Raw genomic sequence first — 121896 nt, forward strand, 5'->3', positions numbered from 1 at the left:
TCAGGACCAGACAAACGCAATGGGGTTATGATAGCACTGAGGGACACTGTTACCTTCACCCTTCACAACAGTATGGTGGACGAGGATGGAAGATTCCTAGCCCTGGACTGTACTCTTAACAAAACCAGATACACTATTGTAAATGTTTACTCCCCCAATACTGGCCAAATAAAATTCCTCTCTAAATTGATGAAAAAGCTTAACAAATTTCATCAGGGATGCTTCATTATATGCGGAGACTTTAACATAGTTCCAGACAACTTGGCAGATGCCTCTTCACGCTCCTCCAGGTTATCCTCTCCTATGACTACCTTCATAAGAAACAACAATTTATATGACGTCTGGAGGTGCCAACATACCACCGAAAAGGACTACTCCTTTTTCTCCCACAGGCATAATTGCTACACAAGAATCGATTACTTCCTTGTGGATAAATGGACATTGACCAAATCTACTGAATCAGATATTGGTACGATAACTTGGTCGGACCACGCTCCAATCTCACTCACTGTCACCGATCATCTGAATTCCCCACGGCATACAGTATGGAGAACTAATGCGGACATCATTCACTCTCCAGAACACTCCTTGTACATACGTACCCAGCTTGAAGAATTTTTTACTTTAAATACTGGATCAGTTTCCAGTAATACCGTCCTCTGGAATGCACATAAGGCATTCGTCAGAGGGATCATAATGCAACTCTCTGCACGAGAGAAGAGGAGGAGATCACAGCGTCTAGACACTTTAACTGCAAAAATACATTCACTTGATGTTCAAAACCAAAACGCACCAGACCCTAAATTAAAGGACCAGTTAGTCCTCCTCAGACAGGAACTTAGAAATTTACTCCTAGAATATCACATAAAAACTAACACGAAATTCAAAGCTCACTATTACACTACTGGCAACAAGGCGGGGAAAGCACTTGCTCTCAGAATTAAGGGTCACTATGCTAAATCCAGAATACATCACCTCTTTCATCCAACCACAAAGCAGAAGCTTCTTGACCCTCAAGCTATTGCAGATGCCTTTAGCCATTACTACCATACTCTATACAACCTGAAAGATGACCCTCAGGCCGTGTACACACGGGCGGACTGTTCGCCAAACTTTGTCCGCTGAACAGTGTTTCAGCAGACAGTCCGCTCGTGTGTGGGCTTCAGTGGACTGTTTCAGCGGACAGTCTGACAAACAAAGTTTTTCGGAATTTCCGTAAGACAGTCCGCTGAAACTTGGTTTTGTCCGTCCAAACTTGGTTTCAGCGGACAGTCCGCTCGTGTGTAGGCAAGTTGGACGGACTAAGTATCGCGCATACTCAGAAAGGATTTACACGGCCGAAGGTTGCATTGCAGTGTATAGGACGTTGTTTTCCTAGTCCCGTCGTACGTGCTGTAGACGTCATCGCGCACGGTTTCAGCGGACTGTCTGCTCATCGTGTGTGGTCAAGTCCGTTCATGCAAATTTTGAGCGGACTGTTTGTCGGATTGTTTGACGAACAAAGTTGGGCGAACAGTCCGCCCGTGTGTACGCGGCCTAACACAACTCAACCCTCTCTTGCAGACATAAACACCTTTCTTCAAACAATTGATCTGCCAACACTATCACAACAACACCTATCTGACCTAAACACCCCTTTCACCCAATTAGAAATTCAAAACATTATATCCACTTTGCCTTCCAACAAATCACCAGGGCCTGATGGCTTAACCAACGAATATTATAAAAAATGTAATGCTACCTTGGCCCCCTACCTGTCTCAAGTATGTAATGACGCTGCCTCCTCCTCTTCTCTTCCCAACGAAATGCTTAATGCTCTGATAATTACACTACCGAAGCCAGGGAAAGAGCCCAACACACCACAAAATTTTCGGCCAATTTCACTTCTCAATACCGACACAAAAATTTTCGCCAAACTCATAGCCAATCGCTTAGTCCAAATTATGCCCACCTTAATCCACCCAGACCAATCAGGCTTCACGAAGGGTAGACAGACTTACGACGCTACAAGAAGGTTGATAAACATAATTCATCACGCAGAGACTAGCAGAACGCCTTCTCTGCTCCTATCTCTAGATGCAGAGAAGGCGTTCGATAGAGTCCATTGGGCTTACCTAGAAGCTACCCTTCACAAATTTGGATTCCAAGGACATATTTTTTCAGCAATCATGGCCTTATATTCCTCTCATTCAGCACAGGTCTATACGGACGGAATAACCTCCCGTGCTTTTCCAATAACCAATGGCACTCGCCAGGGTTGTCCCTTATCGCCACTTATCTTTAACCTGATCATGGAACCCCTGGCAGCACATATCAGGAATTGCCCTGATATCTCTGGATTTAAAATAGGCCGCATCGAGCATAAAATAAATTTATTCGCAGATGATGTCATATTGATGCTTACTAACCCCTTAACTTCCCTGGCTTCGGTACAACATGTCTTGAATACCTTTGGTTCAATTTCTTATTATAAGGTCAACGAAACCAAATCATACGTTCTAGAGCTAGGCCTTGATGCTATCACTAGAACCATACTGCGAAACCAATATCCATACCCCTGGGCCGATCAAGGCATATCGTACTTAGGCATTACACTCACTAACTCGGTTTCTAGATTATTTCACTCCAACTATATTAAAACCAAACAATTATTAATCAAAGAATTGTCCAATCTCGCCAGATTTGAACTTTCATGGTCAGGTAGGCTAGCAGCCTTTAAAATGCTCATATTGCCCAAAATTCTGTATACATTTCGTACCCTACCCATCCCCTTATCCAAATCTTATCTAGCTTCCTTACAATCTATTCTTGCTACATACCTATGGCAAGGTAATAAACCTAGAAGCAACTATTCCAAGCTCATCAAACATAAACATGCAGGGGGGATGGGGTATACAGACATCCGAGACTATTATTTGGCCACCGTCCTCTCCCAATTAAGGGAATGGACTAACACCCCCCATACTACACTATGGGGGAATATAGAAAATTATGCCACGCCGGGTCCTGATCTCAAAAGCTGGTTATTCAGCTCCCAAGTCTCGGTTCCAAATCTCCACCTGTACTCACCAACCATAAAAGCATCGATTTCTGCTTGGAAAATACTCCACAATAGCAAATGGTCATCCTTCCCCATGAAAGATATACCGGTACCCTTACAGACCCTGCAAATCTTATCTCCTGATCTAACCCTACCTACATGGCTCACGTCTCGGGCCTCTAACACTAATGATCTTAGAACCCTCATAGATCACAAGTCTTTTCCTGAGATTCAATTCATTTATGGGGCACCTACTTCAGATTTTTTCACTTATCACAGAGTACGCTCCTGTCTGACCAAACACACCCGTATAGAAGGAGCACTACCTTTGAAATTATGGAATTTTTACTTCAAACAAGATTCCTCATATAAAGGCATATCACTTATATACCCCCTATTGCAGGAAAAAAATATATTCTTCAAATCTAAACCCTTCATAGACTGGGAATCAGACACACATCTCCACTTCTCGGCTGCCCAATGGCAGCAAGCACTTACTTCCATTTACAAAGCCACACGGTGTACAGGATTATGGGAACTGACATCGAAAATTACACTCTGCTGGTACCTGACCCCCCACAGACTAGCTAAATTTCATCCCAACTCTGCCCCACTGTGTTGGCGCAACTGCAATCATACAGGGACTTTGATCCACATTATGTGGCACTGTCCAAATATAAGAACCCTTTGGTCAGAGGTCACACAACTTATATGGGAAGTGGGTAATATAACAATTGCCTTGTCACCACAACTTGCTTTACTTAACATAATACCGGACGATGTCCCTCACACATACCACACGGTCCTTACTCATATTCTCTTAGCTACCAGACTACTCCTAACTAGAAATTGGAAATCTCCTACAATACCTACCATCCTAGACGTCACCACTTTAGTACACTCCCACTACACATACGAGCTGATTGGATCCAGAGGCCTTCCTTCCTACAAGGAAACCCAGGCCAAATGGCTCCCATGGCACAAATGGTACTCCTCTCAGATAACCTGAGTTTGTTCCTGATGATTATTCTTCTTGCTAATATACCTGTGACTGCTGGTTCTCCACTCCATGCTTGTTCTCCAACTCTACCCCCTGCCTTCTTCCCTCCCTTTTTTTTTCCCCTATCCTTCCCTACCCTGCCCTCTACCCCATTCTTAATACTATAGCGTGTTAAGTGGCACACTCACAGGTTAAACATTGCTAATACCTGCTTTCTGATATCTATACACTTATGTGCCGAAGTTATTGCTATTGCTGTTGTTTCTACTGACAATATCTGTATGACATCCATGACTTGTAATGGATGTAATTGTTCCTCATACTATTGTACGTTGTGAAATATAATAAATATTACTTTACAAAAAAAAAAAAAAATAAAGTGTTTTCCAGCGCTAAATATTTCATCCAGTTTCTAAATTGCTGCATTTGTAAATTCCAAAAGCCAATAAAAAGGAAAAGTAGTGGTAAAAAAAAAAGCACTGGGTTTAACTAGGACCTTACGGGGTAAAGGACCACGCAAAAGCTGCAGATGGACTCTGGTGGCAAGAAAGCGCCCTGAAGCGATTCAGTTCGCATAGGTAGCGCTATACAAGTCACTCGCTCACTCTTAACCAATCAATTTTTTTGTATAATTTTCCTTTAAGGGGGCGTGGCAAGGGGTGTGCCTTATGCCGCCACACTTTTCCTGATAGGTGTCCCTCATTCCCATCTCAAAAAGATGGGAGGAATGAAATAAGGACACAGAGAACTGCTGCTGAAAGACATAAAGGTGACTACAAAATGTTTATTGACTAAGACTAAGAGAACCTGTATGTTACCGCCACAAAGCAATGGATTAGGTTGACTTAAAAAAAAAAAAAAAAAAAGGATCCTGCTTCTTTAAAGCATGTTATACTGCACAGTGTGTGTGCTGTGTAATTTGGCTCCTTCTATTACCTGAAATACCTGGCTGATCCTGCCTGGTTCTGCCCTCCCCCCCTTGTAAACTGATCACAGTGTATCATGGCTGCTGAGCCCTGACTCTGTGGTCAGTTTATGTGCCTCCGTCATCCACAGCTCTCCTGTCCCCCCTTCCCTCCCTGCCTGTCAACCAGGGCTGGACTTGGACAGAAATTTGGCCCTGGCCTTCATCCAGACCGGCCCACTTACATTTTGAGTGTCCCATCAGCACTCCCTTACATAAGATTGTCCAATCACCAGCACCCCTTACATCAGATTGTCACATCAGCACCCCCTTACGTCAGAGTGTCCCATCACCAGCCCCCTTACATCAGAGTGTCCCATCAGCACCCCCTTACATCAGAGTGTCCCATCAGCACCCCCTTACATCAGAGTGTCCCATCAGCACCCTCTTACATTAGAGTGTCCCATCAGCGCCCCCTTACGTCAGAGTGTCCCATCACCAGCCCCTTACATCAGAGTGTCCCATCAGCACCCCTTACATCAGAGTGTCCCATCAGCGCCCCCTTACATCAGAGTGTCCCATCAGCACCCCCTTACATAAGAGTGTCCAATCACCAGCCCCCTTACATCAGAGTGTCCCATCAGCACCCCCTTTCATCAGAGTGTCCCATCAGCACCCCCTTACCTCAGAGTGTCCCATCACCAGCCCCTTACATCAGAGTGTCCCATCAGCACCCCCTTACATCAGAGTGTCCCATCAGCACCAACATACATCAGAGTGTCCCATCAGCACCCCCTTACATCAGAGTGTCCCATCAGCACCCCCTTACATCAGAGTGTCCCATCAGCAGCGACTTACATCAGAGTGTCTCATCAGCACCCCCTTACATCAGAGTGTCCCATGAGCAGCCCCCTTACATCAGAGTGTCCCATCACCAGCCCCCTTACATCAGAGTGGCCCACTGAGCCATCAGCCCACCGGGAAACTCCCGGTAGTCCCAATGGCCAGTACATGCCTGCTGTCAACTCTGTGTCAGGGTCCATCCCTCCCCTCCTGCAGCTAATATAACTTTTAGATTTACAAATAATCCTCTGTGTTCTATAATGCTGTGTGCCCCCGTGTGTGCGCTTTATTTAAAAAAAAAAAAAACGTCTATACCTTGTTTCAGAGTGCCGTTTGGCGCTCACATGACCGGTTGCCTCTCTCTCCTCCTCTCCTCCTCTCCTCCTCCCAGGTGACGTCAGCGGGGGATTCTCGGTCCCTCCCACTGCAGCTGTCGGAGAGAGGGAGAGAGAGGGGCTGGTCACGTGAGCGCCACTCTGAAATAAAGAATAGATACCATTTTATTTATTAAACACACACACACACGGGCATATAGCATTAGGGAACGCAGAGGACTGTATGAAAAGTATATAGTGGCTTAACAACCACTTGAATTTCCTGTTCACCCCCCATCACCCACCTCCTGTATAAACTCACCTTTACTTTTCTTTCACCAATACTCCATTCCGGCACGAGGAACAAAGAGAAATCTCCTGAAACTCTCAGTATCAGCAGAATGTGACTCTCTCCTCTTTCTACAACAATGGAGCTGACATGACAGAGTGTAAATTATTGTTTATTAAACATCTTACAAACATAAAGCATAATAAAAACACATTTTTACATATATACAAAATATATATAAGGATGGGAGAAGCTCTGGAGAAATCCTGTAGGCAAGCATGGAAGGAGGTGACAGGGGAGCTAGAGAGCAGGAGGTCTTGGGATGACCGAAGAGAGCGGCTTGGTTGGTATTTTGGGACTAGGTTAGTGATGTAACTAGGGGCAAAGTTATGGATGGCTTTGTAAATTATTGTTAGTACTTTGAATTTTATTCGTTGGGTGAGTGGAAGCCAGTGGAGGGATTGGCAGAGAGGAGTGGAAGACACTGAATGGTTGGTAAGGGGGGTGAGTCTTGCAGCGGCATTCATTATGGACTGAAGGGGGGATAGTCTATGTAAAGGTAATCCAATGAGAAGGGAGTTGCAGTAGTTGAGGCGAGAGATAACCAGGGAGTGAATTAGAAGCTTGGTGGAGTCATTAGTTAAAAAGGGATGTATTCTGGAAATGTTGCGGAGGCTAAGGCGGCATGATTTGGACAGGGATTGTATGTGGGTCTAAAAGGACAGTTCAGAGTCTAAGGTTACCCCTAGCACCCTGGCATGTGGGGACGGACTGATAGATGTGCCATTGATCTTGACAGAGAAGTCAGGGGAGGGGCACGTGGGGGAGGAAATATTAAGAGCTCGGTTTTAGATAGATTCAGTTTGAGGAAGTGGTTTGACATCCAGGCTGACATGTCTATTAGTAAATCAGTGATGCGTGAGGAGATTGATGGGGAAAGCTGAGGGGCAGAGAGATTTGGGTGTCATCAGCATATAAACTGTAGTGGAAGCCATGGGAGGCTATCAGCTGACCCAGGGAGGACGTGTAGATTGAGAATAGTAGAGGTCCAAGGACAGAACCTTGGGGGACCCCAACGGTAAGAGGAGTTGGAGAGGAGGAAGTGGAGTTGTAATTAACACTGAAGGTGCGATGAGATAGGTAAGATTCAAACCAACGGAGAGCGCAGACATGGAGACCAAGCAAATTTAGTTTTTTGAGGATAAGGGGTGGTCAACTGTATCAAAGGCAGCAGAAAGTTCTAAGAGTAAGAGTACAGAATAATGACCATTGGTTTTGGCTGTTAGTAAGTCGTTTGTGAGTTTTAGGAGGGCAGTTTCTGTGGAGTGCTGTGGGCGAAATCCAGACTGAAGGGGATCAAGAAGGTTATTCTGAATGAGGTGGTCGCTCAGTCGATTGTAGACTAAATGTTCAAGGAGTTTGGAGGAAAACGGGAGTAGAGAGATGGGTCTTAGGTTGTTAAGATTGGTGGGGTCTAGTGAGGACTTGTTTGGTATGGGAGGGACTAGTGTATGTTTTAGAGCAGGGGTCTCAAACTGGCGGCCCTCCAGCTGTTGCAAAACTACAAGTCCCATGAGGCATTTCAAGGCTGACAGTTACAAGCATGGCTCCCACAGGCAGAGGCATGATGGGACTTGTAGTTTTGCAACAGCTGGAGGGCCGCCAGTTTGAGACCTCTGTTTTAGAGGGTTGGGAAAGATGGGTGAGAGATTGAAGATATGAGTTAAGGAGTGTAGGTTTGAGTCAGATGGTGACCGTAGTATTTGAGAAGGAACAGGGTCCAGGGGGCAGGAGGTTAGGTGGGCGTTAGAAAAAAGTTTAATAGTAGCTGGTTTAAAAGAGGTAAGTATTGATTGTGCAGGAGGACAAGGAGTGTAAAGTGAGGGAGATATCTGTAGAGTGGAGATCTCGAGACGAATTGTCTCTTATTTTTGAAGTGATTAGCAATCTCCTGGGCAGTGAGTAAGTTAGTGGGTGAGGGTAATGGAGGAAAAAATAGAGTAGTAAAGGTAGAAAAGAGTTGATGGGGCCTGCGTGAGAGGGTGTTAATGAGAGTGATAAAGTAGGTCTGGGCAATTTATATTGGCTGAAATCTTGCTGTAACTTAGTCTTACGCCACAGACGCTCAAGAGCACGGCTCTGTTTTTTGAGGCTTCTAGTGTTGTCTGTCTGCCAGGGTTGTAGTGGTCGGGGCCTGATTCTGTGCATAGTGAGGGGGGCGAAGGTATCCAGGGTGGATGACAATGAACTGTTGTAGGCAGAAGTGGCCATGTTGGGGCAGGACAAGTATGAAATTTTGTCGTAGAGACAATCTGTAGCAGAAAAAAAGAAGAGAAGGGTTAAGATGGCAAAGGTTTCTATGGGTGATAGTTTGGTAGTTGGAAGGCAAGTCAGAGGCAGACAAGGAGAGAGTGAAAATAATAAGGTGGTGATCAGAGAGAGGAAAAGGAATATTGGAGAGGGTGTGCGGAGTGCAAAGGTAGGAGAATGAGGTCAAGGCAATTGCCAACAGAGTGAGTGGAAGCGCTTGTCCATTGTTTTAGGTCAAAAGAGGAGGTTAGTCTCAGCAGCTTAGAAGTAGTGGGCGTGTTAAGATTAACAGGGATGTTGAAGTCACCAAGAATGATTGTTGGAATTTCAGAAGAGAGAACGTAGGGTAGCCAGGCAGGGAAGTCGTCAAGGAAGTTTGATACCAGTCCAGGGGGCCAATAGATCACAACAATTCTCAATGAAACTGGAGAAAATAGACAAATACAGTGAGCTTCAAATGAGGAGAGGGACAGAGAGGGGTGGATGAAGAACCTGAAAAGTGCTTTGAGGGGATAGGAGGATTCCAACACCACCTTGTTTCTATCCACTAGGCCTGGGGGAGTGAGTCCACAGAAGGCAACCGTAGGAGAGAGCAGCAGTAGAAGGAAGGTCAGATTATTGAATCCAGGTCTCAATAATTGCAACTGGGTTCAGGGAGTTTGTGATGAATAGGTCATGGATGGTGGTAAGTTTGTTATAAACAGAGTGGACATTCTCAAGGGCACAAGAGAAGGGGAGGCTGGTTCTAGGCAGAAGAGGAATAGAAATGAGATTGTGTGGATTGTGGTTGCAATGAAACGATGGGGTTTGCTGGGTATGTTGGCTGAAGGTAAATGATGGTGGTCCAGAATTTGGGGAAATATCTCTAGACGTTAGGAGAAGCAGAAGGGTGAGAGGGGTGATATGGGAGTGTGACTTATGGGACACGTCCCAGTGTCCTGCAGGTTTTATTGGTATAAGGGTTCAGAGTTAGCAGGATCTGGTGAGTGCAGTAATAAGGTGACGACAGGAGTGAGGGTGATATATTTAAGCTGTGGGATGGAGAAGATGGGTGAAGGAGAGAGGATGCAACTGTGAGAAGGAAAAGTAGGGAGTGCATGATACAGAGTGGCAATATTGAAAGGAAGCCTGGATGAGAGATGAACAAGTTTGATGGAGAATTAGGTCACCTGTAGTCTGTTTAATGTTCTGCAGAAGTCTGTTGTGGTTTTTCGCTTTGTGTATTCGTTGAAGTGCTGAGCTGAAGTGCAATACTTAATCCAATATGAATAATTTATCCAAGAGGATAGTTCACAGTTGCCAATGCAATCCCTGCCTGTGCAAACCCCTAGCTGTGCATCCCCTAGAGAGGGCCTTAAGTTATACTGAGTTTGGGTGGGGTTATTGCCAATTAATTAGACAGGATACGAGGAACTCATGGCTAACAGAATGAACTTTTCACGCCAAAGGCTGACTGACTACAAGACATAGCAAGAGAGCAGAAAGGTCACAGTCATAAAGATAGGAGCAGCTCATAATTTAGGTATAGACAATAAGGCCGCTTACACACGGGCGGACTGTTCGCCCAACTTTGTCCGTCCAACAGTTTCAGCAAACAGTCCGCTCAAAATTAGCATGGACGGACATGCCCACACACGACGAACGAACAGTTTGCTGAAACCGTGCGCGATGACGTGAACGGCACGTACGACGGGACGAAAAATACGACGTCCTATACACTGCATTATAGCTTTCGGCGTGAAAATCCTTTCTGAGCATGCGCGCAACTTTGTTTGACGAACAAGCCTACACACGAGCGGACTGTTCGCTGAAACAAGGTTTCAGCGGACAGTTTTACGGAATTTCCGAAAAACCTTGTCCGTCAAACTGTCCGCTGAAACTGTCCGCTGAAAGCCCACACACGAGCGGACTGTCCGCCCAAACACTGTTCAGCGGACAAAGTTGGGCGAACAGTCCGCGCGTGTGTACGCGGCCTAAGAAAGTAAAACAAACATCACAGTGATATGGACAGAAGTAAAGAATTAAAAGGTAATATAGATCACCAAAAGCACATACACAGAATTAGCAAGCAGATCCCAGTTTCAATTAAAGGTGGAAGATGTGGTTGAGCTCACACATACCAGTGTTAAAAGGGACATAAGAAACAGTTTTCAGTAATTATTGAGAAAAACAGCATGAGTAACCCCCCCTCCCCCCCCAGCCCATTACCAGGCCCTTTGGGTCTTGTATGAATATTAAGGGGAACCCCACACCCAAATTAAAAAAAGAAAAGGCGTGGGGCCCCCAGGTCCTATATACTCTAAACAGCATTATACAGGGGGTCCAAACAAGACAGGGACTGTGTAGGCTTGTTCTTAAGTTGAATCTGTTTGTAATTTGGAATGGGTACATTTTGTAAATGTAGCTCTAGACAAAAAAATCGGAAGGATTATCACCTCTGTAATTTGTTTTGCTGTCTGTGCCCCTGTTCAGAAGATTTCACCTCACTTTCTGTTCCAGTGACAATTGGATTTTGAAAATGTGGGGTTCTTAGGGAAACAAGGATTGGTGATAAAGCATTAGGGGAGACACTTTTTCCCACTCTTATTAACTCTTACAGGAGAGAATATCCCTTTCTATGAGTAGATTTCCTCTCACTTCCTATTGTCTCCCTCTGTTTGTAAGTAGGAGTAATTTGTAAGTCAGATGTTTGAAAGTAGGGGACCGCTTGTATATACTATATGGCCTGTCCTATATACTCTGCAGAAAATTGGGCCTTGTTGGTGGTACTAGAACACTGTAAGCCCTCACAGTTACTCTTGGTGGGAGCAGGAATGGGCCCTGCTGTGAAATATTAGATCAAAAATTGTAATTACACGCCCCTGTTAAACAGGGGCAGCCAAATTGGGCCTTAGGCACTGGTGGTGGTGCCACAACACTGCAACCCCTCACAGATACTCTAGTTGAGTGCAAGAACGAGCCCTGCTACGAAATATTACAGGATATAGGATAGTTACTCAGCATAACAGAATAGTCACTCAGCATAGGCAGTCTTCAAGGGATCTCATATTCATAGAAAAATTAATCGGTTACATCAGCATCAGATGCTTGGTAGCTGGTGATCCAAAACAAATTCATTTTTATGAAGGTGAGCCGATCAACTGAGTCTGTGGACAGGTGCACTCTGTGATCGGTTACAAAGCCTCCAGCGGCACTGAATGTGCGTTCAGAAAGAACACTGGATGCAGGACTGGCCAGTAGCTCAATTGCATATTGTGCAAGCTCTGGCCAGTCCTTGATCCATCCTCAAGACCCAGTAACCCAGAGTATTTTCAGTTGGAAAGGTCTCCAAGTCTGATCTTGCCCCTAAGTATTCCTGCACCATGTAAATAAGACGCCGGCGATGGTTGCTGGAACCAATCAGACCTTGGGGCTGCGGACTAAAGAATTGTCTGAACACATCGGTCAGACGACCACCTTCTCCACCGCTCCTTCTGTGACTGACCAAAGTCTCAGCAACACAGGGGGACCAGGAAATTGTAACCTCCCAGGCTCTGGAATTGCATTGCACAAACCTTTCTGCAAGGCCTCCCGAAGATGTTTCATACTCTGCTCCCTCTGCGGATAAGTTCCACAACCTTACTGTCAGGAAAGGTTCCCTCCGCTGGTGATATCGATCATTTGGCGTGCAGTACTGAGATCCACCAGCGGGTGTCTCCTGGCAGTTTGGAGCTGTCAGAAGAGCTTTTCCCTGCTGGAAATATGTAATCTTTGGTCCTGGCAGTGTGGAGCAGGTATTACCTTCTGCAGCCAGGCATCACATGACTGATAGCAGCCATAGTATAAATACCCGGCAAGTGCACACACACCTTTTCCTGGTATTGTCCTTGTGCCCTGACCTGCAGCCTGTTTACCTGATACCTGATCCTTGTTTCCTGCATCCTGCCTCCTGAACCTGTTGCAACCTGTTCCCTTTCTCCTTGTCCCCCCATCTGCTGACCTCCTATTTATGACCCTGGCCTGGTTTGACTATGATTCTGGTGCTCCCTTTTGCTACATATGCTGGTTTATTTGTTTATCTTCACTGTCTGGTTGTTTGGTTTGTTCACACAGTTTGTATTGGTGGTGTATTCACATTTATATGCATTTACTTTAATAAATTAAACTTCACCTATTTATGTCTGGTTCACTCTGTCGCAGTCACGCAGTTCTGGTCACATCTAGTTTATGACAGAATACCAGGGCCATTCCTGACCAGAAGTGGCTGCACAGGGGAACCATTTTGCTTCAGTTTGGTTGCAAACATGAATGCTGATGAGGTTATTTATTTTTCTCTGCTGGCATCTGAAAGTAGTGATTATTGCCGCCAGGCTTTGAAAGGATGGTCTAGTGACCAGTTGTTTGCAGCTATCCGTTTGGCTCACTCCCTGGTCGATCAGGGTTATATATTGTTTGGGGAGGTGCAGCCTTTGATCAAGATCTGTACTGAGCTGGCCCTGCCCTGTATCCCAGATGGCCATGATGATTTCACTCCTCCTTTTAATATGAATCAGGTTGTATCTTTAGTATGGCTTTTTGAAGATGATCCTGCTGATTTTTGTGAACACTACTCAGCCTGTTCCCCACAGGTGATTGCTGAGTGCATTGTGTCTGCTCAGTCTTTTGTTGGACAGGGAGACTTAAAACTACAGTTTATTCAACCTATACTTTCAGCATGGTCTGACATGGTGCAATCAGCCCCAGCCAAACAATCCACCTCTGCCATCAGATATGAGCCTACCCAAATGTAAGTTTCCCCCATCAGCCATGTCAACATCAGTTGCAGCCCAGTACACGCTGCTCCCAACCAAACACTCATATCCAGTCTCTGCTCCCTGTACTTATCCTGCATTCAACCCACCTGCCTCTTCTCCGCTGCCTACAAACCCACAAGTCCTTCCCCCAGCTACTGTTACCTCTTCTCTGCCATATCCCAGCCCTTCGTTTCAGTATGCCTCACCTCCTACCTACAGTCACCTACAGATCTCCTTCAGTTAAGCCAAAGAAGAAACAAAAGTTCTTCCCCACTCACACGATCCTACCATTAACCCAACCTGCCTCCAAACCCACCAATCTGTCCCAGCCCGGAGAGCCAGAGCCAGAGTTCCAGCCCGGAGAGCCAGAGCCAGAGTTCCAGCCCGGAGAGCCAGAGCCAGAGTTCCAGCCCGGAGAGCCAGAGTTCCAGCCCGGAGAGCCAGAGCCAGAGTTCCAGCCCGGAGAGCCAGAGTTCCAGCCTGGAGAGCCAGAGCCAGAGTTCCAGCCCGGAGAGCCAGAGTTCCAGCCCGGAGAGCCAGAGTTCCAGCCCGGAGAGCCAGAGCCAGAGTTCCAGCCCAGAGAGCCAGAGTTCCAGCCCGGAGAGCCAGAGCCAAAGTTCCAGCCCGGAGAGCCAGAGCCAGAGTTCCAGCCCGGAGAGCCAGAGCCAGAGTTCCAGCCCAGAGAGCCAGAGCCAGAGTTCCAGCCCGGAGAGCCAGAGCCAGAGTTCCAGCCCGGAGAGCCAGAGCCAGAGTTCCAGCCCGGAGAGCCAGAGCCAGAGTTCCAGCCCGGAGAGCCAGAGCCAGAGTTCCAGCCCAGAGAGCCAGAGCCAGAGTTCCAGCCCGGAGAGCCAGAGCCAGAGTTCCAGCCCGGAGAGCCAGAGTTCCAGCCCGGAGAGCCAGAGCCAGAGTTCCAGCCCGGAGAGCCAGAGCCAGAGTTCCAGCCCGGAGAGCCAGAGCCAGAGTTCCAGCCCAGAGTGCCAGAGTTCCAGCCCAGAGTGCCAGAGCCAGAGTTCCAGCCCAGAGTGCCAGAGCCAGAGTTCCAGCCCGGAGTGCCAGAGCCAGAGTTCCAGCCCGGAGAGCCAGAGCCAGAGTTCCAGCCCGGAGAGCCAGAGCCAGAGTTCCAGCCCGGAGAGCCAGAGCCAGAGTTCCAGCCCGGAGAGCCAGAGCCAGAGTTCCAGCCCGGAGAGCCAGAGTTCCAGCCCGGAAAGCCAGCTTTACAGTCCGATGCCTTCCAGTCTGATGTCCCGGCCTTGCAGTCTGATGCCTTCCAGTCTGATGTTCCGGCCTTCCAGTCTGATGTTCCGGCCTTCCAGTCTGATGTCCCAGCCTTCCTGTCTGATGCCTAGCAGTCTGATGTCCCGCTGCTGTCCTTCCAGTCTGATGTTCCGGCCTTCCAGTCTGATGCCTTCCAGTCTGATGTCCCGGCCTTCCAGTCTTATGCCTTCCAGTCTGATGCCCCGGCCTTGCAGTCCGATGCCTTCCAGTCTGATGTTCCGGCCTTCCAGTCTGATGTTCCGGCCTTCCAGTCTGATGTCCCAGACTTCCTGTCTGATGCCTAGCAGTCTGATGTCCCGCTGCCGTCCTTCCAGTCTGATGTTCCGGCCTTCCAGTCTGATGCCTTCCAGTCTGATGTCCCGGCCTTCCATTCTTATGCCTTCCAGTCTGATGTCCCGGCCTTCCAGTCTGAGGCCTTCCAGTCTGATGTCCAGCCTTCCAGTCTGATGTCCAGGCCTTCCTGTCTGATGCCTTCCAGTCTGATGTCCCGGCTTTCCTGTCTGATGCCTTCCAGTCTGATGTCCAGCCTTCCAGTCTGATGCCTTCCAGTCTGATATCCCGCTGCCGACCTTCCAGTCGGATGTCCCGGCCTTCCAGTCTGATACATTCCAGTCTGATGTTCTGGCCTTCCAGTCTGATGTCCCGGCCTTCCAGTCTGATGCCTTCCAGTCTGATGTCCTGGCCTTCCAGTCTGATGCCTTCCAGTCTGATGTCCCGGCCTTCCAGTCTGATGCCTTCAGTCTGATGTCCCGGCCTTCCAGTCTGATGCCTTCCAGTCTGATGTCCCGGCCTTCCAGTCTGATGCCTTCCAGTCTGATGTCCCGGCCTTCCAGTCTGATGCCTTCCATTCTGATGTCCCGGCCTTCCAGTCTGATGCCTTCCGGTCTGATGTCCTGGCCTTGCAGTCCGATGCCTTCCAGTCTGATGTTCCGGCCTTCCAGTCTGATGTTCCGGCCTTCCAGTCTGATGTCCCAGCCTTCCTGTCTGATGCCTTCCAGTCTGATGTCCCGCTGCCGTCCTTCCAGTCTGATGTTCCGGCCTTCCAGTCTGATGCCTTCCAGTCTGATGTCCCAGCCTTCCAGTCTGATGTCCCGGCCTTCCAGTCTGATGCCTTCCAGTCTGATGTCCCAGCCTTCCAGTCTAATGTCCCGGCCTTCCTGTCTGATGCCTACCAGTCTGATGTCCCGGCTTTCCTGTCTGATGCCTTCCAGTCTGATGTCCCAGCCTTCCAGTCTGATGCCTTCCAGTCTGATGTCCCGCTGCCGACCTTCCAGTCGGATGTCCCGGCCTTCCAGTCTGATACATTACAGTCTGATGTTCCGGCCTGCCAGTCTGATGCCTTCCAGTCTGATGTCCCGCTGCCGACCTTCCAGTCTGATGCCTTCCAGTCTGATGTCCCAGCCATCCAGTCTGATGCCTTCCAGTCTGATGTCCCGGCCTTCCAGTCTGATGCCTTCCAGTCTGATGTCCTGGCCTTCCAGTCTGATGCCTTCCAGTCTGATGTCCCGGCCTTCCAGTCTGATGCCTTCCAGTCTGATGCTTTCCAGTCTGATGTCCCGGCCTTCCAGTCTGATGCCTTCCAGTCTGATGCCTTCCAGTCTGATGTCCCGGCCTTCCAGTCTGATGCCTTCCAGTCTGATGTCCCGGCCTTCCAGTCTGATGCATTCCAGTCTGATGTCCTGGCCTTCCAGTCTGATGTCCCGGCCTTCCAGTCTGATGCCTTCCAGTCTGATGTCCCGGCTTTCCAGTCCGATGCCTCCCAGTCTGATGTCCCGGCCTTCCAGTCCGATGCCTTCCAGTCTGATGTCCTGGCCTTCCAGTCCGATGCCTTCCAGTCTGATGTCCCGGCCTTCCAGTCCGATGCCTTCCACTCTGATGTCCTGGCCTTCCAGTCTGATGCCTTCCAGTCTGATGTCCTGGCCTTCCAGTCCGATGCCTTCCAGTCTGATGTCCCGGCCTTCCAGTCCGATGCCTTCCACTCTGATGTCCTGGCCTTCCAGTCTGATGCCTTCCAGTCTGATGTCCCGGCCTTCTGATGCCTTCCAGTCCGATGCCTTCCAATTTGAGGTCCCGGCCTTCCAGTCCGATGTCTTCCAGACTGATGTCCCGGCCTTCCAGTCCGATGCCTTCCAGTCTGATGTCCCGGCCTTTCAATCCGATGCCTTCCAGTCTGATGTCCCGGCCTTTCAGTCCGATGCCTTCCAGTCTGATGTCCTGGCCTTGCAGTCCGATGCCTTCCAGTATGATGTCCCAGCCTTGCAGTCTGATGCCTTCCAGTCTGATGTGCCTGCTGTCCAGCCTGACGTCCCAGTGCCTGTCTTCCAGCCTGACGAGCCGCTGCCTGTCTTGCAGCCTGACGTGCCGCTGCCTGTCTTCCAGCCTGACATGCCAGCTTCCCGGTCTAATGTGCCAGCTTCCCGGTCTGATGTGCTTCCGTCTGCTGTCCAGCCTGAGGTGTTCCTGTCCGCTGCCCAGCTTGATGTGCCTGCTGCCCAGCTTGATGTGCCCGTGCCTGTTGCCCAGCTTGATGTGCCCATGCCTGCTGCCCAGCTTGAAGTGCCTGCTTCCCAACCTGATGTGCCCATGCTGGCTGCCCAGCTTAATGTGCCTGTTGCCCAGTTCGATGTGCCTGCTACTCAGCTTGAGGTTCCTGTGCCTGCTTTCCAGCTTGACATACTTATTACCCAACCTGATGTGACTTTGCTCATGGCCTAGCTTGACGCAATGGACTTTCCCCAGCAGCCACAAGTTGGAGCGTCCGGAGGTCACTCCTTCGAGGGGGGGTACTGTCAGGAAAGGTTCCCTCCGCTGGTGATCATTTGGCGTGCAGTACTGAGATCCACCAGCAGGTGTCTCCTGGCAGTTTGGAGCTGTCAGAAGAGCTTTTCCCTGCTGAAAATATGTAATCTTTGGTCCGCAGTACTGGCATCCACCAGCGGAGGGATCCTGGCAGTGTGGAGCAGGTATTACCTTCTGCAGCCAGGCATCACATGACTGATAGCAGCCATAGTATAAATACCCGGCAAGTGCACACACACCTTGCCCTGGTATTGTCCTTGTGCCCTGACTTGCAGCCTGTTTACCTGATACCTGATCCATCCTGCATCCTGCCTCCTGAACCTGTTGCAACCTGATCCCTTTCTCCTTGTCCCCCCATCTGCTGACCTCCTATTTATGACCCTGGCCTGGCTTGACTACGATTCTGGTACTCCCTTTTGCTACATATGCTGGTTTATTTGTTTATCTTCACTGTCTGGTTGTTTGGTTTGTTCACACAGTTTGTATTGGTGGTGTATTCACATTTATATGCATTTACTTTAATAAATTTAACTTCACCTATTTATGTCTGGTTCACTCTGTCGCAGTCACACAGTTCTGGTCACATCTAGTTTATGACACTTACCCTTGTAATGTGGATCAAGAAGGGTTGGCAGCTAATAATGATCCCTCTCCTTGATACCACAAATCCAAGAGTCCTTTCGCAGGCTTTGCAGGATCAGGGATTCCTTGTAGCAAAGATTTGCTGAGGCATTCGATCCGGAGTCCTTTGGGTCACTAAGGATGACATGATCCACAGCTACCTCCTCCCAGCCACGTACAAGTCCATGAGTTTCTGGGGACTGAAAATGATCCCTTGAAGACTGCTGCTGATGCTGAGTGCTAGGCTCCACCTCCATGCTGACACAAACCTCATCCTCCTCCTCTTCTTGTGTGATCGGCGAGATGTAAGGAAGTCCTCCTATTCCCCCCTCTGTTCTGCCTCAAGTGCCCTGTCCAATATTCCACGAAGCGTGTGCTCCAACAGGAATACAAGAGGGACAGTATCACTGATACATGCACTGTCACTGCTCACCTTCCGTGTGGCCTCCTCAAATGGTGACAGGACAGTGCATGCATCCTTGATCAATAGCCACTGGCGTGGCAAAAAAAGCCAAGCTCCCCTGACCCTGTCCTGGTGCCATACTCACACAGGTACTCATTGATGGCCCTCTGATGCATGTGCAGCTACTGCAGCATTGCCAACGTTGAGTTCCACCTGGTGGGCATGTCACAAATGACGCGGTTCTTGGGCAGGTCGCATTCCTTTTGAAGGTCAGCCAGCCTAGCACTGGCATTATATGACCGGCGGAAATGCCCACAGACTTTCCTGCCTCAGGCGATCCTGGAAGCCCGGGTACTTGCACAAGAACCACTGCGCCACCAAATTAAGGACATGAGCCAAACAGGGAACATGGATCAAGTGTCCCTGTCAGAGGGCAGAGAGGAGGTTAGTGCTATTGTCGCAAACCACCATTCCTGGCTGAAGCTGGTTTGGCATCAACCACCTCTGAGTCTGCCCCTGCAGAGCTGACAGAATCTCTGCCCCAGTGTGGCTCCTGTCCCCTAAGCAGACCAACTCAAGCACCACATGGCATCTTTTTGCCTGAGTGCTTGCATAGCTGCTTGAACACCTACGGAGCACCGCTGGTTCCGAGGACAAATCTGCAGAGGAAGAAGCCATAGAGGAAGAAGAAGAGGAGGGGGTGGAGAAGATAGGTGTGGCAAAATCACCACTACTAGCATTTTGGAGGCATGGTGGTGGAACAAGCTCCAACAATACTGCACCCTGTCCTGCATCCTTCCCAGCTGCCAGCAGAGTTACCCAGTTCACCGTGAAAGAAAGGTAACGTCCCTGTCCATGCCTGCCGGACCATGAGTCAGCGGTAGTATGCACCTTACCGCTGACCACCCTGTCCAACGAGGCCAAGACATTGCCTTCCACATGCCGGTAGAGAGCCGGAATGGCCTTCCATGAAAAGAAATGGCGTTTGGGAACCTGCCACTGAGGTACCGCACATTCCACAAATTCACAAAAGGGGGCAGAGTCTACCAGCTGAAAAGGCAACAGTTGGAGTGATAGCAATTTAGCCAAGCTAGCATTCAGCCGCTGAGCATGTGGATGGCTGGGACCGAATTTCTTTAGACAGTTTAGCAACTGGGGTAGGGAAATGCCTGCTACAATCGAATGTTGGTGTAGCGATAGCAGATTGCCCGCAAGTACTTGGCACACCTAATTCTACACCTTCATTCCTCTCAGTGCAAGTTTCTGAGAGGACTGAAGTTATAGTGGGGTTGGAGATCCCAGCTGATGAGGAGCATGGAGAGGTCCGCCTTGTTCTTTGCTGTGGGTCTTTTAAGTACTGTTGTCAACGGACTACATGGGAGCTCGACATATGTCTGGTCAAGCATGTGGTGCCCAAGCGGCTGATGTTTTGGCCACGCTTGATACGCTTCAGACATATGTTGCAAACATCAATGGTGCGATCTGCTGCACACGTATCAAAAAAGGCCCACACCAAAGAACTTTTCAAAATACGCGGGGAGTCAGCAGCGCCCTGCACATGCGGAGTTCTGTGGTGTGATGCAGTCGGTGGCTGCCCTTAAGCTGGCCCCTGCAGGGCATCCTGCCTTATTGGAGATGTGCCTCCTCCTCTCTTCTATCAGGCACCCACGTAGAGTCACTGACCTCATCATCCCCTCCCTCCTTGTCACTGGAGCAAACCTGGCACTATGTTGTAGCTGGGAGAACATGACTGGCCGTTTCTTGACCTTCTTGGGCACCCCTCTCTCTGGGCTCACGTTACTGCCTTCCTCAACCTGGGTACCATCATCGGAGCCTTCAAAACATCCTCCTGCAGCATGTACCCGACACTGTGGTTGAATAGTTTGGGGGACTCCTCTATGCATGATGGTGGGGCTAGGGAAGGAGTGACTGATGACAGTGAGCCAATGGAATAGGCCGCTTTGGCAGCTGCATTGCCAGGAAAACTACTCTGAGCCTGGGTGACAGAGGATGACGAGGATGAGGATGGCTTAGTTATCCACTCTACCAACTCTTCTGTTGTGGATCAACATGGTCAGCTGCCAAAAAAAAGGACAAGTGTGCCCCACGGCCACATGCTGAGGATGTACCGTGTCCACGACCAGCACTGTTGGCTGTAGACACAGAGCCTGCTTGCCCTCTTTTAGTGGCCTGTGAACGTCTGCCTCTCCTTGGTAGCCTTCCAGACATGCTGTAAAATTTTATTACCAAAATACCGCCTGAAGTTTACTAGAAAAAGTACACCAGGAATGGCATGCAGTCATATATAGGCTTGGCTAGACTAGAATGTAGGGATGAGCTTTGTGTTCGAGTCGAACATACGTTTGACTCGAACATCGGCTGTTCGCCCGTTCGGCGAATTCCGAACGTTATGGGCCGTTCACGCCAAATTCGTGTGGTGCTCACGGCCCACAATGCACTGCGCCATCGCAGTGCATTGCTGGCTCATTATTGGCCAAGCATGCACTGTGACCCTGCATGCTTGGCCAATCACAGGATGCCTGTGGCCAATTATAGCTCAGGCTGTGTAGTACACGCCCCACACTATATAAGGCCGCCAGCGCGACGGCCTTGTGTAGTGTGTTGGCGTCTGTAGGAGTTAGTGGGTGTTCTGTGTACCTTCAACACAGTATACATCGATCGTTATCAGCCGATTTTTCGTTCTTGCTCTTCTGTAGTGGTTGTTGTCTGCGTGTCCTGACCGCAGTATACACCGCTATCTTGCTCGTTTTAAATAGAGCTTGCAGTCAGTGGTAGGAGATTGTGCGTGCTGTCTGCGTGCTCTGAACCCAGTATACACCAGTATATCCATCTATATAGCTAGCTATCTTGCTCGTTTTAAATAGAGCTTGCAGTCAGTGGTAGGAGATTGTGCATGCTGTCTGCGTGCTCTGAACCCAGTATACACCGCTATATCCATCTATATAGCTAGCTAGCTTGCTCGTTTTAAATAGAGCTTGCAGTCAGTGGTAGGAGATTGTGTGTGATGTCTGCGTGCTCTGAACCCAGTATACACCGCTATATCCACCTATATAGCTATCTATCTTGCTCGTTTTAAATAGAGCTTGCAGTCAGTGGTAGGAGATTGTGCGTGCTGTCTGCGTGATCTGAGCCCAGTATACACCGCTATATCCATCTATATAGCTAGCTATCTTGCTCGTTTTAAATAGAGCTTGCAGTCAGTGGTAGGAGATTGTGCGTGCTGTCTTCGTGCTCTGAACCCAGTATACACCGCTATATCCATCTATATAGCTATCTATCTTGCTCGTTTTAAATAGAGCTTGCAGTCAGTGGTAGGAGATTTTGCGTGCTGTCTGCGTGCTCTGAACCCAGTATACACCGCTATATCCATCTATATAGCTAACTATCTTGCTCATTTTAAATATAGCTTGCAGTCAGTGGTAGGAGATTGTGCGTGCTGTCTGCGTGCTCTGAACCCAGTATACACCGCTATATCCACCTATATAGCTATCTATCTTGCTCGTTTTAAATAGAGCTTGCAGTCAGTGGTAGGAGATTGTGCGTGCTGTCTGCGTGCTCTGAACCCAGTATACACCGCTATATCCACCTATATAGCTAGCTATCTTGCTCGTTTTAAATAGAGCTTGCAGTCAGTGGTAGGAGATTGTGCGTGCTGTCTGCGTGCTCTGAACCCAGTATACACAGCTATATCCGACTATATAGCTATCTATCTTGCACGTTTTAAATAGAGCTTGCAGTCAGTGGTAGGAGATTGTGCGTGCTGTCTGCGTGCTCTGAACCCAGTATATACCGCTATATCCATCTATATAGCTAGCTATTTTGCTCGTTTTAAATAGAGCTTGCAGTCAGTGGTAGGAGATTGTGCGTGCTGTCTGCGTGCTCTGAACCCAGTATACACCGTTATATCCACCTACATAGCTCTTCTCTAATTGAGCCATCTGCCATCTGCAGGAGTTAGTGAGTGTTGTGTGTGCCTCCAGCACAATATACACTACCCAATTGCTGGTTTTCCCAACTCCCTTCAGGCCATTACCATGTCTGGAAGGCCAGTAAGGAGAGGCAGACAGGCGCGAGCCGATAAAAGAGGGCAAGCAGGCTCTGTATCTAGAGACAACAGTGCTTGTCGTGGACGCGGTGCATCGTCATCATCAGCACGTGGCCATGGGACACGCTTGTCCTTCTTTTCAGCAGCTGGACATGTTGAGCCGCAACATGCTGAAGACTTGGTAGAGTGGATGACCAAGCCCTCTTCATCCTCCTCATCCTCTCTCACCCAGGCTCAGGGTACTAGAAAAGCAGCTGCCAACGCATCGTCTTCCCCCCTCTCAATGTCATCATCAGTGACTCCTTCCCTAGACCCACCACGTCCTCCTGAGGAGTCTCCTGAACTTTTTGAGCACAGTGTTGGGTACATGCTCCAGGAGGATGCCCAGTGTTTTGTAGGCTCTGATGATGATACTCAGCTAGAGGAAGGCAGTAGCGTGAATGCAGAGAGAGGGGATGCTCAAGAAGGACAGCAATCTGGCAGTCATGTTCCACAAGCTGCACCATACTGCCAGGTTTGCTCCAGCGATGAAGAGGGAGGGGATGATGAGGGCACTGACTCCACGTGGGTGCCTGGTAGGAGAGAGGAGGAGGAGGAGGCACATGTCCAATGAGGCAGGATGCCCTCCGGGGGCCAGCTTAGGAGCAGCACACCGACTGAATCATACCGCAGAGCTCCGCCTGTGCAGGGCGATGCCTCTGCGCGTTATTCTAAAAGTTCTTTGGTGTGGGCCTTTTTTGAGACGAGTGCATCAGATCGCACCGCTGCTATTTGCAACATATGTCTCAAGCGTATCTCGCGTGGCCAAAACATCAGCCGCTTGGGCACCACATGCTTGACCAGACATATGTTGACCTGCCATGCAGCTCGTTGGCAAGCGTACCTCAAAGACCCACACCAAAGAACAAAGTGGACCTCTCCTTGCTCCTCATCAGCTGGCATCTCCAACCCCACTAGACCTTCAGTCCTCTCTGAAATCTGCTCTGAGAGGAATGAAGGTGTAGAATTAGGTGTGTCACAGCCAAGTGCTTCCGGGAACTCTGCTAGCAGTACACCCACGTCCGATTATAGCAGGCAAATGTCCCTGCCCCAGCTGCTGGACCGGCGAAAGAAGTTCACTCCCAGCCATCCACATGCCCAGCGGTTGAATGCTAGCTTGGCTAAATTGCTAGCACTTCAACTGCTGCCTTTTCAGTTGGTAGACTCGGCCCCCTTCCGTGAGTTTGTACAATGTGCGGTTCCTCAGTGGCAGGTCCCCAAACACCACTTTTTCTCACGGAAGGCCATTCCGGCTCTCTACCGGCATGTGGAAGGCAATGTCCTTGCCTCGCTGGACAGGGCGGTCAGCGGTAAGGTGCATATTACCACTGACTCATGGTCCAGCAGGCATGGACAGGGACATTACCTGTCTTTCAAGGCCCATTGGGTCACTCTTCTGGCAGCTGGGAAGGATGCAGGACAAGGTGCAGTAGTGTTGGAGGTTGTTCCGCCACCACGCCTCCAAAATGCTACTATTGGTTGTGACACACCTCTCTCCTCCACCCCCTCCTCTTCTTCTTCCTCCATGGCCTCTTCCAGTGCTCTGTCCTCAGAACCAGCGGTGCTCCGTAGGCGTTGCAGGGGCTACGCAAGTACGCAGGCAAAACGATGCCATGCCGTGCTTGCGCTGGTTTGTTTGGGGGACAGGAGCCACACTGGGGCGGATGTTTTGTCAGCTCTGTAGGGGCAGGCCGAGAGGTGGTTGACGACACGCCAGCTTAAGCCAGGAATGGTGGTTTGCGACAATGCCACCAAGCTCCCTTTCCGCCCTCTGACAGGGACAACTGACCCATGTGCCCTGTGTAGCTCACGTCCTTAACCTGGTGGTGCAGCGGTTCTTGGGCAGGTACCCGGGCTTACAGGATGTCCTAAAGCAGGCCAGGAAAGTCTGTGTGCATTTCCGCCGATCATTTAATGCCTGTGCTCGGCTGGCTGAGCTCCAAAAGGAGTTAAACCTGCCCAAGAACCGCCTTATATGTGACATGCCCACCAGGTGGAACTCAACGTTGGCCATGCTGCAGCGGCTGCACACGCAGCAGAGGGCCATCAATGAGTACCTGTGCAACTACGGCACCAGGACAGGGTCAGGGGAGCTCGGTTTTTTCTCACCACGCCAGTGGGGCATGATCAGGGATGCATGCACTGTCCTGTCACCGTTTGAGGAGGCCACAAGGATGGTGAGCAGTGACAGTGCATGCATCAGTGACACTGTACCTCTTGTCCACCTCTTGGAGCATACGCTGCGTGGAATAATGGACAGGGCACTTGAGGCAGAACAGAGGCAGGAAGAGGAGGACTTCCTTGCCTTTCAAGGCCCCCTTTATCCAGACAGTGTTCCTGCTGTGCCACCCATCACACAGGAAGAGGATGAGGAGGAGGAGGATGATTGTGTCAGCATGGAGGTGGAGGCTGGCACTCAGCATCAGCAGCAGCAGCAGTCTTGTAGGGTTGATTTACAGTCCCAAGAAACCCGTGGACTTGTACATGGCTGGGAGGAGGTAGCTGCGGATCATGTTGTCCTTAGTGACCCAGAGGACTCCGGACCGAATGCCTCAGCTAACCTATGCTGCATGGCCTCCCTGATCCTGCAAAGCCTGCGGAAGGATCCTCGTATTCTTCGGATCAAGGAGAGGGACCATTACTGGCTGGCCACTCTCCTTGATTCCCGGTACAAGGGTAAGGTTGCCGACCTTATCTTGCCGTCGCAGAGGGAGCAGAGGATGAGACATCTCCGAGAGGCCTTGCAGAAAGGTCTGTGCAACGCGTTCCCAGAGACTGGGAGGTTACAAACTCCTGGTCCTGGACAACGTGTTGCTGAGGCATCGGTCAGAAGGAGCGGTGGAGAAGGTGGCTGTCTGACCGATACTTTCAGACAATTTTTTTTTTTTTTAAATGTATTTTTATTGAAGAAAAAAGATTTTCGTACAACAGGTGAATTCGTACACATTGATACAGATAGTCAAGATTGATAATGTAACATCATCAAAGAAAACCGCCTCAGGCGGGAAATAGACTGTGAACATTTCAATACAGCACTTCAAAAAGTAAAAAGAAAAAGGACACACCACGAGTCTACCAGTAAAGATACATAGAAAAACCAAAAAAAATATATATATCAGTGTGGGAGGGGTTGTGGAGTATAAATCCCAAGGCCAAACCTGAGAAAACCATTCCCTAGAGTAAATAGTCAAAAGAGTTAAGGTATAGTCTCAGGGTTAACCGTGGAAATGTCCCACTTGTCCCATATTTTAGAAAACTTGGGTAGAGTATCTTGTACCAGCGCCGTCATATGTTCCATTCTGCGTATATATGCAATAGCAGAGATTAGCTGCGATTGGGACGGAGGGGAGGTGGACAACCAAAGAGTAGGAATCGTTCTCTTAGCAGCTAAAAGAATATAGGCTGTCAATTTCTTGGCGTGTTTAGATAACGCCGCGACAGGCAGGCCTAACAAGTAGTGTTTAGGGTCTAATGGAATATCTACCTCCAATACAGATTGTAGTAGGGATTGGACCATGGTCCAAAAAGGCACAATCAAAGGGCAGCTCCAGAAAATATGGTAATGGGTGCCCTCATCTCGTTGGCATCTCCAACACAACTTAGATACGGAATGATCATATTTATGTAACATTTCAGGGGTTTTGTACCAGAACATTAGTATCTTGTAGGCCGTCTCTCTCTGCTCCACACATCTGGAGACTCTAGAAGTAGAGGTCCAGATGTCCTGCCATTGGGAAATGGTTAAGGGGGATGGTAAAATTGTAGCCCATCTTCTCATGTAGAGATGTGTGTCAGTGGTGGGTGAGATTGAATTGTGGAGGGCACTATAAATAGAGGATATAAGTCCTTTCTGGCACGGGCCTTGTGAGCACAAAGTTTCAAAAGTGTTAGGGTTGGCCAGAGTCAGGTCAGGAGATCTAGAGTGGAAATAATGTTTGAATTGAATGTAAGAGAAAGAGAGTCGATCAGGAATGCCATATTTGTCCTGAAGCTCAGGAAAGGATAGGAATTTGCGAGATACTGGATGCACCAGATGGCGGAGTTGAAAAACGCCAGACCTATACCAAGGAAACATATTCTTCACCGAGAGGCTGTCAGGCATATCCGGATTAAAAATGACATTCAGCAGGGGTGAGCATGGAGAAGAGAGAGAGAACCGTTTGTGACACTGTTTCCATACGGAGAGAGTAAAAAGCATCGGTCCCAGGCATATACGCCTAAGCTGAGCCATAGAGGAGGTCAGATCAGACCATAGCATGGAGCATGGATGGACCGGGGTGACCACACTCATTTCTAGCTCTGACCATCTACTGGTAGCAAAATATGACGACCAGGAGACAACCGCCACAAGGTGCGACGCATAGTAATACTTCACGATATCGGGGGCTCCCAGTCCTCCATGAGATCGTGGAGCAAAAACCACCGTTTGGGCAATCCGATGCCTCTTATTCCCCCATATAAATTTAGCAAAGGCTCGCTGAATATTCCTAAGCTGAGGCATGGAGATAGTAACTGGTAATGTTTCAAAAAGATATAAAAACTTAGGGAGTATGGCCATTTTCAATACATTAATCCTACCCAGGAGAGATAGGGGGCAGGACGACCAACTTCTGAGTAGACTATGCGTTTCCGCTATTAAGGATATATAGTTAGCTTCATAAAGGGAGCCGTACTTGGCGGTCAGGTTAATGCCAAGATATTTGAGAGAAACGGGGCACCAACGGTAGGGGTACGTGGATTCCAAGGAAGCTTGAAGTGCGGGGGGAATATGAATAGGGAGCGCTTCGGTTTTAGACGCATTTACCTTATAACCCGAGAGCCTACCGAAGGAATCTAAAAGAGTGTGAAGTTTGGGAAGGGAGGTTAGGGGTTTCGTCAGTGTGAGGAGAATGTCGTCCGCAAAAAGAGACAGCTTGTATTCTTTCAGTCTGAGGGAGACTCCCCTTATGTCCGAATCTGCCCGTATAGCTGCAGCCAAGGGTTCTAAGCATAATATAAACAGCAAGGGGGATAGGGGGCATCCCTGTCTGGTACCATTGCTATGTGTGAATAGCGGGGATCTGTAAGATGCCAGTTGGACTTGGGACGTGGGAGACGAGTATAGGGCTTGCAGGGCTGATAGGAAAGAACCAGAAAGGCCAAAGCGCTTAAGCGTTGCAAACATGTAGGGCCATCCCAGCCTGTCGAAGGCTTTTTGTGCGTCTAGACTCAAAACAATAGCCGGGCGAGACATTTTATCGAGTAGATCTATGAGGTCAATGGTACGCCTGGTGTTATCCCCAGCCCATCTGCCCAGTACAAATCCCACCTGGTCATTATGAACCAGAGCAGGAATCAATAAGGAAAGCCTATTAGCTAAAATTTTGGTGAAGATTTTATAGTCGGAGTTTAGCAAGGCTATGGGTCTGTAATTATCTGGCAGTGTAGGGGATTTACCCGGTTGCGGGATAACTGTGATATGTGCGTGGAGAAACTGAGAATGCGGAATATTGCCTCTTTGCAGGGAGGTAAAAAGATTAAGCAGATGGGGGCTCAGTGTCGGGAGAAAAGTTTTATAATAAACATAAGGAAGCCCATCAGGACCCAGGGATTTATGGGACGGTAGGTCTTTTACAACCACAGCCAGCTCCTCCGGTGTAACGGGGGCATTTAAGGTGTATACTTGTGGGGAAGACAACACTGGTAATTTCAAGGAAGCGCAGAAATCATCAAAGCTACCTTGGGAGAACTCATGATTGGGGTCAGAAGCTAGGCAGGTATATAATTTTTTGTAAAAAGTGCCAAACACTTTAGACATCGTCAAGGGGCAGTAAGTCGGAGTGCCGTCCGGCTGTAGCAGGAGGTCAGGATAGGAGTGAAATGGACGGGGGCTTAAGCTTGTTCACCAACATCCTATGAGGCTTGTTGGCAAATTCATAGAACCTCTGTTTAGTCCAGAGCAGAGCCTTAGAACACTTGTGCATATCTAAGGATTTTAACCGTTCGCGGAGAGAGGTCACTGTGCGAAGACGCGGCACCGATGGGGAGGACACAAGCAGAGCTTCAGCTCTTTGCAACTGCGAGAGGAGGTCCAGTCTCTGCGCTGCCGAGTCCCGCTTAAGGCGAGAGCCAGCCGAGATACATAATCCTCTAAAAACAGCCTTGTGGGCCTCCCAAAGGGTGGACACGTCCCGCACCGACCCTTCATTAAGCTGAAAAAATTCGGCTAACCCGTGGGATAGATGAGTTTCGGTAACCGGATCGCGGAGGAGGAACTCGTTGAATCTCCAGTGGCAGGTCTTAGGTGTAGAGAGGGCGAGGACGAGGTCGAGCTGTACCGATGCGTGATCAGACCACGTTATGGGATTTAACTCCGAGGCCACTACCGACGTTAGGAGAGGCGCCGAAACAAAGATGTAGTCCAATCTAGAGTACATCTTGTGTGGGGGAGAGTAAAAGGAGAATTGCCGATGTGTAGGGTGTTTAATCCTCTAGGTGTCTAAAAAGTTATGAGACCTAATGAGCTTGCGAAACGCAGCAGATTGACGTTTCGTTTTTAAAGAGGGACTGTCTGAAAACAGGGTCTGCCTATCCTTCCTAGCAGACATGGACATAATAAAGTCCCCGCCAAGGATCATGAATGGCTGGGCATAGGTGCCCAGGCTGTCCAAGACCTCAGTGAGGAAGTGAATCTGGCCCGAGTTGGGAGCATAAACATTGATTATAGTAAGAGAACGAGATAAGTAGTCACAGTCCAGGAGAATGTATCTGCCCTGAGGATCAATAAATGAGGACTTAACCCGTAACGGGCATGTCTTTCTAATCAGTATTGCCACCCCAGCTTTACCAGAGGGGTCGGAGGCCATAAAAGAGACCGGAAAATGTTTGGCCGCAAATTTAAGAGATCCCCCCGGGCGAAAGTGAGTCTCCTGGACTAGGACCACATCCGCGTTGGAGGACTTAAACTCCTTCAAAGCCAACCAGCGCTTATGGATTGAGTTCAGGCCCTTAACATTGTAAGTAAGTACCCTCAAAGCCATCGTATAGAAATCAGAGAAAGCTTAAGATACCCGTAATATACACATAAAAAAACGGACATAACCATACCAACCATGAAGAAATCGGGACTCGTGGCGTGTCCTAGAAGTAAAAGGCAAATGAAGACATATAATAACAACAATATGATTGTAAATTGTAGTAGAGTGCATCCAAATTGAACAAAAGATGAAAAAAAGGCCAAAAAATAGGCCTAGAAAATAGAAAAAAAAAACATTACTAATAGAAAAAAGGCCTGGGGGGTAAAAACCACCCAGGAGTCCACAGCCGTAGCCATGGAACCAAAGAAGGCACATCAGGGGTTCCAGCTCATCTGGAGAGACCCCGCCACCTTCCAGCAAAAATTACAGGAAATAAGAGCAAAACACTGTAGTCCCAACAACCAAAAAAGAACAGGGGCAGTGGAAAATAGAACCTGTAACTAAAGTTGCATCCCTTGTTAAAGAGGAAACATGGTGAGATAGGGGCCGAGGCCAAGATCAGCCAAATATAACACATGGAAGCTTCCATCAGGGAGGGAGTCTAGGATGCAGGTTACGTTGAGGGGTAGAAAAGGATTTCTGCGACTTCTGGCGTGCAGGGGTCCAGATCCGAGCAGGAATGGAGGAGGGTCTGGGCGTCGTCGGGAGCGGCATGGGGTCTTCGTCTGGAAGCGGTGGTAGGCCCAGGTTACGTATGAAAGCTTCACTCTCCTGAAGATCTCTCATAGAGTATTGAATCCCATCTTTAGTAGCAGAAAGGCGGAAAGGAAACCCCCAACGATATGGAAACTGATGATTTTGTAGATGGGCAGTCACGGGGCGAAAGCTGCGACGTTTGGCAAGAGTAATAGGGGATAAGTCACTAAAAATTTGTATCTTGGCTCCTTTAAATTCCAAATGGGATTTGTTCCGGGTGGCCATGGTCAAAGCCTCCTTGCTATCGTAGTAATGAAAGCGTACGATAATGTCTCTAGGATTGGCTCCGGCAGGCGGTTTTGGGGCCAGGGATCTGTGAGCCCTATCCATTCTCCAGTCTATGTCCGGGACTTTAGGGGCAACAACGTTAAAGAGGCTGAGTAGGTACGGTTTGATCTCCCCCTCACTAATAGCCTCCGGGACGCCTCTGATCCGAAGGTTTTGGCGACGTTCCCTAATCTCCAAATCTTCCTGTTGGGATTGGAGCTGAGAGACCGATTGTTTCAGACCGGCGTTGTCTTCTTCCAAAACGTGGACATATTGTATCAGGTCATCAAATTTAGTTTCCAGGACATCAGTCCGTTCTCCAATCTGGGCAAGCTCTCCCCGCAGTTCATGGGCCAGCTTACCCATTTCCTTAGAAACATTACTCGTCAAGTCTTGTAGGAGAGCTCGCAGTTTGTCGTCAAGTACATCAACTGTGACCGGGGCGGACATTGCGTCTGAGTGGCTGTGTGACAAGGAATGTGGACTGTCGTGCCCCGGTGCTTGGGATGCCACTTGTGCGTACGTGAAAGAACCTGGAGAAGGGGCTGGGGAGGCCGGCCTGCTTAAGAGTCGATCCAGAGTCTGTGTCTGTGAGGGCCGCAAATCCGGGGGCGTAGACTGAAGAAGGTGTTTCGGCCCGTATTTCACCATGAGGCGTTGGGACTAGGCGTATATTCAGTTACATGCGGTGTTTCCCATATAAAAGTTGCGACTGTGAGCAGCACGGGAGCATTGGAAGGCGGCTAAGGCCTACATGGGATGATCACATGGCTGTCAAACAAGTGGGACCCAAGATGAGACCCCAAGATAGTATGCTGCCGTTCAGAAGGCCCAAACCAACCGTGGGGGGGAGGGGGGATGGAGCAGGAGTGCAGGCCGCAGCAGTTCCCAACAGCCAGGCGGGGGAGATCCAGACACCACTGCCCCACTGGGTTAAACAAGGGGAGAAGGCACAAGGTAAGGCAAGAAACCAGGGTGAGTAGCAAGCAGGTGCAGGCCACAGGCAGCTGGCAAAGGCGATGGGTGGACCAAGATGGCCGCTGAGCAGGCCAGGGATAGGTGCAGTACAGGAGGATGTGACCGGAGAATGCAGGCAGACACTCAGGAGGGTTGACACATCAGACTGAGGCAGGGGCAATGCCTGTGCTGACAGGGGCAATAATCCGGCCACAGGAGAGGGCAGGCACGCTGCTGGAGGCCTCGGGTGTAGCAAGATGGCCGCCGGAGCTCACCTGTCCAGCTGGGGTCTGGGAGTCCCTTCAGGCATCCGAACGGTGATCGGCGGTGGTCTGGCGCAGGAGAGGCTGTCCCGAGGGGTCCGCGGTGGGTAACCGCTGCAGTCCCGGCTGAGGGGGGACCCAGGATGTTCGGTCCGGAGGCTCCGGGAAGCGATGTAGGCCGCAAGATGGCGGCGTCCGGCCTGTCTCGCCACCCGCCGCCGCAGGGCGAAAACGGCGGCGGATCCAACAAAAATAACGGCTCCGTCCGGAGCTCCGATGTCCCGCCGGTGGGATGGAGAGGTCGGCGGGCAGAACAGGGATGCGGAGGACGAGGATGGGGTAAGATTGAGCTAGGCCTCGGCGGAGCTCTCCCCAGACACGTCCGACGACCTCGACTTCCGGCCACGCCCCCAGACAATTTTTTAGTCCGCAGCCCCAAGGTATGATCGGTTCCAGCAACCATCGCCAGCGTCTGATTTACATGGTGCAGGAATACCTAGGGGCAAGGTCAGACTTGGACACCTTTTCCACCGAAAATCCTCTGGCTTACTGGGTCTTGAGGATGGATCACTGGCCAGAGCTTGCACAGTATGCAATTGAGCTACTGGCTTGTCCTGCATCCAGCGTTTTTTCGGAACGCACCTTCAGTGCTGCTAGTGGCTTTGTTACCGATCACAGGGTGCGCCTGTCCACCGAATCAGTTGATCGACTGACCTTCATCAAGATGAATCAGTCTTGGATCACCCACAGCTACCAAGCACCTGAAGCTGATGTAACCGAATAATTTTTTTGGAAATATCACATCCCTTCAAGACTGCCTGTGCTGATGCTGAGTGACTGTCCTGTTATGTTGATTGTCTATCCTCTTCCTCCTCCGCTGATATGTTGGAAGAACATTTTTGGTTCTGGGTGATGCCATTAGTCCAATTTTTCTGCCCCTGTTTAAAAGGGGTGTTTAATTACAATTTTTGATGCAATACTTTGCAGCAGGGCTAATTCCTGCACTAAAACTAGAGTATATGGGAGAGGGTGCAGTGTCGTGGCACCAGCACCAGTGCCTAAGGCCCAATTTTTCTGCCCCTGTTTAACAGAGACGTTTAATTAAAATTTTTGATGCAATGCTTTGCAGCAGGGCTAATTCCTGCACTAAAACTAGAGTATATGGGAGAGGTTGCAGTGTCGTGGCACCAGCACCAGTGCCTAAGGCCCAATTTTTCTGCCCCTGTTTAACAGGGACATGTAATTACAATTCTTGATATAATATTTCACAGGAGGGCCCGTTCCTGTGCCCACCCAGAGTAACTGTGAGGACTTATAGTGTTGTGGCACCAGCACCACAACCACCAAAGGTCAATTTTTCTACCACTGTTCACAGCAGGGCGCTCCAGCGCCCACCAAGAGTCACTTTGAGGGCTTACAATGTTGTGGCAAAACCAACACCTTGTTCCGCCATTTCTGCAGAGCATATAGGGCAGGCCCCTACTTTCAAACATCCAACTTACAAACATCTCCTACTTGCAAACGGAAGGAGACAACAGCAAGTGAGATGAAAAAAGATGGACGACAAAACAAATTATACAGGGGTGATAACCCTTCCCTATGTTTTCCAAAAAGTTTAAAAATAGTTTTTTTGACTGGAGCTACACTTTAAAAATGTACCAGTTGAAAATTACAAACAGATTCAACTTAACACAACAAACCTACACAGTCCCTGTCTTGTTTGCACCGCCTGTATACTGCTGTTCTGAGTATATAGGGCCTGGGGGCCACACGCATTTCCTTTTTTTAATATGGGTACGGGGTTCCCCTTAATATGCGTACAAGACCCAAAGGGGCTGGTAATGGGCAGGGAGGGCTACCCATGCCATTTTTCTCAATGGTTTTCAACCATATTGCAGGAACCAGATATAACATTAAAACCGCAAACAGTTTTCAATGATGTTATTTCTGTTTAATGTCATTTTGTGCAGGGACTGTTCTAAACACGGGAAACACGTGGCACTTCACAGGCATACTACAGACACCCCCCAGGCACCATATTTAAAGGAATATTTAACTTTTTTTTTTCACTTTAATCATCATTAAAATCAGTGCTCCCGCCAAAACGGCCATTTTTAAAAACATTTTAGGCATTGACCCATGTCCCCTGGGGCAGGAGCCAGGTCCCCAAACCCTTTTTAGGACAGTATCTTGCATATTAGCCGTTAAAATTAGTACTTTTAATCTCGAACGTTCGAGTCCCATAGACTTCAATGGGGTTCTAAAGTTCGTTCGAATTTGGGGTCCGTTCGAAAGTTCTGGTGCGAACCGAACCGGGGGGTGTTCGGCTCATCCCTAGTCTTGAGAAAGCTCTTTGATTTTACGCACCATGAGATGTTTCTTGTGTGACACCTTTGGTAACAAGACACCTTTTTATAGGCCATCAGTGGAGACTGAACCCGCTGATATCAATTTGCACTGACAAGGGGCAGGATTGCTTTGTAATTACTGATAGATTTCAGCTGGTGTCTTGGCATTCCATGCCTAGCTGCAAAGGGTGGGCCGACTCAATATGGAATCCTACTCTACACACAATATGAAAATCGGAATAGAAATTGCGTCCGGGGAACGATCTGCTGGTTTTCGGATCGTTAGTACGCTGATTTTGTTTTTCATCTGACAAAAGCTGGATGTGCAGACTATAATATTATTGGTGGATGCAAACTCAACGTCCCATTTTCATACGGTTTTTGTCTGAAAAAAATCGTAAGAGCAAGACTACGCAGGCCCAGAAACAAAAGAATACATACAAAACTATTCAACATGTGGCATCACTTCTGAAGTTGTATCCTGTCGTCTGGAAATTTTTGTATGGTGAGTAACCTCTTCACTTTCGACATGAGACAAAAAAAACGGAGGAACGGTCGTCCAATTATCTGATCGTGTGTGCAAGGCTTAAGACTGGGCTGCCATTAACCACTTCAGAAAATGGGCACTTTCCCCCCTTCCTGCCCAGACCAATTTTCAGCACTGACGCATTTTAACTGACAATTTCGCGGTTCGTGCAAAACTGTACCCACACAAATTTTTAGAATTTGTTCCCACAAATAGAGCTTTCTTTTGATCACCTCTGGGATTTTTATTTTCTACTACGTTTTCTCCTTCACTGACAGGCACTGATAAGGTGGCACTGATGGGCACCAATGAGGTGGCACCGATGGGCACTAATATGTGGCACTGATATGCAGCAATGAAGGGCATGCGTAGGTGGCACTGATGGGAATGCAAAGGTGGCACTGATAGGCGGCACTGGGCACTGATAGGTGGCACTGATAGGCGGTACTGATGGGCACTGATGGGCATGGATGGGCACTGATAGGTGGCACTGATATACACTAATAGATGGCACTGATGGGTATCACTGATTGGCAGGCATTAGTGTTGGCATCAATTGTGGGCACTGGCATCAAATGTGGGCACTGATTGGCATCCCTGGTGGCCATGGGTGGCATACCTGGTGGTCACAAGTGGTGGGCATCCCTGGTGGTCCTGGGTGGGCATCCTTGGGGGGGCTGCGCTGATAATTAACCAGCGCAATATATATATATATATATATATATATATATATATATATATATATATATATATATATATATATATATATATATATATATATATATACTTAGAACCCCCAGCCATTCGGTGGTGGACTTGCTGGTGTGTTTGCATGTTTGTCACACTTAAGTGTTTCGGAACATCAAACCAATTTAAACAATAGTCAAGCACAACACAAGTAAACACAAAATGCAATTTGTAAATGAAGGTGTTTATTATTAAAGGTGAAAAAAAATCCAAACCATCATGGCCCTGTGTGAAAAAGTGATTGCCCCCTAAACCTAATAACTGGTTGGGCCACCCTTAGCAGCAACAACTGCAACCAAGCGTTTGCGATAACGTGCAATGAGGCTTTTACAGCGTCCTGGAGGAATTTTGGCCCACTCATCTTTGCAGAATTGTCCTAATTCAGTTACATTAGAGGGTTTTCGAGCATGAACGGCCTTTTTAAGGTCATACCACAACATCTCAATAGGATTCAGGTCAGGACTTTGGCTAGGCCACTCCAAAGTCTTCATTTTGTTTTTCTTCAGCCATTCGGTGGTGGACTTGCTGGTGTGTTTAGGATCATTGTCCTGGTGCAGAACCCAAGTTCGTTTCAGCTTGAGTACACGAACAGATGGTCGGACATTCTCCTTCAGGATCTCTTGGTAGACAGCAGAATTCATAGTTCCTTTTATCACGGCAAGTCTTCCAGGTCCTGAAGCAGCAAAACAGCCCCAGACCATCACACTACCACCACCATATTTTACTGTTGGTATAATGTTCTTTTTATGAAATGCAGTGTTCCTTCTACGCCATATATACTTGGACACACACCTTCCAAAGAGTTCCACTTTTGTCTCATCGGTCCACAGAATGTTGTCCCAAAAGTCTTGGGGATCATCAAGATGTGTTGTGGAGAAATTGAGACGAGCTTTGATGTTCTTTTTGCTCAGCAGTGGTTTTCTCCTTGGAACTCTGCCATGCAGGCCATTTTTGCCCAGTCTTTTCCTGATGGTGGAGGCATGAATGCTGACCTTAACTGAGGCAAGTGAGGCCTGCAGTTCCTTGGACGTTGTTGTGGGGTCTTTTGTGACCTCTTGGATGAGTCGTCGCTGCGCTCTTGGGGTAATTTTGGGCGGCCGGACACTCCTGGGAAGGTTCACCACTGTTCCATGTCTTCGCCATTTGTGGATAATGGCTCTCACTGTGGTTCGCTGGATTCCCAAAGCTTTGGAAATGGCTTTATAACCCTTTCCAGACTGATAGATCTCAATTACTTTCTTTCTCAATTGTTCCTGAATTTCTTTGGGTCTCGGCATGATGTGTAGCTTTTAAGGATCTTCTGGTGGACCTTACTGTGTCAAGCAGCTCCTATTTAAGTGATGCCTTGATAGTGAACAGGTGTGGCAATAATCAGGCCTGGGTGTGGCTAGAGAAATTGAACTCAGGTGTGGACAACCACAGTTATAGTATGTTTTAACAAGGGGGGCAATCACTTTTTCACACAGGGCCATGATGGTTTGGATTTTTTTTCACCTTTAATAATAAACACCTTCATTTACAAATTGCATTTTGTGTTTACTTGTGTTGTCCTTGACTATTGTTTAAATTGGTTTGATGTTCCGAAACACTTAAGTGTGACAAACATGCAAAGGAACAGGAAATGGGGAAGGGGGCAAACACTTTTTCACACCACTGTATATATAAATAAATATATAAATAAATATATATATATATAAAAAAAATCAACCTTTAATTACCCAAAGAGAGAGGGAGCAAAGGGATTTTAAGTGTGCCGCAAGATAAAGAAATATATATATATAAATATATATAAAAATAAATATATATATATGAATATATATATTTCTAAAAATAAATATATATATATATATATATATATATATATATATATATATATATATATATATATAAATATATATGTATATATATGTAAATATATATATATATATTTATATTTATTTATTTATTTATATATATATATTTCTTTATCTTGCGGCACACTTAAAATCCCTTTGCTCCCTCTCTCTTTGGGTAATTAAAGGTTGATTTTTTTTTTTGTTTTGTTTTTCCTAGAACCTGTCATCTGCCCATGCAATCATATAGGGGAATTGTTGGTCTCTCGTGATAACAATCAACTGAAGAAAAATATTTTAAAAAGTGTTAAAAAAACAAACAAATACATCAGGAAAAAAACAAACGGATCACTGGATTTAATTTGGAGTGGATCTGGATTGATAGACTGCAAATATAATTTCCTGTAATCCTTTAAAAAAAAAAAAAAAAAAAACACCAACATAGAAATGATTGTGGACAATACATGAGAGATAAACGAAGATGTTGAAGATTACATCAAAACAAGACAAGCTTTACACTGTTGATAAATATACAAAAAAAAAAAAAAGATTGAAGATATCCATCCCGGAAATGTCTTCATTATCAAGATATGTAAAACCATTAAGGGCCGGTTCACACAGCGAGCCACGGCGAGGCGTCTCCGACCTCCTCGCCGCGACTTGCAGGGGGGGTCAGCGGCGACTTGCAGAGGACTTCTGCATAGAAGTCAATGCAAGTCGCCCCCGAAGTCGCCCCGAAGTAGTACAGGAACCTTTTTTCTGAGTCGGAGCGACTCGAGTCGCTCCTCTCAGAACGGTTCCATTGTACAGAACGGGGGCGACTTGCGGGAGCGAGGCGAGGCGAGCCGTGTCGCCTCGCCTCGCCTCGCAGTGTGAACCGGCCCTAAATGGGAGTACACCCAAATATTCAAATAATAAACATGTTTTACCATATTAATGTGATTTCAAAAGTCATTTTCAATATTATATATTTTGCAGATTGCATTAAAATAATCCCTGGTGATCCTGCCATGAAGGTCCTTGTTTAAACACTTCCTGTTCTAAGGTGACAACACTCTGTCCCCGTCTCCCAGTTGTGCTCCTGAGTTGTCACCCTGTTACCCAAGATCCCAGTACAGTGGCTATTTCCACACACATGACATGGGAGTGTGGTGTCCGTTGGTGTCACCATCAGGGAACCTGTCCTGAGAAATACCATTCACCATGACTGGGGTGCAGGCCTACGTGAAGTGGCTGCAGAGAGGCTGCAGGAGATCAGCAGCACTGAGCTGTAACACAGAAGAGGTGCTTCAATCGCAGGATTGGCTGACCAGAGATGGACTTCCTGCACTGGCTGCACATCATTGCTTCGGAACAGATTCCTGAGACTAGGCCAACAGAATGTGTGTCAGTGGGGGGCCCCTTGTAGTCTACACCGGGGGGCCACGTGTGACAGGGTGACAACACAGGAGCACAATGCAGGGACAGCGGTCACCCCATAATAGGAAGTGTCTGAACAAGGATGTTTATGGCGGGATCACCAGGGATTACTTTAATAAAAGCTAAAGAAATGTCCTTTAACAACAGCAGAGTATTTCCATGTATGTATGATTTATGTCTCCTCTGTTATCTCACTGATGTCATCACAGGTTTGTCATTTGCACTGAATAGGAAGATTTCTCTGGCCAACTTTACAATACTGGGCTGACACTTCAGGATCCGGGTCTTCTCTCCATCTCCGTTGTCCTCCAGATCATCAACCACCACAATCACATTCTCCTTCCCTGTGTATGAAGAACATCATTATACAGTCAATACATGATGTCCATGCCAAAATATTTGCATAGGAACAATGCTGCAAATGTGATAGTAGCAGCTGTTGTAGGAATAGCAGTAGTTGAGGTAGTAGGAGAGGAGGTGTAGTAGGAATAGTAGCAGTTAGGGTAGCAGCGGCAGGAGAAATAGCAGTAGTTGGGCTAGTAGTGGCAGTAGGAATAGTAGTAGTTGGGGTAATAGCTGCAGTTGAAATAGTAGTAGTTGGGGTCGTAGCAGCAGTAGGAATAGTAACAGTTGGGGTAGTAGCTGTAGTAGAAATAGTAGCAGTTAGGGTAGTAGCGGCAGTAGAAATAGCAGTAGTTGGGGTAATAGAGGCTGTAGGAATAGTAGCAGTTAGGGTAGTAGCGGCAGGAGAAATAGCAGTAGTTGTGGTAGTAGAGGCAGTAGAAATAGTAGTAGTTGGGTAATAGCTGTAGTAGGAATAGTAGTAGTTGGGGTAGTAGCAGTAGTAGGAATAGTAACAGTTGGGGTAGTAGCTGTAGTAAAAATAGTAGTAGTTAGGGTAGTAACGGCAGTAGAAATAGCAGTAGTTGGGGTAGTAGTGGCATTAGGAATAGTAGTAGTTGGGGTAGTAGCTGCAGTAGGAATAGTAGGAATTGTGGTAGTAGCATCAGCAGAAAAAAATAGAAGTTGGGGTAGTAGCAACAGTAGAAATTATAGTAGTTGGGATAGTAGCAGTAGTAGTAATTGTAAGAATTGTGGTAGTAGCAGTAGTATACATAGTAGAAGTTGGTGTAGTAACAGCAGTAGGAACAGTAGTAGTTGGGGTAGTAGCAGTAGTAGGAATAGCAGTAGTTGGGGTAATAGCGGCAGTCGAAATAGTAGTAGTTGGGGTAGTAGCAGTAGTAGGAATAGCAGTAGTTGGGCTAATAGCGGCAGTCGAAATAGTAGTAGTTGGGGTAGTAGCAGTAGTAGGAATAGTAACAGTTGGGGTAGTAGCTGTAGTAGAAATAGTAGTAGTTAGGGTAGTAGCAGCACTAGAAATAGCAGTAGTTGGGGTAGTAGCAGTAGTAGGAATAGTAACAGTTGGGGTAGTAGTTGTAGTAGAAATAGTAGTAGCTAGGGTAGTAGCGGCAGTAGAAATAGCAGAATGTCACGAAGATCCTGGCAGCAGCGATCAGCCCGGACCTTCCGCCGCGCGTCTGCGGGTGCGCGCGTGCGCGTCCGTGCGCGCGCTTGTGCGCGCGCGCGGTCGTGCGCGCGTGTGTGCGCTCGTTGGCGCCAGGCGGGCTATTTAGTCCAGTTGGTCACATCCAGTTCTTGCTGTCTGATCTACAGCGTGCTAGTACCCTGATCCTGAGAACCTGCTTCCTGTGACCTGTTGACCCGGCTTGTTTACCTACTGCTCCTGCTATCCGCCTGCATCTGACCTCGGCCTGCCTGACCTCCCTTCTGTTTATTCCTTCGGTACCTTGCTGCCTGTCCGCTTACTGACCCGGCTCGTCCGACCATCCACCTGCCTGATCCTCGGTACTTCTGCTGTCCGCCTGACCTCCGACCCGGCTTGCCTGACGACTCTGCTTCCAGCCTTCTGTTCCGGTGCCATCCGCTGCCCATCTCCTGTACTGGTTCCAGCATCTGCCTGAAGTCCTACCTCTGCCAGAACTCCTGCACTTGTGTCCTGCTTCAACCTCTCTGCCTGCTGTCCTGCTTCAGCTTCCTGCACCTGCCTGCTTTCCAGCTCCCCTCCGATCCAGCACTCCTTACCCAGCTGTTGATCCTGCCAGACACTCGTGCTCCTCTTGACTCCTGAGTCACCTGTATACACTACCAGGGCTCTCGAGTCGGAGCTGCAAGAGAGGTCTCCTTCTGCAAGTCAGGCTCTACCACCAGGTACGTGACAGTATCAGACAGCCATGTCCGAGCCCGCGCAGGGAGCCTCTCCCATGGACGAACTTTGTCTGCATCTGGCTGGCCTCACCCAGGCTGTTAAGAGTCTCCAGGAGGGTTACACGCGTTTGGAGGAAAGGGTCCAAGCTCTCACTTCGCCCACAACCACTCAGGGGTCTCTTCCGTCTACTGCCGGCTCAAGCACCCCTTCTCCGACGGTGGTAATGCTGCCTCCCGAACCAAGGGTTCCCATGCCTGAAAAGTTTTCCGGGGAACGAAGTAAATTCAGAGCGTTCCGGAACTCTTGTGAACTGTACTTTGCCCTTCAGCCTCGCACCTTCTCACTTGAAGCCACCAAGGTGGGATTCGTGGTGTCCTTACTCCTGGGAGATCCTCAAGCTTGGGCTCATCGTTTACTGGAACAGAAAGCAGAGGTCCTAACCAACCTGACCACCTTCTTCGATACGATGGCCCAGCTCTACGAGGACCCTCAACTCTCCGCCACGGCCGAAGCTGCCCTGCATACCCTTCAGCAAGGGCGTAGGTCCGTAGAGGACTATGTCGCTGAGTTCCGCCGTTGGAGTACTGATACGGACTGGAACGATGCGGCCCTTCGCTACCAGTTTCGGATGGGGCTCTCAGACCCACTGAAAGATGAACTGGCCCGTGTGGGAATCCCACAAACTCTGGATGCCTTGATTAATCTGGCCATCCAAATTGACCGACGGCTGAGGGAGCGAAGAGCTGAAAGAGGTCCTGGGCTCACTCGCCCCACCTGGATGCTGCCTCGGGTACCTAACTACTCTCATCCGGCTCCCATTCCTGGTCCTGTTCCAGCACCTGATACCTCTGAGCCTATGCAGCTCGGAGTCCTTCGCCCTGCTCTTACGGTGGAGGAGCGCCAACGTCGTCGGGTCAACAATTTGTGCCTCTACTGCGGGGAACCTGGGCACTACGTCAGGAACTGTCCGGCCAAGCTTCGTAAGTGCATGTCTGTCTCGTCTGGCTCTACTACTGCTTGGCTTAAGACCTCTTCTCACCTCGCCCTTTCTGTCTCGTTGCAGCTCCCAGGAAAGACGTTGCAGGTCCCCGCTATCATTGACTCGGGGGCTTGTAGTTGTTTCATGGACTCTTCTTTTGCCAGTAAACACCAAATCCCTTTGCTGTACAAGGCTCAAGGACTCTCCATCTACCTGGCCGATGGCTCCACGATAAGATCTGGACCAGTTACGCAAGAGACTACCCCCATTTCAGTTTCTGTCTCTAACCTGCATCAGGAACTGCTCCGCTTGGACATCATTCCATCTCCTTTGTTTCCAATCATCCTTGGCATGCCATGGTTGCAGGCCCATAACCCTGCTATTAACTGGGTCACTGGGGAGATCACGTTCTTCTCTCCTTACTGCCAGCAGTACTGTCTCCTGAAAAATTCTGGCGAATCTTCTGCCCTACTATGTCTGGATTCCGATTCCGAGCTTCGCCAATCCGTTCCCGAAGTATACCACGACTACCTAGATGTCTTCAGTAAGAAGGGGGCAGAATCTCTGCCGCCCCATCGGGCATATGACTGTCCCATTGAACTTCTTCCCGGGGCTGAAATTCCCTTTGGCAGGATCTTCCCACTGACCGAACTGGAACAGGAAACCCTAAAGACATACATAGACGAAAACCTGAAGAAAGGCTTCATTCAACCCTCCACTTCTCCAGCGGGTGCAGGCATCTTCTTTGTGGAAAAAAAAGACCATACCCTCCGACCCTGTGTCGATTACAGAGAGTTAAATAAGATAACTATAAAGAATCGATACCCGCTTCCTCTGGTACCGGAAGTATTTCAGAGACTGGGAACCGCCTCTATCTTCACTAAGCTGGATCTCAGAGGGGCCTACAATCTGGTTCGTATCAGAAGTGGGGATGAGTGGAAGACAGCCTTTCGAACCCGCTTTGGGCATTTCGAATATCGGGTGATGCCCTTCGGACTGTGCAACGCTCCCGCTACCTTTCAGTATTTTATTAATGATGTCTTCCGGGACTATTTAGACTTGTTTGTCATTGTTTACCTTGACGATATCCTCATTTTTTCCCCTTCTCTAGACTCCCATCGCAAACACGTTAAATGTGTCCTGAACCGGCTCCGGCAACACGGGCTGTACGCCAAGGCTGAAAAGTGTGCGTTTGAACAAGAGAGTATCTCATTTCTGGGCCTAGTTATTTCCATTGAAGGAATAAGGATGGATCCACAAAAGATTTCTGCAATCCTTGATTGGCCAGCTCCCACTGACAAGAAAGGGGTCCAACGTTTTGTTGGCTTTGCCAATTTCTATAGAAAATTTATCAAGGGGTTCTCCGCTATCATCTGCCCAATCACGCAGCTAACCAAGCAAGGGGTGCGTTTTCACTGGTCCCCGGAAGCTCAAGTCGCTTTCGAGTCCCTCAAGAGACTGTTTACCTCCGCGGATGTCTTAAAACACCCCGATTCTTCCCTACCATTTGTCCTGGAAGTAGACGCCTCTGAAATCGCTGTTGGAGCTGTCCTCTCCCAACGACAAGGTACCCAAGCTTCACTTTTTCCTATTGCCTTCTTTTCCCGAAAGCTGTCCCCCGCGGAGAGAAATTACGACGTAGGCGATCGGGAATTACTGGCCATTAAATCTGCCCTGGAAGAATGGCGATACCTGTTAGAAGGAGCTGCTCATCCTATCCTGATCTACACAGAGCACAAGAACTTGGAGTACCTGAAATCTGCAAAGAGGCTGAGACCGCGACAAGCTAGGTGGGCCCTGTTCTTTTCCAGGTTCTCTTTTCATGTTACTTACCGGCCCGGCTCCAAGAACACGAAACCCGATGCCCTCTCTAGGATGTTCCACAAATCCGAAGGAACTCCACCCCCTGACACTATCCTGGCCCCAGGGAACTTTCTCCTGTTACAGGAAGATCTGCTCTCGCGGTTGAAACAAGCTTCCATGGGACCAACACCCACCGTTGGAACTGAGTTACAGGTCAGGGATGGACTGTTTTGGTACGGCAGCAAGATCTTTGTACCCGAATGCTTGCGAGTGAGCATTCTCGAACTTTGCCATGACCATGCTCTAGCAGGGCACTTTGGTGCCTATAAGACCGCTGATCTTGTTCAACGTACCTTCTGGTGGCCCCAAGTACTTAAGGACTGTAGGAGTTACGTGGAGTCCTGCACCACCTGTGCCCGGAGCAAGACCTGTAGGTCCAGAGCTTGGGGGTTACTGAAACCTCTGCCCATCCCAGATAGGCCGTGGAAGATGTTGTCTATGGACTTCATCGTCGACCTGCCCCCTGCAGCTGGGCATACTGCCATCTTTGTGGTGGTAGATCGGCTGTCTAAAATGGCCCACTTCATCCCGATGAAGGGTACCCCCTCTGCATCCGAGACGGCCCAGACGTTTATCAGGGAAATAATTAGACTCCATGGAATCCCGACTAATATAGTGTCTGACCGCGGAGTGCAATTTACCTCACGGTTTTGGAAAGCGCTGTGTAGAGTCCTGGGAATTACGCTGTCATTTTCCACCGCTTACCACCCTCAGACGAATGGTCAGACCGAGAGGACCAATCAGACTCTCGAGCAATACCTCCGTTGTTTTTCATCCTATTCCCAAGATGACTGGATCAAACTGCTCCCGTTGGCCGAATTTGCCTATAATAATTACGTGCATTCTGCTACCAAGCAAAGTCCGTTTTTTGCTAACTATGGGTTTCATCCAGCTTTCCTTCCTAATTCCATTCCCGTATGTTCTGTGCCAGCAGTCTTGGAGACTATAAATTTTTTCTCTTCAAACAACCAACTACTACAGAAGACCATGGCAAGATCCCAGGAACAGAATAAGGAAGTGTTCGACAGGAAGAAGCGGGGTGAATTGCTGCTCGAACCAGGTGACCGCGTATGGTTATCCTCCGCAAATCTTCGATTGTCGTGTCCTTCCAGGAAATTGGGCCCCAAATTCCTGGGCCCTTTCACTGTAAGGAGGAGGATCAACGAGGTAGCCTATGAGCTGGAGCTCCCGGATTCACTCAAGATCCACCCTGTCTTTCACGTCTCCCTGTTGAAACCCTTTGTCCCCAATCCTTTTCCCGACCGGAATGTGAACCCCCCAGACCCTGTAATGGTGAACGGGGAGGAAGAATTTGAAATTGAAGCTATCCTGGATTGTAGGAAAAGGAATAACCAAGCTCAATTTTTAATTAAATGGAGAGGTTACGGCCCGGAGGAGAATTCTTGGGAGCCTGTGGAAAATATCCATGCAAAGACCCTAATCCAAGCTTTCAGAAGATTGCACCCGGAAAGATGGGCCCGGTTGGGCATCCGGAGGCTGCCCCTTGAGGGGGGGCAATGTCACGAAGATCCTGCCAGCAGCGATCAGCCCGGACCTTCCGCCGCGCGTCCGCGGGTGCGCGCGTCCGCGCGTGCGCGGGTGCGCGCGCGCGGTCGTGCGCGCGTGTGTGCGCTCGTTGGCGCCAGGCGGGCTATTTAGTCCAGTTGGTCACATCCAGTTCTTGCTGTCTGATCTACAGCGTGCTAGTACCCTGATCCTGAGAACCTGCTTCCTGTGACCTGTTGACCCGGCTTGTTTACCTACTGCTCCTGCTATCCGCCTGCATCTGACCTCGGCCTGCCTGACCTCCCTTCTGTTTATTCCTTCGGTACCTTGCTGCCTGTCCGCTTACTGACCCGGCTCGTCCGACCATCCACCTGCCTGATCCTCGGTACTTCTGCTGTCCGCCTGACCTCCGACCCGGCTTGCCTGACGACTCTGCTTCCAGCCTTCTGTTCCGGTGCCATCCGCTGCCCATCTCCTGTACTGGTTCCAGCATCTGCCTGAAGTCCTACCTCTGCCAGAACTCCTGCACTTGTGTCCTGCTTCAACCTCTCTGCCTGCTGTCCTGCTTCAGCTTCCTGCACCTGCCTGCTTTCCAGCTCCCCTCCGATCCAGCACTCCTTACCCAGCTGTTGATCCTGCCAGACACTCGTGCTCCTCTTGACTCCTGAGTCACCTGTATACACTACCAGGGCTCTCGAGTCGGAGCTGCAAGAGAGGTCTCCTTCTGCAAGTCGGGCTCTACCACCAGGTACGTGACACAGTAGTTGGGGTAGTATCAGCATTAGGAATAGTAGTAGTTGGGGTAGTAGCTGCAGTAGAAATGGTAGTAGTTGGGATAGTAGCAGCAGTAGGAATAGTAGTAATTGTGGTAGTAGCGTCAGCAGAAAAAATAGAAGTTGGGGTAGTAGCTGCAGTAGAAATGGTAGTAGTTGGGATAGTAGCAGCAGTAGTAATTCTAAGAATTGTGGTAGTAGCAGTAGTATACATAGTAGAAGTTGGTGTAGTAACAGCAGTAGAAACAGTAGTAGTCAGGGTAGTAGCAGTAGTAGGAATAGTAGTAGTTAGGTTTAGTAGTAGCAGTAGGAATAGTAGCAGCGGGGATAGTGGCAGCTGTAGGGATTGTAGAAATGGAGGTAGTAGCATCAGTAGGAACAGTAGAAGTTGAAGTAGAGATAGTAGTAGTTGGGGTAGTAACTGCAGTAGGAATAGTAGGAATTGTGGTAGTAGAAGTAGTATGAATAGTAGACGTTGAGGCCCTTTCCCCTGACCTTTCGGACTCTATTTTAAAGGCTCAGTCTAGTGCTCCACCCAATCTACCCCTGGTCATTTCCCCTCCACTTTAAGCCGCATACACATGATGAGAATATCAGACGAATGATTGACAACTTTTTTTTTACTTTCTAATACTAGCCTCGTATAGAAAATGAAGAAGTTACTAAACTTACAAAAACTCTCTTGCGACAGAATACAACTTTGCAAGTGATGTCATGTGTTCTATTGTAATGTAGTCTTTAGTTTCCATGCATGCGTGGTCTTGCTCTTATGAATATACAATCCGGTATCGTATGGAAAAAAATAAATAAAAAATGTAATGTTTGTCCCTTAAGATCATTTTGGATGAACTGTCGCGTTTCGTCAGATTTTCTGATAAAGTGCTTTAGAAAAGCCCATGGCGATAAGACGGGAACCAGGGAACACTAAACACGTTTTCTTTGGTTTCTCGCAGGCTTTGGTGGCCCTCTCTCCATATACATTCATGTTCATAGGTAAAAGCTTGCCAGTCCCGAAAAACTCAAGCCCTCTGGATTGCCCCTATCTTTGCCTGTCCCCTGAACACCCTGGGACACACATCCAGGCTAACATGTCCTCAAGTTCTGCTGCCCATAAACGTTTTGTGGGTGGCCTCCGCTTTCAGGCTCCTTAGATTAAGGTTGGGGATTGAGTCTGGCTGTCTACAAGAAATATGTCACTCAGAGTTTCCTCAAAGAAACTGTCCCTTAGGTTTATTATGTCTTATAAAGTTATTCACCAGGTTAACCGGATACAAATTACAAATATATTTCTCTACTGTTAACCAGATATCCTTTAGAACAGTAGCGTCACTAGGGGGTGGCTTTTGGGGCTATAGCCCCGAATCTGGGGTCCATAGCCCCAAGTCTCTGCAGGGGTCACCAAGGGGAGGGGAGGGGAGGTTCTCTGGTGACCCTGATGTAAATGGGTGGGGGCTCTCTGAGGACCCTGATGCAAGGGAGGCTCTCTGGGGACCCTAATGTAAGGGGGGCTCTCTGGGGACCCTAATGTAAGGGGGGCTCTCTGAGGACCCTGATGCAAGGGGAGGCTCTCTGGGGACCCTGATGTAAGGGGGGCTCTCTGAGGATCCTGATGTAAGGGGGGCTCTCTGAGGACCCTGAGGTAAGGGGGGCTCTCTGAGGACCCTGATGCAAGGGGAGGCTCTCTGGGGACCCTAATGTAAGGGGGGCTCTCTGGGGACCCTGATGTAAGGGGGGCTCTCTGGGGACCCTGATGTAAGGGGGGCTCTCTGAGGACCTTGATGTAAGGGGGGCTCTCTGAGGACCCTGATGCAAGGGAGGCTCTCTGGGGACCCTAATGTGAGGGGGCTCTCTGAGGACCCTGATGCAAGATGAGGCTCTCTGGGGACCCTAATTTAAGGGGGAGGCTCTCTGGGAAACCTAATGTAAGGGGGGCTCTCTGGGGACCCTGATGCAAGGGGGGGCTCTCTGGGGACCCTGATGCAAGGGGGGGCTCTCTGGGGATATATATACACACACACACGTATATTATATACATGGGCATGCCCACCCAAGCTTATGACTTTCTTTACTACACTGCTATGGGCTCTAGCCCCAGATCTTTAGTAGACCTAGCAACGCCCCTGCTTTAGACTACAACATCCTGACTCAGTGAGGATCCCTAATGTCTTCTCTTCTAAATTCTCTTCAGAAGGATACCATTGCTTCGTCTCAGCCCCAGCTCAAATGGATAGGAAGAATACAAAGTGCAACATATTCTGGACTCCAGGACAGTAAGGAATTCTGTCCATTCTCTGGTGGCCTGGATGCACTTTGGTCCTCAGGAAAATTCTAGGGTCCCAGATGCAGATGTTCACACTAACAGACTTATACGGAACTTCCATCACCAGAATCCTGACAAACCTGCTTCAAAGGGGTCCGGGGGCCCCCTCCTTGGGGGGGAGGGGGTGGTAGGGCTGTGTCAGGAGTTTGCAATGCTCCTCCTCCATGATACCTACTGGTTCAAATTCCTGCATCCTGGTTTTGCTGAGCTGCACTCTCCCTGACTGCCCGTCCACCTGGTGATGTAGCCAGTCTCTGGGTGGAGACCAAACTTGTTTTAAGCCAGCCAAACCCTCAGGATCTTGCTTGTGGTAGTCTGTGCAATACACACTTCTGTCTTTCCTGTTCCTGTACCTGCTAGTTTGGATTCCCTTAGTGATAACCTCAGATCAGATATTGACTACGCTCAGAACTCAGCCTGCCCTAAACCTGGCCTGTCACTGACCCTCTGCCTGTCTGACAGTCGCAAGTACCTGTTCACTGTGCTCAGCTCAGTACTGTTTGCTTTGCTCACTTCATGCCTGCTGTGAAGTTGCAGCCAGGCACTATAACATTGTATATAAGACCTGGGGGCAACAGAGTATTGGTAGGCCTGCTTGCCTTATAGGAAATGGGGCTGCTACAGGTGAAGAACACAGGAGCCAGCTATAGTGCCTGACTACCTACGCTAGGGGTAGGCATGGCACAGCCCTTGCACACATGCCACTGCATAAAACATACCTTGTGATGGGGCTGTCAGGAAGGGCGCACCAGCAATCAAGATGGCGATGATAGATGTCCCCCTGTTCTACATCTCCCACTGAGAAGGGCTACGTGGGCATGTTTGCACGAACCTGCGCACATGCACGCACCTATGCTCGCGCGCACACGCTTGCGCACTAGTGCCGCACAAAATGCCAACATTGGTGCGCACAGGCACACATGTGCACGTCCAGTGACGTTTGTGGCGCTAACAAACCATTTAAACTGCCTTACTTCCTTGGATCGGTGCTGTCCGGTCTACAGCATTACCTGAGATCCCTGATTGTTGTTTGCCTGTATTCTGCTCCAGTTGACCCTACCCAGCTTGCTTCTGACTATCCCTGCTTATCTGCCTGCATCTGACCTCGGCCTGTTTTGACCACGTTCCTGCCTGCTCCTTCTGCTACCTCACTTCCAGCCTGTTGCCAAACCTGCCTGTACCTGAGACCACGTTCCTGCCTGCTCCTTCTGCTACCTCGCTGCCAGCCTGTTGCCGAACCTGCCTGTACCTGAGACAAGGTTCCTGCCTGCTCCTTCTGCTACCTCGCTGCCAGCCTGTTGCCGAACCTGCCTGTACCTGAAACCAGGTTCCTGCCTTCTCCTTCTGCTACCTCGCTGCCAGCCTGTTGCCGAACCTGCCTGTACCTGAGACCACGTTCCTGCCTTCTCCTTCTGCTACCTCGCTGCCAGCCTGTTGTCGAACCTGCCTGTACCCGAGACCAGGTTCCTGCCTGCTCCTTCTGCTACCTCACTTCCAGCCTGTTGCCGAACCTGCCTGTACCTGAGACCACGTTCCTGCCTGCTCCTTCTGCTACCTCGCTGCCAGCCTGTTGCCGAACCTGCCTGTACCTGAGACCACGTTCCTGCCTGCTCCTTCTGCTACCTCGCTTCCAGCCTGTTGCCGAACCTGCCTGTACCTGAGACCACGTTCCTGCCTGCTCCTTCTGCTACCTCGCTGCCAGCCTGTTGCCAAACCTGCCTGTACCTGAGACCACGTTCCTGCCTGCTCCTTCTGCTACCTCGCTTCCAGCCTGTTGTCGAACCTGCCTGTACCCGAGACCAGGTTCCTGCCTGCTCCTTCTGCTACCTCGCTTCCAGCCTGTTGCCGAACCTGCCTGTACCTGAGACCACGTTCCTGCCTGCTCCTTCTGCTACCTCGCTTCCAGCCTGTTGCCGAACCTGCCTGTACCTGAGACCACGTTCCTGCCTGCTCCTTCTACTACCTCGCTGCCAGCCTGTTGCCGAACCTGCCTGTACCTGAGACCACGTTCCTGCCTGCTCCTTCTGCTACCTCGCTGCCAGCCTGTTGCCAAACCTGCCTGTACCTGAGACCACGTTCCTGCCTGCTCCTTCTGCTACCTCGCTTCCAGCCTGTTGTCGAACCTGCCTGTACCCGAGACCAGGTTCCTGCCTGCTCCTTCTGCTACCTCGCTTCCAGCCTGTTGCCGAACCTGCCTGTACCTGAGACCACGTTCCTGCCTGCTCCTTCTGCTACCTCGCTGCCAGCCTGTTGCCGAACCTGCCTGTACCTGAGACCACGTTCCTGCCTGCTCCTTCTGCTACCTCGCTTCCAGCCTGTTGCCGAACCTGCCTGTACCTGAGACCATGTTCCTGCCTGCTCCTTCTGCTACCTCGCTGCCAGCCTGTTGCCGAACCTGCCTGTACCTGAGACCACGTTCCTGCCTGCTCCTTCTGCTACCTCGCTGCCAGCCTTTTGCCGAACCTGCCTGTACCCAAGACCAGGTTCATGCCTGCTCCTTCTGCTACCTCGCTTCCAGCCTGTTGCCGAACCTGCCTGTACCTGAGAACACGTTCCTGCCTGCTCCTTCTGCTACCTCGCTGCCAGCCTGTTGCCGAACCTGCCTGTACCTGAGACCACGTTCCTGCCTGCTCCTTCTGCTACCTCGCTTCCAGCCTGTTGCCGAACCTGCCTGTACCTGAGACCATGTTCCTGCCTGCTCCTTCTGCTACCTCGCTGCCAGCCTGTTGCCGAACCTGCCTGTACCTGAGACCACGTTCCTGCCTGCTCCTTCTGCTACCTCGCTGCCAGCCTGTTGCCGAACCTGCCTGTACCTGAGACCACGTTCTTGCCTGCTCCTTCTGCTACCTCGCTTCCAGCCTGTTGCTGAACCCGCTTGTACCTGAGACCACGTTCCTGCCTGCTCCTTCTGCTACCTCGCTGCCAGCCTGTTGTCGAACCTGCCTGTAAACAAGACCAGGTTCATGCCTGCTCCTTCTGCTACCTCGCTTCCAGCCTGTTGCCGAACCTGCCTGTACCTGAGAACACGTTCCTGCCTGCTCCTTCTGCTACCTCGCTGCCAGCCTGTTGCCGAACCTGCCTGTACCTGAGACCACGTTCCTGCCTGCTCCTTCTGCTACCTCGCTTCCAGCCTGTTGCCGAACCTGCCTGTACCTGAGACCACGTTCCTGCCTGCTCCTTCTGCTACCTCGCTGCCAGCCTGTTGCCGAACCTGCCTGTACCTGAGACCACGTTCCTGCCTGCTCCTTCTGCTACCTTGCTGCCAGCCTGTTGCCGAACCTGCCTGTACCTGAGACCACGTTCCTGCTTGCTCCTTCTGCTACCTCGCTGCCAGCCTGTTGCCGAACCTGCCTGTACCTGAGACCACGTTCCTGCCTGCTCCTTCTGCTACCTCGCTGCCAGCCTGTTGCCGAACCTGCCTGTACCTGAGACCACGTTCCTGCCTGCTCCTTCTGCTACCTCGCTGCCAGCCTGTTGCCGAACCTGCCTGTACCTGAGACCACGTTCCTGCCTGCTCCTTCTGCTACCTCGCTGCCAGCCTGTTGTCGAACCTGCCTGTACCTGAGGCCACGTTCCTGCCTGCTCCTTCTGCTACCTCGCTTCCAGCCTGTTGCGGAACCTGCCTGTACTTGAGACCACGTTCCTGCCTGCTCCTTCTGCTGCCTCGCTTCCAGCCTGTTGCCGAACCTGCCTGTACCTGAGACCACGTTCCTGCCTGCTCCTTCTGCTACCTCGCTGCCAGCCTGTTGCCGAACCTGCCTGTACCTGAGACCACGTTCCTGCCTGCTCCTTCTGCTACCTTGCTTCCAGCCTGTCGTCGAACCTGCCTGTACCCGAGACCAGGTTCCTGCCTGCTCCTTCTGCTACCTCGCTTCCAGCCTGTTGCCGAACCTGCCTGTACCTGAGACCACGTTCCTGCCTGCTCCTTCTGCTACCTCGCTGCCAGATTGTTGCCGAACCTGCCTGTACCTGAGACCACGTTCCTGCCTGCTCCTTCTGCTACCTCGCTTCCAGTCTGTTGCCGAACCTGCCTGTACCTGAGACCACGTTCCTGCCTGCTCCTTCTGCTACCTCGCTTCCAGTCTGTTGCCGAACCTGCCTGTACCTGAGACCACGTTCCTGCCTGCTCCTTCTGCTACCTCGCTGCCAGCCTGTTGTCGAACCTGCCTGTACCTGAGGCCACGTTCCTGCCTGCTCCTTCTGCTACCTCGCTTCCAGCCTGTTGCGGAACCTGCCTGTACTTGAGACCACGTTCCTGCCTGCTCCTTCTGCTACCTCGCTGCCAGCCTGTTGCCGAACCTGCCTGTACCTGAGACCCCGTTCCTGCCTGCTCCTTCTGCTACCTCGCTGCCAGCCCGTTGCCGAACCTGCCTGCACCTGACCCTGCTCCAGTGTCCACCTCCTCTGGACCTGTGTACCTACACTTCCACTGAATCTGCCTGCACCTGCCTGAGCTCTAGTTTTCAGTTTGACAGCTGTTCCTGGGTCCGTTCCAGTTTCTGCTTCAGTTCTGGTCCAGCTCGCCTACCAGCAACCTTGCCAGGCACTCCTGCGCCTCCTGTTTTCCCTATCGGGGGCCTCGAGTGCAGGGTTTACGGGGTCAAAACATGCAGTGAGAAGGTGCCATATCACCTGCTCATTGTCTGTCAAATGCCTGTAAAAAGTGTTCCAACGCAGATCACATTTTGGGGGTAAACTTAGCATAACACAATGGGGTTCATTTACTAAAGGCAAATAAAATGTGCAGTTTGCAAAGTGCAGTTGCTCCAAAGCTGAGAACATGAGCATAAGCATTTGTTGACTTCCATCATCCAATCATGTGCAAGCAAAAATGCAATTTTTTGAATTCTCCTTGCATGTGATTGGGTATTTTTGGAAAGTAAAGCTTTACCTGATTTACTAAGCTCTGGAGCAACTGCACTTGCACAGTACAAGTGCACTTTGTAAAGTGCACAGTCTATTTGCCTTTAGTAAATCATTTAGTAAATCAACCACAACATAACAAAGCATTAACTCAGATAATCATCTGTGTTAGGAATCAGCTGGATACAGTATGTGATGACCTCTTACCTAGATGTTCAGACATATATTTCAGCTCCTCATCGTACAAGGAGCTGGTGACGTCCACAATGTTGAGCCGTCCGCTGTTCTTAGTGTGATACAAAATACCAAACGTGTTCTGAGAGACGGCCTCCCTGAACTTGCGCTTCTTATTGCAGATGTGGTGAGGACGGACAATAGATACTGCGCTCTGGAAAGGCTTTGACTTTAGTTCACTGATAAGCCATTCATAGTCACTCTCTGATGATTTTGAAAAAATCCCAACTGTGTGGTGTGCTGCAAAATACCACTGTACAGTGAAAGATACCAAAATAATAATCATTAGATAACAGAAAAAAAGAGAAATGATTGTACACTAATCTAATCTACACTAATCTAAATCCATAACTAAAAGTCCACATTGGCCTTGGGTTGTCATCAAACCTGGGAACACAAAAGTTCCTTTAATGCCACGTCGTAAATTCCTCCCGTGTGTACGCGGCATAAGAGTCAGTCCACGTGAACCGAATATTTTATATATAGGTGGTCACATCCTGGCTTCTTATACAGTATCTCCTAGGGATTTTCATTGCAAAATCTCTCTTGTCATTCATATTCCTGCCCATCATGAAATCTTCCACCTTTTTTGCATTCTCATAAACTAAACTTAAAAAAAAACATCTAACAGTTGGAGCTCCCCCACCCCTTCCTACCCTTAGAGAATTCAAGAGGGATGCACACCCAGAAACTTCAAGTTTGCAGATTCATGTGTAGCGGCCATAACCCTTGGCAGGGCGGCCTTGACTTTTGGGCTTACAGGTTACCTCCGCTTGGCTTGTTCTTCCACGTCTAGGGGTTCCCAGGGTTAGTACCCAACAGGGCTGGACTGGGACAAAAATTTGGCCCTGGACTTCATCATGGCCGGCCCACTTTAATTTTGAGTGTCTCCATCAGCAATTCTCCTTACATCAGAGTGTCCTCCCTCTCCTCCCCCTCCCACGTGTACTCACAGTTTTGAAGGCAGCTTCTCCTTCCTCTCTCCAGTCATGTGATAAGTGACAAGTGATAAGGGGAGAGAGAATGGAAGGTCTGCCAGCTGTCTATCTCCCCCTGCAGGCTGGAGGGAGCAGAAAGCCTAATGCTCTCTCCAGCAAGTGACGGCAGCTGCTCTTCCTAACAGGAGTGAAATCGCAATCGCTCACTGTCAGAGAGGAGCGGCTCCAGGACTGCACCTGACTGGCCCACTGAGCCATTGGCCCACCAGGAAACTCCCTGTAGTCCCAATGGCCAGTACATGCCTGGTACCCAGCAACTTTGGATGCTGACACCAATAAAGTCCTTTAGAAATGTTTTTATTTGCAGGGGTAACATCCAACAAACACAGTCTCATATGGGAACAGAGGGCAAGGGTGAAAAGCTCAGGCACCTTGAACTGCTAATATCAAAAAGTCTCTAATACCACCCAGAGAGTAGCCACTCGCAGCTGAGTGCTTCAAATCTGAACAAACCTCTAGCCAGAGATTATGGCAGTCAGCACTTTGATCCGGAACTTGTGAAATCTCTGACCTTGAATAAGTTGTAACAGAAAGTGAACAGGAACCTTTTTCCTCAGTACCTGGAACGTTCTCTGTCTCCTTGGCAGTACTGGAAAAACGTGGACTCGTCAATGTCCTTCACAACTCAGCAACCAGGCACTTCTCAGGATGCCAGCTTGTTGGCTCTCCTCCGAAGGGTCCTCCCCCGGTCGCTTACACGAGCTGCGGTGCCCCTCCAAGCTGAGAGCACACCCGGACGCCTTGAATCCTCAGTTACTGCGCCTCGGACCAGCCAGTTCCGAGACTCGGGAACAGATGGATCCTTACGCCAGACCAGGCGGGTCCATTGGGGCCAACCAACCGAAACATGTTGAGGAGCGTCACACGCTCCCAAGACCGGGACCCCTCGCGGGGCTACCCTGGTCCAGAATCAGTAACAGGCCACTATGGCCTCCAAAAACGAACCCTGAACACATGACTTCAACATCTTAAAGGGATTGTAAAGTGAATTTTTTTTTTTTTTTTAAATAACAAACATGTTATACTTACCTCCACTGTGCAGCTCGTTTTGCACAGAGTGGCCCCGCTCTTCTGGGGTCCCTTGGCGGCTGTCTCTGCTTCCTCCCGCAGGTGCTTCTCACGTTCACGCGAGCTCCCTCGCATGGTAAAAAGCACTTGCGGGTGCGCTCCCGTGATACAGTCGGCGGCTATAGCTGCTCGCTGTATCACACGGCCCCGGCGCGCTGCGTCATCGGATGTGATTAACAGCAGCGCGAGCCAATGGCTGCGTTGCTTTCCATCCATCCACTCCAGCCAATCAGCAGCCAGGCTGAACGGTGGAAAGGACGTTGGGGGACAAGCGCGGGACATTCGAGGGGTGAGGTAAGTAAAACGGGGGGGGGGGCTGGGGGCGCCGGGACTGTCAGATGTTTTTTCACCTTAATGCATAGAATGCCATTAAGGTGAAAAAATATTTACCTTTACAACCCCTTTAAGTACCCTTCCCCAGACTCCTCAGCGGGGCCCGACACACTCACTGATTGGTTTCGGGGAACGCCAATACCTAAAACATTCAACCAGGCCTGGTTCTGACCTGTCATGTGCACCTCACTGTACACATGACCAGGCAGAACTCTAACACAGCCCAGCCAAACTGATGTCAAAGTTAGACCTATACAATTAACCCTCAGAACCCCATTAAAAATACATTTTTAATGGGGTTCTAAATTTGTACATGACAGACACTTTGTCCAAAGTGTCATCGCTACACATGTAAGAAAACAGTGCAGTAATATCATAGTCCAGTTGTCCTTAATTATCTGACTGAATAACCATAGTGCCACCAGCATGACCATATCATGCCTTCACCTGATCCCCCATCTTCAGAGATCTGTCAAAAACAGGAGGTGGTGGGGACTTTGGATACCCATGATCAGAGAACAGACCAAACACACAACCCAAAGAAAATGTAAAGCAACAGAGGCTGGAACTGTGAGCATTAATCAGCCCCATCATATGCCTCTGAACATCTATCAGGTCTGTGAAAGTGATGACTAGGCTTGTGCAATTCGCTTCGTAATGAATCGAAATTCGGCCGAATTTTGCATCTTTCGGACATTCGGATGCATCTGAATGTCCGAATAAAAAAATAACGAATAAAAAAATTACAACGAATACGAAAGAAATATAACGAATGAATTCGAATGAATTCGAGATGATTCGGTAATTCTTTAAAGATCTAATGAAACAAAAGGTCAGCTCAAAGTAAATCTTATAGTCCAATCAGCTAATTAATTTTGTGCCGGAGGATGGATTACTGGCAAAGTGCATTCCTGAGAACTGAGTTAGAAGGGTGTTGTGTTGTATTTGAGCCGAAGTACTAAATGATTTCAACATGATTCTAAATTATTTCAACCGCATTCGAAAATATTTCAACATGATTCGACATTACTTCAACTGCATTCGAAAATATTTTGTGACCCGACTTTAGGGCCATGTATCTCGGGATCACTTGGTACTAGAAACTCCAAATTTGTATATGTTGTAGTGCTAGTACTATTGTGTTTGCATACTTTTCTGCAGCAGAGAATGACATTTTGCATCCCAATTTTGGGGCCACATATCTCGGGGTCACTTATAGCTAGAAACACCAAATTTAGTTTTCAAACACAATAGTACTAGCACTACAACATATCCAAATTTTGAGTTTCTAGCACCAAGTGACCCCGAGATACATGGCCCTAAAGTCGGGTCACAAAATATTTTCGAATGCGGTTGAAATAATGTCGAATCATGTTGAAATCATTTCGAATCCGGTAGAAATATTTTCGAATTTGGTTGAAATACTTTCGAATGTGGCCGATTTTTTGAATTCGGTAGAAAACTAAACGAAATCCGAAAACGAATTTAAGGAAGTTAACGAATATAACTAAACGAAATTAATGAATTAACAAATTAAAACGAAACGAAACTAAACAATTTTTTTCCTTTTGCACATGTCTAGTGATGACCTGAACTGCCTTGGGTTTGGTACGGGCAAGCAAAGACATTTGAGGCCAAACCCAAACCTCATTGAAAAAAATGGGAGCTGACTGTCAAATTAGAAACTTCCACTCTCTGGGCAAATAGAGAAGGGGATGTCAAACAAATAAAGGGGGGGGGGGGCACTGCCCTGGGTAATATGTAACATGTTTACAAGTGTGTACACCACCTCTAGGTAGTACTGAGGGTGCACACTAATGTGTAGTTTATGGTATGTCCCCCCCTCCCCAGCATTTTATTTAAAGGAATTTGATACTTTTAATGCATCTAATGCCGCGTACACACAAAACCCCTTTTTTTTTCTTTTTCGACGGATGTTGGCTCAAACTTGACTTGCATACACACGGTCACACAAAGTCAGAAAATTCCGAACGCCAAGAACGCGGTGACGTACGACACGTACGACGAGCAAAGAAAAATGAAGTTCAATAGCCAGTTGTGGCTTTTCGGCTTGATTCCGAGGTCTGTGCATCGGAATTGTCTACACCCGATCGGATTTTGTTGTCAGAAAATTTTAGATCCAGATCTCAAATTTTGTGTGATGGAAAATTCCGATGGAAAAAAGTCCGATGGAGCCTGCACACGGTCGGAATTTCCCACAACAAGCTCCGATCGCACATTTGCCGTCGGAAAATCCGATCCTGTGTATGGGGCATAAGCATTTTTTGTTTTTAAAAATGTTAAAAAAAAATAAAAAATCACTGCTTCTGGCCAAACAGATTTTTTTGTTCCTTGCATAGACACATTTTACATACATACACTTTTTAGGCACTTAAAAAATTCTTAAAAGTATACATTTATTCAGTATAAAATGGATAAAAAAAAACCTTCTACCACAATAAAAGCCTTATATCACAGCATCAGGCTTAAAGTGATTGTTATTTTTTTATTAAAAAAGAGCCTTTACAAACATGTTATACTTACCTGCTCTATGCAGTTGGTTTTGCACAGAGCAGCCCGGGTTCCTCCTCTTCTTGGGTCCCTCTTCTGTGATCCTGGCCCCTCCCTCCTGTTGACTGCCCCTTACAGCAAGCAGCTTGCTATGGGGGCACCCGAGCCGAGCCACTGCTCTGTGCCCCCTGCCCTCTCTCCCCTGATTGGATAACTGACTTTGATTGACAGCCGCTGTGGGAGCCAATGGCACCGCTGCTGTGTCTCACCCAATCAGGAGGGATAGTCCTGGACAGCCAAGGGATTCATGGACATCGCTGGATCGAGATGGGGGCTCAGGTAAGTATTAGGGGGGGGGCTGAGGGGGGCTGCTACACACAGAAGGCTTTTTATCTTAATGCATAGAACACACCTTCTGCTTTTACAACCTCTTTAACCATAAATATGAGCCATGTAAGTCCCAATGTGAGAGATGTCTAATAATGCCGCGTACAGACGATCGAATTGTCCGGTGGACTCGGTCCACCGGACAATTCGATCGTGTGTGGGCTCCAGCAGAATTTTTTCATCGTAAAGTCCGGCAGACTTAGAAAGTAGTTTTGACTCAAAATTTGTCCGCCGGACTAAGAATGACGCATGCTCCGAAGCAAGTACGAGATGGAAGCTTTTGGCTACTGGCTATTGAACTTCCTTTTTCTAGTCCCGTCATATGTGCTGTACGTCATCACGTTACAAATCGCCAGACTTTCGGAGCGTCCGTGTGTGGCCAAGTCCGTTCGTTATAAAGTCCGGCGGATTGATTGCCGGATTGTTTGCCGGACCAATTCCGCTGGACAATTCGATCGTGTGTACGCGGCATTATAGTTATAGATAAGCCTGATACTGTGATATAAGATTTTTATTGTGTTAAATGTTTTTTTTTTTTTTTATCCGTTTTATACTGAATAAATGTATACTTTTATGATTTTTTGAAGTGCCTAAAAAATATTTCATTATTCTATACAATCGTACAAAATTCTTACCGTCAGTGTTGAGAAGGTACCTAGATGAAGCAAAAGAATTAAGTCACAATAAAGGTACAAAAAAAAAAATGTAAGGAATGATCACAACCAAAAACACAGACCACTTACTTTCTAGGATCTCCCTGATCTTGTCTATGTTTTCTTGAAACGAATTTCTGGAAACTAAAGCAACTGGAAATAGAAAATAACGCCATTACTATACAGTTCATCATAAACGCTTAAAGTGGTTTTACACCGAAATTATTAACGTTTACCTACAGGTAAGCCTATAATAAAGCGTACCTGTAGGTAAAATGAATATCTCCTAAACCTGTACGGTTTTATTGGGCCTTAGGCACTGGTGCTGGTGCCACCACACTGCAACCTCTTCCATATACTCTAGTTTTATTGCAGGAATTAGCCCTGCTGCAAAACATTGCATAAAAAATTGTAATTAAACGCCCCTGTTAAACAGGGGCAGAAAAATTGGGCCTTAGGCACTGGTGCTGGTGCCACCACACTGCAACCTCTCCCATATACTCTTTTTTGATTGCAGGAATTAGCCCTGCTGCAAAGCATTGCATCAAAAATTGTACTTAAACACCCCTGTTAAACAGGGGCAGAAAAATTGTGCTGATGGCATCAACCAGAACCAGAAATGTTCTTCCAACATATCAGCGGAGGAGGAAGAGGATAGACAATCAACATAACAGGACAGTCACTCAGCATCAGCATAGGCAGTCTTGAAGGGATGTGATATTTAAAAAAATTATTCTGTTACATCAGCTTCAGGTGCTTGGTAGCTGTGGGTGATCCAAGACTGATTCATCTTGAGGCGCACCCTGTGATCGGTAACAAAGCCACCAGCAGCACTGAAGGTGCGTTCCGAAAGAACGCTGGATGCAGGACAGGCCAGTAGCTCAATTGCATACTGTGCAAGCTCTGGCCAGTGATCCATCCTCAAGACCCAGTAAGCCAGAGTAATTTCGGTGGGAAAGGTGTCCAAGTCTGACCTTGCCCCTAGGTATTCCTGCACCATGTAAATCAGACGCTGGCGATGGTTGCTGGAAACGATCATACCTTGGGGCTGCCGACTAAAAAATTGTCTGAAAGCATTGGTCAGACGGCCACCTTCTCCACCGCTCCTTCTGACCAATGCCTCAGCAACAGGTTGTCCAGGACCAGGAGTTTGTAACCTCCCAGTCTCTGGGAACGCGTTGCACAGACCTTTCTGCAAGGCCTCCCGGAGATGTCTCATCCTCTGCTCCCTCTGCGATGGCAAGATAAGGTCGGCATCCTTACCCTTGTACCGTGGATCAAGGAGAGTGGCCAGCCAGTAATGGTCCCTCTCCTTGATCTGAAGAATACGAGGATCCTTAAGCAGGCTTTGCAGGATCAGGGAGGCCATGCAGCGTAGGTTAGCTGAGGCATTCGGTCCGGAGTCCTCTGGGTCACTAAGGACAACATGATCCGCAGCTACCTCCTCCCAGCCACGTACAAGTCCACGTGTTTCTTGGGACTGTAAATCATCCCTACAAGACTGCTGCTGCTGAGTGCCAGCCTCAAGTGCCCTGTCCATTATTCCACGCAGCGTATGCTCCAAGAGGTGGACAAGAGGTACAGTGTCACTGATGCATGCACTGTCACTGCTCACCATCCTTGTGGCCTCCTCAAACGGTGACAGGACAGTGCATGCATCCCTGATCATGCCCCACTGGCGTGGCGAGAAAAAACCGAGCTCCCCTGACCCTGTCCTGGTGCCGTAGTCGCACAGGTACTCATTGATGGCCCTCTGCTGCGTGTGCAGCCGCTGCAGCATGGCCGACGTTGAGTTCCACCTGGTGGGCATGTCACATATAAGGTGGTTCTTGGGCAGGTTCAACTCCTTTTGGAGCTCAGCCAGCCGAGCACAGGCATTAAATGATCGGCGGAAATGCACACAGACTTTCCTGGCCTGCTTCAAGACATCCTGTAAGCCGGGGTACCTGCCAAGGAACCGCTGCACCACCAGGTTAAGGATGTGAGCTACACAGGGCACATGGGTCAGTTGTCCCTGTCGGAGGGCGGAGAGGAGGTTGGTGCCATTGCCACAAACCACCATTCCTGGCTTAAGCTGGCGTGGCGTCAACCACCTCTCGGCCTGCCCCTGCAGAGCTGACAAAACATCCGCCCCAGTGTGGCTCCTGTCCCCCAAACAAACCAGCGCAAGCACGGCATGGCATCATTTTGCCTGCATACTTGCGTAGCCCCTGGAACGCCTACGAAGCACCGCTGGTTCTGAGGACAGAGCACTGGAAGAGGCCATGGAGGAAGAAGAAGAGGAGGGGGTGGAGGAGAGATGTGTCACAACCAATAGTAGCATTTTGGAGGAGTGGTGGCGGAACAACCTCCAACACTACTGCACCTTGTCCTGCATCCTTCCTAGCTGCCAGAAGAGTGACCCAATGGGCCGTGAAAGACAGGTAACGTCCCTGTCCATGCCTGCTGGACCATGAGTCAGCGGTAATATGCACCTTACCGCTGACCGCCCTGTCCAGCGAGGCAAGGACATTGCCTTCCACATGCCGGTAGAGAGCCGGAATCGCCTTCCGTGAGAAAAAGTGGCGTTTGGGGACCTGCCACTGAGGAACCGCACATTGTACAAACTCACGGAAGGGGGCAGAGCCTACCAACTGAAAAGGCAGCAGTTGAAGTGCTAGCAATTTAGCCAAGCTAGCATTCAACCTCTGGGCATGTGGATGGCTGGGAGTGAACTTCTTTCGCCGGTCCAGCAGCTGGGGCAGGGACATTTGCCTGCTATAATCGGACGTGGGTGTACCGCTAGCAGAGTTCCCGGAAGCACTTGGCTGTGACACACCTAATTCTAAACCTTTATTCCTCTCAGAGCAGGTTTCAGAGAGGACTGAAGGTCTAGTGGGGTTGGAGATGCCAGCTGATGGGGAGCAAGGAGAGGTCCGCTTTGTTCTTTGGTGTGGGTCTTTGAGGTACGCTTGCCAACGAGCTGCATGGCAGGTCAACATATGTCTGGTCAAGCATGTGGTGCCCAAGCGGCTGATGTTTTGGCCACGCGAGATACACTTGAGACATATGTTGCAAATAGCAGCGGTGCGATCTGATGCACTCGTCTCAAAAAAGGCCCACACCAAAGAACTTTTAGAATAACGCGCAGAGGCAGCGCCCTGCACAGGCGGAGCTCTGCGGTGTGATTCAGTCGGTGTGCTGCCCCTAAGCTGGCCCCCGGAGGGCATCCTGCCTCATTAGACATGTGCCTCCTCCTCCTCCTCCTCCTCTCTCCTTCCAGGCATCCATGTGGAGTCAGTGCCCTCATCATCCCCTCCCTCTTCATCGCTGTAGCAAACCTGGCAGTATGCTGCAGCTTGTGGAAAATGACTGCCAGATTGCTGTCCTTCTTGAGCATCCCCTCTCTCTGCGCTCACGCTACTGCCTTCCTCTAGCTGAGTGTCATCATCAGAGCCCACAAAACACTGGGCATCCTCCTGGAGCATGTACCCAACACTGTGCTCAAAGAGTTCAGGAGACTCCTCAGGAGGACGTGGTGGGTCTAGGGAAGGAGTCACTGATGATGACATTGAGAGGAGGGAAGACGATGCGCTGGCAGCTGCTTTGCTAGTACCCTGAGACTGGGTGAGAGAGAATGAGGAGGATGAAGAGGGCTTGGTCATCCACTCTACCAAGTCGTTGGCATGTTGCGGCTCAACATGTCCAGCTGCCGAAAAGAAGGACAAGCGTGTCCCATGGCCACGTGCTGATGACAATGCACCGCATCCATGACCAGCACTGTTGTCTCTAGACACAGAGCCTGCTTGCCCTCTTTTATCGGCTCGCGCCTGTCTGCCTCTCCTTGCTGGCCTTCCAGAGATGGTAATGGCCTAAAGGGAGTTGGGTAAAACAGCAGTTGGGTAGTGTATATTGTGCTAGAGGCACACAACACCCACTAACTCCTGCAGATGCCTTTATTATAGAACACCAGAGATAAAGGGGTATATACAGATGTATACTGTGCTGTGCTGGAGGCACACACAACTTCCAATAAATCCTGCAGATGGCAATTGGGCTCAAATAGAGAAGAGCTATGTAGGTGGATATAGCGGTATGTACTGGGTACAGAGCATGCAGACAGCACGCACTATCTCCTAACACTACTGACTGCAAGCTCTATTATAAAAGATAGATCACTAGCTATATAGGTGAGGTGAATATAGCGGTGTATACTGCGGTCAGGGCAGGCAGACAACAACCACTACACAACAGCAAGATCGAAAATCGTCCGAAAACGATCGGTGTGTACTGTGTTGAAGGTACACAGAACACCCACTAACTCCTGCAGATGCCTTTATTATAGAACACCAGAGATAAAGGGGCATATTCAGATGTATACTGTGCTGTGCTGGAGGCACACACAACTTCCAATAACTCCTGCAGATGGCAAGTGGGCTCAAATAGAGAAGAGCTATGTAGGTGGATATAGCGGTATATACTGGGTACAGAGCACGCAGACAGCACGCACAAGCTCCTAACACTACTGACTGCAAGCTCTATTATAAAAGATAGATCACTAGCTATATAGGTGAGGTGAATATAGTGGTGTATACTGCGGTCAGGGCACGCAGGCAACAACCACTACACAACAGCAAGATCGAAAATCGTCCGAAAACGATCGGTGTGTATTGTGTTGAAGGTACGCAGAACACCCACTAACTCCTGCAGATGCCTTTATTATAGAACACCAGAGATAAAGGGGTATATTCAGATGTATACTGTGCTGTGCTGGAGGCACACACAACTTCCAATAACTCCTGCAGATGGCAAGTGGGCTCAAATAGAGAAGAGCTATGTAGGTGGATATAGCGGTGTGTACTGGGTACAGAGCGCACAGACAGCACGCACAAGCTCCTAACACTACTGACTGCAAGCTCTATTATAAAAGATAGATCACTAGCTATATAGGTGAGGTGAATATAGTGGTGTATACTGCGGTCAGGGCACGCAGACAATAACCACTACACAACAGCAAGATCGAAAATCGACTGAAAACGATCGGTGTGTACTGTGTTGAAGGTACACAGAACACCCACTGCTTCAGACGCCAACACACTACACAAGGCCGCCGCGCTGGCGGCCTTATATAGTGTGGGGCGTGCACTACACAGCCTGAGCTATGATTGGCCACAGGCATCCTACCGAGATCGTAGTTGCAGGGTGTCAGACTGACACACCGCAACAACGATCGCCGCGAGGAGAGCCCCCCGGGGGGGCGCGCAGCAGCTTAATATCCTGAGGACTTCATATGATGCCCAGTCAAGATATTGAAACCACTTTGCCGTCGTCATTCTGCTATATGGCAAGTGGTTAACCACTTCCCGACCAGCGCACGACGATGTACGTCGACAGAATGGCACGGGCAGGCATATTGGCGTACAGGTACGTCCAATATTCAATGCCGCCCTGCCATTGGGAGCGCGCCGCCGGCGGCGCGCTCCCGCGCTGGTTCGGGACCCCCGTGAGTCCGGTCGCGGGACCTGTGAACTCGATCGCCACGGGCATCCCCGCGATTGTCTCATGGAGCGGCCGAATGGAGGAAATGCCGAGTAAACAGCATTTCTCCATTCTGCCTAGCAACTAGTGACGCTGATCTCTGCTCCATGTGATTGGAGCAGAGATCAGTGTTCACTAAATGAAAGCCCAACCCCCCCACAGTTAGTAACACACCCCTAGGAACACTTAACCCCTACACTGCCACCCACTGGTTAACCCCTTCACTGCCATTGTCATTTACACAGGAATCACTGCATTTATATAGCAGTGATTACTGTATACATGACAATGGTCCCAAAAATGTGTCAAAAATGTCCGATGGGTCCCCCACAATGTCGCAGTCACAGTAAAAATCGCTGATCGCCGCCATTACTAGTAAAAAAAAAAAATAATAAAAAATTATTAATAAAAATGCTATAAAACTATCCCTATTTTGTAAACGCTATAACTTTTGCGCAAACCAATCAATAATCGCTTATTGCGATTTTTTTACCAAAAATATGTAGAAGAATACGTATCGGCCTAAACTGAGGGAAAAAATGTTTTTTTATATATTTTTGGGGGATATTTATTATAACAAAAAGTAAAAAATTATGCGTTTTTTTCAAAATTGTCGCTCTATTTTTGTTTATAGCGCAAAAAATAAAAACCGCAGGGGTGATCAAATACCACCAAAAGAAAGCTCTATTTGTGGGAACAAAAAGGACGTCAATTTTGTTTGGGAGCCACGTCGCACGACCGCGCAATTGTCAGTTAAAACGACGCAGTGCCGAATCGCAAAAAGTGGTCTGGTCTTTGACCAGCAAATTGGTCCGGTCTGAAAGTGGTTAAAGAACACAACATACAGGGATATGGGAAATTATTATAGACACTGACGCACACACACGTACACAGGTTGAACTGATTGGACTATTGTTACTATGTAACTATAGGTAGTTTTTTTTTTTTTTTTTTTTTTTTTTAATTAGGGAACAATTTTTAGTTTAAGGAATAGTATAAGGAATATTCTAGGTGCATTTTGCGTTTTTCAATAAACGTTTTTTGATCCACTGAAGTCTACGGAAACCAAAAACACAACCTGCAGGTCCCTGGCCCTTAAAATGCATGGATGTGTACTATGACCCATAGGAAACCATGTTAAATGGAGTGTAGTGTGCGTCAGCAAAACTGAAAATACACTAAAAATGCATAGATCTGAACCAGGCCTAAGACTGGATTCACACCTATGGCATTTTTAGTGCTTTTTGCAATTTGCAGATTTGCACAACAGAACGTGTTCCATAGGAAACCATGGTAGATGGACTGTAGTACAAATCTGCAAAATGCAAAAAGCACTAAAACTGCCATAGGTGTGAATCCAGCCTAAGATGGAGATTCCAATTACCATGAGAATGATCAGAGGAACAATATTACGCCCATAGAGGGCAAAACAGCCATCATCTTCTGTGGCTTTCTAGATCCAAATCTGCATGGCTTTACAATAGGTAAGGTTTGAGGATGAGCAGAAAACACAGTTCAGTTTTGGGAGGTTTGGACAAATATAGCAAAAGTTTGGCTACCTAATTGAACCATATACAAGTCAACGGAAGCCAAATTGATCAAATCAATTTAATTGTTAAGGCTAATAGTCACTTAAAAATACCATTTTGTAGGAAGCAGAAAATATAAAGTAGAATTAAAGACAACACTTTTTCATTTTGGATAGAATAAGGGAGGGTTTATAACCTCATCAGTTATTTCTGTGTCCTTTTGGGGAGATTTCCCTTTACTTCCCATTCCATAGCCAAAATGGGAAGTGAGAGGAAATACCTTCATAGCCAGGGATTGGGAATCATGGGGTGTCATTAGAACTAGTGTCCCCAATGGATGGTTTTCCCTCTATTACTGTTCTAGTGTCAACTAGGGGTGCACAAATGGGTTTTTTGGTGTCGAAAGCGATACCGAAAATGAAAAATACACTAGGCCGAAAACCAAAACCTATACTGAAAATGACTGTTTTAAAAAAATATTTTTATACATTTTAAATAAAATGTATACATTTTTTATATAACACATAATAGTATTAGCAAAATTTCCATGCGGTGCACCTCTAGCAGATATGATGCAGGAGATGGTCAGAGACTGCAGACATGGTACAGGAGATGGTCAGAGACTGCAGACATGGTACAGGAGATGGTCAGAGACTGGGGGCATGGTAAAGGAGATGGTTAGAGACTGCGGACATGATACAGGAGATGGTCAGAGACTGCAGACATGGTACAGGAGATGGTTAGAGACTGCGGACATGATACAGGAGATGGTCAGAGACTGCGGACATGGTACAGGAGATGGTCAGAGACTACAAACATGGTACAGGAGATCGTCAGACACTGCGGACATGATACAGGAGATGGTCAGAGACTGCGGACATGATACAGGAGATGGCCAGAGACTGCGGGCATACTATAGGAGATGGTTAGAGACTGCAGACATGGTACAGGAGATGGTCAGAGCCTGCGGACATGGCACAGGAGATGGTCAGAGACTGCGGACATGATACAGGAGATGGTCAGAGACTGCAGACATGGTACAGGAGATGGTTAGAGACTGAGGACATGATACAGGAGATGGTTAGAGACTGCAGATATGGTACAGGAGATGGTCAGAGACTGCGGACATGATACAGGAGATGGTCAGAGACTGCGGACATGATACAGGAGATGGCCAGAGACTGCGGACATGATACAGGAGATGGTCAGAGACTGCGGACATGATACAAGAGATGGTCAGAGACTGGGGACATGGTACAGGAGGCGGGACATTGTTACTGTGGTCTGTGTAGTTAAGCTCCATGACACACGGAGATCACGCGAGGAGGGAGGGGAGGAGGAGAAGAGAGGAGAGGACTGTGGCGCGCAGCGCCAGAAGGAAACCCCCCAGTAATGGGCGGCACCAGGGACCAGGCCCCGCCCCATTTTCAGCACCATTATCGGCGTGATTTCTCTTTCGGCAAAGTGCCGAAAACACAATTTTTGGCCGATATGTTTTGGCCCGCTGAAATTTCGGTGCATCCCTAGTGTCAACCCAAAATTTTATATTTTCTTTCACTTTCGGTGATAACGGTAAACAGGACAAATAGAGACGGTGAATCACCCTAATGGGGGCACAGGCAGCAATAAAACCTGACAGGGGTTCTAATCTCTCTATACTATCAAAAAAAAAAAAAGTTTTAACCTTATGCCGCGTACACACGGTCAAACTGTATGACGTACTTAGTGTGGCGGAAAAGTACGCCCGACTGTCCGTCGGAATTTCCGAACGGGCTACTTGCCCACACACGGCACTTTTTGAGCGGACTAATACGGCGTACTAAGTCTGCCGTACTATCCGCCCTACTTTTGAAATGAACGGACTCGCCCACACACGCGGAGGTAAGTCCGCTCATTTCGAGCGCGTCTCCAGGTAGGCGGGGCCCGCAAAGTCGGGAGAAGAGGCCGGCGGTGAGGAAGAAAGCCGGACTCCTCCGCTAGCAAAAGAGCTACAAGAAGATAGCGGAGGAGTCCGGCGAGAAGACCCCGAAGACGGAAGACCCCCGGAGCTGTGCAATAAAGTATTTTATCTCGTGTGTTGTGTTTTTTTTGTACTTTTATTTTACAGGTGAATGGGTAGGGGTACATTGTACCCCATACTCATTCACATAGGGTGGGGGGCCGGTATCCGGGGCCCCCTTATTAAAGGGGGCTCCCGGATTCCGATAAGCCCCCGCCCGCAGACCCCGATAACCAACGGCCAGGGTTGTCGGGAAGAGGCCCTTGTCCTCATCAACATGGGGACAAGGTGCTTTGGGGTGGGGGGGCCGCGCGCCCCCCCTTCCCCACGGCACCCCCACATGTTGAGGGCACGCGGCCTGGTACGGCTCAGGAGGGGGGGGGGGCGCTCGCTCGCCCCCCTTTCCTGGCCGGCCGGGTAGCGTGCTCGGACAAGGGTCTGTTGTTGACTTGGGGGGACCCCCACGCCAATTTTTTTCGGCGTTGGGGTTCCCCTTTAAGTCCATACCAGGCGGCGTCTCCTTCGCGGGCCCCGCCTACCTGGAGACCCGCTTGAAATGAGTGGACTTTTCTCCGGGCGGGAAAAGTCCGCTCATTTCAAAAGTACGGCGGACTGGCATACACACGGCCGGATTGTCCGCTGAAATGCGAGTATGACGGACAGAATTTCGAAAAATCCGAAATACTTAGTACGCCAGACTGCACGCTGAAAAAGTCCGCTGAAGCACACACACGAGCGGACTGTCCGCTGAAATGTGTTTCGACGGACTAAGTAGACCATAGCCCGTGTGTACGCGGCTTTAGAATTACTGTAAAAATGTTCAAAGTACAATATTGCAAATGCACTATTCCTTTAAAAAACCTGCTCAAGGGGCAGGGCTGGACTGGGACAGAAATTTGGCCCTGGACTTCATCCAGATCGGCCCACTTACATTTTGAGTGTCCCATCAGCAACCCCCTTACATCAGAGTGTCCCATTACCAGCTCCCTTACATCAGAGTGTCCCATTACCAACCCCCTTACATCAGAGTGTCCCATTACCAACCCTCTTACATCAGAGTGTCCCATCACCAGCCCCCTTACATCAGAGTGTCCCATAACCAGCCCCCTTACATCAGAGTGTCCCATCACCAGCCCCCTTACATCAGAATGTCCCATCACCACCCCCTTACATCAGAGTGTCCCATCACCAGCTCCCTTACATCAGAGTGTCCCATCACCAGCTCCGTTACATCAGAGTGGCCCATCAGCACCCCCTTACATCAGAGTGTCCCATCAGCACCCCCTTACATCAGAGTGTCCCATCACCAGCTCCCTTACATCAGAGTGTCCCATCACCAGCTCCCTTACATCAGAGTGTCCCATCACCAGCTCCCTTACATCAGAGTGTCCCATCACCAGCTCCCTTACATCAGAGTGTCCCATCACCAGCTCCCTTACATCAGAGTGTCCCATCACCAGCTCCCTTACATCAGAGTGTCCCATCACCAGCCCCCTTACATCAGAGGGTCCCATCACCAGCTCCCTTACATCAGAGTGTCCCATCACCACCCCCTTATATCAGAGTGTCCCATCACCAGCCCCCTTACATCAGAGTGTCCCATCACCAGCCCCCTTACATCAGAGTGGCCCACTGAGCCATTGGCCCACCAGGAAACTCCCAGTAGTCCCGACGGCCAGTACATGCCTGTCAAGAGGTCACCTTAACCTACCTGTGAAGTGTTGCATCTCTTCCATGTAAACAACATAGTATAGCAGACGTGACATTTACAAAGGAAAAATAAAGACATTTGAAATGCTGTTAATTCACATTTCATCTCATCGCTGTCATGGTGGAACAGAAAAGGGTTTTCACCAAACTGGTACCACAAGGGTGGCAAGAGGCCCAATTCTCCCCAATGTCTGTGTATGTTGTAGGGTTACCAGTGACCTTCACTTCAAATATTTAAACTTAATCATTTGAAGAGGGGGGGGGGGGGCACAAACTTTTGACCATATAATGTAGGTGTGATGATCAGTCGTCCAACTAACTTTTGTCCATCTAGTGTGCTTCTTCATGAAGCCAGTCGGCCAATGAGATCCCAGGCTTCTCTGGTCACCAGACATTGTAGGGAATGAGAAATTTGAGGTAATTGAGTAATAATACCTTTGAATTGAGATAACAATGGCAACCCATCTTCAGGAGCGATAATAAGATCATATCCATCGCCAGGATCTTCATCGTCTTCATTACCTGTTAATATTAATTGTGCAAAGTTTAACCACTTCAGCCCTGGAAGGATTTGCCCCCTTCCTGACTGGACCATTTTTTTCCGATACGGCACTGCGTCAATTTAACTGACAATTGCGCGGTCGTGCGATGTTGTACCCAAAAAAAATAAAAAATTATTGACGTCCTTTTTCCACCACAAATAGAGCTTTCTTTTGGTGGTATTTGATCACCTCTGCGTTTTTATTTTTTGTGCAATAAACAAACAAAAAAAAAAACGCGTCAATTTTGAAAAAAAAAATACAATGTTTTTAACTTTTTAGTATAATAAATATCCAAATTAAAAAAAAAACAAAAACAAATTTCTTCCTCGGTTTAGACCAATATGTATTCTTCTACATATTTTTGGTATAAAAAAAAAATGCAATAAGCGTATATTGATTGGTTTGTGCAAAAGTTATAGCGTCTTTAAAATAAAGCATATATTTATGGCATTTTTATGATTATTATTTTTTTTTTTTTTACTAGTAATGGCAGTGATTAGCATTTTTTATCGGGACTGCAACATTGCGGCGAACACATCGGACACTTTTGACACTATTTTGGGACCATTCACATTTATAGTGATCGTTGCTAAAAATAGCCACTGATTACTGTATAAATGAATCTGGCTGGGAAGGGGTTAACACTAGGGGGCGATCAAGGGGTTAAATATGTTCCCTTAATGTGTGTTCTAACTGTAGGGGGGATGGGACTGACAGGGGGAGGAGACCGATTGGTGTTCCTATATGCTAGGAACACACAATCTGTCTCCTCTCCCCTGAGAGAGTGTGGACACACACACACATACCTGCTCTGTCCGGAGCAATTGCGGGTGCCCGGCAGACATCGCTGCCGTCGGGCACAAGCATCGGCTCCTCGGTGACACGGTGCGCACGCATCCTATATGAGCTCTATACCCCTCTAAAAATAAAAGGCAAAATAAAGAAGGAAAAAAAAATGTAAATGCGCCCTGTCCCGCCGAGCTCATGTGCAGAAGCGAACGAATACGTGAGAGGCACCCGCATATGAAAATGGTGTTCAAACCACACACGATCGGTAGAGCGAGAGCAATAATTCTAGCGATAGACCTCCTTCGTAACTCAAAACATGCAACCTGTAGAATTTTTTTAAATGTCGCCTATGGAGATTTTTTAAGGTTAAAAGATTGTCGCCAATCAACGAGTGGGCGCCATTTTGAAGCGTGACATGTTGGGTATCAATTTACTCAGCGTAACATTATCTTTCACAATATCAACAAAAATAAATAAAAAACTGGGCTACCTTTACTGTTGTCTTATTTTTTAATTAAAAAAGTGAATCTTTTCCCCAAAAAGTGCGCTTGTAAGACCGCAGCGCAAATACGGTGTTACAGAAAGTATTGCAACGACATTTTATTCTCTAGGGTGTTAGAAAAAAATATATATAATGTTTGGGGTTCTAAGTAATTTTCTTTTTTTTTTTTTTTACTTTAAAGAGTTTATTGAGGCCAATAATAATACAATGTGAACAAGAAACACAATGTGATCTATGGCTATACAATCAAATAAGCTGAAGGTTGTCTATAGAACCAAAATACATCATACTAGGAGCTGGCACTAAAGTAGTACAGTATGGTAGCTATCACATTAGCCAAATAGCTCCACTTTAAGCGGTGATATAAAATCCTATAGCAGTGCTATTAAATGAAATCAACATACATAGTTCGAATACCACGTGCAGATATAACCAGAGAACATGTTTCCATTGTGTTTGACAGGAGTGGGAGAGTCATAAAGCCTCAGGCCGCGTACACACGCGGGGACTGTTCGCCCAACTTTGTCCGTCAAACAGTTTCGGCAAACAGTCCGCTCAAAATTAGCATGGACGGACATGGCCACACACGACGGACGAACAGTTTGCTGAAACCGTGCGCGATGACGTGAACGGCACGTACGACGGGACGAAAAATACGACGTCCTATACACTGCATTATAACTTTCGGCGTGAAAATCCTTTCTGAGCATGCGCGGAACTTTGTTTGACGAACAAGCCTACACACGCGGGGACTGTCCGCTGAAACAAGGTGTCAGCGGACAGTTTTTCGGAATTTCCGAAAAACCTTGTTCAGCGGACTGTTCGCTGAAACTGTCCGCTGAAAGCCCACACACGAGCGGACTGTCCGCTGAAACTTGGTTTCAGCGGACAGTTTCAGCGAACAGTCCCCGCGTGTGTACGCGGCCTCAGAAGAGAATTATAGAAAGAGTAGGTAGCAGAAAATTGCGGAAAAAAGCTCAGGAAGAGGGGGGGTGATAGGGGCCTTGAGGGGAAGAGGAAACAAAAAATAAGATAGACGAGTAAGTAGATGAAGAGTGATAAGAATGGAAGAGGGGAAGGGGAGATCAGAAAAAAGAAAGTGAGAGTCAACCCCCAGAACCAGAGGAATCGCCTCCACGTGGCTTTGGGAAATGTGGATCATTCCTAAAGAGCGGTGTGCCACCCCATCTCAACCTGAGACAATCTCTGTGAATGTCGCAGAGTGCTTGAAGATAATCCATGGTTGCCAAGTTCCCAGGAAACTCTCCACTTTTTCATCTGCCTGAGCCCTTGTGTTTTCCATTTCATAAATGTCTACAACTCTGTGTAGCCAATCTTTCACAGAAGGGACCAAGGAGGACTTCCAGTGCACTGGGATTTTGCCGCATTCAGTAGATGTACGGTGAGGGAGCGCTTGTATTTCTTCAGGGACCAGCTGGATATGTGTAACAAGCAGCCAGCAGCATCCAGGGTCAAAGTGGTTCCTGTCATCGCTCTAATGTGCTTCCTCACTGCATCCCAAAAGGGAACAATCAGCGGACAGTCCCACCAGATGTGCAGTAAGGAACCCACCCCTCTCTGACACCTCCAACAAATTTCGGGAACCTGCGGATTCCATCTGTGTAACCTTTGGGGGGTCAGCTACCATTGTGTCAGTAATTTGAAGGCCAATTCCTGAATTTTAGTGCTGATTGAGCACTTATGAGCTAACACACAAGCACTCCTCCACTGTTTCACACTAATTGTTACCTGAAGGTCCTCCGACCATCGTCTCCCGGGTCCGTCACCTATTGGCTGTTTAGCCTCCTGCGACCACTCATATGCTATTGAGGTAGCCTTATTGATTTGTGAACCAGAGAGACACACCGACTCAAAGCCTGTCAAGCGCCTAGTAAACGTGCCTAACTTCCTGTGTGTTTGGAGATAACTCCGCATTTGGAGGTAAGTCCAGAAAGTTAGCCTGGGCCGGCCTAAGTCCCCTTTCATTTCCGGGAGACCTTTCACCTCGTTGTGTGTGTAACAGTCCTTGGCTAGTAAGGGTCTATCTCCATTGATGGTCTGAAGCTGTGGGTTACCTAGCCCCGGTATGAAGTCTGGGTTGTCGTGAAGTGGTGTCAAGGGTCCTCTGCCTGAAGTGATTTCGGTCTGTTGGGGGAGATCCTGTATCAGCCTAAGTGTCGTCCCAGTTAGCAGGTGCCGTTTCAGGTCGTCCGGATATGCCACCCAAGGAATCCAGGGTGAGAAAGTCAGCGGTAATGAGATGATTGACATCTCCAGCGCAACCCAGTCCTTAGTGTTGCCATGGCAGTGCCAATCTATGATTCTCGCTACATGTGCAGCCACATAGTAGTTGTGAAAATCAGGTATTCCCAGTCCTCCATGCTCCTTTGATCTAATCAAAGATTCATACTTAATTCTTGGCTTTTTATGCGCCCAGGTGAACTTCATGATCAACGATCGGAGGGCATGAAACCATCGCCTCGGGATCTTGATGGGAAGTGTGCGGAACAAATAAAGAAGCCTGGGAAGAACTGTCATTTTGACGATCGCTGCACGCCCAAACCATGAGAAGTTTCCCGTGTGCCATCTCGCAAGGTCTTGTTCAATGGACTTAAATACGGGCGTAAAGTTTTGCTCAAAGGCCTGGGATACCTGCGAAGGCAATCTAATTCCCAAGTAATTCAGGGAATGAGATTCCCATCTAAAGGGTGAATTGGCTTTCGTCGAGATAAAAGTCTGGGCCGGTAATGTCACGTTCAAGGCCTCAGATTTCGCGTAGTTTATTTTTAGGTTGGATATGTATCCATATTGTTTAAAAGCTTTCATCAAGTTAGGGAGAGACGTGTGTGGGGAAGTCAGGAAAAAAAGCAAATCGTCTGCATAGGCTGCAACCTTGAACTCCCCGCCCACCACCCGAAAGCCGCTTATGGAGGGATCTAAATTAATCAGCCTGATAAACGGCTCCAGAGTCAAAATAAATAACAGCGGAGACAACGGACAGCCCTGTCTTGTCCCATTAGCGATACGGACCCTCTCGGATAGTGTGCCATTTATTTTCAGTTGTGCCGTGGGATCCCGGTATAGAGTCGAGATCCAGGCTAACATGTTTGTGCCCAAGCCCACATGCCTGCACGTGGCCATCATGTAGTCCCACGCCACTCTGTCGAAGGCCTTCTCCGCGTCTGTAGACAGAAGAAGGCCCTCGACCTCACCCCGTTCCGCCGCGTGGATCAGCAGCAAGGACTTGATAACATTGTCCTTGGCTTCCCTCCCCGGCATAAAGCCCACCTGTTCCGGGCCTATCAAATTAGCCAGAAACGGTTTTAATCTTTCCGCCAGAATTTTTGCGAAAATTTTCAAATCTAAATTTAAAAGTGAGATTGGCCGGTAGCTCGCACACTCCGAGGGGTCCTTCCCTGGTTTCGGTAGGACCGTTATAAAGGCCGAGAGCCAGTCCTGTGACGCCTTTGTAGACTGGGGCAAGGAGTTCAAGGCCTTCCCTAGAGGTCCATCTAAAAGGTCAATAAAAGTCTTATAGTAGATCGCTGTGTACCCGTCAGGACCCGGGCTCTTTTCCAGTTTCAGTGCTTTAATCGCCCGTCTAATCTCCGTCACCCCTATAGGTTGTTCTAGGGAATCAGCATCCAAGTTATCGAGGGAGGGAAGACCGCTCTTAGCAAGAAAATCTGCAATAATCTGGGTTCTGTCTCCTAACATGTCTGGTTGTCTATGTTGTTGTGGAAGGTTGTAAAGATTGGAATAGTATGCATGAAAATGGCCTGCGATGGCTTCTGTGGTGATATCCAAAGAGCCACTGGACTGTTTAATGCCCAGTATGGCATTGCTGTAGTTCTGCTCCTTGAGGGCTCTGGCTAGCGTCCTGCCTGTTTTATTCCCTGACTCATAATAGACTCTTTTCCTAAAGAACAAGAATCGTTTAGATTTTGTTTCAAAAATCCGCTGGAGCGCTTTCCGCAAGTCCAGCAGTTCCCTGGCCGAATCTATCGAGAGCGACTGTTTGTGCAACGTCTCTAATTTGTCAATGCGGTCGGTCAGTGCTAATATTTCCCGTGTCTCCAGTCTCTTACGTTGTGCCCCTATTTTCATCAACTCTCCCCTCATTGTACACTTATGAGCCTCCCAGACGGTCAAGGGGTCAACATCTGGTGTGTCGTTTCGTGCAAAGAAATCAGTAATGGAAGCCTTCAAATTGGGCAGCAACGTCTGGTCAGTAAGTAAGGAGGAATTCAGTCTCCAGGATTGCGCCCGTGGGGAGGGCCTTGTCAGAGTCAGAGTAAGAGCGATTGGGGCGTGGTCTGAGATCGTTTGCAGACCAATACGGGCGTCTGTCAATTTAGCTAGATCATTCCGGGATATGAAAAGATAGTCTAATCTAATGTGTTTATTGTGGGGGGTGGAGTAAAATGTGTAGTCGCGCCCGTCCGGGTTCCGAAATCTCCAAGCATCAATCAGATGTAAGGATTGCAAGAGCTTTTTGATACACTGGAGGGTCTTATACCGCACACAGGTTTTGCCCGTGGATGTGTCCAATAGCGGGCTCAGCGGTATATTAAAGTCTCCACCCAGAACCAGGCAGCCAGTTGCAAAACCCATTAACTGATGGATCAGATGCCTGCAGAACGTCAAATGGCCTTTGTTGGGAAAGTACACATTTGCTATAGTGATGGGTGTTCCGCCATACTTCCCTTTAATGAATATATAGCGTCCTTCCGTGTCAGCTAACTGCTCCGCCAACTCAAAAGGCGCATTTTTATGTATTAGGGTTGATACCCCTTTGGATTTGGCTAGGTTATTAGTGGAATGGAAAGCCCTGGTATAGGTCGCGTCAGTAATTCTAGGCACAACATTGGTCTTAAAGTGTGTCTCCTGTAGTAACACAAAATGTGGCTTACCCTTCTTGGCTTCTCGCAGCAGCGTGGTGCGTTTTTCAGGGATATTCATTCCCCGTACATTATGCGATATCACGGTGGGTGCAACACTCAGGGATGTATAGGCCATGGTGCGTGGCCAGGAGGCTCGAGGCTCGGAGGACCCTGTGCACTGGAAGAGAAAGCAAAAAGGTAAATAAAAGTACCAGTGGGTGACTTCAGAAGCGTGGATTCAATGGCAGAGAATTTTATTATATTAATCTAAGAGGTTGACCCAAGGCCCCAAGAAAAGAGAGATCTAAAGCTATAGTAAAAGGAGAACAGGTATTATCACTAGATAGTTCCCTATCCAGCTACGGTGTGGTGCCCTGGAAGAGCCAAGGCACCTTGTGAGGGAGGGAGGGAGACGGCAACTCGGAACTTATATGAACCAACACAGAATCCTATATACTGTGAGTAAATTTGTTGTTACGTAAAGATATCTCCACTCGACACACGGCCCTTATACATAAACCTATTAAACAAGCGCATTAATCAACCTTGAGAGAGTGGGATCCCGCGCCCCGCCGAAGTGAGGCGCCCGACCCCAAACTCCACCTGTTTTAAAGAACATATATATATATAGCACTGTAAACACAGTGAACTGATCAACATCTCAAACTTCGGAAACCCCGCAGCAACCACCGCCTTCCAAGCGTCGTGGCGGCGTTCCAACCCTGTCAACATCCTGCAAACCATAAAATACATGCCCAGCCACCCTCCGAACAGACCATGCAGCTTTGAAAGGCAGAGTAGTAGTCCACTGCAATATAGTAAACACGTGCTGTGTCTCCATAGGTATGAGCTGCAACCCCTTGGTGAACTCCCTCCCCAGTCTTGTGGGGGGCAATCCAGTTTGCCCGATCAAGGTGCCAGTCAATCTTCCTCGTGCAGATGAAACGATGACAGGTATTCCCCATAAAGCAGTGAGGACTACTGAGCCGTTTGAAGGAGAGTGGCGATGGGTTTGGTGCCCCCCAAAGGGGGGTCGAGATGTTATACTGTCCGCCGACAGTCGCTGCAGGGCAACCAAATCAACAAAAAGAAGGTTTACACACCGTCAAATGGCATTGGACCCTCGTCGGTCACGGTTTGGTAAAGGTAACAGATGCAAAAGCTGGTGACGGTACTGTAGAGTGAGCCTCGCTCTTTATTCTCCAGACCTGTCCCGCTCCAGGGCACCTCTCAGGTTTGGCGTGCCAACTTTCGAACTTCCAGCTTTGCCATATTTCGGTTTCTTGTTGCTGTGCTTCTCCGGAGTGGAGAACGGCGAACGCGCTTGGCTTTTGCATTTAGGGGGAGGGCAAATTCTGCATACCAATCCGGCAGCTCCACAAGCTCCAAGCCCAGATTTGCGCAAAAGTCCGGCAAGTCCAGAGGCGATCGCAGCACATGTTGGCGACCGTTAGCGGCTACAATAAGTGCAAAGGGAAAGCGCCACGTGTATTTCAAGTCTTTTTCTCTCAGCTGCTCAAGCAATGGGCGTAAGGCTCTGCGATTCCTGAGAGTGATCTGTGATAAGTCCTGGAACAGCATGATAGTCTCACCATTAAAAACAATCCTGTCATTCCTGCGGGCCCTGCGCATTATGGACTCCTTTAGCTGGAAACTTTGGAGACAGCAAATCACATCCCTGGGAGGAGCATTATCCAAACCCCTTGGTCTGAGGGCCCTGTGTGCCCGGACAAACTCAATCACTGTGTCCTCTTGTCTGTCCAGGAGGCTATTGAACACTCTTTGTAGCGCGGGGACTATTTGGTCAGCATCCACAGATTCTGGTACTCCCCTCACCCTGATATTGTTCCGTCTACCCCTATTGTCGAGGTCTTCCAAATGCCTGTTCATTTCAATAAAATGCTGTGCATGTGCCGTTGCCACTTCATCTAGTCTATGTAGAGCCTTGTCCCTCTGCTTGCCTGCATGCTCTGTGGCTGCCAGTTTTTCAGTGAGAACCACCAGGTTTGTTTTCAGGTCAGTGATTGCGGCTGAGAATGTAGATTTAATGTCCGCTGTGAAGCAGGACATGTCCGCATATGTCAGGGGCTGGTTGGACTTCGTTTTCCCCCTACCTGGGGCCTCCGTGGCCGAGTCTGAGCCTCCGCTCTGGTCCACCTCATGGCGGGGTGTCGGCGCCATCCTGGATTCGGCCACGCTGCTCCTGATGACGGAGCTGTGTTTAAACAGCTCCGATATGTTTCTTGCTGCCGCGGGTGTCTGGCCACGTCTGGGGCGAGAGGGTGCCGTGCTGCCGTGCTTTTTACCCGGCATTGAGGGCTGTGCGGTGGGTTTTCAGGCCGTAGGGCCGCGTGTCCGACGGAGCTCACCTAGTGTGCTGCCATCCTCGTTGCGCGCCAAGCCACGCCCCCCTAAGTAATTTTCTAGCACAAAAACACAAAATCTCAGAAAGAGGCTCAGTCCTTAAGCGGTTAAGCCTCGTACACACGCTGAGATTTTCGGACGACCAAACGCTTGTTTTTTTGTGGCATACTAGTCTCATGTCAAAAGTGAAGAGGTTACTCATAAATTAAAAAATTCTCGGACAACAGAATACAACGTCAGAAGTGACGTAATGGGGGGGGGGGGGGGGGGGTTATTTACTAAAGGAAAATCCACTTTGCACTGAAAGTACACCTGGAAGCGCAGTCGCTGTAGATCCGAGGGGGAGATGCAAGGAAAATAAAAAACAGCATTTTAGCTTGCACATGATTGGATGATAAAATCAGCAGAGCTTCCCCTCATTTCAGATCTACCCCTTAGATTTAGAGTGACTGCACTTCCAAGTGCACATGCAGTGCAAAGTGGTTTTGCCTTTTCGTAAATAACCCCCCCAATGCGTTGAATAGTTTTGTATGTATTCTTTCCTTTCTGAGCATGCGTAGTCTTGATTGCACTAAAACCGTACTAGTTAAAGGAAAATTGGTCGTTGAGTTCACATCCAACAAAAATTTTATTGTCTGTACATCAGGATTTTTTCATCTAAAAAGTCAGGATCAACTGTCGAAAGGACTGAGGCCGCGTACACACGCGGGGACTGTTCGCTCAACTTTGTCCGTCAAACAGTTTCAGCGAACAGTCCGCTCAAAATTAGCATGGACGGACTTGCCCACACACGACGAACGAACAGTTTGCTGAAACTGTGCGCGATGACGTGAACGGCACGTACGACGGGACGGAAAATACGACGTCCTATACACTGCATTACAACTTTCGGCGTGTAAATCCTTTCTGAGCATGCGCGGAACTTAGTTTGATGAACAAGCCTACACACGAGGGGACTGTTCGCTGAAACCAAGTTTCAGCGGACAGTTTTTCGGAATTTCCGAAAAACTTTGTTCAGCAGACTGTTCGCTGAAACTGTCCGCTGAAAGCCCACAGACGGGCGGACTGTCCGCCGAAACACTGTTCAGCGGACAAAGTTGGGCGAACAGTCCCCGCGTGTGTACGCGGCCTGACTTATGCCGCGTACACATGATCGGACTATCTGGCGGATTTGGTCCGGTGGACAATCCGATGGACTTTCAAACTAACGGACTTGGCCGGACACGATCACTCCAAAAGTCTGACGGATTTGAACGTGATGGCATAGAATAAGGACGTTCATAGCCAGTAGCCAATAGCTGCCCTAGCGTCGGTTTTAGTCCGTCGGACTATCACGGAGATGAACGGATTGTCCGCTAAAAGCCAAGTCTGGCAGACAAATTTGAAGCCAGTCTTATTTCTAGGTCCGCCAGACTTTTAAAACGAACGGACTTGGCCGCACACGATCACTCCAAAAGTCAGACGGATTCGAACGTAATGGCATAGAATAAGGACGTTTCATAGCCAGTAGCCAATAACTGCCCTAGCGTAGGTTTTAGTCCTTCGGACTAGCACACAGACGGGCGGATTGTCCGATAGAAAGCCGAGTTTCAGACCAACACTGAGCTGTCCTGCATAGCCGGGCAATCTTCTGAGACCTGTGATGTGTCCCAGAAGATTGCAGGTAGGAAGGGAAGCCTAGGCGGCCCAAGCGGAAGTGGGAGCTCGTCAGTAATCGTGATGCATCGCGGAATCGAATCAAATCGTTGACCAGATAATTGTAATAAAATCGAATTGTGAGACCAGTGAAGATGCACACGTCTAATATGTACTGCGGCTGGTTGGCAAGTGGGTAACATTAGGGAGTAGCCCAATCCTTGGACCTTAATCCAGAAGAAAACTTGTGGGGTGACATCAAAAATGCTGTTTCTGAGGTAAAACCTAGAAATGCAGAGGAATTGTGGAATGTGGTGCAATCGTCTGGGGCTGGAATACCTGCTCACAGGGGCCAGAAGTTGAGCGACTCCATGCAACACAGATGTGAAGCAGTACTCATAAATATTGGTTATACAACTAAATATGAGTACAGCAATTCACAGGAATGCTAAATCTCCAAGCATTTTTCAGTTTATATGGTAAGTGTTTGAGTTTGTAAAGAAAAATGCAGACACTGGTATTTTTTAGAAAATCCAAAATTCCTTTTTCTTCACTTTCTGTAAAGTAATAACAAATTTGAAACCTTTTTCTTTGTGTTTTAAATTGGAATAGAATGTGCAGTGTTCCCAATGCATTTGCATTTATGGAAATAAAAGCTATTACAAGGATTTTGAGCTTTACTCACTTTTTTAACCGCTTAGCGACCGCTCATCGTAGATATACTGCAGCAGGGCGGCCGCTCTGCGCCAGATCACGTACCTGCTATGTGTTCTGACACTTCCGGGTCTGGGGTGTGTGTGCGTGCGCCACCGGCGATCTGCTCCTGCTGTGATTTGACACAGCGGGAGCCAATAAGCCCGCGACCCGCCGATCATTCAGGAGAGAAGCAGAACGGTGGTCTGCCTATGTAAACAAGGCAGATCACCGTTCTGTGAGAGGGGAATGTGCTGATCCTGTGTTCATATCTTTACCATTCCCCCAGTCAAAGCACCCCCTCTCCCCCACAGTTAGTAATCACTCCTTAGACACACATTTAACCCTTTGCTCGCCCCTGATGTTAACCTCTTCCCTGCGAAGTGTCATTAGTACAGTGACAGTGCATATTTTAAACACTGTTTTAGAGTCACTGGTCCCCAAAAAGTGTCAGTTAGGTGTCCACGGCAATATCGCAGTCCCGCTATAAGTCACTGATTGTGGCCATGGCTATCCTGTTTCCCAGAAAATAAGACCTAGTGTGATTGTCGGTGATGGCTGCAATATAAATCCTAACCCCCAAACAAGCCCTAGTTAAAATGCTTGTAGGTCTTATTTTCAGGGTAGGGCTTATTTTCAGGGAAACAGGGTAGGGCTTATTTGGAGGGTAGGGCTTATATTGCACCCATCACCGACAATCACACTAGGTCTTATTTTTGGGGAAACAGGGTAGTAAAAAATAAAAATAAATAAATAAAATCTATCCCATAGTTGGTAGATGCTTTTAACTTTTGCACAAACCAATCAATATACACATATTGAAGGGGGCGTGGCTACCGCGCTGCTGTATGGACGCGTGAGAAGGTAGCTCCGCTACACCGAGAGCAATACTCACACTCCGGAGTGCTCCTACGATCCCAAACTGGCATCCATCGACGGCGTATCTCCTCTTTATACAGTTGAGATGACCCGTAAGCGCAAAACCCTACCACAACTGAAGAAATTACCGCAATTCTTCCCGCGGAACCCTCGGGGCCTTCTCCAAGATGGCGCTGATGGCGCCTCGCCTTCAGCCTCCAGCAGCTCCGGCTCGGAAGCTCCAAGCCCAGATCATCGATCGCCGCGTGGGTCCCCGGGAATGTCTACCGCGCTCTCCCTCAGCCTAGCGAAAACCAAGCAGCGGATGATGGACAACCCTGGCACGGAACAGGTTAGTGGAGAGGGGGGATCAGTTGGAGGACACCAGGGAAATCTCGGACACCATAGATACATTCCCCACCTCTAATCAGCCAGTGTCCGACACTACACTAAAAGATATGCTGATCTCCCTGCGGAGCACACTACATGCCGATATGATGGACTGCATGCGTGGGTTTAAATCAGATATCAATGCAGTAGGTGCACGAATCGACCATGTGGAAAACAAAATGGGCGAATTTGCAGCTACCATTAATTCAGTAGTGGATGCCCAGAACGACCAGACAGAGGAGGTGGCGTGGTTACAGGCAAAAGTTGCAGATTTGGAGGATAGGTCCCGACGCAACAACCTTAAATTGAGGGGAGTCCCGGAGTTAATACTGCCAGCGCAACTACTCCAATACGCCCAAGAGCTTCTGGGCGCCTTTTTGCCGGACCTGCCTGCCTCAGAACTGGCGATTGATAGAATCCATCGCCTCCCAAAGCCATCGCACCTCCCGGATAACATTCCGAGGGACGAATTGATGAGAGTACACTTCTTCCAGGTCAAGGAGAAATTCACTTTCGCCTTCAGATCCAACAAACAACCCCCGGAACGCTACGCTAACCTTCAAGTTTTCACAGACTTGTCGCAACACACCATGCAGAGGAGGAAAGCCTTGCTCCCCATCACCAAGGCGCTTCGCAACCATGCCATTGTTTACAGATGGGGCTTTCCGTGTAAGCTTAGCATTTCCAGGGAGGGCCGTACGACGGTAATTGCTAACTTGGAAGATGGTCTAGAGCTACTCAAGCAATGGAACATTCTTCCCTCGCAGAATGACATCACTCCAGAACCTCTGCCAAAGATCTCATCACCGGACAACTGGCAAGTGGTGTCTCGCAAGAAGAAGAGTTTGAATCGCAATTATTGAGCTATCCGGACTTTTTGCTTAACATCCGATATTCTCAATAATGTTGCTCTTGGTACCAGCGGATATGAGTGAACGTTGTTGTTTTCCCCCCGTTATTTGACAGGCAGGTTCACTGCCTACAGATTCCAAGTTGAATCGTTTCTTTTTACCTATGTGGCTTATGCCTACGCTCTGGATCTTTAACATCTTTTTTATTTATATTGTTTTTTTCTCTTTTTCTTCCTCTGTTTTCCTCCATCCCTGGATCCTTCCCTCTTTCCTCATGAGATGGACTTTGTGGCACTTCAGCTGTGTCGGTCGGAGGTGTGGAATCAGATGGGCCTGGACGTCCATGCTTCTGCAAAGCTATTCTATGGATCAGAAAGGTATGCGGACTAACTTACTCAATAAGCTCCTGGACTTTCAATGTTTAAGTTAATTTCCTTTAATGTGCATGGCTTAAACCACCCGGCTAAGAGGGCATCTGTATGGAAGGAAGCTCAGAAACTGTGGGCAGATGTACTCTGCTTACAGGAATCGCACTTCTTAGCTAACGACCCTCCGCCCTTCCGTAACAAGAATTTTCCTCATCTTTTTTTTTCATCCGCCTCGCAAAAGCGTAAAGGTGTTGTGATCGCTATTAGAGATTCAATTGCTTTTTCACATATTCTCACACTAACGGACCCTGAGGGTAGATATATAATATTGGTGGGCTCGCTCAACAACAAGATCTACACCATTGTAAACCTTTACGCTCCTAACTCCCACCAGCTCAGGTTTCTCAAGAGACTGCTCACAAAAATCAAAGAGGTGTGACAAGGAGCCCTAGTAATGTGTGGAGACTATAACATAACAGTGGATTTCCAAATAGACACAACCACTACCTCCTGCAGACCTCTTCCATCTCTCCAACGCTTGCTCCAAGAAGAAGGTCTATATGACGTCTGGAGGTGTCAGCATACTACTGAAAGGGATTATTCATTTCATTCCTCTAGACATAATACGTATTCAAGAATTGATATGATCCTGGTAGATAGACTCTTGTTGCAGGCAGTGTCCTCCTCCGCCATTCATGGTATCTCTTGGTCGGATCATGCCCCCGTTTCGGCAGTAGTGGCGGAGGGGAACGCCCATACTGTTTCTGGAGTCTGGAGGGCGAATGTTGGTATATTTAGTTCACAAGAACAAATGTTAGAAGTCACTAAGAGCCTTAAAGAGTTTTTTGCGACCAACATTGGCTCGGTTACCGACCCAATGACTCTTTGGTGTGCACATAAAGCTTTTATAAGGGGTATCTTGCTACAAGCCAATGCCAGACTTAAAAAACAGAGATCCCTCAGGATAGACCGACTTCTAACTGATATTGACTCGTTAGATAATCAGAATAAGATAAATCCCTGCCCTACGACGGCTCATAGACTGGATGCTCTTCGCTCTGAGCTTAGACTTCTGCTTCTAGAAGACCACAATAGATTCGTCCATTATCTAAAATTGACTCATTATTCGGCGGGAAACAGAGCAGGTAAATTTTTAGCCCAACGCTTGAGAGAACAAAAGGCTAGAACCACTATTCCATATTTAATTAATCCCTCGAATAAAAGTAAAGTATACAACCCTAAGGATATTGCTGATTCTTTTGCCAGATACTACTCCTTGCTATATAATATCAAAGCAGACCCCAATACCTCTCAACCAAGAGAGGCAGACATTGCTGCCTTTTTGGACAGTGTCTCACTTCCCAAACTTTCTATGGAGCAACTTTCCACATTAAATGCCCCTATTTCTCAGACAGAAATTCAAAAAGCTATTAGAACATTACCGTCGGGCAAATCTCCAGGCCCTGATGGCCTTCCTGGCGAATATTATTCAAAATTCAGTGACATCTTAACCCCAACGCTACAGGAAATCTACTCACAAGCGGCCACTACCTCCTCCTTCCCCTCGGAAATGTTAGGTGCATATGTTGTCACCATTCCTAAACCAGGGAAATCTCCAGATATCCCAGCCAATTTCCGTCCAATATCGCTTCTCAATACGGATGTAAAGGTTTATGCTAAAATTCTGGCCCAGAGACTGCTACCCATTTTACCAACCATTATAAGCCCTGACCAAACGGGTTTTACAGTGGGAAGACAAGCTTCCGACGTAACTAGGCGGGTGATTGATATTGTGTGCCATGCGAGGACCTGTCGGACGCCTTTTCTGCTCTTTTCTTTGGATGCGGAGAAGGCGTTCGACAGGATACATTGGGGATATATTAACTCTGTTCTCTGCAAATTCGGATTTCAAGGCCCTATTATATCTGCAATTTTAGCCCTTTACTCTACCCCTTCTGCAAAAGTATATACTTGCCCACTGTCCCCCTCTATATTCAACTTACTGATAGAACCCCTAGCTGAAAAAATTCGATCTCACCCAAACATCCAAGGTTTTACTTTCAGAGGCAAACAGCACAAAATAAATCTATTCGCGGACGATATAATCTTGTTTCTTACATCCCCAACACTTTCTTTATTACACGCCCACCATATTCTGGAACAATTTAGTAATGTCTCCTATTATAAAGTTAATAATACTAAATCTCTTATCCTCCCTCTTGATATCCCAGTACAACTCATGCTTAACTTGCAAAAGTCCTTCCCGTACTCTTGGAAAAAGGACAGCATAACGTATTTGGGCCTACAGATCACAGCAGACCCTAATAAACTAGCTGATGCTAACTACTCCTTACTACTCCAAAAACTAAACTCCGAGACCAAACGCATCTCCAAAACTGAACTAACGTGGTCGGGCCGCTTGGCCTCTTTTAAAATGTTATTACTTCCACAGATTCTTTACGTATTTCGTACGCTACCCATACCTATTAAACCCATGTATCTTAGGCTACTTAATTCTCTCCTAAATGGATATATTTGGCAGAATAAGAAGCCTAGATGCGCTAGGGGTCTATTAGTGAAACACAGAAAGGTAGGGGGCATGGGTTATGTGGAACTACAAGATTATTTTATGGCAGCTGTGCTCTCCCAACTCACCACTTGGTTTCGACAAACAAGCTTTTGTCCCTTGGAGAGACATCGAACAGTCTATGTCCCCGACAGACGACCTTCCTTCCTTGCTTTGGCTTGACCGTCTGAGGCCCTTTAACTTGAGACAACAACCGCTGACGATTCAAGCCTCTCTTTGGACATGGAGGGCCCTCGGACGGATCAGCCGTTTGGAAGGAGGAAGGATTGATATCCCCATACCCATCGACTTACTCACCAAGGCTATCCCTGGTCTAGTTCTTCAGACCTGGAAACTCAAAGGTATTACTCTTCTCTCGGACCTGTTGCATGACAAACATGTCAAAGACTTCAAAACACTCCAAAATGAATACGGTTTAGAAGTGGGTGAACTGTATAAATATGGTCAGGTATCCCATTTCCTACGTTCCCTACCCACAACCCGAATTTACCTACAGGAGGCTATTTGGAGGTTCTACACGAACAAACTTAAGCTAGCAAAAGGAGTTTCATTTTTCTACGGCCTCTTCCGGCACAAGAATGTATTTACTAAATCCTCCCCATATCTAAAATGGGAAGGAGACTTGGGAAAGGTATACACATCAAAACAATGGTACCAAGCTCTCAACTCAATCTATAGAGCATCTCGCTGTGTTAACCATTGGGAATTGTCCCAAAAAATATCCTTGAGATGGTACCTTACCCCATATAGACTATCTAAATTTTCCAGAGGAAGTTCCAATTTGTGCTGGAGGGGCTGTGGAGAAGTGGGCTCACTCAAACATATCTTTTGGTCGTGTAGACATTTGACCAGTTTCTGGAACAGTGTATTCAGAATGACTACCTCCCTTACAGGAATTATTTCCCAGCCTGACCCAGGGCTAGCTATACTGAATTTGGGTATTGAGAAATATCCCCCTCAATATAGAACAGTGGTGACACATGTCTTACTAGCCGCCAGATCACTCATAACTCGGAAATGGAAAACAGATCTAGTTCCTAACCTCTCTGATGTAATTACTGTTGTGAAAACCAATTTTATATATGAAACCTCACTACTTTCTAGGCTAAGTAATGGTATGAAGCGTATGGAAGTCTGGAAAATATGGAAAGTTAAATATCACTAACTTGTTTCTACACTCCTAATATCTTGAAAACCTCAGGTCCATCTCATCCCCCCCCCCCCTTACCCTTACCATACCTTCTCCTTTCCCCGTTCTTTTGATTACCACCATATCTCTCGCCTTTTCCCCTTCTCGATATCTCTGCCCTTTTTTTTCTTATTTTTTTTTTGGTTCTCCTTTCCCCTCCGTTCTTGGCTCCTTATAATCCCAATCTGTCCTATCTATACTTTCATGCCGTAAGAAATCTTGCGTATGTTAAAGGGGTTCAGTTATAAATTTTATCATATTAACCTAGGTTCTAGGTGCTTAGGTGAATACTGTGTGGCTACATTAATACGTTTCTTGTCTATACATGACTTAACATTTACAAAGATGCATATGTTACTACACTATTGTAACTCCTTTCATATACATGATGTATATAAATGTCTATTTTTTTTGTCTGTGAAAATCTCTAATAAAAACTAATTTGAAAAAAAAAAAAATATACACATATTGAGATTTTGTTTTACCAAAAATATGTAGCAAAATATATATTGGCCTAAGATGATGAAGAAATTCGATTTTTTAATTTTTTTCTTATTGAACATGTTTTATAGCAGAAAGTAAAAAATATTGTTTTTTTATTTCAAAATTGTCGCTCTTATTTTGTTTATAGCACAAAAAATAAAAACTGAAGAGGTGATCGAATACCACAAAAGAAAGCTCTATTTGTGGGGAAAAAATTACATACATTTTATTTGGGTGCAGGAAAAAAATGGGCAAAATTATTATTATTATTTTTTTAAATATTTTGAACATATATATATATATATATATATATATATATATATATATATATATATATATATATATATATATATATATATATATATATATATATATATATATATATATATGAACTTGCCCATGCATTATCTTTATTAGCATACTTTATCTGCTATTTTATGATAGGATAAAACATTTGAAAGCCTCATGAACAGAATGTAAAGGTAGACATTGAGTAGAATTATAGGGGTCTGATAATGTTGAGTATATATAAATAGAGACTATAACTTTAAGCATTTGTAATGTACTTTTCTGTTTTTATTCTTCTTAGGCTTTTTTAGTTTTATGTTTTTGTTCTTGTTTCTATTCCTGGGAAACCAAACTGTTGGATATGTGACGACACAAACTACTGATAAGAACCCAGAAAGCTGCTCAAAAATGACTTTCATATCAAAACCAGTCTGAACTGACCGACCACGGCTGAAATTTCTTTTTTTGGCAGTCACATGATGTATACACCCCTTTTAACAGTTCCTTTGTTGATATGCCTAAGAAGAAATGAATACTGATTGGACTAAATGATATGGTCACACCTATATCACGCCTAGGATACACTTAACACACACTCATGTTTTATACATATTCATAAGTATATATTGTTCAACTTGATGTTTGTAAGTCAGAGACACTTCCTTCTTCATTTGGTCTGGTAGAGCTGAATATCGGAGTGTGTGTTGTGTCTCTCCACTGCAGTGTATGAATAAAGCACCTAATTATATTTTACAAACATTAGGATCTACTATCTCATCTGAATGTCTTGTTTGTAGACTTCCTAACCTGATTTAACAATATATTGATTATATGGGTATAACAGGTACTGTAGGGTGACCAGACATCCCCGGTTTCCGTGGACAGTCCCCGAATTGAGGACACTGTCCCCGGAGCCTGTCTGTCCCCGGATTGCAGTGGCGATTGCAGTGACGTGGGGAGGGGGGCACATGTAGCATGCCTTCTCCAGCCACCTACACCTCCAATGAGGGAATGTCCCGGGCATTGCTCTGCACCGATCCCCCACCCACTCTTATCGCTTTGGAATTTTTGTCACATTCTAGTGTAGCTGCTGGGTTTGTTTCTGTTTTTGATTTTTTTGGGTAAGCGCAATAATCACCCTCTATCCACAGGTCAGTGTAGTGGCCAGTGTAGGAATCAGGTAGGTTAGTGTAGTGGTCAATGTAGGAATCAGGTAGGTTAGTGTAGTGGTCAGTGTGAGAATCAGGTAGGTTAGTGTAGTGGTCAATGTAGGAATCAGGTAGGTTAGCGTAGTGGTCAGTGTAGGAATCAGGTAGGTTAGTTGTCAGAGAATCACCAGACTCCAACGTCGGCACTTCCCCGTGCGCCTGCGGGGAAGAGCTGCACAACGATGCATGCATATGCGTCGTACGATACAATGTCGTACACGCATGTGCAAGCCTATGCACACAGCTATGGGCCTTACCTGATTGGCCTGACAGTCCTATAAAAGGCATCAATGTGCTCTGTGTCTTTGCTGGTTTGTCTCCTCAGCTCACCTGTGTTCCTGTTTCCTGTTCCTGTTGACCACTTCCTGTTGTGACCCGGCTTGTTTGAAGACCACTCTGCTTCTCTCCTGATCTGACCCCTGGCTTGTTTAAACTGACTTTCTGCACTTAGCCTTGCTGGCTCACGGACTGATACCTGTGCTTGACCCTCGGCCTGCCTCTGGAATATCCTTTATCTCACGGACTGATACCTGTGCTTGACCCTCGGCCTGCCTCTGGAATATCCTTTGTCTCACGGACTGTACCTGTGTTTGACCCTCGGCCTTCACTCCAGATGTTGGAACCCCTGGCAGGCGTTTACCTCTACCAGTTCCAAGATCTTCTGCACGGGCATCTCTTCCTTCAGTAGACCTGCTGCATTCCAGTCAACTGCTGGCAACCCATGCCTCTCTGTGCCCTGTACCCACTGTTCCATCCTCAGGGGTACTGTACACCCAGCTGCAAGGGAAGCCGCTCTCAGCACTTCGGCTTTGGTGAGTACTTGACAGTACAAACCAGCCATGTCAGAAACCGACAGGGCTGGCTCACCTTTGGAGGCTCTCTGCCAGCAGGTTGCAGCCCTCACCCAGGCTGTACAGCGACTCCAAGATGGCTACTTCCAGATTGAGGGTCGCCTTCAGCACTTGGCAGTCGCTCCCAGTCTACCAGATTCTTCATCGTCCACAGCCAGCAGCCCTTCTGCTTCGCAAGCCCAAGGCGATGCTACACCTGCGGTGATCATGACCCTTCCAGAACCCAGGGTCCCTACTCCTGAGCGTTTTTCGGGCAGCCGGAAGAAGTTTAGGTCATTTAAAAACGCATGCCTCCTGTATTTGGCTTTGCAGCCCAGGACCTTCCATTCTGAGTCGGTAAAGGTGGGTTTCATCATTTCCCTGCTATCCGATGAGCCACAGTCCTGGGCCCATAACCTCCTAGAACAGAAGAGCCCCCTTCTTGATTCAGTAGAGACTTTTTTTGAAGCTATGTCACAACTATATGACGATCCCCAGCGCACCGCTACGGCTGAAGCCATCCTGCATTCCCTAACCCAGGGAAAGAGACCAGTAGAGGATTACATTGTGGAATTTCGGAAATGGTCTGGGGACACTAATTGGAATGAGGCTGCCCTTAAGTATCAGTTCCGTCTGGGCCTGTCTGAGACCTTAAAAGATGAACTAGCCCGAGTAAACACCCCTACATCCCTGGAAGATCTGGTCCAGTTGGCTACCAAACTTGATCGACGTCTACGGGAGCGTCGCTCTGAACGCCTCCAGTCACCTAGACCCATGTGGATGCTACCCCGGGTACCCCCGGTACCCGCACCTGTTCCAGCTCCCACCTCCTCTACTGATGGCGAACCCATGCAGCTGGGCCTGGTCTGGGCTCCACTCACCCCTGACGAGAGACTCCGTCGGCGTCAAGCCAACCTTTGTCCATATTGTGGTGAAGCGGGCCATTTCCTACGCAGCTGCCCTGTGAGACCCAGTAAGTGCCAACCTCGTGTTGCTGTGAATTCCCAGATTGCGGTTTCCACCCGGTCTCACCTTGTCCTCCCGGTTTCATTACAGGTGGTGGAAGAGGAGGTTCGGCTGGGAGCCATCATTGACTCCGGGGCCTGCAGTTGCTTTATGGACATAACCCTAGCTTGGAGCCTGCACGTTCCCCTCTGCTCTAAAAAACAACACCTTCAGATTCATCTGGCCGATGGCTCCCTACCCTGCTCCGGTCCTGTGACCCAGGAAACAGTACCAATCTTGACATCCACAGACTCTGGTCACTGCAAATTTCTTCGCTTTGACGTTATCCACTCTCCTATGTTCCCAATCATTCTGGGTTTCCCTTGGTTACAAGTCCACGACCCACAGATCAACTGGAACAAGAAAGAAGTACTCTTTTCATCTGCCTACTGTTCACAGCACTGTCACCTGCCGACCTCCCACAAGTCCACCTCCTGCCTAACCATACAGACCATTCCTGATAACCTGCAACATGTCCCTTCAGCCTATCATAATTTTTTGGACATCTTTGACAAGAAGAAGGCTGATACTCTGCCACCCCATCGGCCCTATGATTGCCCGATAGACTTGCTACCCGGTTCCGAAATTCTGTTTGGTCGGATCTTTCCATTATCAGAGACTGAACTAGAAGCCCTACGCTCTTACATAGATGAAAACCTGGAAAAGGGATTCATCCGACCATCCTCTTCTCCAGCTGGTGCAGGCATCTTTTTTGTCGAAAAAAAGGACGGTTCTCTCAGGCCTTGCGTGGACTACAGGGAACTTAATAAAATTACCTTTAAGAACAGGTACCCGCTTCCACTCATCCCTGAACTTTTTCAACGCCTAAGAACTGCCAAGATATTTACTAAACTAGATCTTCGGGGAGCATATAACTTTGTCTGAATCCGTGATGGGGATGAGTGGAAGACGGCTTTCAGGTCTAGATTCGGGCATTTTGAATATCTAGTGATGCCCTTCGGGCTCTGCAATGCCCCGGCCACATTCCAGCATCTGGTCAACGATATATTCCGTGAGTATCTAGACAACTTCGTGATAGTATATCTTGACGATATTCAGATTTTTTCCAATTCCTTAGAACTGCACCGTACTCACGTCAGGAAGGTCCTCCTTGTCCTCAGAGAACATGGGCTCTACCTAAAGGGAGAAAAGTGTCAATTTGAGAGAGATACCATCCAGTTCCTTGGATTTATCATCTCCACAGGAGGAATCTCAATGGATCCAAAGAAGATCAAAGCCATTCAAGAATGGCCGGCACCTTCAGACAAAAGGTCTGTACAGCGATTCGTTGGCTTTGCCAATTTTTATCGCAGGTTCATCCAGGGCTTCTCCACGATTATTTCCCCCATCACCCAACTAACCCGCCAGCAGGTCAAATTTCGATGGTCTCCACAAGCACAGGAAGCCTTCGATGAATTAAAGAGACTCTTTATATCAGCTCCTATCCTCCTACATCCAGATCCAAGCCTTCCCTATGTGTTGGAGGTGGACGCCTCTGAATTCGCATTAGGTGCTATCCTCTCCCAAAGAAGTGGGCCGAAGGCTCTCCTTCATCCAGTTGCCTTCGCCTCTCGGAAACTCAGTCCTCCGGAGAGGAATTACGATGTCGGAGATCGAGAACTTCTCGCTATAAAGTTTGCACTGGAAGAATGGAGGTACCTGCTGGAGGGTGCGTCTCAACCCATCATGATCTTTACAGATCACAGGAACCTGGAGTACCTCAGAGCTGCTAAACGCCTCCGACCCCGACAAGCACGCTGGGCTCTCTTTTTCTCCAGGTTCAATTTCCATATCACCTTCCGTCCCAGTTCCAAGAATGGGAAAGCAGACGCACTCTCCCGAATGTTTCCAGAAGCCGAAGAACCACCTGAACCCGCAACTATTCTGTCTCCACACAACTTCCTCCAAATTATCCAGCCCGATCTAGAAACTGCCATCAAACAAGCCACTAACCAACTCTCCAAAACTACAGCATCCTCCCTGGAAAGGAAACACGGTTTGCTATGGGCACACAGCAAGGTATTCATTCCTCCTTCAGTAAGACCTCAGATTTTGCAAACCTTTCATGACCACAAGATGGCAGGACATTTTGGGATCCAGAAGACTGCCGATTTAATCAGTCGTTCGTACTGGTGGCCGGGTTGGAGAAGGGACTGCAAGAACTATGTCCAATCCTGTATCACTTGCCAGCGTAACAAGGGGGCAAACACCAAGGTCTGGGGACTTTTGAGGTCCTTACCTGTTCCCGAACGCCCTTGGAGAGAGATCTCTATGGATTTTATTGTTGACTTACCACCTTCTGACCAGTTCACTACAATCCTAGTAGTGGTAGATCGTCTCTCGAAGATGGCACATTTTCTACCTATGTATGGCACCCCTTCTGCTTCAGCTACAGCAAGTATCTTTATCAAGGAAGTCGTGAGGCTACATGGCGTCCCTTCCAACATCGTGTCTGATAGGGGAATCCAATTCACCTCCAAATTCTGGAAAGACCTCTGCAAAGCACTAGAAATCAAGACCTCACTATCCTCCGCATACCACCCGCAAAGCAACGGGCAAACAGAAAGAACAAATCAGACACTAGAACAATACCTTCGTTGCTTCTGCTCCTGCTCTCAAGACAATTGGTCCTCTCTCCTGCCCTGCGCGGAATTTGCGTATAATAACTCTGTACATTCCGCCACCAACCAAACTCCATTTTGGGCGAACTATGGCTACCACCCTTCTTTCTTGCCAGATTCCGTCCCTGAAGTCTCCGCTCCTGCAGTCCAAGAACGGGTAAAGACAATTCAGGACAATTTCCTACAGATTCAGGAGGCCATGAAGAAGGCTCAAAGAGACTATGAGGTATACTACAATAGAGGAAGAAGAAGTTGCCCAAGTTTCAAGATCGGGGATAAGGTTTGGTTATCTTCTGCCAACCTGAGATTGCCATACCCGTCACGGAAGCTCGGTCCCAAGTTCATTGGCCCCTTTGGAATCAAAAGGGTGGTAAACCCAGTAGCTTTTGAACAGGCGCTACCTAGTTCGTAAAAAAATTCACCTGGTGTTCCATGCATCCCTATTAAAACCAGTGATTCCAAGCTCCTTCACCGGAAGACAAGTGGCACCACCTCCACCCGTCCAAGTCGAAGGTGAGGAAGAATTCGAGGTTGAAGCCATAATGGACTGTCGAAAAAGGGGAAGACAGACCCAATACCTGGTAAAATGGAAAGGGTATCCCCCTGAAGACAGTTCTTGGGAACCCTCCAGTAACATCCACGCTCCTCGCCTGATACGGGATTTTTACCGGAGACACCCCAAGCTACCAGCCAGATTGGGCATCCGGAGGCTGCCCCTTGGGGGGGGGCACTGTCAGAGAATCACCAGACTCCAACGTCGGCACTTCCCCGTGCGCCTGCGGGGAAGAGCTGCACAACGACGCATGCATATGCGTCGTACGATACAATGTCGTACACGCTAGTGCAAGCCTATGCACACGGCTATGGGCCTTACCTGATTGGCCTGACAGTCCTATAAAAGGCATCAATGTGCTCTGTGTCTTTGCTGGTTTGTCTTCTCAGCTCACCTGTGTTCCTGTTTCCTGTTTCCTGTTCCTGTTGACCACTTCCTGTTGTGACCCGGCTTGTTTGAAGACCACTCTGCTTCTCTCCTGATCTGACCCCTGGCTTGTTTAAACGGACTTTCTGCACTTAGCCTTGCTGGCTCACGGACTGATACCTGTGCTTGACCCTCGGCCTGCCTCTGGAATATCCTTTGTCTCACGGACTGTACCAATGTTTGACCCTCGGCCTTCACTCCAGGTGTTGGAACCCCTGGCAGGCGTTTACCTCTACCAGTTCCAAGATCTTTTGCACGGGCATCTCTTCCTTCAGTAGACCTGCTGCATTCCAGTCACCTGCTGGCAACCCGCTCTCTGTGCCCTGTACCCACTGTTCCATCCTCAGGGGTACTGTGCACCCAGCTGCAAGGGAAGCCGCTCTCAGCACTTCGGCTTTGGTGAGTACCTGACATTAGTGCAGTGTTCAGGTAGGTCAGTGTAGGAATCAGGTAGGTTAGTCTAGTGGTCAGTGTAGGAATCGGGTAGGTTAGTGTAGAAGTCAGTGTAGGAATCAGGTAGGTTAGTGTAGTGGTCAGTGTGAGAATCAGGTAGGATAGTGTAGTGGTCAGTGTAGGAATCAGGTAGGTTAGTGTAGTGGTCAGTGTGAGAATCAGGTAGGTTAGTGCAGTGGTCAATGTAGGAATCAGGTAGGTTAGTGCAGTGTTCAGGTAGGTCAGTGTAGGAATCAGGTAGGTTAGTGCAGTGTTCAGGTAGGTCAGTGTAGGAATCAGCTAGGTTAGTGTAGTGGTCAGTGTAGGAATCAGGTAGGTTAGTGTTCAGGTAGATCAGTGTAGGAATCAGGTTGGTCAGTGTAGGAATCAGGTAGGTTAGCGTAGTGGTCAGTGTAGGAATCAGGTAGGTTAGTGTTCAGGTAGGTCAGTGTAGGAATCAGGTAGGTCAGTGTAGGAATCAGGTTGGTCAGTATTACTGTACTAGTGAAAGGGACACGGGAAGTGCTAAAGGTCTGCGGGTCAGAGGGCGCAAATGACTTGCCCTATGCCGGGCACTGACAACCCAACGCTGCACCACTGACTGCATATATAATTTGAGGAAAATGTGCATATAAAATAGTTTACCATTTGCCAATAAAAAAAAAGAAATGTCCCCGGATTTCATTTTAAAAATCTGGTCACCTTAAGGTACTGCCTTATTACAAATGCCATTAACAACTAACAAGCACTTGTCTATAATATTTAATGCATTGTTTAATTTCTTAGCCTAATTAACACATTACCATTATTTCCATGTAGAAGCAGCAGTCTCTTTGCAGAGATCTGACACATTCCCTGCTTAGAGCCAGAGCTGTTCAATCATCGAGGAGCATGAGCTTTACTGATTGGAGAGCTCTATCTCTGACTCAGTCGGGGGTGTGTTTTACCCCTACAGAGAGACCACTACTTCCACATGAAGACAAGGGTCCTTCTCTGCAGCATGCTGGCCAGGGACAGGCTTTTCTACTCTGTATTCTAAGGAGCACCAACTGTCTTACTTTGCACAACTTTTGTTTTGATGAATCTGGAATGTATTTGGCTGATTTAAAGTGAAAGTTGCGTTGGGCTTTGGAGCGTCTGATAGGTTGCTTCAAGCAAAAGTCAGACCCCGAAACACGTAAATGTATAAGATGGATATTAGGTAAAACCGTTTTATGAAACCTTTCAATGATCGTCATGTATTAATATTGTTACACGTTTTACCATTGCAGAGATTCTTACCGGGTTCTTCTTCACTGAAAAAAAAAATCACAAATATAACAAGTTATAAGAGATACAGAAATGATTGGAGGGCATTACATAATATAATAATAAATATAAGAGATCACACACCATGAAATAGGTCAATATATAATAAATATTCACTGATGGGCACTGATTGGTGTCAATGATGGGCACTGATTGGTGTCAATGATGGGCACTAATTGGTGTCACTGATGGGCACTAATTGGTGTCACTGATGGGCACTAATTGGTGTCACTGATGGGCACTAATTGGTGTCACTGATGGGCACTGATTGCTGTCAATGATTGCTGTCAATGATTGGCACTCATTGGTGTCAATGATGGGCACTGATTGGTGTCACTGATGGGCACTAATTGGTGTCACTGATGGGCACCGATTGGTGTCACTGATGGTCACTGATTGGTGTCACTGATGGGCACTAATTTTTTGTCACTGATGGGCACCGATTGGTGTCACTGATGGTCACTGATTGGTGTCACTGATGGTCACTGATTGGTGTCACTGATGCTCACTGATTGGTGTCACTGATGGGCACTGATGGCCATTAATTGGTGTCACTGATTGGTGTCACTGATGGGCATTGATTGGTGTCAATGATTGGCACTGATTGGTGTCACTGATGGGCACTGATGGCCATAAATTGGTGTCACTGATTGGTGTCACTGATGGGCACTGATTGGTGTCAATGATGGGCACTGATGGTTACTGATTGGTGTCACTGATGGCCACTGATGGCCACTAATTGGTGTCACTGATTGGTGTCACTGATGGGCACTGATTCATGTCACTAATGGGCACTGATTGGTGGCATTGATGGGCACTGATTGGTGGCACTGGGGGGCTTTACTGTAATGAAGGCCCTGATGATCAGAGCCCTGATTACATGTCCAGGTCTTTCCGGCGGGGAGATTCTGCTGATTGGCTCTCCCTGCCACACACTGTCAGTGTGAGGTGATGAGAGACGATTATCGGCACTTCCGCGTTTACATATGACCGTCTGTGATTGGACACAGCTAATCACATGGTTAAGGAGCCGCGTGATCGTCTCTTTACAGAAATCAGGGTTGCGTCGTGTCCTAGGAGCGTGGCGCGGCCGCGATCGTCACACTGCGTGCCCCCTCGGGTGCGTGAGAGCGAATGTTCTGGGCACCATCATATGACGTCCACCCAGAGCGAGAGCCTCACTGCCCCTCAGTCATTTGACGGCAGGCAGTAAGTGGTTAAATTCAGCATATTTAGTAATATGTCCGTGTAAACCTTCCAGGTATTTATTACCTCTCAGAGATCACAGTACCCCCCCTGCCAATTAATTCATCTGCTTTTCTCTCCAAAAGAATGGCAGCATCTTGACAAAACGTTAGGCAATCCTTTTGAACACCTAGCGCCTAGGAGGAGGAGGAGAGAGGAGATGCATGTGCTGGAGGAGAAGATACCGGAGCCCACCGCACCGCCACCTAGATGGGGTCCACTGTGTTCGAGGACACCGGAGCCGTTGCCCGCAGCCTGCCAACCCTGAATGGGGTAAGTGCCGGACTGACCAGCAGACAGCGGGTGTGGGAGGGGGCAGACCCACTGCCCCAGGCCGCCCAGAGGGGTAGTTATTTTCCGCCCCCCCCAAAAAAAAAAAACTCAGCCGCCACTGATCTCTGCCTAAGCAAAGTTAGTAAAAAAGACTATGATGAAAACAAAAAGTAGTCTAAACAGAGTCCTTTTCACAGTTGTGCTAAAGTGGGACGGACTTCTGGCCAAATGCTTTCAATCTAATTATACTTACCTTACTAGCGCCCCTCTACTGATCCATCCTCCTCCCTGGCCGGGACCAAAAATTACCGGTGTGCACATTTGGGGGAGCAGTGAAAAAATTAGGTGTTTTATATGGTAGTCCTGTAATTCTAAGCCCTTGTACACACGGTTGGACATTCCGACGGAAAATGTCCGATAGGAACGTGTTGTCGGATAATCCGATCGTGTGTGTGGGCTCCATCGGACTGTTTCCGTCGGAATATCCGACCGGCAAAGTTTTAGAGCTGGATATAAAATTTTCCGACAACATGGTCCGATCGGACTTTGTCCGATTGTTTGCAGAGAATTCCGATCGGACAAAGTGCCACGCATGCTCAGATCAAATTCCTAGACCAAAGCTATTGGCTACTAGCCTGAACGTAGTCCCGTCCTAACGAAATGACGTCATCACGTTCTGAACGATCAGATTTTTCCGACAACTTTGTCCGCCTGTGTGTATGCAACACAAGTTTCGGACAAAATCCGACGGATAGTGTTGTCGGAATGTCCGACCCGTGTGTACGAAGGGCTTAGGAATAACTCACTTAAATCTGTACAAACCAGAGTCTAGCAGACATCCCGGGTATGATAAAGTTTGAAAAACAAAATCATAAATTATAATATAATAAATAACTATAAATAATTATACCAAATAATAATATAATAATAATAAAAATTATTCAATAATGTAATCAAATCAAAAACACTGAAATTTGCTGAGTTGCAGAATTGTCGCTGTCATTACTTTTCAGTATTTGATGACGGATCTCCCCACAAATCGCTATCGCTCAATTCTGCGAGTGATTCCAATTTATTATTGCTGTTTTCTAGCTGCTCTAAAACCATTTTTGATGTAAAGGGACAGTTTTGGTTGCTATGGACAATCTCCAGTTTCCAGGCATAAAGAACAGTTTTTATAATATGAATCTGCATGCAGGACACTGTGCAGACCACTAGGGACAAAGGGGGTGTGAAATAATTACATACAGCAATGTAATCTGTAAGATTACATTATATTGAATGTAATGTGTGCGTTTCACTTTTTGAATTTGGCGCCATTCTCCGTCCCCGTGCGTCACATCACTCACAGGGAACAGAGATCGGCTCCATGATAGATCGAGCGGAGGACGGCTCGCTCGTACAGCGGGGGGGGGGGGGGGGACATCGCTGGATCCAAGGGACAAGGTAAATAAGCGCTCCCTGGATCCAGCGATGCGATCCCAAGTCTGGCTCGGGGGTTACCGCTTTTGGTATAAAATTTCCACCCCGACCAGACTCGGGAATACCGCCGGGGGGGGGGAGGGGGTTAAACCCCCAAGTGCTTTTTTTTTTGTACAATTACTATTCCTGAATCCTTTATATTGGCTTTTGAAATTTACAAATGCAGCAATTTAAAAATCAGATGAAAGGTTTAGCTCTGGGAAACACTTTTTGAAAGATAAAAAGTGCATTTTATATACAACTCTATAGATCAGACCAAAATGAGTGACAAATGAGGAGGAATGAGGGGCACAGGGACATTGCTACAAATCAGGGACAGTCCCTCCAAATCAGGGACAGTTGGGAGATTTGCTGAAACACTGCTGTATACAAGTCAGTGTTCTGGTTCATTAATGGTCCTGTGATTCTTTAAATGCTTTCCCACCCATAAATCCTCTATTTGTAGGGAGTCTCAGTTGCATTCATATGCTAATATAAAAGGATATATAAGAGACATACTATATCTGCATAAACAGTGGAATCAACTTACTGGGTGTGTGATGATAGAGAACGAAAAGAAGACCCAAACCACTGCCAATCGGGTAATCGTGAGGAAATATAAGAGTACCTACAGAGAAAAATGACAAAAGCGATACAAAAGAAAACAAATCAGAACATGTTCATGGCAAAACAGCCTATAATTTATGGGATTCAGATCTGGAAAAAAAGAAACAAGTCAGAAAAGACAGTAAATCATATTTTTCTTTAACATTTTAGAAACCAGCAAAATACGCGTTAGTCAAAACACTTCCAACAAATACTTAAAACTCTTCTATAATTTCAAAGGAGGAACAATGACATCGAAGGGCGGACAGGATTAGAATGTTTCCATATTCTGATGTCCAGTGTTGATCTTTATGGAAATTACTCAGACCAGGCAGTTTAGGGAGTTTTTTTCCAGCTTCAGGTATAAACTCTTAAATTGACCATATACTCAGGGCCGTCTTTAAGGCATGGCAAAAGAGGCAGCTGCCCTGGGCCTTGCCATTATTGTGGGGCCCAAAGCAGCTGCCCCATACTTGCCAACTATCCCAGTTTAAATTCCCTCATCTCTTGAAGTTTTAGTGCAGTGTTGTGTCCTGATATCTCAATGTGAAGTTCTATTGTTGTGTACAGATGACTCACCTGCAGACCCTGTGTTTACATGTAAATACCAGCATTGATATGTAAATAGTGGCTGCATTCATATGTAAATAGCAGCGGACCAGCAGCATTCATATGTGAATAGAAACAGCATTCATATGTACATCATGCCCCCCTGAGGTCATATTCACCATCACCTATATGGAATGATGTCCACTGGGGAGATAGAGGGGCATGCACTGATCCCAGGAGTCCTAGGATCTCTGAATGAATGAATGAATGAATGAAATACTTATATAGCGCACAATGCGAACTGAATCGCCTCTAGGTGTTTTCTGTCTATTAATGGGTCCCCTCACCTCCTTGGTCCATCTTGCGCAGGCAGTGAGGAGAAGATGTGCTGTAACCTCTAGCAACCAATCAGTAAGCTGTAAAGATGTGCAGTAACCTCTAGCAACCAATCAGTGAGCAGTATTGATGTACAGTAATCTCTAGCAACCAATCAACAAGCATAAATCATGTGCTGTAACTTCTAGCAACTAATCAGTGAGCGGTAACGATATACGCTGTAACCTCTGGCAACCAATCGCAATTGCTGCCTGATCTGATCCAGTAAACTGAATATGAGTCTAGCTGCGATTTATTGTACGCCTCAAAGCAGGTGGAGAGCAAAACTGCATGGAGGGGGGGGGGGGCAATAAATTTTTTGCCCAGGGTCCAACCTATATTAAAGATGGCCCTGCATATAATGTATAGACATGTGCATTCGTTTTCGTCCGAATGCATTTTCGTCCGAATTTCAGCTATTTTCGTTTTCGTTTTGACAAACGATAACGAAAGCACAAAATCCGAAAAACGAAAGATCCGACATAAATAAATGCTTTATTTTCGTTTTCATTGTTACAACAGTTCGATATAGAATAGGAGATTCGACGTGACTCTGACAACAATCTGTCTATAGAACCTGTGGTCGAATGTGCCTAACCTTACCTCTATTAGTCCAAGATTATATAGAGAAAATATTCGACAGAGAAAAAAGATTTGACAGAGAGAAAAGATTCTGCAAGATACTGTCCTAAAAAGTGTTTGGGGACCCGGGTCCTGCCCCAGGGGACATGTATCAATGCAAAAAAAAGTTTTAAAAACGGCCGTTTTTTCGGGAGCAGTGATTTTAATAATGATTAAAGTGAAACAATAAAAGTGTAATATTCCTTTAAATTTCGTAGGGGGGGGGGGGTTGTCTATAGTATGCCTGTGAAGGGGCGCATGTTTCCCGTGCTTAGAATTGTCCCTGCACAAAGTGTCATTTATGCAGGAAAAAAAGTCCTTTAAAATCACTCGCAGCTATAATGAATTGTCGGCTCCGTAATACAGAGAACACTCATTGAAAGTCATTGATAAAAAAATAAATAAATAAATAAATAAATAAAAAAAGCGTGGGGGTCCCCCAAATTCAATTACCAGGCCCTTCAGGTCTGGTATGGATATTAAGGGGAACCCTGCCTCAAATTTAAGAAAAAATTTGACGTGGGGTTCCCCCTAAATATCCATAACCAGACCCTTCAGGTCTGGTATGGATATTAAGGGGAACCCCGCGTCAAATTAAAAAAAAAATTGACGTGGGGTTCCCCCTAAAAATCCATACCAGACCCTTTATCCGAGCACGCAACCTGGCAGGCCGCAGGAAAAGAGGGGGGGACGAGAGAGCGGCCCCCCCTCCCTCCTGAACCGTACCAGGCCACATGCCCTCAACATTGGGAGGATGCTTTGGGGGTCTGTGACCCCTCAAAGCACCTTGTCCCCATGTTGATGAGGACAAGGGCCTCATCCTCACAACCCTGGCCGGTGGTTGTGGAGGTCTGCGGGCGGAGGGCTTATCAGAATCTGGAAGCCCCCTTTAATAAGGGGACCCCCAGATCCCGGCCCCCCCCCTGTTTGAAATGGTAAGGGGGTACAAAAGTACCCCTACCATTTCACAAAGAAAGTGTAAAAAATGTTTAAATAAAACAAACACACTTTTGAAAAATTCCTTTATTAAAAATAAAAAAATAAAAAAAAGATTCCAGCGGCGGACGGTCATATCTCCAGCGATGTCTCATGTCATCCAGCGCAGCGCAGCATCCTTCTTCTGTCTCAGTGGAGGAGACACTACAGGCATTCCGGCGGCTGACGTTTGTTATATACGGAGGGCGGGGCCACCCGTCACCTGACCCCGCCCCCCTCTGACGCAAGGGGAAACCCGGGGTTCCCTGTGACGTAGGGGTGACCCGCACCCCTCTGATGTAACACAGGCAGGTTTCCGTTACATCAGAGGGGGCGGGGTCACCCCTACGTCACGGGGAACCCCGGGTTTCCCCTTGCGTCAGAGGGGGGCGGGGTCAGGTGACGGGTGGCCCCGCCCTCCGTATATAACAAACGTCAGCCGCCGGAATGTCTGTAGTGTCTCCTCCACGGAGACAGAAGAAGGATGCTGCGCTGCGCTGGATGACATGAGACATCGCTGGAGATATGACCGTCCGTCGATGGATAGCAAGAGTGGATTACCGCCGCTGGAATCTTTTTTTTATTTTTTTATTTTTAATAAAGGAATTTTTCAAAAGTGTGTTTGTTTTATTTAAACATTTTTTACACTTTCTTTGTGAAATGGTAGGGGTACTTTTGTACCCCCTTACCATTTCAAACAGGGGGGGGCCGGGATCTGGGGGTCCCCTTATTAAAGGGGGCTTCCAGATTCTGATAAGCCCCCCGCCCGCAGACCTCCACAACCACCGGCCAGGGTTGTGGGGATGAGGCCCTTGTCCTCATCAACATGGGGACAAGGTGCTTTGAGGGGTCACAGACCCCCAAAGCATCCTCCCAATGTTGAGGGCATGTGGCCTGGTACGGTTCAGGAGGGAGGGGGGGCCGCTCTCTCGTCCCCCCCTCTTTTCCTGCGGCCTGCCAGGTTGCGTGCTCGGATAAAGGGTCTGGTATGGATTTTTAGGGGGAACCCCACGTCAATTTTTTTTTAAATTTGACGCGGGGTTCCCCTTAATATCCATACCAGACCTGAAGGGTCTGGTTATGGATATTTAGGGGGAACCCCACTTCAAATTTTTTCTTAAATTTGAGGCAGGGTTCCCCTTAATATCCATACCAGACCTGAAGGGCCTGGTAATTGAATTTGGGGGACCCCCACGCTTTTTTTTTATTTATTTATTTATTTTTTTATCAATGACTTTCAATGAGTGTTCTCTGTATTACGGGAGCCGACAATTCATAATAGCTGCGAGTGATTTTAAAGGACTTTTTTTCCTGCATAAATGACACTTTGTGCAGGGACAATTCTAAGCACGGGAAACATGCGCCCCTTCACAGGCATACTATAGACAACCCCCCCCTACGAAATTTAAAGGAATATTACACTTTTATTGTTTCACTTTAATCATTATTAAAATCACTGCTCCCGAAAAAACGGCCGTTTTTAAAACTTTTTTTTGCATTGATCCATGTCCCCTGGGGCAGGACCCGGGTCCCCAAACACTTTTTAGGACAGTAACTTGCAAATTAGCCTTTAAAATTAGCACTTTAGATTTTGAACGTTGGCGTCCCATAGACTTTAATAGGGTTCTAAAGTATGCTATATAGTTAGCTCCGTCGAATCTTCTTTATACATTCGACAGACACCATAAGCCTTCAAAGACAGATTCGACCGTGATTCATGTGGATTTTCGGACGAATGCAATTTTTGAACGAAAAATGAAATAAATAAAAACGAATTTCGGGAGTAACTAAATAAATTAAGTTTTCAGACGAAAACGAAATTCCGAAACGAAATATTTTACTCTGCACATGTCTAATAATGTATGGCAGATATCTCACCTAAATCAAGGGTCGGTAAGACTTCTCCCCATCTCTAAACCTGGTGCAACTCCAAAAAAGACAATGTACCCTCCTGACCTGCCCAGAAGCGTGACAAGCGCCCTTCTCTTGTTTTAGCAGAAAATGGAAGGATTATATAAGGTTTGCAGAGAAAATTCAAAAGCACAGAAAGCAAAAAATAGTCTTTATACCAGTGGCGGAGTGTGGAGGTTCTCATTTCTCCAGGTCACATGTGTTGAACACAAGGCCTACAGGCTGAATCCAGCCCTCCAGACCATTTCATGTGGCCCTCAAACCTCTCCTGCAGCTGTGGCAACCCCCTCGTTGTTGCCCCACCTTGTCTCAGGAGTCCATACCTCCCAACATTTTGAGATGGAAATGAGGGACACCTACTAGCAAATGTATGTAGGCATAGGACACGTTCCCCTGCCACGCACCGCTAAAGGAGAATTAACCAAAAAAAAAGGTTAATTAAATACACAAGGGCTTTTTCACCACTACTATTCCTTTATATTGGTTTTAAAATTTACAAATGAGGCAATTTAGAATTTAGATGAAAGGTTTAGAGCTCTGAAACACCTTTTGAAAGATGAAAAGTGAATTTTATACACATCTATATAGATCAGACCAAAATGAGGGACAAATGAGGAGGAATGAGGGACAGAGGGACATTGCTCCAAATCAGGGACAGTTGGGAGCTATGGGAGTCAGTAGCAGAGAGGAGGACAGAACTTCTTTGCCAGATCTTGCACTTCTCCTTGTTTGTCTTTGCCCCCCAATTCATGGACATCGCAGGAGAGAGATGGGGCTCAGGTGAGTAATTAGGGGTGCTGGGGCGGCTGCTACCCACAGAAGGTTTTTTTATCTTAATGCATAGAATTAAGATAAATAATGCCTTTACAACTCCTTTATGGGTGGGTGGGGGATTATTGTCAGTGTTGTTTTTTTTTACAAAAAACTTTGAAATATTAAAACATTTTGTTTCTTTTTTTTTTATTATTATTATTATTTTTTCATCCCTTTTGGGGAAGGGGGGAGGCTTTGGTGAGATATCAGGGGTCTAAAAAGACCCCTGATATCTCCCCTTTGAGACAGGGAAAGGGACTGAGGAAAGAGATTCCCCACTCCCTTTCTCTGCAGCCTCAGCGGCACTGAAAATGAATGAACAGGAGACAGCGACTCCTCTCCATTCATAAAATGAAGCATCGTAAACACTGGTCAGGTGATCACTGACTCTGTTCAATCGAAAAAGGAAAGAGCCAGTAAATGACAGATTTACCTGCTCCGTCCTCCACTCTCCGTCCTGAAAGATCCGGGGCAGGGGGAGACCGGTGGAGGAGCCAGAGAGCCGAGGAGGACAGAGGATGACACGGAGGAGGACAGGGGGGACCGGAGGAGGACTTGGGGGGGACCGGAGGAGGAGGAGGAGTCGGGAAGGATGCAGGGGGACTCGAAAGACCAAACGAGTGAGCACAGAGGGGGACAGCCGGGGGTGATTGGTGTGGCGGTAGGGGCAGTTACAAGCAACGATCTCCCTGACAGCTACGGAATGGAGAGGAGAAGAAGCGGCTGTCAGAAAAGCTTTACAGGGAGATTGGTGCTTTTAACTCCCCCCCACAGTCATACGGACCACCCCTTGGGCTGCCCAAGTATTGGGTTAAGCATCGGAGCATTTGCACGAGTACAAGTACTCATGCAAATGCTGGATATCGGCACCAATACCTATACTATTATTGGTTTTGGTGCAACCATAGATATACTGTATACTATTGATAGGGTATGTTGGTTAAAAATACTGGAGTAAGTTGGCTATAAATACTGAAATATGTTGGTTATAAATGCTGGTTTATATTGGCTATACATACTGGAGTATGTTGCCTTTAACTTCTAGGGTATATTACATTTAAATACAGGAATAAATTGGCTATAGGACCCTGGCTATATGGCTATAAATATTGGATAAAGAATACTAGGGTATGTTGGCTATAATTACTGGGAAATAAATTGTGGGGTAAATTTAGTATAAATAAAGGGATATGCTGGCTATATATTCTGAATATGTTGGTTATAAATACTGAAATATGTTGGCTATGAATTCTGGGGTATCTTGGCTAAAAAAATCTGCAATACGTTGATTATAAATACTGGGGTATATTGGCTATGGATACTGGGGGTTATTTACTAAAGGGAAATCCACTTTGCACTGAAAGTGCACTTGGAAGTGCAGTCGCTGTAGATCCGAGGGGGGACATGCAAGGAAAATAAAAAAAACAGCATTTTAGCTTGCAGATGATTGGATGATAAAACCAGCAGAGCTTCCCCTCATTTTAGATCTACCCCGTAGATTTAGAACGACTGCACTTCCAAGTGCACTTGCAGTGCAAAGTGGATTTGCCTTTTGTGAATAACCCCCATTGTGTGTATGTTGGTTTTAAGAACTGGGGTATGTGGGCTATAAATACTGGAGTATGTAGGTTATAAGTACTGGGGTAGAGAATAAGAAAATAAGGCCTGGTGCGACCCCTCTGACAGCTCCATCCCTAGTAGTACACAAAAAAAAAAGAAGTAGCCCTGGGACTTTAGATGAGGGGAGAGAGGTTTAGCCAATGTCCACAGCGAACAATGAGACAAAATCAATTTATTTGTTTCAAAATGTTATGTAACGGATCAACAACGATTGTGAGATACCTGGCATAATAGCCCATGTACACAACACAGATGAAAGTAAATATATAAAGATTTATTACAAATATTATACATCAATGAGCAACAATAAAACTTGAAAGTTGCTGGGCCAATAGATACACATACACAATAAGAAAATAAAATGTACGTACATATAGACAGGGAAATATGTAAACATAATGCAGACATCAATAATACCCAGCATGTACCAGCATAAAACAAGCATCAATAAATCCCTACGCGTTTCACGAGACCCTGCTCACTTCTTCAGGGGCGGATGCATGAATGTTGTGTCTGCAATGTAAGTGATAAGATCAATAGATGTATATTGTTGATAAATGGGGGCAGGCGGAATGAATGGCAAGAGAGGTCTGAAGCAAAACCTCATACTTACCGACGGGCTGAGATAAATCGCCAAACGCTGGATATCAAGATGGCAGCCGTGTAGTGCATCCAGCTCGGGAGCTGAGGTGGCAGAGCAAACAAAAGCCACAACAGGGGAACATCCGGAGGATCAGCACGGTCTGGATAGGGGTACTTGAATCTGGCTATATGGCTATAAATATTGGATAACAAATACTAGGGTATGTTGGCTATAAGTACTGGGGTGTGTTGGCTATAAATTCTGGGGTGTGTTGGCTATAAATACTGGGGTATGTTGGCTAGAAATACTGGGGTATGTTGGCTAGAAATACTGGGGTATGTTGGCTATAAATACTGAGGTATGTCACAGACTGCATGGGAACAGTCTACAACAATGAGGCAAATGAGGCAAAGCTCATCCAATGCCCCAGTAGTCCGATTATATTAACATCCTCTCTGAGTCTCACAGTGTAAAGTAGTCATTGCTGGCGAAGGGGCAGCTAGGCCCTAAACAGGGTTCCCAGGCCTAGATTTTCAGAGTCTGTATGTTTTGGGGAGACATGAATTTGGTATCATCAACAAAACTAATCCAAGGGACCCCCAGGCACCTACCTCTCAAAGTAGAGTAGTGTTTCCTTAAAAGCCAAGGCCCATAGTCAGTGGGTAAGAGGCTTGCTTCTAGTCCTCTCCAAAAGTCTCTGTCCCGGGTGAGTCTGTTACACTGATTTCAAGGAATGCCAGGTTAGTTTAAAGGCCCTCTAATAGCGAAAACAGTTTAGTGCTCTTTGTCCCTCATCAGGAGTCCACCTAGTCCATGGATGTCCTGTGCCCCAACCCCCTCTCCAAGGAATGTTGAGGGAGTTGATAAACTAAATTTCTTGCATTGAAACATTGAAAAGTGAAGTCCACCCTGACTCTGAAGTACCTAACATGTGTTGTAATATATATATATATATATATATATATATATATATATATATATATATATATATATATATATATATATGTATGTATGTATGTATGTATGTATGTGTGTGTCCATGTATTTTATATATTCTGTTATATGGACACATACAGTACAAGATTGACTAGGCCGAATTTCAGTTGACTGAGTGACTTGTCCAAACCAACTCAATTACACATATCAAAGGGGACTTGTTGACCAAAAGGTTGTTAAAGCGGTTTGGTACCTAAAAATTAAACTTCATATTATTAAAATCACAAGATAGAATACTTACCTAAATGAACCCTGAAAAAAAAAAATATTCTTTACTAACCTTTTATTTCAGATGTTTCTGCTGACTTCCTGGTTGTCCTCCCGTGGGAGTAGGCGTGGTTATCGTCCTCGCAATGGTCCCTGGGAAATTTCCCAAGAATCCATGGGGGGACAATGAAATTGCGAAATCTCGTGAGATTTTGTTAGGATGCCAGTCACGTGACGAGGGTGTGTCCGAATTTGCCATTTTTAAAGTGGGCAGGCAGCTGTATCTGCCATTACCACCATTGCACACTGAGCATGTGCAAGATGGAGCGGAGCATGCTGGGAGCCGAGCGTCATCGATATACAGGAAGTAAATGCCTGTGGGCTTCAGACGCCCACACTTAAAATGGAAAATGCCAGAGCACTTTTTTAAAAGTCATCCCGAGGAAAAGAATCGTCGCGCCGGGGGTCAAAAAAACGCCGGACGTGGATGCTAAGCGAAGGTAGCAGTCGCCCACCTGTAACACAGGTAAGAAAAAAAAAAAAAAAGAGCGGAATCCCGCTTTAAGGTGGTATCTGTTAATCTAATTGCGTGTATTGAAGGAAACTTATTCATGTTAATATGCAAGAATCCGAATTAGGGCAGTTTATGACTTACAGCTGTTAACGGCTAGGGGTCATCTTCTGTCTTTCTGAAAGACACATGGAGATCAAAGCATTTAATGGAAAGGGCCAATCAGATTGCTCAGCCATTCAATGTGTTGGGGATATAACATGGCGTTCACTCTTGTCTGGGTGTGTGGTTATGGAGGCACCAAGGTCTAAGGAACACGGCGCTCTGAATATTTACTAGATTTGTAAGATTTACTCTGTTGGATTGTGTCATCTGTTGCAAGACTTTGTTCTGTGTTGGAAGTCAATAAAGTGAATCTCTCTGGAAGAATTGGGTTGCTGCAGAAGAAGAGTACTTATAATAACGAATTCATTATCTACCCACCATCAAATATATCACTACAACATGTTCTTGAGGTCAGGGAGGTGCTACACATTTAACAGCTTATTTACAATGACTTACTTTATATGAACCTGGCTCTTCAGGTTGAGTAACAGGAGTCAGAGGTCATCTAATGTTTGAACGTTGATACCAGTTACTCAGTTATCTCCCAGCTCCTGAGAGTGCACAAGAGTATCAAATAATGGAGCCCCGTAAGTAAATCTGAACTCCGGCCTTCCCTTCAGTCTTGCACAGTTGTACCGACTGCTCTCCTGGATTGAAATTGCTTCCTCTGATTTCACTGCACACTGTGAGGCTCTAGTATTTAGACAATGTTTACTTATTCTGCAGTTAAAGCGGGAGTTCCGTTTTTTTTTTTTTTTAAAGCCAGCAGCTACAAATACTACAGCTGCTGACTTTTAAAATAATGACACTTACCTGTCCAGCGCGCCCGCGATGTCGGCACTCGAAGTCAATCTCTCGATCGTCTCTCGGGTGCTGCCGCCGCCATCTTAGGTATGGGAATCAGGAAGTGGAGCCTTGCGGCTTCATTTCCCGGTTCCCTACTGCGCATGCGCGAGTCACGCTACACAATAAGGATGGTCCCCGCTGTCTCTGGGATCCGTGTGTTTCCCAGCAGACAGCGGGGGGACCTTCGGACAGGGGAGTAGATTCTGCGGAAAGGAGCGCATATTCTGCAGATATCTATGCCGGAAGTGGGTGCAGATACCTGTACTGTACAGGTACCTGCACCCCCCTCCCCCCTGAAAGGTGCCAATTGTGGCGCCGGAGGGGGGGAGGGTTCCAATGAGCGGAAGCTCCACTTTAGGGTGGAGCTCCGCTTTCATTTTAATTCAGCAATGTGTATATGCTCTATTCTACAAGTTTTCAGGTCCCGTGCTGAGTGGTTGGCCTGCTGCTTAGTGAACACAGGCTGCTCACTCAACACGGGTGTTCAGAGAGCATTTTCTCAATGAATGCCAAAATATGCCAAATAAAAATGATGAATAAGTGACCTACCATATCTGTGTGACCAGTGGAACAACTTACCATCTTGGATAAATGTTAGACCTCAGAAGAGAAGAAGATATAGAAGACTCTACTGGCACCAACGCATATGTTTGGCTGCAGTCAAAGTGAAAAGTTTGAAATATGTCAGAAAAGACAGCAAATCACGTTGTTCTTTAACCATTCATAAAAAAGATGGGGCACATTGGATATAAATTAGGGGCACCAGGTCCCAGTCACTAATAGACCAAAACAAAACAAAAACAAAATGGACCCCTTTTCACAATGGGGCCGCGGCCGTGCTTGCCATAAAAAGCACCGCTTATTTTAGCGGCAGTTTACCACTGTTTAAGCAGCGCTTTTGTTTCGGCTGCTAGCAGGGCGCTTTTAACCTCAAAGAAAGGGTTAAAATCCGCCCGTGTTGCAGCGTTTCTGAAGCGATTTTCAGGCGCATTCATTTCAATTTGGCAGGGCGTTTTGAGAGCGCTAAATACAGCGCCCTCACCAAACCACCCCAAATGATGCTGCTTGCAGGACTTTTCCTAACGTCCAGCAAACGCACCCCCCCCCCCCAGTGTTAAAAGAGACGCTGCAATGAATGGGTAGGCAGTTTTCAGGCACTATTTACAGGCGCCGTTTCTATCGCTAAAACACCTGAAAACCGCCTCAGTGTTCAAGGGGTCTTAAGGTGCCCAAAGAATGTGCACACAGCAAAGTTTCCCTAAAAAAAAAAAAAAAAACGAGGAGGAATGCACATTCAGCTTTACATTTACCCCCCCCCCCCCCCTTCATGACCAGGCCATTTTTTGCTATTCAGCACTGCGCTAATTAAACTGGCAATTGTGCGGGCATGCAACACTGTACACAAATGTAATTTATATATATAAAAAAATCCACACAAATAGAGCTTTCTTTTGGTGGTATTAGATCACCCACCAGTGTTTTTATTTATTTGTATTATATAAATAAAAAAGAATTTTGAAGAAAAAAAAATAAAAATCAATGTTTTTAACTTTCTGCCATAAAACATATCCAACAATACAAAAAAATAATAATAATAATAGAATGTCTCTATAAATTTAGGCCAATATGTAATCTGCTACATGTCTTTGGTAAAAAAAAAAAAAAATCCCAATAAGTGTACATTGATTGGTTTGCATGAAAGTTAGAGATTCTACAACCGGTGTGCCTGACCTTTTTGAAGAGCGAGGGCCACCTAAGCGTCTTGGTAACCGGTCGCGGGCCACAATGAGCAGAGCGGGTGCATGGCAGCCCACTCTACTCTATAGAGCCCACTCTACTCCATTTACATCTGCTAGTCCTTAGAGGTGAATGGAGGGTCCAATTGGGTCGGACTGACCGTGTGGAAGGGGCCTATGGTTCAGTGCAGGTAACCGTCAGGTACACTGCTCTGCTCTGCTCTGCTCTGCCCTGCTCTGCTCTGCTCTGCACTGCTCTGCACCTGTGCATCAGTTTGAAAGCAGCCCAGTAACCACTGCAGAACAGATATGCCCATATACATGATTTTAGTAATAAACTTACTATTAATAACAGTATTCTATTGTATTCCATCCATGAGCAGGAGGTCGCAGGCCACATCAGAGGGCTCCTGGTTGGGCACCTCTGGTCTACAAACTAGGGTATACAGTATATACTGGAGTGTGTATTTTTCTATTTTTTATATACTAGTAATGGCGGTGATCAGCGAACCATAGTGGGACTGTGATCAATGACATCACCAGTGATAAAATTGGGGGTTATTTCCTAAAGGCAAATCAACTTTGCACTTCAAGTGCAAACTACAAGTGCAAAGTGCACATGAAATTCCACTGCAAGTGCACTTGGAAGTGCAGTCGCTGTAGATCTGAGGGGTAGATCTGAAATGAGGGGAAGCTCTGCTGATTTTATCATCCAATCACGTGCAAGCTAAAATGCTATTTTTTTATTTTCCTTGCATGTCCCCCTCGGATCTACAGCAACTGCACTTCCAAGTGCACTTGTAGTGCAAAGTGGATTTGTCTTTGGTAAATGACCCCCTATGAGCTTACCTGCAGGGACCACATTTAAATATGAGTTTAGAAAAAGGGACTGTGCTTTAAAGCAGAAAGAAGGAACAAAAAGATATTTAGTAAAATGAAGCACAAATTGGGGGGTTATTTACGAAAGGCAAATCCACTTTTGCACTACAAGTGCAAACTACAAATGCAAAGTGCACTTGGAAGTGCAGTCGCTGTAGATCCGAGGGGGGACATGCAAGAAAAATAAAAAACAGCATTTTAGCTTGCACATGATTGGGTGATAAAATCAGCAGAGCTTCCCCTCATTTCAAATCTACCCCTCAGATCTACAGCGACTGCACTTCCAAGTGCAATTTCAAGTGCACTTTGCAATTGTAGTTTGCACTTGTAGTGCAAAGTGGATTTGCCTTTCGTAAATAACCCCCAATGTGTGCTTCTTTTTACTAAATATCTCTTTGTTCCTTCTTTCTGCTTTAAAGCACAGTCCTCTTTTCTAAACTCATATTTAAATGTTGTCCCTGCAGGTAAGCTCATAGGGGGTCATTTACGAAAAAGACAAATCTTACTGCTAGGTGAAGGTGCTATCCACTACACCACTGTGCCGCCCACTTCACTGCTTTACTCACCGACAGCACTTGTCCGGGCCGGGAATGTCTGGAGAGGCACAATCTCCGCCCCCTGCTTGTGATTGGAGAGTATAAATCCCACTCCTTGTGTCTAGTCACCGAGCCAGCGTTGGAACGCGGTAAAACGGGTCTCGGCCAGCCAGGACTATTACTGTCACTGAGTAAAGTGGCGATGCGTCAGACTTTTTTTTTTTTGGGGGGGGGGGTGCTTTTGGGTAAAGAACGCACCCAGCTCCCCGGCTGTGCTGTGATTCGTTACGGCACAGGCTGATTTTTCGGGAAGGTGCGGGTGTCCCTGAATGGCAGTTTGGAAATGTGGTCACCCCGGTGTACGGGGCATTAGGGTGTGTACCCCGCTGTAGAATTTACTTATAAAAGAAAGGCAAGGTGTTTACTAAAGGAGCGTACCTGTTCAGGGGTGCAGACTCCTCGCCTGTCTGTGCTTTTAATGACTCGGCATCCGTACTTGCCCCTGTTGTTGGTATGTCTGTGGGTTCCTGATTCCCTGCGATCCCCGTGGATTCCCCAGACTCTTCTATACCTTCTGATCTTCGGGGGGTCAGTGTCCCGGATGGTTCCCCCATGTCCTGAGTTATTGATGTTTCTGTGGATTCTTGAATCTCTGTGGATTCCCCAGACTCTTCTGTATCCAGTGAACTATTCATAATCCTGAGAATTGGGGTGGTTGAGTACCTGTCATACACACAGCTAAACAACCCAACAGCGGTTCAATCTTTGTTGTTTTTCTTTCTTCCTGTATTCGGAGACTCTTCCGCTCCTAGGCGAGGACAGCGCAGTCTGGAGTGAGATCTTTGCCTCAGAAGATATTACAGATAACTTGTTATGAAGGAGTTAAAAACAGACTACCTGAAATGCGTGTGACAATAGCCAAAACGAAGCCGCTTGTCACATTCCAGCCCCAGGACAAACAAAGGCTAACACCGAGCTATGGCGGACGACACCTCTGCTCTGTTTACATCTGTTTTTTTTTTCCCTTCCAGAAGTTCCTTTCACTTTCATTCTGACTCATCAGCTGTGTCATACGTTGTGTGTTTTCTGAATATGTTCCATTTTTGTATACAGAAATAAAAGAATAAAAAGAAATAAAATATACTACACAAATTAATTTAAAAAAAATCACTCGATCCCCCCCCCCCCCCCAATAAATAACTAAAAAAGTAAGCAGTGGACTAAGATTGCACATGTCAGGGGAAATAGCCATAGCTCCCAAATGTCTCTGATTTCGAGGGACTGTCCCTGATTTGGAGCAATGTCCTGCTGTCCCATTTCCCTCCTCGTTTGTCCCTCATTTTGGTCTGAGCCATATAATTGTATATAAAATTCACTTTTTATCTATCAAAAAGTGTTTTCCAGCGCTAAATATTTCATCCAGTTTCTAAATTGCTGCATTTGTAAATTCCAAAAGCCAATAAAAAGGAAAAGTAGTGGTAAAAAAAAAAGCACTTGGCTTAACCAATCCATTTTTTGTATAATTCTCCTTTAAGGGGGCGTGGCAAGGGGTGTGCCTTATGCCGCCACACTTTTCCTGATAGGTATCCCTCATTCCCATCTCAAAAAGATGGGAGGTATGAAATAAGGACACAGAGAACTGCTGCTGAAAGACATAAAGGTGACTAGAAAATGTTTATTGACTAAGACTTAAGCCGCGTACACACAAGCGGATTGTATGGCGTACTTAGTCCGTCATACAATCCGACGGACAATCCGTCGTAGTTTCCACTGAACGGACTTGACCACACACGGATACACAAACAGTCCATCGAAAGCTTGCGCGATGACGTGTACAGCACGTACGACAGGACTAGAAATAGGAAGTCCAATACACAGCAATGCAACCTTCCGCCGTGTAAATCCTTTCTGGGCATGCGCCATTCTTAGTCCGTCGAACTAGCCTACTGACGACCGTATTGTCCGCTGAAACCAAAGTACGACGGAAAGATTTTTGGAAAATCCGAAATTCTTAGTACTCCGGACTGCACGCTGAAAAAGTCAGCTGAAGCCCACACACGAGCGGATTGTCCGCTGAAATGTGTTTCAACAGACTAAGTACGTCATACAATCCGCTCGTGTGTACGCGGCATAAGAGAACCTGTATGTTACCGCCACAAAGCAATGGATTAGGTTGACTTTAAAAAAAAAATAAAGAGAAAAGGATCCTGCTTCTTTAAAGCATGTTATACTGCACAGTGTGTGTGCTGTGTAATTTGGCTCCTTCTATTACCTGAAATACCTGGCTGATCCTGCCTGGTTCTGCCCTCCCCCTTGTAAACTGATCACAGTGTATCATGGCTGCTGAGCCCTGACTCCGTGCTCAGTTTATGTGCCTCCGTCAGCCACAGCTCTCCTGTCCCCCCTTCCCTCCCTGCCTGTCAACCAGGGCTGGACTGGGACAGAAATTTGGCCCTGGACTTCATCCAGACCGGCCCACTTACATTTTGAGTGTCCCATCAGCACTCCCTTACATAAGATTGTCCAATCACCAGCACCCCCTTACATCAGAGTGTCCCATCAGCACCCCCTTACATCAGAGTGTCCCATCACCAGCCCCTTAAATCAGAGTGTCCCATCAGCACCCCCTTACATTAGAATGTCTCATCAGCGCCCCCTTACATCAGAGTGTCCCATCACCAGCCCCTTACATCAGAGTGTCCCATCACCAGCCCCTTACATCAGAGTGTCCCATCAGCACCCCCTTACATCAGAGTGTCCCATCAGCACCCCCTTACATCAGAGTGTCCCATCACCAGCCCCCTTACATCAGAGTGTCCCATCACCAGCCCCCTTACATCAGAGTGGCCCACTGAGCCATCGGCCCACCGGGAAACTCCCGGTAGTCCTGATGGCCAGTACATGCCTGCTGTCAACTCTGTGTCAGGGTCCATCCCTCCCCTACTGCAGCTAATATAACTTTTAGATTTCCAAATAATCCTCTGTGTTCTATAATGCTGTGTGCCCCCGTGTGTGCGCTTTATTTAAAAAAAAAACGTCTATACCTTGTTTCAGAATGCCGTTTGGCGCTCACATGACCGGTTGCCTCTCTCGCCTCCTCTCCTCCTCCCAGGTGACGTCAGCAGGGGATTCTCAGTCACTCCCACTGCAGCTGTCGGAGAGAGGGAGAGAGAGGGGATGGTCACGTGAGCGCCACTCTGAAATAAAGAATAGATGCCATTTTATTTATAAAACACACACACATGGGCATATAGCATTAGGGAACGCAGAGGACTGTATGAAAAGTATATAGTGGCTTAACAACCACTTGAATTTCCTGTTCACCCCCCATCACCCACCTCCTGTATAAACTCACATTTACTTTTCTTTCACCAATACTCCATTCCGGCACGAGGAACAAAGAGAAATCTCCTGAAACTCTCAGTATCAGCAGAATGTGACTCTCTCCTCTTTCTACAACAATGGAGCTGACATGACAGAGTGTAAATTATTGTTTATTAAACATCTTACAAACATAAAGCATAATAAAACACATTTTTACATATATACAAAAAATATATTAAAAAAAAAAACATATTTATACATATTATTATTATTATACAGGATTTATATAGTGCCAACAGTTTGTGTGGCGCTTAACAAAATAAAGGCATTACAATTTGGTACAAGAGGAATCAGAGGGTCCTGCTCATTAGAGCTTGCAATCTAAAAAGGAAGGGTCAATTGATACAAGAGGTAATAGCTGTGGGGGATGAGCTGATGGAGGAAGTAAAACAGTGTTAGTTAGAAGTAGGATAGGCTTCTTTAAAGAGAAGGGTTTTCAGGGATCGTCTAAAGATGGATTGATTAGGGGACAGTCAGACGGATTGGGGTAGGGAGTTCCAAAGGATGGGAGAAGCTCTGGAGAAATCCTGTAGGCGAGCATGGAAGGAGGTGACAGGGGAGCTAGAGAGCAGGAGGTCTTGGGATGACCGAAGAGAGCGGCTTGGTTGGTATTTTGGGACTAGGTTAGTGATGTAGCTGGGGGCAGAGTTATGGACAACTTTGTAAATTATTGTTAGTACTTTGATTTTTATTCGTTGGGTGAGTGGAAGCCAGTGGAGGGATTGGCAGAGAGGAGTGGAAGACACTGAATGGTTGGTAAGGTGGGTGAGTCTTGCAGCGGCATTCATTATGGACTGAAGGGGGGATAGTCTATGTAAAGGTAATCCAATGAGGTGGGAGTTGCAGTAGTCGAGGCGAGAGATAACCAGGGTGTGAATTAGAAGCTTGGTGGAGTCATTAGTTAAAAAGGGGCGTATTCTGGAAATGTTGCAGAGGCTAAGGCGGCATGATTTGGACAGGGATTGTATGTGGGTCTAAAAGGACAGTTCAGAGTCTAAGGTTACCCCTATCACCCTGGCATGTGGGGACGGACTGATAGATGTGCCATTGATCTTGACAGAGAAGTCAGGGGAGGGAGCACGTGGGGGAGGAAACATTAAGAGCTCGGTTTTAGATAGATTCAGTTTGAGGAAGTGGTTTGACATCCAGGCTGACATGTCTGTTAGTAAATCAGTGATGCGTGAGGAGATTGATGGGGTGAGTTGAGGGGCAGAGAGATTTGGGTGTCATCAGCATATAAACTGTAGTGGAAGCCATGGGAGGCTATCAGCTGACCCAGGGAGGACATGTAGATCGAGAATAGTAGAGGTCCAAGGACAGAACCTTGGGGGACCCCAACGGTAAGAGTAGTTGGAGAGGAGGAAGTGGAGTTGTAAGTGACACTGAAGGTGCGATGAGATAGGTAAGATTCAAACCAACGGAGAGCGCAGACATGGAGACCAAGCAAATTGAGTTTTTTGAGGATAAGGGGGTGGTCAACTGTATCAAAGGCAGCAGAAAGTTCTAAGAGTAAGAGTACAGAATAATGACCATTGGTTTTGGCTGTTAGTAAGTCGTTTGTGAGTTTTAGGAGGGCAGTTTTTGTGGAGTGCTGTAGGCGAAATCCAGACTGAAGGGGATCAAGAAGGTTATTCTGAATGAGGTGGTCGCTCAGTCGATTGTAGACGAAACGTTCAAGGAGTTTGGAGGAAAACGGGAGTAAAGAGATGGGTTTAGGTTGTTAAGATTGGTGGGGTCTAGTGAGGACTTGTTTGGTATGGGAGTGACTAGTGCATGTTTTAGAGGGTTGGGGAAGATGCCAGTAGAGAGTGAGAGGTTGAAGATATGAGTTAAGGAGTGTAGGATTGAGTCAGATGGTGACCGTAGTATTTGAGAAGGAACAGGGTCCAGGGGGCAGGAGGTTAGGTGGGCGTTAGAAAAAAGTTTAGTGACTTCCTCTATAGTAGCTGGGTTAAGAGAGGGAAGTATTGATTGTGCAGGAGGACAAGGAGTGTAAGGTGAGGGAGATGTCTGTAGAGTGGAGATCTCGAGACAAATTGTCTCTTATTTTTGAAGTGATTAGCAATCTCCTTGGCAGTGAGTAAGTTAGTGGATGAGGGTAATGGAGGACAAAGTAGAGTAGTAAAGGTAGAAAAGAGTTGACGGGGCCTGCGTGAGAGCGTGTTAATGAGAGTGATAAAGTAGGTCTGGGAAATTTATATTGGCTGAAATCTTGCTGTGACTTAGTCTTACGCCACAGACGCTCAAGATTACGGCTCTGTTTTTTGAGGCTTCTGGTGTTTTCTGTCTGCCAGGGTTGTAGCCGTCGGGCCTGATTCTGTGCATAATGAGGTGGGGGCCAAGGTATCCAGGGTGGATGACAATGAACTGTTGTAGAAAGAAGTGGCCACGTTGGGGCAGGACAAGGATGAGATTTTGTCGTAGAGACAATCTGTAGCAGAAAAAAGAAAAGAAGGGTTAAGATGGCGAAGGTTTCTATGGCTAAGGCCGCGTACACACGAGAGGATTGTCCGCCCAACTTAGTCCGCCGAAACGTGTTTCAGCGGACAATCCGCTCGTGTGTGGGCTTCAGCGGACTTTTTCAGCGGACAGTCTGGTGAACCAAGTCTTTCGGAATTTCCGTAAGTTTGTCCGTCGAAACTTGGTTTCAGCGGACAGTCCGCTCGTGAGTAGGCAAGTTGGACGGACTAAGTATGGCGCATGCTCAGAAAGGATTTACACGTCGGAAGGTTGCATTGCAGTGTATTGGACGTCGAATTTCTAGTCCCGTCGTACGTGCTGTACACGTCATCACGCAAGTTTTCAGCGGACTGTTCGTTCATCGTGTGTGGTCAAGTCCGTTCATTCAAAAGTACGACGGACTGTCTGTCAGACTGTCTGACGAACTTAGTTGGACGGACAATCCTCTCGTGTGTACGCGGCCTAATAGTTTGGTAGTTGGAAGGCAAGGAGGAGGCAGACAAGGAGAGAGTGAAAATAATAAGGTGGTGATCAGAGAGAGGAAAAGGAATATTGGAGAGGGTGTGCGTCGTGCATAGGTAGGAGAATATGAGGTCAAGGCAGTTGCCAACAGAGTGAGTGGAAGCACTTGTCCATTGTTTTAGGTCAAAAGAGGAGGTTAGTCTCAGCAGCTTAGAAGTAGTGGGCGTGTTAAGATTAACAGGGATGTTGAAGTCACCAAGAATGATTGTTGGAATTTCAGAAGAGAGAAAGTAGGGTAGCCAGGCAGGGAAGTCGTCAAGGAAGTTTGATACCAGTCCAGGGGGCCGATAGATCACAGCAATTCTCAATGAAACTGGAGAAAATAGACGAATAGAGGGAGCTTCAAATGAGGAGAGGGACAGAGAGGGTGGTGGATGAAGAACCTGAAAAGTGCTTTGAGGGGATAAAAGGATTCCAACACCACCTCGTTTCCATCCACTAGGCCTGGGGGAGTGAGTCCACAGGAGAGAGAAGCAGTAGAAGGAAGGTCAGATTATTGAATCCAGGTCTCAATAATTGCAAGTAGGTTCAGGGAGTTTGTGATGAATAGGTCATGGATGGTGGTGAGTTTGTTATAAACAGAGCGGTTCTAGGCAGAAGAGGAATAGAAATGAGATTGTGTGGATTGCGGTTGCAATGAAACGATGGGGTTTGCTGGGTATGTTGGCTGAAGGTAAATGATGGTGGTCCAGAATTTGGGGAAATATCTCTAGAAGTTAGGAGAAGCAGAAGGGTGAGAGGGGTGATATGGGAGTGTGACTTATGCAGTGGGAGACGTCCCAGTGTCCTGCAGGTTTTATTGGTATATGGGTTCAGAGTTAGCAGGATCTGGTGAGTGCAGTAATAATGTGACGACAGGAGTGAGGGTGATATATTTAAGCTGTGGGATGGAGAAGATGGGTGAAGGAGAGAGAATTTAAGGAGAGAGGATGCAACTGTGAGAAGGAAAAGTAGGGAGTGCATGATACAGAGTGGCAATATTGAAAGGAAGCCTGGATGAGAGATGAACAAGTTTGATGGAGAATTAGGTCATCTATAGTCTGTTTAATGTTCTGCAGAAGACTGTTGTGGTTTTTCGCTTTGTGTATTCGTTGAAGTGCTGAGCCGAAGTGCAATACTTAATCCAATATGTTGAAAGGCTGACCGTAGGCTAGCCTGTATTTGTAGGAGGAGCCTAAGAGGGCTATTTAAACCTCCTCCTCTGTCAGGGCCAGTGTTGTCAGGATTTCTGGTGATGCTGTCACTCCTGGCTACCTTGCAGAGCAGCGGTCGGCCTTAGCAATGGCTCCCCCTGTCATCCCTGGATTCCACCGGCTGTTTGGTGTCCCCCCTTGCAGCCCATGTTCCAGCATCATGGGGGGAGGCAGCCGCCGCTTCTCCCAGCACTCATGGGGGGCTGTCCTTCTACCCTCCTCCACCCACTTCCCCCACCACTCTGGCCAGCGTGCCGCCAGTTTCTCCTGGCTTTCATGCCGGTGGGGTGCGGGCTCCTGTCATGTGGCACCTCATACTCTTGCTGCCCGCCTTCTCCCCATGTACTTAGCTCCATGTGGCGGCCCGCTGTTCTCCCATTGGGGGGGGTCAGCCGGCCCAGCTCCTCGCTCTCCCCATGTGCATATGGCTCCACCCGCCGATTCTCCCAGTGTGGGGGGAGGGGGAGG

At 47.5% G+C, this 121896-nt stretch overlaps 1 protein-coding gene across 1 annotated transcript; it reads right to left on the reverse strand.

Moving 5' to 3' along the window:
• Positions 1-38220: 38220 nt before the first annotated feature.
• On the reverse strand, positions 38221-114900 carry LOC143923370 (uncharacterized). The gene is made up of 10 exons (XM_077446995.1): positions 114767-114900; positions 114308-114677; positions 111298-111372; positions 100551-100628; positions 96995-97008; positions 70682-70738; positions 59552-59614; positions 59444-59463; positions 53485-53764; positions 38221-39090 (listed from the first exon to the last, which is right to left on the reverse strand). The coding sequence occupies exons 2-10, from the start codon at positions 114562-114564 to the stop codon at positions 38933-38935; spliced, it is 1002 nt and encodes a 333-aa protein (XP_077303121.1). The 5' UTR covers positions 114565-114677; positions 114767-114900; the 3' UTR covers positions 38221-38932.
• Between the last annotated feature and the right edge of the window lie 6996 nt (positions 114901-121896).

Source organism: Lithobates pipiens, unplaced genomic scaffold (genome assembly GCF_037356315.1).
Source record: "Lithobates pipiens isolate NorthernLeopardFrog02 unplaced genomic scaffold, aLitPip1_a1.2 Scaffold_22, whole genome shotgun sequence".
In the NCBI taxonomy this organism is placed as follows: Eukaryota; Metazoa; Chordata; class Amphibia; order Anura; family Ranidae; genus Lithobates; species Lithobates pipiens.

What these genes read in the sequence shown, in the direction of transcription:
- LOC143923370 (XM_077446995.1), bottom strand. Translation starts at nt 114,564, where the DNA reads ATGAATAGTTCACTGGATACAGAAGAGTCTGGGGAATCCACAGAGATT. An exon ending in GAGTCTGCACCCCTGAACAG is followed by an intron (nt 111,373 to 114,307) that starts GTACGCTCCTTT and finishes CTTTGACTGCAG; the next exon opens with CCAAACATATGCGTTGGTGC. An exon ending in GATCAGGGAGATCCTAGAAA is followed by an intron (nt 59,464 to 59,551) that starts GTAAGTGGTCTG and finishes TGCTTCATCTAG; the next exon opens with GTACCTTCTCAACACTGACG.